At 43.6% G+C, this 144,179-nt stretch overlaps 1 protein-coding gene across 1 annotated transcript; it reads left to right on the top strand.

Moving 5' to 3' along the window:
* The first annotated feature begins 29,003 nt into the window (after positions 1–29,003).
* Positions 29,004–140,283, top strand: VOPP1 (VOPP1 WW domain binding protein). The gene is made up of 5 exons (XM_047095892.1): positions 29,004–29,204; positions 80,506–80,564; positions 107,312–107,389; positions 112,946–113,082; positions 137,664–140,283. The coding sequence occupies exons 1-5, from the start codon at positions 29,151–29,153 to the stop codon at positions 137,852–137,854; spliced, it is 519 nt and encodes a 172-aa protein (XP_046951848.1). The 5' UTR covers positions 29,004–29,150; the 3' UTR covers positions 137,855–140,283.
* Positions 140,284–144,179: the final 3,896 nt, after the last annotated feature.

Genomic DNA, 144,179 nt, shown 5'->3' with positions numbered 1-144,179 from the left:
GGGTATATCATTTTCTTCATATGTATTTGTATTTATTTATTTTTTTTCTAATTCTTAATTTTCAGAGAGAGAGAGAGAGAAAATCCTGAGGAGGGCTTCGTGCTCTCATTGTAGAGCCTGACTTGGGGCTTGATCCCATGAACCATGAGATCATGACCTGAGACAAAATCAAGTCAAAACACTCAACCAATTGTGCCACCTTGGCGCCTGTCCTTATTATTCAGATTTTTATTTCATTTAAGAAACAACATCCGTATAAAACCTGTATCGGTAGTAAATGAGAAGATTTCTTATTTGAATTTGATGTTTGTTTAATATGTACCTTAGACTAATTTATTTTTTTTAATTTTTTTTATTAACGTTCTTATTTATTTTTGGGACAAAGAGAGACAGAGCATGAACGGGGGAGGGTCAGAGAGAGGGAGACACAGAATCTGAAACAGGCTCCAGGCTCTGAGCGGTCAGCACAGAGCCCGATGCGGGGCTCAAACCCATGGACTGCGAGATCGTGACCTGAGCCGAAGTCGGCCGCTCAACCGACTGAGCCACCCAGTCTGCTCCAGACATTTCTCTTGTGGCTTTTAGCTCTTGAGTCAAACTTCTAAATGGGATCCCTATCCCAGATAATGAAGATATTTCAAGTAGGAGGCTTCCATAATCTTTGTTCTTTGGGGAATATTCCTCTGTCCTAAAAATATTAGTTTGATTGAACATTTAACCAATTATTAATCACTCTCATGTTATGTAGCCAGACACAATAAGCCATGGTGTGTGATTGTACACACCTGAAAACCCCAGAGGAGCTAAAGCAGCAGAAACCGAGGTCAGTGGTTGCAGAGACTGGGGTGAGGGTTGAGCCATGGCTGATGGGTAGTATACATGTGTCTGTGATGGAAATATTCTAGGAGAACATAGTGGTCATGGATGTATAATTCTGTGAATATATGTAATGGCACTTCAATGTGTACTTTCAAAGGATCAGAGTAAATTATTTTGAAGTTAATTTATGTTTTACTTATAAAACAATACATAAGGACAGTAAATATCTCTATACAAACCACAAAAATGACAAAGAACGCAATGACAAGGTCAGGGAATTCATCCTGTGGGGCTGCAGCTGACATGAGCCGCTGTTGGGGAGCTGAGGCTGGTTGCTCAGGTGCAGCAGGTGGTTGCTGCAGCCCTTCCGTGACCCCGCCGGCTGGGGCTGGGGGCTGCTCATGCTCTGGGGCCACCAAAGGGGCAGGGGGCTCTTCCAGCTCCTGAGTGTCAGCCAGAGCTGAGAGTACCTCCTGCCCTGGTGGGGCCGCTGCAGTGAGGGTCTCCAATTGTCGTACGCGCTGAGCTCCAGGAGAACTGGTGGCTTCAGGCAGCCTGGGCTGCGAGGCTGCGGTGGGCACCACAGAGAAAGCGGGGGCTTGCTCCCGAGGCACGTCTGGACGGGGCTCTAGAGCTGCTGCCAAAGCTTCAAGAATAGAAAGTGTCATCACCGTGATTGGCATTCCAAGGCAGGAAACCTCTCCCGCAGACATTGTCATCTGAGTCAAAGAACCCACCAGGAGGAAATCTCCCAGACGGCAGGCTAATGGAACAGTGATCTGAGAGGAGTCCCTACGCCTGGCCCACCTACAGTCTCAGGAAACATGTTCTCTGTGGCATACCCCGTCCCCTCCACACGCCCACATCTCCCACCCAGAGTCCTCCTCGCCCAGAGACTCTGGCTCATTGGGCTCACACTTTCTCCGCCATGAGTAGAGAAGGCGGTCGCGGCGCTGCAGCTCAGAGCCCAGCATGTGGACCCCTACATATTCCTGCAGTGCCTTCAGGCTGATGAAGTCTGGGGGCTGGAAAAAGTACTCAGGGTAGTGCTCCAGCCAGGTGCCCAGGATGGAGGAGATGGCCCTGGGGATACAAAAGTAGCCAGAACAATCACCATGGGGTGTTCCTCCCACTGATGTCTCAGGACGACAGGCCTGTGGGACCTGGCCTCTCTGCCTCCTGCTCCTGGATGTCCAGAGACTGTTCCTACACCTTGCCCACCTGTGATTTAGGAGTCCTGCTTGAGATAGTTTAGCCACTGAAGAGGGACCGGCCAAAGTCTTTTTGACTGGGACCCCTTAACCAATGATGTGGCAAAGTCTTTCCATCTTGGGGAAGCCAGCCAGACTCCTCGCTGTGTCCCGCTGCCTACCTCCCACTAGAATTCAAGTCCGTGTGTGAGTGGAGGGGTGGTGTCGGGGTGAGTCAGTGCCTTCACTGCATACCTTAGCGCTCCATGAAGATCTGGACAAATATGGGACAAGATGACTCTGTCTCTTACCTGGGCTTGCTGGGACCCTCCTGATGCCTTCAGCGTGACGACCTGTGCCTCTGTGCTGCCTCATGCACTCCGTGCACATGTGGGTGTCCTCCCGCTGACACCGTTCTCCCACCGTGTGGGTGATATGTGCTCCTTGAGCCCTCACTGTGTCTCCTGTACCCTTGCTAAGCACGCACTGTGGATGTTCCCCAAGGTGGTGAGCGTGATGCTCCCCAAAACCGTTATTCTGGGTCCCCTGATGGGGGTCTAGGCAAGGCTGTGAGTGGGAAGGGATGGGGTTGGACTCTCTAAGGGGCTGACGCGGTGCTCTGGCGCTCTCTGCTGCCTCCCTGTGCCCACAGCCCATCCTCTAGCAGACAGGACAGAACCCCTTTCCTTGCTTCCAAGAGAAAGCCCTCAGAACTTTGCCCTCTCACAGGACTCTCAGACGTGTGGGATGCTGGGTCCTGCAGCCCCTCCCACGCACAGTCTCAGCACTGCCCTCTTGGAGAAGGAAGGCCCTCCAGCCTGAGCTCAGCCTACTCACAGTTTCTCCTGCTCCCGGGGTCCGCCATCCTCCGCAGCCTCCGGATGGAAGCATCCGTATCTGGAGGAGGCCAGAAGGACATCATATGAGCTGTCCTGTGGATGCTACGTCTTGTCCTATCCAGAGTCACTGACTGCTGACTAGAATGGAGCTCTGGAGGGGAGGGTACTGTCCGCTCTGCGCATTGGATCCCAGTCAGCTCCTACAGAAGTGCCTGCACCTAGTGGGGCTTCCTGCGTGTTTGAAGAATGATAGGGCCCCAGTCAGCTCCATCACACATATTGGTGTGGGTCTGGGCGTCCTGCTCATCCTGGGCATCCTTGACTGGTTTGAGCCAGGACTCAGACACGGCACACAGATAGAGCCTCCAATCTCCTTTTCCAATGGGAAAACAGCCCAACTCAACAGCTGGCGACAGTGAGGGATGAGGCAGAAAGTTGATCATGGGCAAGAGGACAAAGATGACCCAGCAGAGACGCAACCCTGCCAGCAGAGCTTTCCACAGGCCAGGGTGACTTTCCCTGCCGTGCCCCCACTGAGGAGCTGGAGTGTTTCCACCCCGATCAGAGGAACAAAGTGAGACTAAGGGAGTTGGTGATTTTCCCTAGACTCAAAACCTCAAGGACTGAATCACACTGGGCTGTGAAGGGCAGGGTGCTCACCTCATAAACAACACTTCCAGGACCTCCTTGTTGGTAGTAAAAGTTGGGTACGTGCCCAAGAAGGTGGAGACGTACGTGGGGTCTCTCCCCAGGAAGGCGGGTGCGAGGTTCTCCACTCGCTGCTTCAGCAGGCCTGCATCGATGGTCCACCCCACACAGTTCTCATTCTCATTCCTGGGTGTGACCTTTGTACCCTGAGGTAGAACACAGGAAGGACTTAGAATCATACACAGCACTATGGCCAACAGGAGGGTTGGAGTCCAGAATGCAGACCAAACCCCCAGACCCCAGTGACTTGTGGCAAGCCTGAGACGTGGGTGCCCAGAGTAGGAAAAGGAGCTTGGCATTCACACGAGAATTTGAGGTGGGAAATGACTGAACACATTAGGATCTCAGGTCAGATTGTTAGATGAGTATGGACAGCAGCTCCCTGCATTAACAGCAGTGTCCCTGTGATTTCTAACAGCACAGTCCATTCTGGGGATCCGAAGAGAGGGACAGTACCTGGCAGAGGTTGGATCAGGATAATAGGACATGGAGGATGTTCAGTGCAGCACTGTGACATGGCAAGAGAAGGGAATCCTGTCACAGTCCCACATTTGTGAAGGGCTGAATGGGTGAGGAGGTGAGTGGTCTCATTTCCAGAATGTTGTCTAGGTGGTAAGGCCCTTGCTCCTGATCTGGAGGGGCCCCAGGGGCATGTTCCTTGGCAACCAAAGTGCAGAACAGCAGACATAATGCCATGAGGCCCATATCCCTGTGGCTAAAAATCCCCCTGCTCATCGTGATCATGTGCCAGACTTGGAGAAGGTGTGGAAGGATGGTCAGGCCAACAGGGACACCTGGGAAGAGGAGTTTGGAAAATATGCAAACATCCTCTTTGTTCCCGTGGAGGGAACAAAGTGGTGGCCAAATGATCATACTAATGAAGCACAGTGTCTTCCTGGCCTCGAGGAGATGGAGTTGGCAGCTTTAAAACCTTGGCTTGGTTGTAGGATACCATAGACGTCGGCCAGGGGGAACACAGTGGCAAGCATGAGAAGGTAAATCGTGAATGAGATATACAGTCCAAGATGCCCACACTTCCCCTCTCTCGAGGTATATTCAATTTCAAGCATAGTGTATTTCATCAAGTCCAGCTTGAAGCAGGGCGATGGAATCCAAGCAGAGATCCAAGCAGAGATGGCACTCAAGGTGCAAAGCAACTTTCCTATCCCAGGGGAATGTCCCATTCTAAATTTCAGGAGATAATTCCTTTTTTTGTTGTCATAGGACTTGGTGTTGTCAGCAGGAGAGCAAGTTAATCTTATGTACGGTCACGGTAAAGGCTGTTTCCCACAGCTTTTACTTTTATTAGGGTGCTGGATATCTCGGTGGGGGGGCTCTAGTCTATCATAGGGAGTAATAGGCCCTGCTGGTTGATCATTCCAATGTGTTAAGGTTGGAGCAGTATTTTAGGCCACTAGCCAAGATGGTTTTGCTTGTTACTTTCATATTTAATTTAATTTGTTAGTTTAATATTCTTTTTTTTTCTTTTTAGCAGCCCTGCTGTTTGTGAGTTATAGGGTAGGTAAAACCTCCATTCAGAGTCATGTTCTTTTGCCCAGTTTTGCATATTATACTTTTGAAAGGTGACTCCCACTTTTGAAAGGTGTATATTTTATGAAGGCATCCATACATAGTTTCCAGTTTCTTGAATCCCCTAATGGTGGCGGCCTGGTTTGCATGGCAGGAAGGGAAAGCTTGGGTTAGGCCAGATGCAGTGACCACAGAAACCAGGGTGTATTTAGAACATTCACTCAGAGGAAGAGGGCTGATCGAATCAACCGGCCAATGTCTTCCTGGTTAGGAATTCCAGTGAATGGCTCCAGATGCTTCTGGCAGTTTCCTTGGACATTGTTTAGAACTCACAGGACAGGCTGTTACTGCGTTACCCACGTCAATGTACTTCAAGGTAATTCAGCATTCCTAGCAGTATGCCATTCCATCTGGGCACTGCAGTGGCCACTCTTTCTACGCACCCATTCTAACGGAGTTCAGTAGTTAAAGCTTGTACTTTAAGTACAAGTAGTTAAAGCGTGAGCTTTCTGACTGCCAGGAGGTGTCAGTGTCTTATACGCTGGTACAGTGAAAACAGTGAGGTCCGCCTTAGGCTCTGGCAGACAGACCCAAATGTCTTTCCACATATTTTGACTCCATAAGGGTTTATTCATAATCATCAAAGCACTTGACTTTCCATTGTCTGAGCCCTCTGGTTAATACCTTTAGAAAAGCCCAGCTGTCAGTGCAAAGGGTTAACAGCCTGACTGCTGCTTTCAACCCACTGGCTGCTATGGTTTGTTCCTGTTCTCATCCAGATGGTGTCGATGTTGGGCTGAATACTGATCACAGACCATGTGAGTAGATGTTCTCAGTATACCAGGTATCAGTGGGAATCACTCCTACCCACTCTTTCTCGGCTGCAGGGGCCACCATTAGGAATAGGTGTGGGGCATCTGGAGGTTGTATACAGGGCCTGGTAGTGCCTGCACATCTAGAGACACTGGGCAGTGGACAGGGACTCCTCTGCTGAAAACAGGCATGCCACTTAGTCAAAGTAGGGGTTTGAGCCATAGCAGAGATGGGTCGATGAAAAATAGTTTTCATCTTCTCCTGCACAGTCATGGAAGTTCTCATCCCAGTGTGTTCTATAGTGAGAGGCTCCACCTGGAGGAGAGCTGTGTACATTGGCTAAAAACCATTGTTCTCTTGAGGGTATGTCAGATTTTGGCCAAAATGCTAGAGGTACTCTCTCCTCTTACTGTCCCTGCCACAGTGCCAACCCATGCCTCTGGAGTCAAAGACACGTCTAATCCAAAAAGGAGCCCTGTTGGACAAATGCCCAGAGTTTTAATCTGCCTTACTATTATTTTTTAATGTACCATTTTAAACATTCATTTCTTTAAAAATGTGTATTTATTTTTGAGAGAGTTGGGGGGGGGGAGAGCATGAGGTGGGGAAGGGCAGAGAGAGAGGGAGACAGAATGGCAAACAGGCTCCAGGTTCTGAGCTGTCAGCACAGAGCCCAATGAGGGGCTTATACCACGAACCATGAGATCATGGCCTGAGCTGAAGTCAGAAGCTCAACTGACTGAGCCACCCAGGCGCCCCATGCCTTACTATTATTTTTACTTTCTCAAAGGTGGCTTGCTGTTCTGATCCCCTATCCCATATATGTCCTTTTTTCATCAGATGCGTTAAAGTATAGAGGCACTGTGCCAGGTAGAGAATAAAAGTCCTCAAAAACCCCCAAGCCCCTACAAAACCTTGTGCCTCTTTCACATTCTTAGAGTTTGGGTGGACTTGCATCTTATAAATCACAGCTTCTGGAACATTATGAGTCTTATCTGACTAGATGATAACTCAAACCTTATGTGAGTGCCTGTTGCCTGAATTTTCTATGGGTTTGTTGTATATCCTTTCTTTTGCAGATGTTCCAGCAAAGCCCGCAAGGTGTCCTGGAGTAGAGGCAAATCTTTACGTGTTAAAATTATATCATCAATATAATGATCCTGTCTCATCTATGTGGGAAAGAGAACAGAAGAAATAGGTCCCCAGCTACCATCCATGACATATGGCGGGACTGCCTATTCAGGTAGCCTTGGGGGGGGGGTGGTTTGAAAGTTCATCATTGTCCCTTCCACATGAAGCCAAGTTAACCTTAGTTACCAGAAACCTTTACTCACCAAAGCCTTTTTTTAAAAAAATGAATTTCCTAAACGACTTTTGCAAGGACACTTTTTTTTTTTTGACAAAGCATTAGAGTAAAACAGCTACTATCTGCAAATCACAAATAACAAAAGACTTAAAAATGGCCAGAATTAAAGATTTTTTGAGAGGTCATTATAATGCAGTTGAAAAGCTAGCTGCCATAGTGGTCTGTATGTTAGAGTCTTCCCCCACCCCACTTGTATTTTCTTCAGTCTCTGTGGGCAGTGTTTTGATTATCTGCTGGGGTGTTTACATTTCAAAGACATGTTAAGATTTACAACTTCTAAGGACCTGGAAAGAAAGAAGTTTTCTCCTAAAGGTTTGGGGGATACTTGTTATTTAAAATTTTCCTTTGTATTAGAGATTCTGTTTCTTCATCAATTACCACAACATCCTCTTCTTTACTTTCATCACTTCTTTATAGAGATTCCACCTTTATAGAGATTCCACTAAAAGGTGGATGACTAATTAGTCATTAGTCAAGGTCAATGACTAATGACCTTGTCATTAGTGCCTAGATCTTTAGTCCATGGCAGATTGCATTGCAAAATGGCATGCTAAAGTCTCCTACTATCATCCTGCTCTACCATTTTGTCTGCCAGCCCCGAAGCTGTCATGGTGGTGGGCACTCTCATGTCCTCTTCTGATCTTAGCTCATCTTTTAACTTCCTGACATGGCTTTAGCCTCCAGTTGGACATCGCGGCTGGCCAAAGTGTCCACAGTAGAGGCCAGCCCACTGGGGCTACCATGAGCTTCCTTTCTCTGACACACTGCACAAGGTGTAGTTCCTTTAACAAGCACATTAGACCCAGTGGTGTTCTGAGGCCATCCCATCTTTGTGTGGCCATCTACAAGTATCTGACATAGGGTCCTCCCTCCCCACAGACAGGTCAATGGCCCACTTGGGATTTCCCCTCCAGATGTCTCTTTCTCAAGGCCCATTCTTCGGTCTCCTGCCTAACTTACCAATTGTTGGTTCATAACCCTCCGAGAAGTTTCCAGGTATCACCTGACACTGGTCTTCATATACAGAAGACAGAGAGAAACCAAAGGAAGAGGCAGGCCACTTCAGGTTGGTAGGTGGCAGTTTTAATAAGCAAAAGGAACTTACATTTGAGATTTCTTTTAGGTGGTAGCAAGGCAGATGGATCCCTGCACCCACTCACTAAACCCTACAAGTTTCTAAAGAAACGGAACTGGGCCCAGTTACATGTACCACGTAGGTGTTTTCAACACCAAATCACCATCTCACGGCTATGTCCTTGGAGTAGCGTCTGGGAATGGGAAAGGCCGTTAGAATACACACCACAAGGAGAGGAGAAAAGTGCGAAACCTCTGAGGGCCTGAAGTCTGGCTCACAGGTCAACTGAAAACCACATCTTTTTGATGACATTTCACAACAATTACCTGTGCATTTACTTTTATTAATATTTCATTCCACCATGTGGCTTTAAGCTGCTATTTCTTTCATTTCACCTTAATTGACTATATTGAGCATTTCTCTTTTTTATTGAAATGTATTTGACATAAAAAGCTGTGCACATGTAAGGTGTACAGTGTGTTGATTTGAGACATTTATATACAGTAATTTAATTGCCATTGTAATGATAGCACATCTATCTCATCATATAACTTTAATTTCTTTTTGGGATGGAAATACCTAAGATCTGGTCTTTGGCAAGCTTGGTGGCATCAAAATTGTGGCATCAAAAATATTAAAGGGAAAGAAGAAAAGTGTGAAGCTTTTACTAGAAAAATGAAGGTAAGTAGCTATCAGTAAAATCAACAAGTGGGACTACATCAAAATGAAAAGCTTTTACACAGCCAAAAGAACAATCACCAATATGAAAAGGCAACCTGCAGGATGGAAGAAAATATTTGCAAACTATATATTATGTAAGGTTTTAATATACAAAACATACAGAGAACCTACATGATTCAGTAACAACAATAACAGTAACTACTACAACAAACATAACTATGACAACTCAATGAAAAAAAATGAGCCGAGGAACCTAATAAACATTATCCAAAAAGACATCCAAATGATTAACACATACATGAAAAGACGCTTAACACCACATAGGGCAATATTGTTGTTTCACTATCCTATGAATTAGATCTCCTGGACTTATTTGTCTATTGGTGTCAAATCTGTACATTTAAACAACATCTGCCCTATTCTCCCAACCTCAGCTTCTGATAACCTCCATTTACTCTGTTTTTATGAATGTGATTTTTTTTGGATTCCACATATATGTTATATTATACTGTATTTGTCTTTCTCTGTCTGCTTTACCTTACTTAGCATAATTTCCTCTAGGCCTATCCATACTATTACAAACGGCAGGGTATCGTTCTTTCTCATGGCTAAATAATATTCCATTATACACTTATACCACATCTTCTTTCCCCATTCATTCATCGACAGGCACTTGGATGATTTCCATATCTTGGTTATTGTGAATAATGTTACAACAAACATGAGTGTACATATTTTCTTTGATATCCTGTTTTTAATTCCTTTGGGTGGGTATACACCCTGAAGTGTCAATATTAAATCATATTTTAATTCTATTTTTTTAATTTTTTGAGGAAGGTCCATTCTTCCTCTATAGCGGCTGAACACATTTACATTCCTGCAGACATGTCCAAGGATTTCCTTTTCCCCACATCTTAGCCAATGTGTGTTACCTGTTGCCTTCTTGATGATAGCCATCTTAACATGTGTGAGGTGAGGTGATATGTACTGTAACTTTGATTTGCGTATCCCTGATGACTTGTGGTGTTAAGCGTCTTTTCATGTATGTGTTAATCATTTGGATGTCTTTTTGGATAATGTTTATTAGGTTCCTCGGCTCATTTTTTTTCATTGAGTTGTCATAGTTATGTTTGTTGTAGTAGTTACTGTTATTGTTGTTACTGAATCATGTAGGTTCTCTGTATGTTTTGTATATTAAAACCTTACATAATATATAGTTTGCAAATATTTTCTTCCATCCTGCAGGTTGCCTTTTCATATTGGTGATTGTTCTTTTGGCTGTGTAAAAGCTTTTCATTTTGATGTAGTCCCACTTGTTGATTTTACTGATAGCTACTTACCTTCATTTTTCTAGTAAAAGCTTCACACTTTTCTTCTTTCCCTTTAATATTTTTGATGCCACAATTTACCTCTTCTTATGCTGTGTATTCAATTTCAAATTATAGTAGCTATAGCTATTTTGAAGCCTCTATTTGCTTAACCTTTATACTATACTTAAGTGGTTTCTCCATCATCCTTACAGAATTAGAATTTTCCGAATCTGACTGTATATTTTTCACTTTACCAGTGTGTGGTACACTCCCATGTGCTTCCCTATTACTAAGTGGCATCTTTTCAATTTAACTTGGTCTCCTTTCAGCATTGCTTGCAAGGTAGGTCTACTGGTGATAAATACCCTCAGGTTTTTAGTCTATACATGTCTTTCTTTCTCCTTCATATATTCAGGATAACTGCCAGATACTGTATTCTCAGTCTGCAATTTTTCTCTTTCAGCACTTTGAATATATCATTCTAGTCTTTCCTGGCCTCCAGGATTTCTGCTGAGAAATATGCTGGCAGTCTGGTTAAACTGTTTTTGCTCCTGGCTGCCTTTAGTATTCTTTACTTACCTTTGATTTTTTTATAGTTTCATTATAATGTGCCTTACAGAAGGTCATTTGGTATGGAGATAATACAGTGATCTATTATCTTCTTGAAATTTGATGTCCAAGTTTTCTAGGCTTGAGAACTTTTTACCTATTATTTCTTTAACTTAATTTTCTGTCTTCTCTCTCTCTTCTCCTTCTGGAATCCTGATTATTTGGAGATGACATTTTGATTGAATAACCTACACTACTCAGGGTTTCTCCACTCATTTATTCTTGGCTCTTCATTGTCTTGTATCTGTGTGATTTCAAAGGTTACATACTTTAACTCATTTTTTCCCCTTTCTTCTCTCTGCTTACTCTACCTTAGATGTTCTCTATTGTATTCTTCATTTCATCCAACTCATCGAATTCTTTATCTCCAGAATTTGTTTCTCTCTTTTTAATCATTTCTGTGCTTTGATAAAGGTCTCATTTTGTTCCTGTACCCTCTTGTGAATTTTGTTTAACTGTTTATCTGAGTTTACTTGTAGCTTGTCAAGTTTCTTCAATAGAGCTATTTTACATTTTTTATCAGCTAGATTACAGATTTGTCTTTTTTTATGTTGTTGGGGAAATATTGATAGCTTTTGGCAATGCCATGTTTTCTTGGTTTTGACATTACTATATTGCTATATACTATACTATACTATAGCATTACTATATTGCTGTTTTCACATTTGAAGTATCTTTACTAGTTATCAACACAGGAGGAACTGTTTATTGATGCTGCCTCTTTGGAGATCACAAATTTGTAATAGATAGAATGCCTCTACTCAATGGCAGAAAATATTTATACATTATACACATAATAAGGGATTAATATCCAGAATATATAGAGAAATTCTAAGACTCAAAAGAAACAAACTAATTTAAAAGCTGGACAAAGCACTTAAATAGACGCTTTCCCTAGGAAGATATACAAATGCCTAATAAGCACAATAGAAGATGCTCATTTTTAGGGAAATGCAAATCAAAACAACAGTGAGGTATCACCTCACACCCATTACAATGAACATGACTAAGATAAAATAGACAATGACAAACGTGGTTGTTGGCAAGACAGTGGAGACAATGGAATCTTTGTGCCCTGTTTTTGGTAATGTAAAATGCCACAGCTTCTTTGAAAATCAATACAGCGTTTTCTCAAAAAATTAAACACAAGATTAACATAAAATCCAGGAATTCCACTTCTGGGTATATACCTAAAAGAATTGAAAGCAGGTTCTCAACAAGATATCTGTACGCTTATGTTTATAACAGCCTTCCTTACCATATCTGTAATGTGGAAGCAAGCCAAGGGTCCACTGACAAACAGATAAACAAAATATGTTATACAACTACACTGGAATATGGTTTACCCTTGAAAAAGTAGGAATTTTTTTTACATATATTATAATGTGTATAAACCTTGCGGGCATTATGCTAAGTGCAATAAGCTAGTCACAAAAAGATAATTACTTTATGATTCCGTTTCTATGAAGTAACTAAAATAGTTACATTCATAGAGATAAAAAGTAGAATAGCAGTTGCCAGGTGTTGGGAGGAGAAGGGAATGGGGAATTATTATTTAATGGATACAGCTTCAGTTTTGAATGGTGAAAAGTGTTCTGGATTTGGATGTTGATGATGGTTGTACAATATGAATATACATAACACTACCAGACTGTTCACTTAAAATGATTTAGATGGTAAAGTTTAGATTATGTGTATTTTACCAGGCTAAAAATGTATTTTTAATATATTTTTTAAGGAAATTTAAATTTCCTTAAATCTCCTTTAAATTTTTTAAGGAAATTTATTTAAGGAAATAAAAAGCAATGGGAAGAAATTGGGGAGATTAAAAAAAATTTTTTTTAAGTTTATTTTTGACAGAGAGAGAGGCAGAGAATGAGCAGGGGAGAGGCAGAGAGAGATGGAGACACAGACTCAGAAGCAGGCTCCAGGCTCTGAGTTGTCAGCACAGAGCCTGACGCAGGGCTCGAAATCACAAACTGCGAGATCATGACCTGAGCTGAAGTCAGCCGCTCAACCAACTGAGCCACCCAGGAACCCCCAAATTGGGGAGTTTTTAAACAAAGAAGGAGTTGATTTTATTCCTGTATTTTATGAAGATAATTTTCTCAGCAGCATGGAGAACAGATTGAAAGGAAGTAACATGGAAAATATTGACAGAAGATGTAAAGATCTGAAGTAGGACATAAGTAAGAATTTCTTTTCTTTCTTTCTTTTTTCTTTTCTTTCTTTCTTTCTTTCTTTCTTTCTTTCTTTGTAAGAGAAAGAACACACTCAAGAGACTCATGTAATAAAATTAATAAGCTACTTGAGAGGTAAGAGACAGAGAAATAGGTGGAAAGAAACTTTTCAAGGTGGAGAAAACAGGAAAAGGAGCTGATAAAGAAGATAGAAAGTTAACGGTTTTACATGAGCTTGAAGACATATTACCCAAATGAGATTCTCTAGTAGGATACTGGATATGGCTATGTTAGTGTCAAGCTCAGAAATACTTCAGATTGAGATGTACATTTGAGGATAATGAGCATATCAATGGTAAAGATCTGAATCTGAGAGAAATAATACACGGAGGCTCAATAAATTACCCTCAATATTCTGCAGAAGCCAACGGAGTAATCATCTGTCCAGAATACAAGTGCCTTACTAAAATATCTGTTTTATTAATGTGAATTAAATCTCTGATTAGATGTGAAATAATGACTAATATGTTCCTGGAAATGATTATTTTTCATACTATAAATCTGCAAGTGACTATAGTTTTTAACAAGAAAATAAATCTTCTGAGAGGGCAAGAATTATAACCTTAATTTTTTTTTTTAATTTTTTTTTTCAACGTTTATTTATTTTTGGGACAGAGAGAGACAGAGCATGAACGGGGGAGGGGCAGAGAGAGAGGGAGACACAGAATCGGAAACAGGCTCCAGGCTCTGAGCCATCAGCCCAGAGCCCGACGCGGGGCTCGAACTCACGGACCGCGAGATCGTGACCTGGCTGAAGTCGGACGCTTAACCGACTGCGCCACCCAGGCGCCCCTAACCTTAATTTTAAAAAATATTCTGTAAACCTCTATGGATACGCATGTTTGCAAGTAGTGTGATAATGTCATAGTATACATTCTTACAAAATATAGACTTGTAATTTTCCTACATAATCCAGATTTTAATAGCTGTAACATTCAATTACTAGAAACATCTTGTTCTATGAAAATGGTAGGAACTGGTAAAATATTAGCTGTATCTGTGATGAAGAATTTAGCCAGCTATTGTAGGATACATTTTCTATCCTAACAAAACTTTTGATTCCTGGATTTCAGAGCCAAACTTTAGTGTTTTTTTTTTTAATTTTATTTTTGTTTTTGCAGAAACTATTACATAGTACGTGGTCAACCATTGTTCATAGAGGATGTTAATATTGGGAAATGTTTAATGTTGAACACCATGAGAAGGTAGTGATTTTCTTGATTGCATAGGAGTTAACCATTGAGTAGCAAATATTCTTAGAGTCAAATCTGTAGAAGGAAAGTAAGACACACCCCTAGCACTCTGATCAGTTTAAGCATCCATGTTTTAGAGAAGGCTATGACAGTGGGAGAGAGAATTATCTCTGAGCCTTGGGATTTAGAAAGTGGCAGTTCATATCAGCAAATACTGTGAGAGGACTCATCTCTGTAGTTAGCCAAGTTTTCATTCAGGGATAAATACCACACTGCCCACATTGAGTGGAGTTTTCCAGAGAGATCAGTGTGTCTGGAGTGTCAAGAGGAAAAACTTGATGGAACTTTGGAAGCCTAAAGTGGAATAAAATATTTTAAGGGTCTTTATGCATCTAAATGCTGTCATGTGAAAGTCAGGATAAAGGCACATTGTCATTACCCTAAAGGAGAGTTTAAACACTCTGCAGGTGAGGAACTACCTTCCAGAGGACTGATTGACTTTTGTTAGTGTAGCAGGAGCCCACACAATTGTGGTTTTCTTTTTTGTAATGCAAGTGTCTGACTTAAGCTTTGATTGCCAGGACATACATCTCAAAGAGGCATCCATTTCAAAGAAAGCTATCTCCAATAAACACATCCCTAGCCACAGGGGTAGACAAATAGGACACCTCCCCCCACTGAAGCTCCATTGATTGATAAGTCTTGGTTGATTTCAATAACTCAGCATTTGGGACACTTGTCTTTTTTATTCTCTGTACTTTTCCCACTCTTATGTTTTAATTTACCAATAAAGACTAATGCCATGACACCCAAGACCCCCATTTATACCATAACAAAAACACAACCCCACCCTGTGTGTACTATCTTCTCTCTCTCTCCCCTCTCTCTGTCTCCCTGACCCAACAAAAATCTTGCTGACACCAAGTATAATTTCCATGTCTTTTAAGTAATAAAACTATCTTTTTTCACTTTCCTGAACTTGTTGTTGAAGGGTGTCTTGCCATCTTACTAAAAACAACAAAGGTTGGGTCATTGGTTAGTTATAAGCTAAGACCCACACAAAACAGTTTGTGTAATCAGCAGGATTGCATGATTGCCCTAGCACTTAATCAACGGGAGTGTCCTTTACCTGTGACTTGCTAACTAACCATCTAACTCAGGTGGGTAATACCACCTGGGAAAGAAGCACCACTTGCTAGAAGTTTTCTTGCTACTATGTGCTTTTCCATATTTCCTCTGTCACGTTTTGCCTGTAGTATGCAACCCAAAAGGCTATCGCTTCCATAATAATCCAATGATCCCCAGAGAAGCATGATCAGTATCATATGTTCTAACAAGATGATTAGACCACTAATTATAAAAGCCTTACTTGACTATTAAAGTGTGAAAGGGTCATCTCTGAATCAAGGCCAAGGAAAGCTGAGGAGGTTGGACTGGATCAGATCGGATTGCGGACTTACTGTCACTTCCTGAGGAGAGGCTCTGGACTAAAGGCATGAGGAAAGGATTCCTGTAGGTGAGTGGGATGAGAGACGCCTGCCTGCAACCAATGACTTAATGGTTCTTGCCTGCACTGTATGTCCTAACCCAGAAAAGTGAAATAGCCTTGCAAGCAGAAACCAAAGGCAACACAAAATGAAAACTACAACAGAGGCCTACAGTCTCTGTGTCACCAGTTCACTCCCAAGTGTCACTGCCTTCCCTGACCTGATGGGATATGATGGGTCTAATTCCTGGCATGATGTTGCTAAAAAAAATAATGGACAAATAAAAATGTCCTGAACTTTTGGGATTAGCACCTCCTTAGAGCCTTGAGAAGGTAGACTAGCTCTTTGATAAATGCAAAACCCCATGGACGCTTCCTGGACATTATTTAATACCATGCATACCAATAGGCCAAGATTCTGGCATTACACTCCAGGAGCCTAGGGGCTTTTCCCATTGTTATCATGCTGGTAGTGACAGACCCAATTCTGGAGAAGTCTTTTGGGACTCCCTGGAAAAGAAATCAGCCATCTACGAAGAGGGCTCATAGTGACATCATTGAAATTTTTTCGGTAATAACACGTAAGATTAATGTAACACACAAAAAAATCAAGAAGTAGCAATTGAGATTAAAAAAAACCACACAACTATGCCTTAACTGAAATTTAAACCTTTCTTAAGTATTTTATGTAGAAAGAAGGAGAGGAGGCTATTGTGGGTTTCTTATTTGCTTAAAAGAGCTCTGAATTTTTACTCATGGCTGCTAAAATGTGTCCACTGGCCAGTGTCTCTAACCCCCCTAAAATCCATAACTTTCTTAAAGGTCCATCTGGGCTATATGCTTATTACCTCTGAGACACCACAAATCCTGCACCCCTTGGCTTTTCCCTGAACAGGTGAGAATGAAGAAATGTACCTGATGAGGCATTCTTCCTGCAAAGGGAAAAGCTAACAGGGTTATTGAGTCCTCTGGTGAGGAGAAAGGGGGAAAAGAAAAGGCAAAGTCCCCCAGAACCACTAATGTCTGTACCAAGACCTTCTTATCCTCACTTGGATATTTATTGCTTGGCACCGTCTCCTCACAGTGAATGAAAAACAATAAGATAAAGCCCAGGTCCTGTGGTACAAAACTGGCATAATTGAATGGGTATACCATTTCCATAACTATAGTAACCCAAAGGACCCGATCTTCATGTCCAATCCTGAAAAGGTCCCATTTGACCATGAGTCCAGAGAATTATATTTTACAGATGCTCACCCTAGTTACAGGATCAAAATGATGGGAGAAAAAGAAACAAAGGGAGAGGGGTCAACATGGAGGAGAAGTAGGGGGATCCATATATCCCGTGTCTCTCAAACAAAGAAGTGTAGAAGCCAAGGGACTTTGAACACCAGAGACTGGGAGGAAAAGAAACTGAATCTATTAGGAAAAAAATGGGAAATCTGGAAAAAAGATAGGTGGGTAACTGAGAACTGGGGGAGATTAAAAAAGGCCACGTGGGCACGGAGGGGTGGCACCCCCTTCTGCAGAGAGGCAAAGGGAGGAGAAAGAGTGGCTGGGGAAGTGCAGGACCATATCTGGACAGGAGAAAGACCTCGGACTGAGACTGAGAGGGATCCGATCTCTAACTGCGGGGCTTTCTTTGGACTGGGGCCGGCTCCCTGTTCCGAAGTCCACCTGGAGAGGAGGGGAGCCAAGCCTGGGTGCGGTGGTAGGTCAGGGGCGCAGTCCGCAGCTGGAGAAAGTGGTTCCCTCCCTGGAGGGCTGCGCAATAGTACAGAACCTGCCTGCGTCCGCCACCCCGGGCACAGTGACTGGGCCGAGGGCGCAGTCTGCAGGGGGACAAGTCCGTTGTCTCCCTGGAGTGCTGTGGGAAAAGACAAAGCCGGCCTGTGTCCGCCACCCCAGGGGCTTGCGGTGGCGAGGGTGGCGGCTCAGTCCGCAGGAGGAGAAGTCGGTCCTCCCTGAAGTGCGGTGACACAGACAAAGCCAGCGGGACCACATATCGGCCACACTGAGAGGCGCTTCTCCAGGGCCAGAGCACGCATAGCAGGACTTTGAATCCTAGTCAAGCACAGGATCAGGGGAGTCAGTGGAGAGAGGGAAGACCGCCCCCTCTGCACCCGCGGCACAGTGAGGACAACTCAAACTGTCCACTGGGTCTGGCTCTGTGGAAAAGAGACTGGGGGATCACCATTCCCCCCCCCCCCGACACACACACCACCACCAAGGCGGGGCCTCAGGGATCACTACCAGGCCCATAGTGGAGGTGGGTCCAGACCACACCAAACCACGTTCCTTTGCACTGGGTAACTGCTATCGACTGGAGCGGCACAGACCCTGCGGACAGCTCGTCCCGACAAGCTATGCAGCATTGCCTGGATTAACTCTAGGTCAATTCTGGATATACAGATATATTCCCCCACCCCACCACCCCATTTCTCCTCCTTATCTCTTCCTTCCCTTGGCTGGTCACTCTGGTTATCGGTCTGTCTAAACAGACATTTAACCCATTATCTTCATACATGTTCTACACCTTCTTTACACTCCTTTCTCTCTCTCTGGAATAACCAAGCCACACAGTTTCTCTGTCTGGGTAACTGTATCCTCGTTTCGTTTTCCCCACCTCCTTCCTTAGTTTCCTTTCTCTCTCTCTGGATTAAGCCTTTTAGTCTCTCTGCCTAATCAATGTTTATTTTTTCTCCCCCCCTCCACGCATTTTTCCCGTGGTATGTGCTCATCCATTAGCACTGCCTCCACTCTCTTCTTTACTTGTAGTTGGTGTTTTTGTTTTTGTTTTTGTTTTTTAGTCTTTAGGTTTTTGTTTTTGTTTATTTGTTTGTTTATTTGTTTGTGTGTTTGTGTGTTTTTGTCTCCTGTTTGTCTATCTGTTTTCCTTTCCAGGGCTACTCCAAGGAAGAAATCAAGGCACATCTGGTGGAGGGTCCAAAAAATCACTACGAGTAGGGTAATAAAATAATCAAAGTTACAACAACAGAGAGCAAGTAACAATCCCTGAAAAAACACCTCCTGAAAGGCCAGGCCCTGGACAGTGTATGACCCTCCTTTAATATAGCAATGCTCACAGGTGCAGAGCACATAACAAGATTTGAACACTCATAAGGGATAGAAAACTAGCCAAAATGACGAAATGGAAGAATTCTCCTCAAAAGAAATTCCAGGAAGTAGCTACAGCTAACGAATTTACCAAAACTGATTTAAGCACTATAACAGAAAAAGAATTTAGAATAATACTCATAAAATTAATCGCTGGGCTTCGTAAAAGCATAGAAGACAGCAGAGAATCTATTGCTACAGAGATCAAGGGACTAAAAAATTGTCATGAGGAATTAAAAAATGCTATAAATGAAGTGCAAAATAAAATGGAGGTGACCACAGCTCAGATTGAAGAGGCAGAGGAGAGAATAGGTGGATTCAAAGATAAAATTGTGGGAAAAGAGGAAGCTGAGAAAAAGAGAGATAAAAAAAAATCCAGGAGTACGTGGGAAAAAGTAGAGAACTAAGTGATACAATCAAACGGAACAATATACGTATCATAGGAATTCCAGAAGAAGAAGACAGAGAAAAAGAGGCTGAGGGTGTATTTGAATGAATCATAGCTGAGAACTTCCCTGATCTGGGGAAGGAAACATGCACTGAAATCCAAGAGGTACAGAAAACTCCATTCAAACATAACTTGAATTGATCTTCTGCACAACATATCATAGTGAAACTGGAAAAAGAAGGATAAAGAGAGAATTCTGAGAGCAGCTAGGGATAAACGGGCCCTAACATACAAAGGTAGACACATAAGGGTAGTAGCAGACCTATCTACTGAAACTTGGCAGGACAGAAAGAATGGCAGAAAGTCTTCAATGTATTGAACAGAAAAAATATGCAGCCGAGAATCCTTTAACCAGCAAGCCTGTCATTCAGAATAGAAGGAGAGATAAAGGTCTTCTCAAACAAAAACTGAAGGAATTCATCACCACTAAACCAGCCCTACAAGAGATCCTAAGGGAGATTCTGTGAGGGAAATGTTGCAAGGACCACAAAGTACCAGAGACACCACTACAAGCATGAAAACGACAGATGTCACAATGACTCTAAACCCATATCTTTCAATAATAACGCTGAATGTAAATGGACTAAATGCTCCAACCAAAAGACATAGGGTATCAGAATGGATAAAAGAAAACAAGACCTATCTATTTGCTGTCTACAAGAGACTCATTTTAGACCTTCAGATTGAAAGTGAGGGGATGGAGAACTATCTATCATGCCACTGGAAGTCAAAAGAAAGCTGGAATAGCCATACTTATATCAGACAAACTAGACTTTAAATTAAAGGCTGTAACAAGAGATGAAGAAGGGCATTATATAATAACCACAGGGTCTATCCATCAGGAAGAGCTAACAATTATAAATGTCTATGCACTGAATACAAGAGCCCCCAAATATATAAAACAATTACAAACATAAGCAACCTTATTGATAAGAATGTGGTAATTGCAGGGGACTTTGATACTCCACTCACAGCATTGATTAGATCATCTAGACACAGGATCAATAAAGAAACAAGGGCCCTGAATGATACATTGGATCAGATGGACTTGACAGATATACTTAGAACTCTGTATCCCAAAGCAGCAGAATATACTTTCTTCTCGAGTGCACATGGAACATTCTCCAAGATAGATCACACACTGGGTCACAAAACAGCCCTTCATAAGTATAAAAGAACTGAGATCATACCATGCACACTTTCAGACCAAAATGCTATGAAACTTGAAATCAACCACAGGAAAAAGTCTGGAAAACCTCCAAAAGCATGGAAGTTAAAGAACACCCTACTAAAGAATGAATGGGTCAACCAGGCAATTAGAGAAGAAATTTAAAAATATATGGAAACAAATGAAGATGAAAATGCAACAATCCAAACGCTTTGGGATGCAGCGAAGGCAGTTCTGAGAGAAAAATACGTCGCAATCCAGGCCTATCTCAAGAAACAAGGAAAATCCCAAATACAAATACTAACAGCACACCTAAAGGAAATAGAAGCAGAACAGCAAAGGCACTCCAAACCCAGCAGAAGAAGAGAAATAATACAGATCAGAGCAGATACAAACAATAGAGAATCAAAAAACAAAACAAAACAAAACAAAAAACAAAAAACAAAAACAAAACAAAACTGTAGAGCAGATCAATGAAATCAAGAGTTGTGGGGTTTTTTTTGAAAAAATAAACAAAATTGATAAACCTCCAGCCAGGCTTCTCAAAAAGAAGAGGGAGGTGACCCAAATAAATAAAATGATGAATGAAAATGGAATTATTACAACCAATGCCTCAGAAATACAATTATCGGGGAATACTATGAAAAATTATATGCCAACAAACTGGACAACCTGGAAGAAACGGACAAATTCCTAAGCACCCACACACTTTCAAAACTCAAACAGGAAGAAATAGAAAACTTGAATAGACCCATAACCAGCGAAGAAATTGAATCAGTCATCAAAAATCTCCCAACAAATAAGAGTCCAGGAGCAGATGGATTCCCAGGAGAATTCTACCAGGCATTTAAAGCAGAGATAATACCTATCCTTCTCAAGCTGTTCCAAAAAATAGAAAGGGAAGGAAAACTTCCAGACTCATTCTATGAAGCCAGTATTACTTTGATTTCCAAACCTGACAGAGACCTAGCAAAAAAAGACAACTACAGGCCAATATCCCTGATGAATATGGATGCAAAAATTCTCAACAAGATACTAGCAAATCGAATTCAACAGCATGTAAAAGGAATTATTCACCATGATCAAGTGGGATTCATTCCTGGGCTGCAGGGCTGGTTCCATATTCACGAATCAATCAATGTGATGCATCACATTAACAAAAGAAAAGATAAGAACCATATGATCCTGTCAATCGATGTAGAAAAAACATTTGACAAAGTTCAGCATCCTTTCTTAATAAAAACCGTCGAGAAAGTCGGGATAGAAGGAACATACTTAAACATCATAAAAGCCATTTATGAAAAGCCCACAGCTAACATTATCCTCAATGGGGAAAAACTGAGGGCTTTCCCCCTGAGATCAGGAACACGACAGGGATGTCCATTCTCACCGCTGTTGTTTAGCATAGAGTTGGAAGTTCTAGCATCAACAATCAGACAACAAAAGGAAATCAAAGGCATCAAAATTGGCAAAGATGAAGTCAAACTTTCACTTTTTGCACATGACATGATGTTATACATGGAAAACCTAATAGACCCCATCAAAAATCTGCTAGAACTGATACATGAATTCAGTAAAGTCACAGGATACAAAGTTAATGTACAGAAATAAGTGGCATTCTTATACACTAATAATGAAGCAACAGAAAGACAAATAAAGAAATTGATCCCATTCCCAATTGCAACAAGAATCTCTTACAGGCAGCAAATGGATAAGTCTTATTTGTTTATCCATTCCATCACTCTATTTCCTTTGCTTGGAGTGTTAAGTCATTTAGTCCATTTACATTCAAAGTCATTCTTGATAGGTATGTAATTATTGCCATTTTATTACTTCTTTTATGGTTCTTTTTGTAGTTCTTTGTTCCTTTACTCTTGCCTTCGCCTTTATTCTCTTCTCCTTCTCTTGCTGGCTTACTTTAGTGATATACTTGGATTCCTTTCTTTATTTTTTGTATATCTATTACTGGTTTTTGATTTAAAGTTACCATTAGGTTTGTGTCTAGCAGTCTGTATATGGCAGTCTATATTAAGTTGATGGTCACTTAAACTTGAGCCCTTTCTTCACTTCCCCTAGCCTTCCAGGTATATGATATTATACTTTAATCCTTTTATTTTGTGAACCCCTTAATTTCTTTTTGTATATGTACTTCATTTTACTGCTTTTGTGCTTTCCACGTTCCTTACTCCTGCTCATGTTCTTTCCTTTCCACTCAGAGAATCCCCTTTAACATTTATTGTAAGGTTGGCTTAATGGTTATGAATTCCTTTAGCTTGTGTTTATCTGGGAAACTCTTTATGTCTCCTTCTATTCTGAATGATAGACTTCCTGGATACAGTATTCTAGGTTGCAGCTTTTTTTTTTTTTCCTTTCAGAGCTTTGATTATATGATGACTCTCCTCTGGCCTGCTATGTTTCTGCTGTAAATCAGCTGATAGCTCTGTGGGGTTTCCCTCATATGTAACTGTCTTGCTTTCTTTTACTGCTTTTAAAGTCTCTCTTTATCACTACAGTTTGCCCTTTCAATTACCATGTGTCTTGGTGTTGGAGCCTCTTTTTGTCCTAGACCTGGATTTCTGTTTCCTTCCCCAAATTTAGGCAGCTTTCAGCTTTGTTTTCTTCAATAAATTTTCGGACCCCTTTTGTCTCTCTTTTCCTTCTGGGACCCGTATCATGCAAATTTCATTACACTCTGTGGTGTCACGGAGTGCCATTATTTATTTTCATTTTTTAGTATTCTTGTTGCTCCTCTCGTTTTGCTTCTTTGTTTTCCATTACTCTGTGCTCCAGATCGCTTACCTGTTCTGACAACTGAAACTGTGTCCTTATGAAGGAGAAGTCCTGTGGTCCCCTGTAGTGCAATGTCCCCTCATCACCTGACCATGGTGCTTCAGGGTGTCTCATGTGTGGGGTGCATGCATCCTGCTGTTGTGGCTGAGCTGTTTTTGCCTTCAGTCCAGTCATCTGCAATGGCTCTCTTTGCCTGCTGTGGATAGGGTTTGGGCCCTGTGTTGTTGATGGGCCAGTGGGCTTGTGTTGAGTCTGACCTGGCATTTGTCAGAACCACAGTCGCACTGAATTCCAAGGTACTCTCTCCCTGTGTTGTCCTCTGAGAAGCCTTCATTGGTGGACAGGGCCTGAAGTCAGACAAAATGTCTGCCCCCAGTTGACTCCACTGCTGGGGCCACATTGGAACATGTGTTGATGGTTATCTTGCCCTCTTCCCCAGGTGGGAGTCACTTTGGAGCTGTGTTGGACTTCGTGCAAGCTGCATGCACACTGCTACGCTTGTGGCACCACTTTGGATGGACTCCTCCTGAGGGTGTGTTGGATGGGGCAGGTCTGCAGGAAAACACAGAGTGTGGCATGCAGGGTTAGCCAGGCTTGCACAAGTACGCTGTGGTAGCAGATCTCCAGCTGCTTTGTAGAACTACCAGGAGTATCTCAGCAAGGGAATGCTGGTGTGGAGTGCTCTTTTAGCCAGCTCGGTGGAGAGTGCTTTGAATGTCACTGGTTTCCACAGGTGTTCGTGTGTTTAGCTGTGGGCGGGGGGTGGGCAGCGAGAAGGAAATGGCATCCACCAGCTCTTCTGTTCCTGGGTAAGTGTTCTATCCTCTGCTCCTCCAGCACATGTTCTGAGATTACTAAATAAATCTCTTTCCCATATACCCCAGGAATTTTTCAAACTTCTTCTTCTTCTCCTCCTCCTCCTCCTTCTTCTCCTTCTCCTTCTTTTTAATTTGAGATGGGGAAGACTGGAGGGGGAGAGAGAATCTTAAAATTCTCAGATCATGACCTGCGCCTAAATCAAGAGTCTGACACTCAACCGACTGAGCCACCCAAGTACCCTCAAATGCTACTTCTATGCTTTATCTCAGCGGTGTTGTTTGTTGTATTGTCTCTTCTTCAAGTACAAGGACTCAATTTTCCATCACCCTTCAGCTCTCCCAGAGCCAAGATCACTGATTTTAAAGTTTCAGGTGTTAGGCCTCACTGATTGTAAAAAACTTGTGGAGTTAAGCCTCTCTGGGTTTCACAGCCAAATGTTACAGGGATTCATCTTCCCAGTATGGGTCCCTGTGACTCAGGTGCCTGGTGTGGGATCTGTTCTTTTCCCGTTTTTCTGCCTGTGGGGTCCCTCCCTCCCATAGACAAATAGCATACGATCTCACTCCTATGTGGAATTTAAGAAACAAAACAAAGGAACAAAGCAAAAAAATTAAAAATAAAAAAGAGAGAGAGAGAGACAAACCAAGAAACAGACTCTTAACTACAAAGAATAAACTAATGGCTACCAGAGGGCAGGTGGGTGGGGCATGGGTGAAATAGGTAATGCGCAATAAAGACTACACTTCTCATGATGAGCACTGAGTAATATATAGAATTGTTAAATCTCTATATTGTACACCTGAAACTAATATAGAACTGTATGTTAACTATACTGGAATTAAAATAAAAAACTCAAAACAATAAAAATATAAAAATAAGGAGAAAAGGCATATACTATATGGAATAGTGACACTTCACGAGTAGTAGGAAATGCATTTTTTTTTTTTTAAAGACCTAGTAGGGTTGGGTCGCCTGGGTGGCTCAGTCGGTTAAGCGTCGGAGTTTGGCTCAGGTCATGATCTCACAGCTTGTGAGTTGAGCCCTACGTGAGGCTCTGTGCTAACAGCTCAGAGCGTGGAGCCTACTTTGGATTCTGTGTCTCTCTCTCTGCTCCTCCCCTGCTCTCTCTCTCTCTCTCAAATATAAATAAACATAAAAAAATTAAAAAAAAAAAAAGACCAAGTAGGGTTATCCTTGCAAAATCAATCTATGGAGCGTCAAAGCTACCACCATTGTTCTGCTTTTTAAAATCTGATTATAAAAATCTATGCTTATGGCCTAAGTCCTTAACTCCGAACTTTCCCATTTCTCACCCAATCTTGTCAATTTTTCATTCACTAATTCTCTTACATCAGCCATGTTGGGGGGGGGAGCTGTTTCTCTACCGTCTTAGGCTAATTCATTGAGGACTTGCAAATTAAACTGAAATGGTAGGTTAAAAGGAGAAAAAAAGATTTATTCCTATGTAGAGAAGAACTTACAAAAAAGAGTAGCTAGCTTACTACATGATTACCGTTAGAGGCTTACATATCTTAGTAGGAGAAAGGGAGTGGGGGAAAGAGCTTCTGTGGGTAGAACAAATAGGTTTGTTTATAAAAAGACAATGGATGGGGGGCGCCTGGGTGGCGCAGTCGGTTAAGCGTCCGACTTCAGCCAGGTCACGATCTCACGGTCCGTGAGTTCGAGCCCCGCGTCGGGCTGTGGGCTGATGGCTCAGAGCCTGGAGCCTGTTTCCGATTCTGTGTCTCCCTCTCTCTCTGCCCCTCCTCCGTTCATGCTCTGTCTCTCTCTGTCCCAAAAATAAATAAACGTGGAAAAAAAATTAAAAAAAAAAAAAAAGACAATGGATGGGGCACCTGGGTGGCTCAGTCAGTTAAGCATCCAACTTCAGCTCAGGTCATGATCTCACGGTTCGTGAGCCTGAGCCTGGAGCCTGCTTTGGATTCTTTGTCTCTGTCTCTCTCTGCCCTCCCCACTTTACGCTCTGTCTCTCTCACTCTCAAAAATAAACAAACATTTAAAAAAATAACAGGGCAGTGGAATTTTAGGAGAACACATGGGAGATAAGAAAGTTTTTTCTTTTCATCATGATAAGTGTATTCTGTAATCTCCATCACCTATTCCAACCATACCCCCTCCCACACACACTTCCCCTCTGGTAAACATCAGTTCATTCTCTATTGTTAAGGGTCTGTTCTTGGTTGGTTTGTTTCTTTCTCTTTTTTTCCTTTGTTTATTTGTTTTTTCCTTAAATTCCACAGAAGTGAGATGATACGGTATTTGTCTTTCTCTGACTGACTTATTTTGCTCAGCATTATACTCTCTATATCTCTATCCATGTTGTTGCAAATGGCAGTATTTCATTCTTTTTATAGCTAAGTAATATTCCATTTTACATATACCACTTTTCTTTATCCATTCACCTGTCTGTGGATACTTGGACTGCTTCCGTATCTTAGCTCTTATAAATAACACTGCAATAAACATAGGGGTGCATGTATCCCTTTGAATTAGTGCTTTTGCATTTTTGGGGTAAATACCCAGTGGTGTGATTCCTGCATTGTAGGGTAATTCTATTTCAATTTCTTGAAGGACCTCCATGTTCTTTTCCACAGTGGCTCCACCCATTTGCATTCCCATCAACAGTGCACGAGGGTTCCTTTTTCTCTATATCCTCACAAACACTTGTTGTTTCTGGTGTTTTGGTTGAGGTAGGAAGAGTTTTGTTTCTGTGGGAGTGAGTGTTCTTTTCATAATTTTTCATGGCCATGAAACGTTCCCAGAGAGGGGATTTATGATAGATTTATTCTCAATCTTCTACCCATGAGTAGACACACTCAGTAGACTGGCCTTTCCAGCAGTTGCTGCTTTGAGTCACATCAGAGAAGCTCTGAGAAGATTCTTCTGTTGAATCTCCTATGTCTTTAGATCATAATAATCTCCACACCCACTCTGGGGTTTTGAGTGGTTTTCTGAGTCAGCCCCTCCCCTTTCCTTTACTCCAACATCCTCACCTCAGTAACAGACTAGCCTCCTTACAAAGTCGACAAGTAAGGACCTTTAGGTGGTCACCCCGGCATAGACCTTAGATTCTCGTGCTGCCGTCTGTTTGCTCAAAAGTGGAAATTAGCTGAAAATAGGGAAGGTGTGGCAAGGCCAGGAGTAATTCCACTCTTATTTCTATAAGGAATGACTCCTCCAGTCTTCAAGGGAAATCAACAAAGACTAAGCACATGAGAACAGGCAAAAGCTATGGACTCGGTACTTGGGACAGCAAGGGAGTCTGCCGCGATCTCTCGTATTTGGCAGAGACTCCAAGTCAGGCAGAGGAATAGGAAAGCTTCAAGGCAGAAAAAAAGGGAAGGCTTCTAGGATGCCCCGACTTAAGTGGAGGCTGTTGTCATGGAGAAACTGTAGGTGAGGTAACTAGAGGTGGGCCATACTATGGGATGGATTAGGGGAGTATAAGTGGCTTTCTCCAGTTGATTCTAAATTGAAAGTGGGGACACAATGTATACAAGCTTCTGCCAGTCTGACTTCGAGATAGTGGCCTGGCCATTGTAGATAACAGGTTGGTTTCCTGAGCAAATAATTGCCACAGATTGCGGGTCCTATTTTGTCTTTGAATTCAAGTTCTACCACATGTAGAGAGGAGCACAGGGCCTCACTGCACTGATCCTGTTTGAAAGTTCCCTGGGCCCTGGCTGCTGGTAACTTAGGGCCTTCACTTAATAGTGCCATTCAGTTGTCCTGCCTCCCTTTAGGTCTCTGCTGCTGACAATTTGCCATAGAGGCCTGGCCTGCCTCTCCTATTCCCAGTGACATCTGCCATACCTCCTAAATGTGTCATGCAATTTATTTTTCTTCCTGGCCACGTACAACTTCACATACCTTTCTTTCTTTATTCTAATTATCCATTACCCCTCCCTCACTGGATTGAAGTCTACACTTCAAACTAGAGGGTAAGCTACCATGTAGTTTTGTTCACTGCTATTATCCCCAAGGACCACAAGAGTACTCAACTGGAAAGAAGGTGTAGACACATATTGGTGGAACAAATGAAATCCATGTCCATCATTCAGGCAGATCCATGTGAGGAGAGATGAGCTTTGCACAGGGGACTCCAGGTCGAGCCCAGTCGCTCGTGTATTTGCTTCCTGTGACAACCCAAAAGCCCAGGTTCTGGGATCTTCCCTCATCAGGGGCAGCTGAGCAGGCCTGGGGCATGTCTAGTCCTGTCCCAAACAACAGATCAGAGAATTTCTTGCAACTGCCAGTCACATCCTCCTTGAGAGTTTTGTACTAGAGTTGTCTTCACCTTGTTACTTTTTCAGAAATTTGTGCGCTCTCATGGTCTTTCCTCGGGGAAACAGCCTGGCCAGCCAGCCCTTACCCTATTACCAATTCCTGGAAGCAACCAGCCATCATCTAGAACCAGGTAGAGGACACACAGGAGAGATACCAGGCTAGGAGGAAAGCATCGCAAAGTTTCACCTTTTTTGTTTTTAATTTTTCTTAATGTTTATTTATTTTTGAGAGAGACAGAACGCGAATGGGGGAGGGGCAGAGAGAGAGGGAGAGACAGAACCTGATGCAGTCTCCAGGCTAAAGCTGTGTCCCCTGCCTGTGCTTGGATCCCTGTGCCTACGAGTGCGTGCCAAAGAGGGCGTGCCAGGAGCGTGCTCGCGCGCGCGCGCGCGCGCGCGCGCGCGCGCGCACGCGGGCGCGGTTGCTTCCAGGCCGGGGGCGGAGCGCAGAGAGGGCTGAGCTGTAAGTGCTCCGTGTACTGGTTCTGCGACCTCAAGCCGCACGGAGACCCCACCTCCCCCCACCCCTGGCTTGCTGGGAACTAACGCCCTCTCTGCCCTCTTGACCGTCTCACGGGGGACGTGCTGCTGACTGGCGCCTGCGACCTGGTAGCGGGACACACCCAGAGAGGACTCGGAGCCATGAGCCGCCAGCCCCGGAGGGTGGCGGCCCTGCTGCTCGGGCTGCTCCTGGAGGTAGGGGCTGAGGTGGGGGCCGCGCTACACGGGGGCACCTCTTGGATAGGCTCGTGGAGCGCAACCACTGCCAGGGGCTGAGCGCGGTGCGATGCCCAGATGCCCCAGAAGACCATCTGTGAGAACCCTAAAGGTCCAGGGGCTGAGAACCACAGCCTCCCTCCAGTACCTTCATAAGTCCCAGGGCTGAGTATGTAGGGATCCTGGTAACAAGGTCCCATCAGGGTTTCCGCCTGCCCCTCTCTGTCTTCCCCTTCCATTCCCACCCGACCCCGCCTGCCCTACCCCACCTCCCCTCCCTCATGCTCAGGGGTTCTTGTTGCTCTCCTTTCTCTGGTGGTCTGGAGGACTCAGGAGTGACCTTTATGCATTGTAGCCATCCCACCCTGCCCTTTCCCTCCAGGAGGAGGGCCCCAGATCCAGTGGGGGGTTAGGCTCCAGGGGTGGGGGGGGGGCGGTGGTCCAGGAGCTGCGCAGGCGCAGAGTCAGGCCCGCTGTGTGCAGTGGGTTGGAGGGTGGAGGTGCGAACACGCAGACCTGCGGTTGAGGGAAAACGTCAAGGCAGGGCCAGGGAAGTCGCAGCCAAGAGCAGGAGGAAACATTCCTGCCTGTGAAAATGAAGCACAGGGACCTCAGATTCCAGAGAAACATTCCAGGGAGAGTCAGGGTGGTGGGCCTGAGTTGCTGGAGGCCAGCCAGGGACTGTGTTGAAGGGGTTGAGAGTGGAAGCAGCAGGTGAACACAGGCCTCCTGCCTCCCTCCTCCACACCCGCTGCCCTGCCCCGCCCAGCCCCGCCCCGCCCCTGGTGGCGGAGTTGCACCCTCTGATGGGGAGGGGGAGATCCCACCCCGCTTTTGGCTAAAGGGGGTCCTCTATCTTGGGAGTCAATGGGACTCTGGGGTAGGAGTCTGGATAGGGGAAGTGCAACTCCCTGTTGAGCTCTTCATTTCTGAAGGCAATTTGCATTCACTCAATGAACTCTGAGCAAATGGGCCAGGAATAAGTGGTGCTTCTGTGTTTTAGAGGGTGGTCCAGACTCTTTCCTACTTGGAGATGTGTGCTGAAGAGAACTGGGTGTTGTGGATGGAGTTCAAAGTCATCTTTTTGGGACATGTTGGGTGGGAACGTCTTCTTTGCACTCTGGCGAGGAAGGTGGATGGAAAAGCTCCTTGTTCCAGGCAGACTTGTGGGTTTTGTTCTTCCTATCCGTTGGGCGTGGTGCTTCATGTTTCCGTAGAGCACCTCCTGTCTTGCATTCGTTCCGTGTTTCAAGAGTTTCAGACCTTAGGAATCACATCTCCTCTGGGACTCACCAGGCAGCAAGAGGGAGAAGTGACTCAGAGCCCACCAGGTCCCTAGAAACCAGTGCATGTGTACTTGAGCAGGCAGTGCTCGTCTCTCAGCCTCCTTTGGAAATGAGGTCTTGAGCAAACGCTCTTTCATTGCATGGGTTCCACCTCTGTCAGGTTGTTGGCGTTTGTGTTTGTGCGTCTATGTAAGTGTCTGCGGTGCCATGTCCTGTATGGAGTCCTGACCACGTTAGGGACCCAGTTCTTTCCAAAGACACTGTTTTCTTGCATTGGAATTTCTCATTTCAACAGAGTTTTCCAATCCTGTCTCAAAGACTGAAAACATCCTGAAGGCAGCACCGTGACCTTACCAAAAGCAAAAGTCTAAGAACTGAGGCTTTCCCAAACTTACATATCAGTCTGACTGGTACTTTATGTTTTCAGTAAGATGGTGTGGTGTAGGCCACTTTCAGCAGCTGAGGCTCCTAAGCATCTATTTTGTCCCCGAGGGGTGAGTTGTCTCTGTCAGGAATTAAGGAGATTATTATCTTTAATATCATTATTTTCATTATTACCATTATTATTATATTTTGCACAACCCATCGCATGGAATTTGATACATGAGCTAGATATCTGAGACATTTTCTTCTTAAATTAGTTGCTCTGAATTTCATCTAAAATTGGTTGTTGTCAGAGTACCTTTGATGCTTTTCAAGTCTTGAACCGCCTCCATAAACGTGCTGTCCCGGTTGCCATATATGTGAGGAGGCAGAGTCTCTTGACCTGAAGCACATCAAAGTATCCAGGGAGATCTTTGGCGGCCTCTCACAGTCCACTGCAGCCTGGCCTGGTTCGTGGCCTTTGTTTCTTTGTTCTGCTTGCACTGGTTTCATGGTACTTGTGGAGCAGTGGATCCTGCACCCCCTGGGATAAGGTGGTTCTTCCATTGTGGCCCTCCCTGCAGCACTCTGTTCTGGCACTGTGTTCCTAGCTGGCACCACCCAGAATCAGGCAGGGAGGTTTTCTTTTTGCCAGCGGGAAGTCCTGAGGAGGGAGGGGGAGCCGGGCACCGTCGGGGGAAGGAAGGGATCCCTCCCCTGCCTCACCATCCCCAGCAGTTCCCTTAGGTGCTGGCCACGAGAGGACTGCCTATGCATTTTTGTTTTCGTTGGTCTTATCCCACCTTGGTAGAGCGCTTAGCCTGTTCCAGGCACTGTTCTGAGCACATTAGAGATCTTGGCTGTTGACACAGAGTACCTCGGCAAGGACTCTCGTCCCCATTAGTATTTCCAATGGAAGATGTGAAAGAATGTGTGCCTGGGGTCACTGCTGTGAAACGGGAAGACTCGAGGCATGAAGCCAGGCAGTCGGGCTCCACATGAGCGTGCTGCGCCGCTGGCTTTCCCACTGCTGTCTGTGGAGAGGCAGGGAAAGCATTTGCATGTAGCGTGCATGTCCTGCGAGCAGAGGTGGGCTTGGAGACGTGCATGTCCCCTGAAGCGGGGAATCCAGCAAAATAGGCTCTGGGGACTGAGTCACGCTTTCTGTGGGGAACCCTATGATTTCACATCCAGCCTGAGAGACTTTGGAGAGTGACATGTGGGGCTCTTAGTGAGTGTGGTGGCACAGCGGGGGGCATGGGTCAGTGGGACCTTCCTAGGACCCCCCCCCCCCGGTGCTGTGCTCCCCCTGAAGCCCAGCCCGGGCTGGAAGGAGGAACAGGCTGTTGATGGCACCATCCCTTCCGCAGGGAGGCTTCTTGGGAGCTGGTGACTGAAGTGACCTTTGCTTTGGGGTGAACTCAGAGTTCTCCCTCTGAATTGCACAAGAAGCGGCTGAGGGCCTTCATTTCACGCGGTCCACACTCCCCGTTGCCCTCTGTGCCAGTCGCCAACATCGCAGGCACCCAGGTCGTGAACGTGGTCCCCCAGTAGGGGAACCCCAAAGCCGTTTCTGCATCCTCAAATGCTAACGTTCTCTGCTTGTGTCCTGCGCCCTGGCTTGACTGAGACCCTGAGCACAGTGCCTGCAGGAAGGGTGAAGGGTGCGAAGCTGTCTCCTGGTAGGTAGGGTAGGTAGCTGTGGTGAGGTTGTTCCCGGTGGCCTGCACTCAGCTGCAGGGCACCTTGGAACCCAAAGCCACGACGTTTCCAATGGGACAAAGTGCGCTGCAAGGGGAACCTGGGGAGTCATCAGGCCCTAAGGGTATGCAGTCATGACCTTTATCCGTGGGGCTTTTGATCAGAGCGCCCTCTTTTCTAGATATTGTCAGGGCAGCCTCTTTGGAAGACAGAGGACAGGTTGTGGACACTTGTATAGCATCCTTCCCGTTGGTATGTGTTGTAAGGGCTTTGGCCTTGCGGAAATGGGCGTGGATGGATGGAGTGGACTCCTGAATGGAAACTTCCCGGGGCGCCTGGGTGGCTCAGTGGGTTTAGCTTCTGACTTGGGCTCAGGTCATGATCTCGTGGTTCCTGATTTCCAGCCCTGTGCTGGGCTCTGTGCCGACAGCTCAGAACCTGGAGTCTGCTTTCAGATTTTGTGTGTGTCTCTCTCCCTCTCTGCCCCTCCTCCACTGGGTTTCTCTCTCTCTCTCTCTCTCTCTCTCTCACTCACTCTCTCTCTCTCTCTCTCAAAAATTAATAAACATTTAAGAAACTTGAAAAATTAATATAACTTTCCCCAGGGTAGGTGCTAGGTATTCTGTCACATCCATTCATTCACTGGATGAGTAATGAACTCTACTGGGTTATATTATTATTATTATTATTATTATTATTATTTTAGGCTTTTTTATTTGTTTTGAGAGACAGAGAGAGAGAGAATGTGTGTGCCTGTGAGCAGGGTTAGTGCAGAGAGAGAGGGAGATAGAGAATCCCAAACAGGCTCTGCCCTGTTAGCTGTTTTTTTAATGTTCATTTTTGGGAGAGAGAGTGAGAGACAGGAAGAGAGAGAAAGCCAGTGGGGGAGGGCCAGTGATGGAGAGATAGACACACAGCATCTGAAGCAGGCTCCAGGCTCTGAGCTGTTAGCACAGAGCCTGACAGGGGTCTTGAACCCACGAACCATGAGGTCATGACCTGAGCTGAAGTCAGAGGCTGGCTTAACCAACAGAGCTATCCAGGCGCCCCAACTACTGGGTTACTTTCCTGAAGGGAGTGGCATTAGTATCTTTCTAATTCTGCCCTGGATCCCAAACTGGAAGCCTTTAAGTGAGGCTCCCATGTGTTTGAAAGTTGTTCCCACAAAAGGACAACCCTTCTTAGGCTTGAAACTTCCAGAGAGTTTTGGAAAGTGAATGTTGTTTTTTGAAACTAAGGAAAATAAGAGGATTACTAAGTAGTTTCCTAAAGTTCTGTGTATTTTGATGTCTGGGAGTCTAGAAATTAGAACCAAGTCATGTTTAAGTGTGTTTTTGTTTTTTTGCCAAATACTTCTTGTGCCCTGGCATGCCAACAATTGTGGCAGCCCTTGGATGCCAATTCTCTGAAATAAACCTTTTCAGCCCTCCCACTCTGTAGAGTGGCAACTGGCCACTCTGTAGAGTGGCAATCTGGGCAACATGGGATTTCAATGAAAAAGAGGACTGTAGGGAGTTTGTTATCGCTGGAAGCTCCATAGGTGGCTGCGAGCTGGTGGATGGCAGTTGAACCTAGTGGTAAGGCCTTGTTCTGAAGCAGGGAAAACCTGTCTCCAGGTATGTGAGGAGGGCCAGGGGCCTTGGGACCAGACTTGGGGCTCTAACTGGCCCTTGTTTTCTTTTGGCTTGTGCACAGCTATAAGGCCAGCTGGGGGGAAGCGACTCTAGAAGTCTATTGATTTGGCTAGTGGTCACTTGATTATCTAGCCATGGGATGACAAGTAATGTTTCTAGAATTCACGTTAATCATCTCCTGTTGATGAGGCCTCTCAAATGCCACCCTCAGGAAGCCTATCTTGATTACCCTATGTAAAATTCCAACCCATTCTCCTTCCAGACCCCTTGCTCAGACCAATTCCCTCCTTCCTGTGTATCTGTTACTTTCAAAATCTGATGCAATTAACTTTAGAGGGGCAAAGGTTTTCTCCATTTTGTTGACTGAAATATCTCTAGCTCCTAGAATAGTACCTGCCACAGAGTAGGACTCAGTAAATATTTGAATGAGTTAATAGATCCTTGAGTAATGACCTTGGGTGAAGGAACCGAATAGGTGTAAGGTAGGAGAGCGGAAGGTCATTGATTAGCTGTGGACTCTGAAGCGTGGAGTGCTGTACTAACCTGTACTTCCTTAGCTGTAACCTATTTGGACACCTGCAGTAATGGAAACAATGCATCCACTTTTTGGGCAACTTAATTGTTAAAGTTTTCTGTTATATTGAGGAGAAATGTCTACATTATTTTTAACCTGGCTCTAGTTCTGCATTCTTGGGCTTTTCAGAAGAAATAGAATCACAATGTCAGCCCCTCAGCATTTGAACACAGCTTATTATAGTCCCCAGTGTGTTCTTCTCAAGGTTCATTTCCTTCTGTCATTTCTCCCAGGATGTGCTTTTGAGTCCTCTCATGGTCCTCACAGCTGCCCTTTGAAAAGTCTGTCAAACTGTGAAAATAGTTGGTCCTAGGAAAAGTCCACTCAAATCCAGTGTTTTTTTAAAAAAATAATAATGTTTACTTTTGAGAGAGAGACAGAGATGGAGCATGAGCAGGGGAGGAGCAGAGAGAAGAGAGAGACAGGAATCCAAAGAAGGCTGCAGACTCTGAGTTGTCAGCACAGAGCCTGATGCAGGGCGCGAACTCAACGGACCGTGAGATCATGACCTGAACCGAAGTCCGATACTTAACTGACTGATACAGCCAGGTGCCCCCAAAGTAAATCCACTTAAGGACCAGAATTTTGTAGTTAATAGTGGGGGAAAAACAAAGTCCAAATTATAAAAATAAGTTAGGGGTGCTTGGGTGACTCAGTCAGTTGAGCATCTGACTCTTGATTTTGGCTCAGGTCAGGATCCCAGGGTCCTGAGATCGAGCCCTGCCTCAGGCTCCACATGGAGCCTGCTTAAGATTCTCTCTGTCTTTCCCTCTTCCCCTCTCCCTTGCTTGTGCAATCTCTTTCTCTCTAAAATAAAAAAAAATTAAAATAAATGAATTTTATCTAAGTATTCATTTTTAGAATTTTAGAATTTTTTACAATTTTAGAATTTTAGAGGTGGGGGAAGAGATTAATTTTTGTGACAAAAATATGTGATGAATAATATTCAAGTCTTCACTTGACATTGAAAGTCAGAGGAATGATCATAGTAAATTTTTTTCTTTTTTTTTCCAAAATTATTTGCTCTAGTAACCAACCCTCCACCCACAACGTACACTTCTAGCTTCTCTTGGTGTTTTTTATTCCTACCATTCTCCTTTGAGCATCTGTTGGGTCATTATTGTGGCTAAACTGCCAGATTCTTTGTCCCTTTCATAGGCTTCATTAGGTACTGCATCTTTGTGAGATCTGCGAGATCATTTTGCTGTCCATTTGTGTGGTATTTGTGTTGTACTTTCCTATGATCCTGTCATCAAAGATTGATTCCAGAGCTGCTTTAGTTAAGTGGGCTGGGTTGTTGGTGCACTGCTAAGAAAGAATGAGTTCAGTGGTAAGTATATTTTGCCATGAAGCCTTTGGCTTGCCTCCTATGTCTTCCCATTATGTCTTATTTGAACATTCAGGACACTCTGTTCTATAGGCATGATCTGACTGGCTCTATCAGAACCCTCCTGTGGACCTTGTCATATGCAGATAAGATAAGCCAAGAGATTCACATTGAGTTTTCAGTGACATTGAAATCTTTTTGACAAGGGCTCCTGATAACCCACAAGTCCTCACAACAGTTGTGGAGATGTATACTATAATTTATATTTTTTAAGACTGAAATTGAGGTCTATATATTTATTGTAATTCAACTCACATTAACATTCTTTATCTCATCTTGTTAAACTTGTCAACATCTGTTTGGGTGGTGTCTCAGTCCATTCGGCCTGCTCTAACAAAATCGAACACAGAAATTTCTTTCTTATGGCTCTGAAGGCCGGGAAGTCTAAGATCAAGGCCCCAGCATGGTTGAGTCCTATGAGGGCCATCTTCCTGATTCATAGCCAAACACCTTCTGGCTGTGTCCTCACTTGGTAGAAGGAGCAAGGGGTCTCTGTGGCGTCTCTTTTATAAGAGCACTAATCCCATTCATGAGGGCCTTGTTATCTAATCACCTTCCAGAGGCCCCACCCGCTAATACCATCACATCAGGCATTAGGATTCCAATCTATGGATTTTGAGGGGAAGTGAACATATGGATGTTAGCAGATGATGACATGACCATGTGTTATAGAATCTCCACTTTGTGTGCCTTGGCTGGGAGTCTTTGAGGAAATTACTGAAGCTCTCCTTGACTCAGTTGATTGACTTGTAAAAGGAGAAGTGCCTTAGTGTTGTGGGAGGCCATGGAAAAGTCCCCCACTTGAACCTTAACTCTTTGTGTAGGCTGGATCAACAGATTGTGAACTTGTCTCTAGGCAGGCCCTCTGGCATCTTTATTTCTTAACAGATGCACAGTGGCTCTGAGGGGATGAAGACTTGGCATTCTTTAGTCAGCGACTAACCTGGATGCTGCAGGTCCCTGAAAGTACCACATGATCTCTGGTTGTTTCCCTCCTCTCTTCCTTTGCCATTTGAACTCCCACCATACTTGTAGATGCTCAGGTGACTGATGTCTGGGAAGACGATGCTGACTGTTCCCTCAGGTATGAGTTAAGTGCCAGACCTGGGCAAACCACATTGAGGACCTCCTAGCTCAGGTATTTTAATGGCCTCTTTGTGGTGTGTGAACCTCTTAGACCTTAACCTAGAGGACCTTGGTGCAGAAAAGCTTAGCAGATGGAGGGAGGAATGGAAACAGGAGTTGGATATAGATGTTAGCCTCAGGGGAGAGAATGTGGTTTGAGTTGGGAAATGAGGAGGTGGGTTGGAGGGAAGGTGCAGATATATTTTAGGTTTAGTGGAAATAGGTTGGGGCAACTGTGGCGAGACACCTTTTTTTTTTCTTTGTATTGTTTTGGTTTTTATTAAAGTAAGCCATGGGGGTGAGTTGGAAAGGGTCTGAACTTGAAGCAATGGCAAAGGTCTAAGAGAGCTGTTGTGGGAAGGACCACTTGGAAGCTGTATACCTGTGCATCACAGAGCATCCATGGTTGAGATTTAGAACGAATGTTTCTTTCTTTTAACTCTTCGAAGTTTATTCATTTTTTGAGAGAGATAGAGAGAAAGAGAGGGAATAAGTGGGGGAGGGGCAGAGGGGGGGCATAGGATCCAAAGCAGGCCCTAGCTGATAGCACAGACAAAACAATCTGACTCTTGATCTTAGCTCAGCTCTTGATCTCAGGGTGGTGAGTTTTAGCTCCATGCTGGGTTTCATGGTGGGTGTGGAGCCTATTTAAAAACAACAAAACAAAACAAAACAAAACAAACTACATTTAGGTATCACCACATACCTGTCAGAATGGCTCAAATTAACAGCACAGGTAACAACAGATATTGGTGAGGATGCAGAGAAAGGGAAACCCACTTACCCTGTTGGTGGGAATGCAAACTGGTACAGCCACTCTGAAAAACAGTATGGTGGTTCCTCAAAAAGTTAAAAATAGAATTACCCTATGATGTACCAATTACACTACTAGGTATTTATCCAAAGGACACAAAATACTGATTTGAAGGGATACATGCACCCCAATGTTAATAGCAGCATTATGAATAATAGCTAAATTATGGAAAGAGCCCACAAGTCCATCGACTCATGAATGGGTAAAGAAGATACGGATGTATATCTATGTACATACACACAAACACATACAAATACACACAGACAGATACAATGGAATATTACTCAGCCATCAAGAAAAGTGAAATCTTGCCATTTGCAATGAAGTGGATGGAATTAGAATGTATTATGCTAAGCAAAATAAGTCAAAGACAAATCCCATATGATTTCACTCATGTGGAATTAAGAAACAAAACAGATGAACACATGGAAGAAAGAGGGCAAACCATGGAACAGCCTCCTTACTTATAGAGAACAAAGTGAGGGCTGCTGGAGGGGAGTTGAATGGGAGCATGGGTTAGATGGGTGATGGGCATTAAGGAGGGCACTTGTTTTGATGAGCATTAGGTGTGATATGTAAGTGATGAATCACTGAAGTGTACTCTTGCAACTAAGATTACACTGTATGTTAACCAACTGGAATTTAAATAAAAACTTGAAAATAAAAATAAATAGACAAATAGATAAGATGCTGGTGATGATGTGATAACTAACAGTTACTAGTTTGCTTAGTATGTGTCAAAAACTGGTTCTTAAAACTGATACTTGTAAGTTTTATCTTTATTCTCTTTTCTTTATCTCTCTTTTCTTTATTCCCTTTTGTTTCCAGCTTTACTAAGGTACACTTGCCAAATAAGTTTTATGTGTTTAAGGTGTATGATGTGATATTTCGATATATGTATGCATTGTGACAACATTACTACCGTCAAGCTAATTAACGTATCCGTCACCTCACATAATTATCCTTTATGTATGTGTGGTGAGAACACTTCAGATCAACTCTCTCAGCAAATTTCATGTCTACAATACGGTTTCATTAACTGTAGTCACCATGCTGTACCGTGGCCGTCCAGACCTTATTCATCCTGCCCTGAGTATTTGTACCCTTTGAATAATATTTCCTCATGTTCCTCTTCTCCCATCTTGATGACTACTGTTCTATTCTCTGGTTTCATGAGTTTGATTTTTTAAGATTCCATATATAAATGGAATACTGTCATATTTTTTCACGTGTCTGGCTTATTTCAATTAGTATACTGTCCTCCAGGTTCATTCATGTTGTGAAAATGGCCGAATCCCTTTCTTTTTAAAGCAGGGATAATGTTATATTTTTTCCATATAACTTTGCAAAGATACATTCATGCATTGACACTTTGGTTGTTTCCTTAGCTATTGTGACTAATGCTGCAATGAACATGAGGGTTCAGACATCTTTCCAAAACAGTGATTTTATTTCTTTTGGATATATACCCAGAAGCGAGATCACTGGATCACATAGCAGTTCTCTTCTTTAAAGTTTTGAGGAAGCTCCCTAGCATTTTCCCTAATGGGTGTACCAATTTATATTCCCACCAAGAGTGTACAGCCGTTCTCTTTTTTTTTAAGTTTTTTTTTTTTTTTTTTTTTGAGAGAGACAGAGAGAGAGAGCGAGACAGAGCATGAGCTGGGAAGAGTCAGAGAGAGAGAGACACAGAATCCGAAGCAAGCTCCAGGCTCCGAGCTGTCAGCACAGAGTCCAACATGGGGCTCGAACCCACAGGACTGTGAGATCATGACCTGAGCCAAAGTCAGACGCCTAACCGACTGAGCCATGCAGGCACCCCGCAGCTTCCTTTACTTCACATACTTGCCAACAGTTGTTATCTATTGTGTTTTTTGATACTAGCCATCCTAACAGGTTTAAGATGACATCTCATTGTGGTTTTGATTTGCCTTTCCCTGAAGATTAGTGATATTGAGCCTTTTTTCATTTACCTGTTGGCCATTAGTATGTCTTCTTTGGAAAAATATCTATTCAGGTACTTTGCCTATGTTTCAATTGGGTTACTTGCTTCTTTGCTATTGAATTGTATGATTTCCTTGTATATTTTACCTATTAACCTCTTATCAGATAATATGGTTTGCAACTATTTTCTGCCATCCCATAGGTTGCCTTTTCAGGTTATTGTTTCCTTTGCTGCACAGAAGTTTTGTTTTTGTTTTTTTTGTTTTTTTTTTTAGTTAGACATAGTCCCCCTTGTTTACTTTTGCTTTTGTTGCCTGTGCTCTTCTCTTGGTGTCATATTAAAAAAAATCTTTGCCGGGGCGCCTGGGTGGCTCAGTCGGTTGAGCGGCCGACTTCAGCTCAGGTCATGATCTCACGGTCCATGAGTTCAAGCCCCGCGTCGGGCTCTGTGCTGACAGCTCGGAGCCTGGAGCCTGTTTCAGATTCTGTGTCTCCCTCTCTCTGACCCTCCCCCATTCATGTTCTGTCTCTCTCTGTCTCAAAAATAAATAAAAGTTAAAAAAAAAAAATCTTTGCCAAGACCAGTAAAAAGGAGCTTTCCCCCTATGTTTTCTTCTAGGAATTTTGCAGTTTCAGGTCTTCCATTTAAGTCTAACCCTGGAATTATTTTTATTTGCTTGAATTTCTTGAAGCTTGTGTCGTGAACTAACATGAATCTATCTTGCAAAATGTTCCATGTGCACTTGAGAAGAATGTCTATTCTGCTGCTGGTGGGAACTTCTATCTATACCTGTTAAGTCCATTTGGTCTATAGTGTTGTTCACTTCTGCTGTCTCTTTATGGATACCCTCTGTGTGATCTATATATTATGGAGTGGAGTCGCCTAGTATTATTGTATGCTATATATTTTTCTCCTTCAGATCTGTCAATATTTTCTTTATACATTTACATGTTTTGATGTTGAGTGCTAGTATATTTATAACTGTTATACATTGAATTGACCCTTTTATCATTATTTGATGACCTTCTTTCTCTTTTGAGAAAGTATAGTATAGAAAGTATAGTATAGTGTAGAAAGAAAGTATAATTTGTCTGATATAAGCATATATATATATATATATATATATATATATATATATATATAAGCATAGCCAGCCCTGCTCTCTTTTGGTTACCATTTGCAAGGAATATCTTTTTCCATCCCTTTGCTTTGAACCTATGTGTGCCTTCAAAGCTGAAGTGAGTCTCTTGTATGAAGCATATAGTTGGGTCTTTTCTTTTTTTTTTTTTTTTTTTAATATATTCAGCCACTCTGTGCTTTTTTTTTATTTGGAGAATTTAGTCCATTCACATTTAAAGTTGTTATTGACAGATAAGAACTTTCTCTTGCCATCTTGTTCATTGTTTTCTAAATTTTTTCATAGTTCCTTCATTCCTTTCTTCCTTTCTTGTGGTCTTCCTTTGTGATTTTTTGATTTTTTTTTTTTTTTTACATTTTCAAACCACTTTTTTTTTTTGATATTTTATTTTATTTTATTTTTCAATATATGAAGTTTATTGTCAAATTGGTTTCCATACAACACCCAGTGCTCATCCCAAAAGGTGCCCTCCTCAATACCCATCACCCACCCTCCCCTCCCTCCCACCCCCCCATCAACCCTCAGTTTGTTCTCAGTTTTTAAGAGTCTCTTATGCTTTGGCTCACTTCCACTCTAACCTCTTTTTTTTTTTCCTTCCCCTCCTCCATGGGTTTCTGTTAAGTTTCTCAGGATCCACAGAAGAGTGAAACCATATGGTATCTGTCTTTCTTTGTATGGCTTATTTCACTTAGCATCACACTCTCCAGTTCCATCCACGTTGCTACAAAGGGCCGTATTTCATTCTTTCTCATTGCCACGTAGTACTCCATTGTGTATATAAACCACAATTTCTTTATCCATTCATCAGTTGATGGACATTTAGGCTCTTTCCATAATTTGGTTATTGTTGAGAGTGCTGCTGTAAACATTGGGTTACAAGTGCCACTATGCATCAGTACTCCTGTATCCCTTGGGTAAATTCCTAGCAGTGCTATTGCTGGGTCATAGGGTAGGTCTATTTTTAATTTTCTGAGGAACCTCCACACTGTTTTCCAGAGCGGCTGCACCAATTTGCATTCCCACCAACAGTGCAAGAGGGTTCCTGTTTCTCCACATCCTCTCCAGCATCTATAGTCTCCTGATTTGTTCATTTTGGCCACTCTGTCTGGTGTGAGGTGATATCTGAGTGTGGTTTTGATTTGTATTTCCCTGATGAGGAGCGACGTTGAGCATTTTTTCATGTGCCTGTTGGCCATCCGGATGTCTTCTTTAGAGAAGTGTCTATTCATGTTTTCTGCCCATTTCTTCACTGGATTATTTGTTTTTCAGGTGTGGAGTTTGGTGAGCTCTTTATAGATTTTGAATACTAGCCCTTTGTCCGATATGTCATTTGCAAATATCTTTTCCCATTCTGTTGGTTGCCTTTTAGTTTTCTTGGTTGTTTCCTTTGCTGTGCAGAAGCTTTTTATCTTCATAAGGTCCCAGTAGTTCATTTTTGCTTTTAATTCCCTTGCCTTTGAGGATGTGTCAAGTAAGAAATTGCTACAGCTGAGGTCAGAGAGGTCGTTTCCTGCTTTCTCCTCTAGGGTTTTGATGGTTTCCTGTCTCACATTCAAGTCCTTTATCCATTTTGAGTTTATTTTTGTGATTGGTGTGAGAAAGTGGTCTAGTTTCAAACTTCTGCATGTTGCTGTCCAGTTCTCCCAGCACCATTTGTTAAAGAGACTGTCTTTTTTCCAGGATATTCTTTCCTGCTTTGTCAAAGATGAGTTGGCCATACGTTTGTGGGTCTAGTTCTGGGGTTTCTATTCTATTCCATTGGTCTATGTGTCTGTTTTTGTGCCAATACCATGCTGTCTTGATGATTACAGCTTTGTAGTAGAGGCTAAAGTCTGGGATTGTGATGCCTCCTGCTTTGGTCTTCTTCTTCAAGATTACTTTGGCTATTCGGGGTCTTTTCTGGTTCCAGACAAATTTTAGGATTGCTTGTTCTAGTTTCGAGAAGAATGCTGGTGCAATTTTGATTGGGATTGCATTGAATGTGTAGATAGCTTTGGGTAGTATTGACATTTTGACAATATTAATTCTTCCAATCCATGAGCACGGAATATTTTTCCATTTCTTTATATCTTCTTCAATTACCTTCATGAGCTTTCTATAGTTTTCAGCATACAGATCTTTTACATCTTTGGTTAGATTTATTCCTAGGTATTTTATGCTTCTTGGTGCAATTGTGAATGGGATCCGTTTCTTTATTTGTCTTTCTGTTGCTTCATTATTAGTGTATAAGAATGCAACTGATTTCTGTACATTGATTTTGTATCCTGTGACTTTACTGAATTCATGTATCAGTTCTAGCAGACTTTTGGTGGAATCTATCGGATTTTCCATGTATAATATCATGTCATCTGGAAAAAGCGAAAGCTTAACTTCATCTTTGCCAATTTTGATGCCTTTGATTTCCTTTTGTTGTCTGATTGCTGATGCTAGAACTTCCAACCCTATGTTAAACAACAGCGGTGAGAGTGGACATCCCTGTCGTGTTCCTGATCTCAGGGGGAAAGCCCTCAGTTTTTCCCCATTGAGGATGATGTTAGCTGTGGGCTTTTCATAAATGGCTTTTATGATCTTTAAGTATGTTCCTTCTATCCCGACTTTCTCGAGGGTTTTTATTAAGAAAGCGTGCTGAATTTTGTCAAAGGCCTTTTCTGCATCGATTGACAGGATCATATGGTTCTTATCTTTTCTTTTATTAATGTGATGTATCACATTGATTGATTTGCGAATGTTGAACCAGCCCTGCATCCCAGGAATGAATCCCACTTGATCATGGTGAATAATTCTTTTTATATGCTGTTGAATTCGATTTACTAGTATCTTATTGAGAATTTTTGCATCCATATTTATCAGGGATATTGGCCTGTAGTTCTCTTTTTTTACTGGGTCTCTGTCAGGTTTGGGAATCAAAGTAATACTGGCTTCATAGAATGAGTCTGGAAGTTTTCCTTCCCTTCCTATTTCTTGGAATAGCTTGAGAAGGATAGGTATTATCTCTGCTTTAAATGCCTGGTAGAATTCCCCTGGGAAGCCATCTGGTCCTGGACTCTTATTTGTTGGGAGATTTTTGATGACTGATTCAACTTCTTCACTGGTTATGGGTCTGCTCAAGCTTTCTATTTCCTCCTGATTGAGTTTTTGAAGCGTGTGGGTGTTTAGGAATTTGTCCATTTCTTCCAGGTTGTCCAGTGTGTTGGCATATAATTTTTCATAGTATTCCCTGATAATTGCTTGTATCTCTGAGGGATTGGTTGTCGTAATTCCATTTTTATTCATGATTTTATCTATTTGGGTCATGTCCCTTTTTTTTTTTGAGAAGCCTGGCTAGAGGTTTATCAATTTTGTTTATTTTTTCAAAAAACCAACTCTTGGTTTTGTTGATCTGCTCTACAGTTTTTTTAGATTCTCTATTGTTTATATCTGCTCTGATCTTTATTATTTCTCTTCTTCTGCTGGATTTAGGCTGTCTTTGCTGTTCTGCTTCTATTTCCTTTAGGTGTGCTGTTAGATTTTGTATTTGGGATTTTTCTTGTTTCTTGAGATAGGCCTGGATTGCAATGTATTTTCCTCTCAGGACTGCCTTCGCTGCATCTCAAAGCATTTGGATTGTTGTATTTTCATTTTCATTTGTTTCCATATATTTTGAAATTTCTTCTCTAATTGCCTGGTTGACCCATTCATTCTTTAGTAGGGTGTTCTTTAACCTCCATGCTTTTGGAGGTTTTCCAGACTTTTTCCTGTGGTTGATTTCAAGCTTCATAGCATTGTGGTCTGAAAGTATGCATGGTATGATTTCAATTCTCATATACTTATGAAGGGCTGTTTTGTGACCCAGGGTGTGATCTATCTTGGAGAATGTTCCATGTGCAGTCGAGAAGAAAGTATATTCTGTTGCTTTGGGATGCAGAGTTCTAAATATATCTGTCAAGTCCATCTGATCCAATGTATCATTCAGGGCCCTTGTTTCTTTATTGATCCTGTGTCTAGATGATCTAATCAATGCTGTGAGTGGAGTATCAAAGTCCCCTGCAATTACCACATTCTTATCAATAAGGTTGCTTATGTTTATGAGTAATTGTTTTATATATTTGGGGGCTCCTGTATTCGGCACATAGACATTTATAATTGTTAGCTCTTCCTGATGGATAGACCCTGTGATTATTATATAATGCCCTTCTTCATCTCTTGTTACAGCCTTTAATGTAAAGTCTAGTTTGTCTGATATAAGTATGGCTACTCCAGCTTTCTTTTGACTTCTAGTGGCATGATAAATAGTTCTCCATCCCCTCACGTTCAATCTGAAGGTGTCCTCAGGTCTAAAATGAGTCTCTTGTAGACAGCAAATAGATGGGTCTTGGTTTTTTACCCATTCTGATACCCTATGTCTTTTGGTTGGCGCATTTAGTCCATTTACATTCAGTGTTATTATAGAAAGATAGGGGTTTAGAGTCATTGTGATGTCTGTAGGTTTCATGCTTGTAGCGATGTCTCTGGTACTTTGTCTCACAGGATCCCCCTTAGGATCTCTTGTAGGGCTGGTTTAGTAGTGACGAATTCCTTCAGTTTTTGTTGTTTGGGAAGACATTTATCTCTCCTTCTATTCTAAATGACAGACTTGCTGGATAAAGGATTCTTGGCTGCATTATTTTTTCTGTTCAACACATTGAAGATCTCCTGCCTTCCTTTCTGGCTTGCCAAGTTTCAGTAGAGAGATTGGTCACGAGTCTTATAGGTCTCCCTTTATATGTTAGAGCACGTTTATCTCTAGCTGCTTTCAGAATTTTCTCTTTATCCTTGTATTTTGCCAGTTTCACTATGATATGTTGTGGAGAAGATTGATTCAAGTTACGTCTGAAGGGAGTTCTCTCTGCCTCTTGGATTTCAATGCCTTTTTCCTTCCCCAGATCAGGGAAGTTCTCAGCTATTATTTCTTCAAGTACACCTTCAGCACCTTTCTCTCTCTCTTCCTCCTCTGGAATACCAATTATGCATATATTATTTCTCTTTAGTGCATCACGTAGTTCTCTAATTTTCCCCTCATACTCCTGGATTTTTTTTATCTCTCTTTTTCTCAGCTTCTTCTTTTTCCATAATTGTATCTTCTAGTTCACCTATTCTCTCCTCTGCCTCTTCAATCCGAGCCGTAGTTGTCTCCATTTAATTTTGCAACTCGTTGATAGCCTTTTTTAGCTCCTTCTGACTGTTCCTTAGTCCCTTGATCTCTGTAGCAAGAGATTCTATGCTGTCCTTTATACTGTTTTCAAGCCCAGCATGTTTTTCTGTTACTAATTAGTATTCACTCATTACAACTTGAGAAGCTCCCTTTAGTATTTCTTGCAAAACACGTCAGTGGTGGTAATCTCCTTTAGCTTCTGTTTGTTTCAGAAAGTCTTTATTTCACCTTCATTTCTGGAGGACGGCTTTGCTGGTTAATATATTCTTGATTAGCGTTTCTTTTCTTTCAGCACTTTGAATATATTATCCCACTCTTTTCGGGCTTACACAGTTTCTGCTGAGAAACCTGCTTATCGTCTTATGGAGGTTCTTTTGTATGTGACGAGTCTTTTTTCTCTTGCTGACTTAAAAATTGTTTTTTTGGCTTTGGCTTTTGATAATTTAATTACAATGTGTCTTGATGTAATCTTTGGGTTGATCCTGTTGGGGAAACTTTGAGCTTAAGGAGCCTGGATAGCTATATCCCTCCCACGATCTGGGAAATTTTCAACCATTATTTCTTAAACAAACTCTCTATCCCTTTCTTTTTTTACTTTTTTCCTTCTCAAGGTCCCATAATGCATATATTGATTCACTTGATAGAGTTCTATAAATCCTATAGGGTTTCTTCACTTTAATTCACTCTGTTTTCTTCTGACTGAAATATTTCAAATGACTGGTCTTTGAGTTCACGGATCCTTTCTTCTTGATCGAGTAGTGTTGGAGGTCTCTAATGAATTCTTCTTTTCATTCATTCATTATGTTATTTTCCTCTCTGTTTAAAATTTTATTTATTCATTCATTTGTTCCAAGATTTTATTTAAAGTCTAGTTAGTTAACCTATACTGTAATATTGGTTTCAGGAGTAGAATTTAATAATTTGTTACTTATATATAACACCCAGTGCTCATCCCCACAAGTGTCCTCCTTAATGCCCATCACCAATTTAGCCTATCTCCCCATCCACCTCCTCTCCAGAAGTACTCAGTTTGCTCTCTGTAGTTAAGAATCTCTTATGTTTTGCCTCCCTCCCTGTTTTTACCTTATTTTATTTTTCTTCCCTTTCCCTATATTCTTCTGTTTTGTTTCTTGAACTTCACATATGAGTGAAATCATATGGTATCTGTCTTCCTCTGACTTACTACCCTTAGCATAATACACTCTAGTTCCATCCATATCATTGCAAATGGCAAGATTTCATTCTTTTTCATGGCTGAGCAATATTCCATTGTATATATACACCACATCTTCTTCTTTTTTCTTAATGTTTCTCTATTTATGAGCGAGACAAAGACACAATGTGAATGAGTTAGGGGCAGAGAGAGAGGGAGACACAGAAGCAGAAGCAGACTCCAGGCTCTGAGCTGTCAGCACAGAGCCCAAAGCGGGGCTTGAATTCACAAGCTGTGAGATCATGACCTGAGCCGAAGTCGGACTCTCAACCGACTGAGCCACCCAGGCGTCCCATACATCTTCTTTATCCATTCATCAGTCCATGGATATTTGGGCTCTTTCCATAATTTGGCTATTATTGACAGTGGTGCTATAAACTTTGGGGTGCATGCACCCCTTCAAATCAGTATTTTTGTATCCTTTGGGTAAATACCCAGTAGTGTAATTGCTGGGTTGTAGGGTAGTTCTATCTTTAACTGTTTGAGGAAACTCCCACTGTTTTCCAGAGTAGCTGAACCAGTTTGCATTACCATCTATAGTGTAAGATGGTTCTCCTTTCTTTGCAGCCTTGCCAATATCTGTTGTTTCCTGAGTTGTTCATTTTCACCATTCTGACAGGGATGAGGTGGTATCTCATTGTGGTTTTGATTAGTATTTCTCTAATGACGAGTGAGTTTGAGCATTTTTTATGTATTTGTTAGCCATTTGTAAGTCTTCTGTTGAGAAGTGTCTCTTCATGTCTTCTGTCCATTTCTTAAGTGGATTAATTTTTTTTTAATTTTTTAATGTTTATTTATTTTTTTTCTTGAGAGAGAGACAGAGAGACAGACTGTGAGTGGGGGAGGAGCCAAGAGAGACGGAGACACAGAATCTGAAGAAGACTCCAGGCTCTGAGCTGTCAGCACAGAGCCTGATGAAGGGCTCGAAATCACAGGCAGTAAGATCATGACCTGAGCTGAAGTTGGGCACTCAACAGACTGAGCCACCTGGTTGCCCCTTAACTGGATTATTTTTTTTTGTTGTGGTTGCATGTTCAATTTGATAAGTTCTTTATAGATTTTGGATACTAGCTTTTTATCCAATATGTCACTTGTAAATATCATCTCCCATTCCATTGGTTGCCTTTTAGTTTTGCTGATTATTTCCCTCAGTGTGCAGAAGATTTTTATCTTGATGAAGTCCCAGTAATTCATTTTTGTTTTTGTATCCCATACCTTCAGCAACATGTTTAGTAAGATGTTGCTCTAGCTGAGGTAAGATAGGTTGCTGCCTGTTTTCTCATGTAGGATTTTGATGGTTTCCCATCTTACAATTAAGTCTTTTATCTATTTTGAATTTGTTTTTGTGTATGTTGTAAGAAAGTGGTCCAGTTTCTTCTTTCTGCATGTAACAGTCCAGTTTTCCCAGCAGCAATTGTTGAAGAGACGATCTTATTTCCAGGGGATATTCTTTCCTGCTTTGTGGATGATTGGTTGACCATACATTAATGGGTCCATTTCTGGGTCTTTTATTCTGTTCCACTGATCTATGTGTCTGTTTTTGTGCCAGTTCCATACTGTCTTGATTAAAGCTTTGTGATACAGCTTGATGTCCAGAATTGTGATGACTCCCACTGTGCTTTTCTTTTTCAACATGACTTTGGCTATTCGGGGTCTTTTCTGGTCCCATACAAACTTTAGAATTGTTGTTCCAGCTCTGTGATAAATGCTGGTGTTCTTTTAACAGGGATTGCATTTAATGTGCAGTTTGCTTTGTGTGATGTAGACATTTTAGTGATGTATGTTCTTCCAATCCATGAGCATGGGATGTTTTTGCATTTTTTATTTTTAGTCTTCTTCAATTTCTTTCACAAGCATTCTATAGTTGTTAGAGTATAATCTTTTACCTCTTTGGTTAGGTTTATTCCTAGGTATCTCATGGTTTTGGTGCAATTGAAAATGGGATTGATTCCTTGATTTCTCTTCCTGCTTCTCTTCCTGCTCTTCTTGCATTATTGGTGTATGAAATGCAACTTATTTCTCTACTTTTTAAGTGTTATTTGAGAGAGAGAGAGAGAGAGAGAGAGAGTGCAAGCAGGAAAGAGGGGCAGAGGAACAGAGAGAGAGAGAGAATCTCAAACAGACCCCATGCTCAGCATGGGGCCTGACATGGGGCTCCTTCTCACGACCATGAGATATGACCTGAGCTGAAATCAAGCGTCAGTCGCTTAACTGACTGAGCCACCCAGGTGCCCTCTGATTTCTATTCTTTGATTTTATATGCTGTGACTTTGTTGAATTTATGTATCAAGTCTAGCAATTTTTTGGCAGAGTCATTTGGTATTTCCACATAGAGTATCTTATCTCTGTGAAGAGTAAAGCTTTGATTTCTTCCTTGCCAATTTGGATGCATTTTATTTCTTCTTGTTGTCTGATTGTTGAGGCTAAGACTTCCAGTACTGTGTTGAACAACAGTGGTGAGAGTGGACATCCCGGTAGTGTTCCTGAAAAACTGAGAGCTTTTCCCCCATTGAGGATGATACTAGTTGTTGGCCTTTTGTATCTGGTCCTTATGATATTGAGGTACATTCCTTCTATCCCCACTTGCCTGAAGGTTTTTTGTATCAAGAAAAGATGCTTGTATTTTGTCAAATGCTTTTTCTGTATCTATTGAGATGGCCATATTGTTCTTACCCTTTCTTTTATTAATGCGTGTAGCACCTTGATTGACTTGCAGGTACCAAAGCAGCCCTGCGGTCCAGTAGTAAATCCCTCTTGATAGTGGTGAATGATTCGTCTCATGTACTGTTAGATTTGATTTGCTAGTATCTTGTTGAGAATTTTTGCATCAAAGTTTACCAGTGATACTGGCCTGTGATTCTCCTTTTTAGTGGGGTCTTTGGTTTGGGGATCAAGGTAATGTTGGCCTCATAGAATGAGTTCGGAAGATTTCCTTCCTTTTCTATTTTTTTGGAACAGTTTCAGAAGATTTGGTATCACCTCTTCTTTACATGTCTGCCAGAATTCCCCCTGGGAAGCCATTCGGCCCTGGACTCTTGTTTGTTGGAATATTTTTGATTACTGTTTTATTTCTTCAGTGATTATAGGTCTGTTCGAATTTTTTATTTCTTCCTGTTTCAGTTTTGGTAGTTGATATTGTTTGTAGGAATTTCTCCTGTTGTTTCAGATTGCCCAATTCGGTGGCATAGAAGTGCTCATATTATTCTCTTATAATTGTTTGCATGTTTCATTCAATGTATTCTTCTGCTAGAGAATTTCTGTTTGATATTTTTATTTTCCTTTTTGTTGAAATGTCTGTTTGTTCATGCACTTCCCCCCGATTTTGTTGAATTGTCTATTTGCATTTCCTTGTACCTCCCTGAGCTTTCTTAAGGTAATAATTTTGAATTCGTTGTCAGAAACTGCATATATTTCCATTTCTTGGGGCTTTATTTGTTTCCTGTTGTGATGTCATAGTTGCCTGATTCTTCGTGATCCATGTCACCCTGCACTGATGTCTGTGTACTTGAAGCAGTTAAGCACTTCTTCCTGTCTTTACAGGCTGGTGTTAACAGGTACAGGCCTTCCACTGCTGTGTCCCCAGACTGATGGCACTATCTGTAGGATTGCAGTCGAGCAGGGCTAAGCCTGGTTACCTGACTGTTGCCGGGTCACCGTTGGGTCCAACATTGGCAGGCCTGTTACCATGGGCATGGGTTGCTGTGGATCCGCCTGTACCTTGGGTGGACAGGACTGCTCTGGGACTGTGGTTGAGCAGGTCTTGAGTCTGGTCACACGGCCATTTTCAGGCCTACAGTTGATGAGCCTCTTACCAGGGAGGATATGGATGGCTGTAGCTCCAGCTGTATCCTTGAGCATGCTTCCACCAGGTCCCTAGATGGGTAGCACTGCCTTCTGGACCAGGGTAGAGCAGGGTGGGAACAGGATCACAAGGCTCTACAGGATCTACAGTTGGGACTGAGGTTGGTAGACCCCCCCCAGTGGGGACTCATACAGACATGTGTCCTCCAGTTCCCTGAGTGTACATCATTGCCCTCAGACCCCCATAGATCAGTCCTGGAACTGAGTCCGAAGGAATCCACAGCTAGGAGTCAGGTCAACAGACCTGCTGCCAGGGGAAAACATGTGTGTTTCCAGGTCCCTGGGCCAGCAGGAGTGACTCTTTACCTCCTTATAGTGGGGTTGGGGTTAGGTCTCAGGGCCACCTCTGGTGCACTGAGGTCTGAGGTCAGCAGGTATGATAAAGGGGTCACGGATGGATTGTGGCTCCCCGGGGTCCTTTGCAAATGTGGTTGTTTCAGGAGCATTGTGAAGCTGTGTTGGAGCCACATCCATAGGGACAGGGCTACTTCCAGTCTGTAGCTGGGACCACTGCCCATGAGCATACCACTAGGGCACTGGCCTGCCTTCACCAGGTGATATTTCATGGTCTTAGGCTTCATTGGGGTTTTGCAACTTTCTACTTGGATCCCAAAGTTCCCACAAGCAGACTTTGTCCATGGCTGGCTGCCAGGTGATTGTGTTGGGGGATGAGCTGGGCACCTCCTATTCTACCATCTTGCTGACGTCCTGCAGGCACTGTTGTAAGCACTTGACGTTTCATCTCTACAACCTTCCTCTGAGTTCAGTGCAGCATTACATCCATGTTGCAAATAAGCCGAATGAAGCACAAGAGATTAAGAAGCTTGACCGAGATTTTCTAGCCAGAGCCAGGATTCTAACCCCATCAGACTGACATCATAGTCTGTTCTTAAATACTGTGCTTCACCTCTGCCTCCAGTATATAAATTTATATCATGATAGAATTTTCTTCTGTTTCAGGTTCCTTGTGGCCTGGCTTGGAATAGGTTCCTGCTGGCTGCCTCATGTTCTGGGTTTTTTGGTTATTAGAGACTGAAATTCAGTCTTCTTTTCCTAAGTCATGTGTCTTTATTGTAAATAGGATGTGGAAATCTAGAAGATGGTAATTTTGGTTCGTGGTATCTAGAAACAGATAAGCTTAAGAACTGAAACGTGGCTCCAAAAACAGCATGGCTGATTGGCTTGTCTTTGTGGCCTTTTGAGTCCTGTGCAAATTATCATCATCCATTTTGTTGCAGTCAGGGGCTCTGTGCCATGACCGGGGGTCCGGAGGGGTTTGGCAGACTGTGTGGGAGCTGATGACTCCAGACACATCCTGCAGAGGTGTTTGGGGAGTGCAGTGGCTTTCTGCCTCCTACGTGAATGTCTGGTCCCTGCATAGGTAAAATGGGAGGTTCCTGGTACACAAATTCATCGTCTCATCACCATGTACAAAGAGCTAGGAAAGGAAAATCTACCAGGAAACATTTTAGAATACATATAAAAGAAAACAAAAAGTCAGTTTTGGTTCATGAGCTATTTTGAGTATTTTCCAATTTATATTTATTTGCTCTATTTTATTTTCATTAGTAGAGCTCATTGAAAAAATTCTGGTGTAAGGATTGATTATTTCCTTAGGATTAGTTCTTGAAAGGTCCTTGTAAGAAATCATGTGAATGAAATTTGAGTTTCTTTTTAAAACTTACCATAAGGAATTCTGCTCTTAGCCAAGGGCATGCTGTTCATAGGAAAATAATTGAGCACCACAACTATAATTAATAATGAAGTATAGGGCAGGGAAACCAGGAGAAGCCTGTACCTAAAGAGCATTTGGTACTTTGAAAAAGGGCCATGGGGGTGCCTGGGTGGCTGAGTCAGTTAAGCATCTGACTTCAGCTCAGGTCATGATCTCAAAGTTTGTGAGTTCAAACCCCACGTTGGGTTCTGTGCTGACAGCTCAGAGCCTGGAGTCTGCTTCAGATTCTGTGTCTCCCTCTCTCTCTCTGCCTCTGTCTCTCCCTGTCAAAAATAAATAAACATTAAAAAAGTAATAATAAAAAAAAGAAAAAAAAAGAAAAAGGTCCATGTATCTAGAACAATGCACTGAAACAAAATGGACCACCACCAATTAGAGCTGGATTTTACCTGGTGCCAGAAACGTGCTGGGTGTTGTTCTCATTGGACACCTGACCTGCGTTCCCCACAGTAACCCTGTGGGTATCATTCCTGTACTTTCCAGATGTGCAAAGTGAAGTTGAGAAGGTACGTGATTTATCAGAGATCACGCATGTGGTAAATGGAGGTAGTAGGAGTTGCGTTTTCCAGTTTTTATGTGTGCAGAAACTGAAACACTAACGGTTAGTGATTGGCACAAGTCTGCATCTTAATGTCTGTGCAGTGTTAGCCTTCAGGGGCTGGGTGTTTGAGTTGGGAAGAAGGAGGGAGCAGCAGATGTGACGGGGGGTGGGGGGCGGTGTGGAGGCATCGCAGAAGCTGGGGGTGTCCACACAGTCCCTGCCTTCTTGCCCCTCCCGCCTTCCCTTCCCAGCTCCCAGGTTTTACTGCTTTCCTTCTTCCTTTTTTTCTAGTACTTTTGCGAAGTCTGCAGACAGACTGATAGTTTTTTAAGAGACTTTTAAAAAGCACATTTCTCTGTGTAACTTTTTTTATTTTTAATTTTTTTTAACGTTTTTATTTATTTTTGAGACAGAGAGAGACAGAGCATGAATGGGGCAGGGTCAGAGAGAGAGAGAGCCACAGAATCCAAAGCAGGCTCTGGGCTCCTAGCTGTTAGCACAGAGCCTGACGCGGGGCTTGAACTCACAGACCGCGAGATCACGACCTGAGCTGAAGTCGGATGCTCAGCCGACTGAGCCACCCAGGCGCCCCTAATCACTCTTTTTTTTAAATTTATTTAAAAAAAAATTTTTTTTCTGTGTAACTTTAAGTTTCAGATGGATTTTTCTTTTGTCTTAGATTCATGTTTGATTTTGTTTGTTTGTTTGTTTGTTTTAAGTAGGCTCTGTGCCCAGTGTGGAGCATTGGGTGTTGTATGGAAACAAGTTTGACAATAAATTTCATATTAGAAAAATAAAAGAATCCGAGGCTTAAACGACTGAGCCACCCAGGTGCCCCTAGAAGTATGTTTTAATGTCATGGTTTAACTTGGAAATAGCATCTCTGTAGGAAAATAACTTCGCAGCAGCTTTTCTCTTTTCCAGCACCTAGCAGAGCATCTGCTCCCCTGGGGCTCTTCCCTCTCCGTTACCTTCCCAGATGGCTCACTTGTACCTTCGGTGTGGATGTCTCCTAGGTTTGGTTGAGGACCTTCTATTCTTATTCTCTGAAAGGTCTTTGGGAGTCTCATCCACAGCTAAATTTTCCGCGGTTGTGTTTATGCTAAGTTTCCAAAATTTCTATCTCTAACCCCAGAATTCCCTGCTGAACTCCAGCCTGTATTTATCCAGTTGTCTAATTGAAATCTCTGCCATGGTAGCTGAAAGGTCTCCCAGACCCTGGTTCTGAAACAGCTCACTCTTTCTTCAGATGTCATCTGTTGTCTCCATCTCGGTGGCCATACTGTTCACCCGGGATGCTACTCCAGAAACCCGGGGCTGTTCCAGCCCCACTTTCTTTGCATCCTGTACTGTCTCCAAGTCTTATTGATTCTTCCTCCTTCTAATTTCTAGAATGCTCCTCCCCCATGCCTCTATTTTCTCTAAACCTCGGTCGAGGCTCTTCAGTCTGTGTGCCATCGTCCTCCATCTACCTGTGTAATCTCTTGAAATTGTAATCCAACCTGTCACTTCCCTACTTGAAATCCATGAATGCAACTAAAATTCCAACTAATCTTAATCACGGTGCCTTTCAGGGCCCTGTCGGTTCTCTAGATGGTATGTGGTTGAGCTGTCCCATCCCAAGCCTTTCTGACCCCATGCAGTTGCCCTAACCAGGTGCTGTTGTCCAATAGTGAGATAGCGGGCATTGCACATTTTTATGTTTCATCTTTTGAGAATCAACTGATCACTGGGTAGGTTTTGGAGCCTGTCTTGTCAGCAGTAAATACGCGAGGAGGAATACCTTTGTATGGGTAGTTCTCTCTGCCTCTCCTTTTTACCAGTGATCACATTTTTTTGGACGCTTTTCATTTTGGAAGTGGCAGAAGATAGGAGGGAAAGAGACCCAAGATGATAAATTTTGAACAGGGTGAGTAGCAGCCAGGGTTGCCAAGATGCATCCCTCCAGGACGTGCCCGTCACAGCATAGTCTTTCTGAGTGGTGTTCCCTGAGTTGTACAGTGCACAGCCTGTGATGCTGAAGAGGACAGACCTGGGAACAACCCTGCTGTGAGGCTCCAGGGTCTGGAAGGAAATGATGCCTGGCTGAGAGGCCTAGGAAGAATGTGATGAAGGTATGGGTGCACAGGAACATGTGCACAGAGGAGTGTGTGTGTGTATGTGTGTGTGTGTGTGTGTGTGTGTGTGTGTGCGTGTGCATGTGTGTTGAGGGTAGAAAAGGAAGCTCAGTGTTACCAGTGAAGTCAAAGACTGAGGATGGGGCTTCTAATATGGTCATATATGACTTAACATGGTGTGTCTATTGCTGGGGGCAGGGATGGTAGGGTTGAGAACATGGGGTGGAAACTTGGGTACAATTGAGGGAAGTAATCCACTTCTGACCCCCAGTTTTTCATTGGTTTCTTTAAGAAACATATTTAAACAAAAACCAAAATTGTTAGGCTTAGATCTATAAATATTATAGCCTTCATCAAGTACAAAAAGATTGAGATGGAGGGAGGTGGGTGGGGGATGGGCTAAATGGGTGATGGGCATTAAGGAGGGCACTTGTTATGATGAGCACTGGGTTTTATATGCAAGTGATGAATTATTAAATCTACTTCCAGAACCAATGTTACACCATATGTTAACTAACTAGAATTTAAATAAAAATTTGGAAAAAATATTATTTCTTTTTGTAGTAGATGAATTGGAGCTTACAACCTGTAGTTGTAACCTAGTAATCCTGGCTTAGGGTCTGTATCATAGGTAAATGTCCTCTGTGTCCCTTGCTAGTCTTTTGTTTTCCTCATTTCAGAAGGAGCCCCCTTACAGAGGTTTGTGTTTGTGCAGATTCCATTAGCACACCCTGGCTCCTCCTCCCAGGTGGTGCAAAAGTAGAAATGAAAATACCTCCTCATTAAATTCTGCAACATAGTGGAACTAATTGTTAGGAATTACATTTAAAACTGTCCCCCAGGGGCATCTGGGTGGCTCATGCGTTTGAGTGTCCAACTTCGGTTCAGGTCATGATCTCCAGGTTTGTGGGTTCGAGCCCCGTGTCGGGCTCTGTGCTGACAGCTCAGAGCTTGGAGCCTGCTTTGGATTCTGTGGCTTCTTCTCTCTCTGCCCCTCCCATGCTCATGCTCTGTCTCTCTGTGTCTCTCAATAATAAATAAACATTAAAAAAATAATTTGTAAAACTGTCCCCCAAACCCCTCCTTGGAAAAAAAAATTCTTGAATCCAAAATGTAAAAACTAGGCAGTATAACAGATGAACTTCAGGTCTTTTCTAACAGTGCCTCCTGTTCAGGTGACACAAATATTAGGAATGAGGTTATGAGATGTTATTAACTCTGTGCCTATACTGTGACTCCCTGAATCCTTCCAAGTTGACTTTAGGAAGATTGGCAGTGGAAACGATGTTGTCAAGCATTTGTCATTTTGCTGTAGCTACAACAAATAAAATAGGAGGACACTAACTAGGAGGAAATTTTCAGAAGGGTGTGCTTACTGTAAACGTTGGTTTCTGCTGTTTCGTATCCTAATTTCACTTTGATTCAGTGAAAACTTGCATTGACTTGAGAAGTGGTCCCACTGCAGGAAGCATGGCAGATAGTTGTCACAGCTCCTGTAAACTCCTACTAATCTCCCTGGTAACCACAGCCTGGAGTGCCTCGGTGACAAGAGGTCCGAAGGAATGCTGGGATGAAGCAAGGCCTGTGTGCTCTCTGTTGGTAATTTGCCAGTCAAGCCAGAGTGCCATGTTTTCCGACTAGAACCTGCCCACTTGCTTCTGCTTCTGCTCTTTCCTCCTCTGGGAATACCCTTTCTGTCTTGCGGTTCACGTTCCAAATACAGCCTTCTCCAAGAAGCTTGTCCTGATGCTCAAGCCAAAGCAGTCTCTGATTTTCCAAATTCATAGTTGAAACATTGCTTTATGCATTATGAAAGTCAAAACAGTGCATTCTGGTTGTGAAATAATTGGAAAACAGAAAAATACACAAGGAAACAGGAGCAAGGTTCTCCTTATTCACCTTTCTTAGAGAGCAGCTGTTAGCATCACATAATGTGTTCCATCTGGCCATTTTCTCTGCATTTTTTATACAGTAGTTGCAACATGTATGCCGTCCTGCATTGTCCTCTCCTGAGCACTGCCCTTCCATTAACAAATACTCATACACATTTTAGTGGCTATATAATCTTTATTATATGGCTATTGATGGAGTCATCAGTTCTCATGTTGAATGCTTAGCTTGTTGCCTGTTTTCCTATTTTTAAAAGATTTTTTAAAATATTTATATTTGAGAGAGAGAGAGAAAGACAGTACGCTTGAGCAGGGGAGGCACAGAGGGAGAGGGAGACACGGAATCTGAGCTGTCAGCATGGAGCCTGACACGGGGTTTGAACTCACAGGCTGGGAGATCATGACCTGAGTCAAAGTCGGGCACTCAACTGACTGAGCCACCCAGGTGCCCTGTTTTTCTATTTTTTAAGAATCCTAAAATAAGTTTCTTTGTGCATTTGGGATTTTTTTGAAGGATACATTTCTAGAAATGGAATAACCAGACCAGAGTTTATTGACAGATTTAAAGACATCGGATTTGTCTTGCTAGACTGATTTTCAGAAAGTTGTTTTTTTTTTTTTTTTTTTTTTTTTTTTAAGCAAACTCATACTTCTTCTAGCAGTGTATGTGACATAGGGTCAAATGTATCTTTGCTTATTTGACCAAAAAAAATTACCTTTTCCCTATGTTATGAGATAAGAGTTTTAAAATATTAGCACTTCCTGGCATTCATTGGGTATTGGCAGATTTTCTCTCTCAGAGGGGGCAGGTCCACCCCCGTGCTCTTGCTTGGTAGATTAGCTGTCTCGGCTGATGCTGGACCTTCAGTTCTGGTGACTGACTTCTGCAATGCAGGAAATGAAATTCCTTAAGGAGTTACTGGGTTGCCTTACAAATGAAATGCTGTGCCCTCTCCCAAGCATCGGAATTCCCTGGTAATACCTGCTACTCATTTGTCAGGCTGCTTGACCCTGACCATATGGCTCTCAGGCACCTGTGCTCTTGGGAGTTGCCTGGTCTTCATGTAGATGGTCCAGGGACTATATTCCTGGTCAGGGCAGTCAGTCCCTGTAGTGACCATGATGGGAATGGGCTAGGAATAGGCCCTTCCTCATTTGAGAGCAGCATTTTTTTTCAGAAAGGAGGGGCATAGAGGATTTTTAATGTATAGGCCTTTTTAAAGTTCATTGATTTATTTTGAGAGAGACCAAGTGGGGGAAGGGACAGAGAGAAGGAGAGAGAGAATCCCGAGCCAATTCTGTGCCATCCGTGCAGAGCCTGATGCAGGGCTTGAACTCACAAACTGTGAAATCATGACCTGAACCATGATCAAGACTTGGACGCTTAACTGTGCCACCCAGGAGCCTCTAAGATTTTTTTAAAAGAGGGATTTTGTATAGAAAACTTCCACATTCTCTTGTCTGGAAAGAAGGTGAAGGGAAAGTGTCTTCCATAGAGTTGGATCCCTGTCTGTTTAGAAGGTAGTGTCTGGGGTAAAGGAAGTAGATAAAACAATACTCAACAGCAGCCACTTCCTTCTTTTGCTTTTGCTCCCAGGGTGAGTTGATTCTGCACAAAGTGTCAGCAAGCATGGACTTCACCTAATAGTCACCCCGGGGTGAAGATGGAGAACATACCAGCAGACCCTATTTCCAAGGGTAGAAAAAAGGGCAAAGGTCTCTAAGAACATGGCGCCTTGCTCTAGTCCCAGTGGCAAAAGTGATGTTGGAGGGTCATTTCCTTCCTTAGCTTTTGTCCAGATGAACCACAGACCTGGGCATTTTAGTAGAAATTAAACAATTAAATGATTAGGGGACTTGCGCTGCTTGCTAGCCTTTTTGTCCTGTGACTATATGAATGGGCCTTTGTTTAGCAGCCTGGGTGTTTCTAGTACTTGGGAATTGTTTATGATGAACTGATTCCATCTTCCTCATCAGACCTTTAGGTAATTGGAGACCTTTAGGTAATAGGAACACCTGCCTAGACTATCCATTATCTACTGGAAGGTCTCTTGGATGTGGCATTCTCCCTGCCAGGCAGGACTTCACATGACGTTCCCCAGTCCCTGCACCTCCCATCTCTCAGTCCTCACAAGTGCACCTGTCCCCCAGGCCCTGTGTGTCCAGGTAATCACCCCAGGCTGTGCATACCCCAAAATGGTGATAAAACAAGATCCCTCCTCCTGCTAATAAGACTGTGGATTTTGTGAGGTATTAGGAGATGCTGGGATTTGATTATCATGAAGTACCTATTGCAGAACCCATAATGTTCCCCCATCTTTCATATCATCTATCTAATCTGTCCTTGTAAGGATGCTGAGAATTATGGACTATGTTTCCCAGATTTCCATATGCAGTCTTGGGCCAGGAGGAATACGGGAAATTCCAGCTCAAGGATGATAAAATTAAAGGTGATTAAAGTCCATTAGACGGAGTACACATAAAAGAGAGCTTTATAATTACCAACAGCCAACTTGGTCACCCACATACTGTATATTATTCGCTGGCCAACACAGAGAAGTCAGCCTGTTTGGGAGAGTATGTGTCATCTGGGTGTTAAATATTAAGTTTTCTGCTAATGGAACAAAGGTAGGTCACTGTGAGGGATGACAAATATACATTTTCACCTGTAATGTGAGAAAATGAGCAGGGAAGCTTGCTAGGCACCCTCCTGGATATCCTGAAGTCCTGAGGGACAGACTGAGCCTTTGAGGTCAAGTCAGTTGGCAACCGATCTTCTCAAACTGAGGACACTGATGTGCTAGGAGAAAAGGAAGACACAGCATCAACTTAGCATATCTGCCTGGAGCCTCCATTTAACTTCAAGTTTTTAGGGAGGAAGAAAGGTTGTCCTGGAATTTATAAATAACTGAAAACATTACGCATGAAATGTTATACTGCTATATCATGGAACAGAACACAGTCGGTGTGAGTATTGAAGAGAAAGCTGGAGATGTCAAAAGAATTTGCATTCCATTGGAGACCACATCTTTATTCACCTGCTTGCATTCCCAGAGTCTGGTGTCCATGCTGTTGGGCACCATCATGGGTATTTTGGTAAAAAGGTTGAAGTGTATTGACAAGGGAAGAAGCTGTGATGTGAAACTGCTGGTGGGATTTTATGGGAAGTTGGTAGAAAGGGATTCTGTGCGCAGAAGACAGTGATTGCAAATGCCTGCAGGGCCCAGGAGGTAAATGAACATGTGTGGCTGACTGGATCCATCTCCTAGGGAGTGGCAGGAAGTGTAGACAGCTAACAAAGGCCTCATCCTGTAAAAGGTGTGCAGGGAGGTAGGCAGTGCTCAGTACCATCTGACAGGTTTTTGGATTTTTTCCAAGTTGGAAGTCTAGATTTTTCTGTAAAGTTTCTTTACGTTAAAACTGTTGTGGGCCAAACAAAACATATCCTTGAGTGGCTAGTGGAGATGACCATTCTCAACTCAATTTCTAGTAAGGGCTTGAATGATTGGCATATTTAGTTCTGCGTGTACAGAGGTCTCTGTAAAGCTGTTTTCTTGCTGTTACTGGAATTTGCATGATTCTGTAACTCCCAAGAAGCTGGCAAGATTTTTTGGTATAGAGGGGCTTAAATTGAAATAATAGGTTCCTATACCTACATGTCAGAAAAGAACAGTATTGCACTATAAAATCAGCCCAAATGTCCTGCCTAACATCAGTGACTTCTGTGGCATCATAGTTTGAAAGAGACCCAGAAGTCACCTGGCTCCTGCCCAAGGGGGAGGCGATCTTGGTCCTGCTGGGATTCTGTTATCTGTGCAATCCCTTGAGTCTCTTTTGTCTTTCTCCACAGCCTCAGAGATGTGATGGGGTTTGACCTGGATGTTACTAGGCATTAGACGAGAGCCATGGAATAATGCCCAACCCAGTACTAATTCCTGGAGTTGTGCGGGCTCCTCCCACATCCTTACAGCTGACCTGGGGCTGCTAAATCCATGGATTATGAACTGCCTGGCCTTCTGCCACATTGGGCAGTTGGCATAATGTAGGTCAAGAGAGCTGAGTCTCTTCTCTCACTTTGCTGCTCACATGCTGAGTTGTCTCAGCTGTTCCATTCATCCACACTGAAGGCTGCCCATCTCCCCAGGACCTGGAGGCATGCTGAGGAGAGTGCCCAATATTAGCTTCCCTCAGCCTCTGGAAAAAGACCATAAGTCCTACAAGGTGGCCTGCAAGGCCCTTCGATCCTGCTGCAGACTCTTCACCACTCCTCTTTGCTCTCTGTATTTCAAAGCCAGGAGCCCTAATTCGGGTTTTTGTTCTTGTATATCTGTTTTGAGTATAATGTGTTTGCATATTTTTAAATCAGTTTTTTTAATATAATTTATTGTCAAATTGGTTTCCAGACAACATCCAGTGCTCCTCCCAACAGGTGCCCTCCTCCATGCCCATCACCCACTTTCCTCTCTCTGCCACCCCCCCCATCAACCATCAGTTTATTCTCAGTTCTTAAGAGTCTCTTATGGTTTGCCTCCTTCCCTCTCTGTAACTTTTTTTCCCCCTTCCCCTCCCCCCTGGTCTTCTGTTGAGTTTCTCAGGATCCGCATATGAGTGAAAACATGGTATCTGTCTTTCTCTGCCTGACTTATTTCACTCAGCATAATACCTTCCAGTTCCATCCAAGTTGCTACAAAAGGTCGTATTCCATTCTTTCTCATTGCCACGTAGCATTCCATTGTATATATAAACCACATTTTCTTTATCCATTCGCCAGTTGATGGACATTTGGGCTCTTTCCATAATTTGACTATTGTTGAGATTGCTGCTATAAACATGGGGGTACAAGTGCCCCTATGCATCAGCATTCCTGTATCCCTTGGGTAAATTCCTAGCAGTGCTATTGCTGGGTCATAGGGTAGTTCTATTTTTAATTTTTTGAGGAACCCCCACACTGTTTTCCAGAGTGGATGCACCAGTTTGCATTCCCACCAATAGTGCAAGAGGGTTCCCGTTTCTCCACATCCTCGCCAGCATCTGTAGTCTCCTGATTTGTTCATTTTAGCCACTCTGACTGGCCTGAGGTGGTAGCTCAGTCATCATCAGGGAAAGAAAATTAAGTCAGCTTTTAATTTTGGAATAGTTTTGGATTCACAGAAAACTTGGAAAGCTAATACAGAGTTCCGGTGTGTTCTCTTACCCAGTTTCCACTAATTTAACGTCTTAGTTAAATTAACATCTTACACTGCCGTGCTACATTTGCTAAAATAAGACACGTACATATATTACTATTAATTGATCTTCAGGCTTTATTTGAATTTCACCATTTTCCCTACTAATTTCCTTTTTTTTTTTTTTTTTTTCTACTCCAGGATCTAATCCGGGACGCCATACTGAATTTAGGCATAATTCAGTTTTGCCAAAACTTCCTGCTTCCTGTCATCACCTTTCCCTTTTCATTAGGTGTTTGCTTTGTACAAACCATTCTCAGCTTGGGGAACACTCTGGGGACAATCACATATTCATTTGCATGGGTTAATGATTAAACCCAAGAGCCTCAACCCCCCTGCCAAATGATAGCTCGATTGGCTTGGAAGGCATTGCTCCCAAAACACTTGTGACTGGTGGCTTCTCAAGAGCCTTGTGGATCAGAATAGGAGCAGGTGGTGCCCAAGCAGCGTTTATCCATCCCTGAGCTTTGTGGGACGTGTAACCAGTGTGTGTCACAAGCTGGGCCTCCAGCTGCAGTCGCGTCTGTTTTATTTTTTCAGTCACACCAGAGTGTAATCATACCTGTGTTTATCTCTGGGTCAATCCAATTATGCTCGCTGGCCAGAAGGGGTTGGGGGTGGGGCAGGAAAGAGTACAGGTCTCCTGCCCCAGCTGGTGCACCTTTGCGCCCACGTGGGACCTGTGTTGGTTGTGTGCTGCTTTGTGTTGGGGGCGGTGGGACACCAGGAGAGCATCCAGGGACAGGTGCTGGCCGGGAACCACGAGTTCTTCCACATCGCAGCAGCAGGGGCTACAATGGTCCAGAAGGATGCTCTTCCTGATGAGACTATTTCTCTCCTAACCTGGTCTTGCCTCAGACCTTCTTCTTCAATAGAAGTGGTGATCATTGGTAATATTGACTCTAAGTGGCTTTTGCTGTTGAATTAACAAGTTGATTCTACTTTTCTAAATTATTTTTTTTAAAGTAATAATATAAATTGGAAAGGTTAATAGAGCCAGAGTTTAAAACTAACAACTCCCTCATACTTCTGCTGTTGTGGTCTGCTTCTCAGAGGCATCTATTTTCAACCTTTTTAGCTGATTCTTTTAATATTTGCCTTCAAAGTTTAAAACATACACATAGACTTCTAGCTCTTGATTCAGTGGTGTCAGACATCTTTTTCATCTCTCTTCCTCTCTCCTGTGAGTATGTTTGGTTATATCAACATACATATACTACTGTATTATATGTGTGTGTACACACACACACACACACACACATACATACCTACACATATATATAGTATTTGGTTAAATCCATACACAATATCCTCATTTTTATGACTTTAAATTTTGCTGACTGGTGCCAGGTAGGATACTAATATTTCACTTGTTTTATTGCACAACCTTTTTGTTTTTCCTTGAGTTCAAACTGGCCTCTTGTTTTCATTAGCTTAGTTTATTTCACATGTTTGGCTGAGCTCCCAAGGGGTCCACCAGCTCTACAGAACTCCTCAACAAAAATTTGCAGAGTTAAATATCAGATTGTATCTGTCAGTCCCACTTGCCCTCTGGGGAGATTCTCCTGGAAGTCTCCACTCCTCTATGCCAATCACTACTGTTCTCCTTGGGAAGACCCAACGGAAAATTTTTATCACATTCCAATATCAGAAAGACTGTCTCTTCTCTGAAAATTTTTTTTCCATCCGGTGGATCCTGCAGTGTTGTAGCTGATCATGTTTCTGTCTGTGTAGACGGCGGCCGTCTCCTCTCCCCACGCTGACCTGAACTGACAACACCATGCCACTTTGTGTACTTATCTTATTCTAGTTTCATATTTTCCTCTCCTGCTTTCCCTTTCACTCAGCTGTTACGTTTTTTTAAATGTATTTTAGAACTCAACACAAATTCATACATGCAAGTTTTTCTTATAATTTTTAAAATTTAGAATATTGTTCATGTCCTAACAGAAACCCCATACCCATTAGCAGTCACTCCCCATTCTGCCCTTCCCCTCACCCAGCCCTGAGCAACACTAATCTGCTTTCTGCTTCCTAAATTTACTCATTCTGCACATGTTATATAAATTGAATCAAAAACGTGTGGTCATCTTTGATTGGCTTCTTCCCTGTTACAGCACGTATCAGTAGGTTGTTCCTGTACATTTGAGTTGATTCCACTTTGGGCTGTTATGAGCAATGCTTCTACAAATATTTGTGTACACGTTTTTATGTGGACATATAATTTCTCTTGAGTGTATACCTAGGAACGAAATTGCTGAGTCTTATGGTAATTCTGTTTAGCCTTCTCAGGAACATTCCAACATTTTTTTTTTTTTTTTGTAAATAGCTGTACTATTTTATATTCTCACCAGCAGTGTATGAGGGTTCTCATTTCTCACATCCTTGCCAACCCTTCTTATTATCTGTCTTCTTTATCATAGCCATCCCAGTGAGGATGGGGTATCTCACTATGGTTTTCACTTACTTTTCCCTGATGACTCATGATGTTGAGTATCTTTTCATGTGCTTCTTGGCCATTTGTACATCTTCTTTGGAGAAATGTCTATTCAAATCCTTTCCCTACTTAAAAAATAATATCTTTATTGACATATAATTCACCTACATATCATTCACCTATTTAAAGTATACAATTTAGTGGTTTTTGATATTCACAGAGTTGTGCAAGTATCACTACAATCAGTTTAAGAACATTTTCATCACCCCCCCCAAAAAAAAATCCTGTAGTCATTAGGAGTCTTTCCTTTGTGTGTTTTTAAAAAAAAATTTATTAAAATGTTTTTAATGTTTATTTATTTTTCAGAGATAGAGCATGAGTGGGGGATGGGCAGAGAGAGGGAGACACAGAATCTGAAGCAGGCTCCAGGCTCTGAGCTGTCGGCACAGAGCCAGATGCAGGGCTGGAAGTCAGAAACTGCAAGATCATGACCTGAGCTGAAATTGGACCCTTAACCCACTGAGCCACCCAGGCACCCCTCTTTTTTTTTTTTTAACCTCCGCTTCAGATAGGCAGCAGGTAGAACACAGAATAAAGGTAATCCTTGAGGCTGACAGAAGGAAAGTGATGCTGATGGTTGCTCCTGAACAGTCCAGTGGTCTAGCCAGTCATCACCTGGGACACGTGGTCATTCCCCTCCTGCTCTGGGTGGGCTGAGGCAGCGTGAAGACGCAGAATGTCATTGGCAAACAATTCTGGGCCAAACACAAGGACAGAATGAAGGTTCATTTACTTTATGAGCTTCATAGAAATTTATTGGGTAGCCCGGGAATGTAGCCAACTCTTATACCATTACTGCTGTATGAAAATGGATCCTAAATTTTAAATCACCTATTTGGAAATAGACTTTTGAAATATGATCTGTTTCTAAATTAGGATGTACCTGTGTTAATTCATTAGTGTTCTTTTCAGTAGCTTTCCCATCACATGGGGGACTGTGTGTGTGCAGTTATGTGTGATATATGTATATGTATGTGTGTGATAACGTGTATGTGGGTGTATAATCATGCTTATCCATTTATCCTAGCTATTGTCCATTTAGTTGGCTCTGCAACCATTTATTGAACCTGCCAATGGCTATTGTTGTCCCCAGATCATGGCAGGAAGGCAGAATACCTTGGGACCTCTGTCCTTCAAAACTTCACAGTCTGTTGGGGGAGGGCATGAACTCCATACAGGCAGGGTCTGCTGTAAGCACTGGTTCTCAGCCAAGAGGAAGGGGCTGATTATTCAGATGTGAATTACTCAGAGCCTCTGTTTCTCTTCCTTTTGGCCTCACACTTGGCCATTTCACAGCTCATTAGTTTTTTTTTTTTTTTAATTTTTTTTCAACGTTTATTTATTTTTGGGACAGAGAGAGACAGAGCATGAACGGGGGAGGGGCAGAGAGAGAGGGAGACACAGAATCGGAAACAGGTTCCAGGCTCTGAGCCCTCAGCCCAGAGCCCGACGCGGGGCTCGAACTCACGGACCGCGAGATCGTGACCTGGCTGAAGTCGGACGCTTAACCGACTGTGCCACCCAGGCGCCCCTCATTAGTTTTGTTTTAAGGACAAGTAGAGAGAGAGGAATAGGGAGAAACTGAATTCACTTTGTTTGAAGCGTTGTGGTAAAGGAGTAAATACCAATTGAACTGTCATTCTTAAATTACCCGGGGATTTCATCTATGTTGATCTTGATTTCTATTTTATTTTATTTTATTTTTAAAGTTTATGTATTAGAGAGCATGCAAGCTGGGGAGGGGCAGAAAGAGGGAGAGGGAGAGAATCCCAAGCAGGCTCCACACTGCCAGTGCGGAGCCCGATGTGGGGCTTAAACTCACAAACTGTGAGATCATGTCCTGAGCTGAAATCTAGAGTTGGATGCTGAACGGATGGAGCCACCCAGGAACTCCTCTTACTTTCTATTTTTATAGATAGTTGATTTTAATGGTTTCAATTTTTTGAGCAAAATTAATGCATGTATGTGGTTAAAAAAGGTATGAAGCAGAATGTGAGGCCTTCTCTTCACCCTATTACCTCCCAACCCTAGACCTTCTCTGCAGAGGGAGTTATCTTTAGTTTCTCTTGTAGCCCTATGAATTTTTATTTTCTAATTTGTATACTCAGATACTTTGTTAAAAGTACACGGATCATATTATACATGCTGTTCTGCAATTTGTTTCTTCTTTTTTTCTTAAGAGATATTTCTTAGAGATATTTCTTTTTTTTTTTTAATTTTTTTTTCAACGTTTATTTATTTTTGGGACAGAGAGACAGAGCATGAACGGGGGAGGGGCAGAGAGAGAGGGAGACACAGAATCAGAAACAGGCTCCAGGCTCTGAGCCATCAGCCCAGAGCCTGGCACGGGGCTCGAACTCACGGACCGCGAGATCGTGACCTGGCTGAAGTCGGACGCTTAACTGACTGCGCCACCCAGGCGCCCCTTCTTAGAGATATTTCTATATCAACGTGTATAAACCCACTGCATTTCCCTTAAAATTAAAGAGTGCTCCTTAATGATCGTGACTTGTTTAATCAGCTCCTTTTGAAGGACATTTAGGTACTTTCTAGCTTTTTGCTGTTACACACAGTGCCCCGTGAAGCTCTTGGACGAGTGTCTGTCTCATGCTCTTTTGCAGGCTTGCATTGACAGGTTATTACATTTGTCATTAAACCATGCAAGGTCATAGTTTACAGTGATTCTTAGCTGGGCTGTGGAATTGGATTTGGATTGTAGTGTGAGTGATCGTATGTGGTTTGGGTGCAGCCTTGTAGGAAAAGCTTACACTCAAATTTTGAGAAAATACTTGAGGATTAAGTTAGAGAAGGACTGAAATATATTGTCCATTTCAGAGTGTTGAACTTACTCTTTGCATCTTTACATTACTTTGGAGGCTGGATGGATGGAGACTAAATTTTTCTTGGGCTTGGAGGTGGATGGGAGGACCAGGGTAGCGGGGTTTAAGAAGATACTTCCAAGTGGGAGACAGGTCGCTATGCAAAGTGCAGACTGCACAAGAGATAGCGTTTGTGAATAGCACCTACCCATTCTGGTTTGTAGAAATAGACTTTTCCATGGTTCACGTTCTAGAAGCACTCGTACAGTAAGAGAATCCTGGGAGACACAATCCCTAGGTTAGCAGTGAAAGTTCTTCACCGCATCAGCTGGAGAAGAGAGGTGTCTCAAAGTCCAGGAGGTCTGAGGGCAGCTGACGGGGAAGGGGATGTGACAGAGTTAGGCTGGAGCTGGAGGTCCCGCTGTATGTTCTGCCAGGCTCACTGTGAGCTGCAGTTTCCCAGGTGGGGCCCTCTTGGCCTCCTCACTGGCTTGTGGAGAGGAGCTAAGGAGAGCAGTGAAGGGTGTGGGCAGATTACTCCCCTGATGGATCCAAGCCTCCACCCAGCACTTGGCATAGCTTTTCGCCCATTGTTGGTGAGTGGATTTTGGGAGAGTGAATTTCTGTGGGGGGTTTGAGGATTGGATTTTCATTTAAGCACCCTGTACATGCCACATAATGTACATGTGGTAGCATTAGGGAAGCAAGCCTGAGTTACACTGATAGGTGCCTGCCTTTGTGTTTAGGAGAATAAGAGACACTGAGCCCCAGGTAACACTGAACTACTGAACTCACTGTAATTACAAAGGAGAAGCCCAGGACGTGTAAATGGTAGGGTCAGACTGTTTTGGGGGTGGCCTGCAGAGTCCCTTCTGCAGAAAGCCTGCAGACTGCCCTTCTGCATTCAGACTTAGGAAGAAATTCATCTTTTTTTCTTAATTTTTTTTTTTTTGAGAGAGAGAGAGAGACAGAGTGCAAGTGGGGGAGGGGCAGAGAGAGGGAGACAGAATCCAAAGCAGGCTCCAGGCTCCGAGCCGCCAGCACAGAGCCCGACATGGGGCTTGAACCCACGAACTGAGAGATCGTGACCTGAGCCGAAGTTGGACGCTCAACCGACTGAGCCACCCAGGCGCCCAGGAAGAAATTCATCTTTAAGTGGAGACCTGATGGAGAGTGGCAGTTAGCTGATGTTGGGGTGGGTGCTAGGGAGTCGTTGTGGGCCTGCACTGGTCAGTTGTGAAGACCCAGGGAACTGTTAACAGTATGCACCTTTCTGGGGACAAAGGTGCTTGGCATGAGAGGAGGCATATGTCGTACCACCTTCTGAATGTGGATGATCCCAACATTGTTCAGCCTCTCGTTGTGTTTAGCCAAATCTCAGCTCTTTTTAAGAGCTTCTTCCTTACAGTCCAAATCCAGACTTAGAGCAATCTATATGTCAGCAGACAATCCAACGCACTTTCCCTCTAAAATATAAGCCAAATAGGGAGGCTAGTACACAGCCCAACTTAGGAAGTCCTTATTTACTTTTTGGCATTTTGCTCTTGAAGTGCTGTGCTTATGAATCTTTGCAGGCATTTCTGTCGACAACAGAGAAGAAGTTGGTATTTTCTCACCAGTCTGGTGGTTAGCTTTTGGATCTGTTGGCAAACAAAGATTTAGTTCCGACGTAATGTAACAGTAAATGTCTGTTATCCATTTGGGCGGCGCTGTGGGATGTAGTCACTTCCTGTGATATGTATCATACAAGCAGGGTGCACCAGTGATAGATCAGGTGGTTGCTGAGCTGATCTGCTGACATTTTCATAAGGTCGTTCTTGTACTCTGCAGGCACATTGTTGAAGGGGGTGACTTCCCTGGATTAGGCCCTTGGGGCCCTTGGGGAGAGTATCTAAAGGCTTCATGTCTATTCAGTGCTTCCTTTTTTAGCCTTTGGCCCATAACAAAGGTTGATTATTAATTTGTTGCCGGCAAGTAACAGTAGCTCTACTATTTCCACCTGTTATCACTGCTTTCAGATCATTCTAATGAAATCTCCCAGTCATCAGTTTTTGAATGAATGATGTTTGGTGGCATTTGCAAAATTTGTCACATAAACTTTTTTGGCTGGCACCTGTGAATTCACTCTGTGCTATAAAGTTGCAGCTCTGAGTGTTTTTAGCAGCTAAGAACACTTTCTGAGTGGAAAAGAGATTAGTTTGCCTGCAGGTAGGCTTTGGGCTCCTTTGGTTTGGGATTGTCTGAGGCAGGTTGGCCAAGTCTTGGCAAAGCTGCTAAGCACCCTTGTCTTTTTTGCTCTTGGAGATGCAGTAAATGATAGTGCTGAGAGACGAGGGGTGCTCCAAGGTATGATTTCTAGTAAGGTTTATTTTGGGAGGATGGAATGAGGTCTTTCATGAGGTTTCAGGCATCATTTTCGTTTCTCCTAGGCAATGAGACGATGCCTAAAATAAATCTCATTCTGGCTCCCTGTGGGAGACGCGACAGACAGAGCAAAGAATGGGATTATGAATTATCGTGACACAGGAAAGTGCGACATCTGTCCACTGTCAGAGAAAACACACAGATTTTAGAAACCCACCGGCTTTATTCAGACCGCAACTCTCCGCTTGTTTCCTGTGTTGCCTTGGCCAAGTTAATTCACCTCTCAGAGACCTTCATTTACTTGCTTCTAAGTACCTCTACTGCCTAACTCTCAGGGTTGTTATGCTGTTAAGTGAGGTTTTACCTGCAGAGTACCTGGAGGATAAGAGGCATTGCATCAATGGCAGCTACTAATTTCACCTTAGAATTGAGCTAGCGTGAAGAGATGCTCTGCCTCATTAGTTGCTAGGGAAATTCCAGTTAAAACCACAGCGGGATACCAGTACAGTGTCAGAGGGCTGAGATCAGAAATAGTAGTCACGTTGGTGAGGATGTGGAGAAACTGGAGCCCTCACACTGCATGCAGGAATGTAAGATAGTGCAGCTGCTTTGGAAGACAGTGTGGAGATTCTTTAAGAAATTAAACATTGAGTCACCATATAGCCCAGCAATTCCCCTCCTAAGTATCTACCCAGGAAATGAAGACATATGTCCGCACGAAGATCTTCATGCGAACGTTCATAGCAAGCTTGTTCATAATAGCCCGAACAAGGAAACAACACAGATAAATAGATAAACAAAGTGTGGTGTGTCCATTCAGTGGAATAGTACTCAGCACTAAACATGAGTGATCTGCTGACAGCAACAAACACAGATGGACAGAATCCAGACATAAAAGACTGTAAGTTTTATCGTTTCATGTAACTAACTGAACCTTGTAGAAAAGGCAAGAGAAAACTAGAAGGCTGATCAGCATTGCCCAGGGCTGGGGCAGGAGCTAGAACTGACTGCAAAAGGACAAGAGAGAACATTCTGGGGTGATGGAAAGGTTCTAAAACTGGATTGTGCTATTGAATGCACAAAGTATAAAAATTTCTAAAATCTCACCAAACTGTGCATTGAAAATGGGTGACTTTTATGTTTGCAGTACTGTGATTTATATTAAGAAATACATACTTGGTTTTCATCCCAGTAAAGGTGTCTGTTGTTATATTAATACTTGACGTTTGGGAGGCACCTAAGCATGGGGGTCTTGTTGCCCACAGAACCAACCATGTGGTTAAAGGGTTGGAACTTTCAGTCCCTCCTCTGATCCTCAGCGAGGGGAGAGAGGTTGGAGGCTAAATGATTTGCTAATGGCCAATGATTTAATCAATAATGCATATGTGATGAAGACTCCATAAAACCCCGAAAGGACTGGGTTCAGAGAACTTGAGGTGGGTGGACACATAGAGATTTGAGGGAGAGCGATGCATTTAGAGAGGGCGTAGAAGCTTCATACCCCGTCCTTTTATCCTGCCCTATGCATCTTGTCCATCTGGCTGTTCCTGAGTTCTATCTTTTTATACTAACAGTGATCTAGTGAGTCAGGTGTTTCTCTGACTTCTATGGGCCATCATAGCAGATTAATGGAACCTCAGCAGGAGGTCGTGGGAACCTCTGATCCAGAGCCGGTAGATCAGAAGCCTAAGTGACAACTGGTGCTTGAAGGGGGTCAGCGCACTCTTGCAGGACTGAGCCCTTAACCTGTGGGATCTAATGCTATTTCCTGGTACATAGGGTCAGAGCTGAGTTACTATTGTAGGATACCCAGGTAGTGTCACCAAATTACCGGGTGGTGTGGGGAAAACCCCCACACATCTGGTATCAGAAGTGGCGTGAGTATGGTAGTCGTGTGAGAGTAATGGAGAAACACAAGAGGGTAGGTTTTCCAAATGGCATATGAATTAAACCTCATATTGAGCTAGAACCTGGATCACATGACTGTCTCATAAATTATACTTTATGTTGATAATTGTTTTAAAAAATAGCATGGTCGTGCAGCCTGGATGGTTCAGTCAGTTAAGCATCCTACTCTTGGTTTCAGCTCAGGTTATGATCTCACGGTTCATGAGTTTGAGCCCTGCGTCAGGCTCTGTGCTGACAGTGTGGAGCCTGCTTAGGATTCTCTCTTTCTCTTCCCTGCTCTCACTCTCTCTCTCTCTCTCTCAAAATAAATACATAAACTTAAAAAAAAAGCGTGTTTCTCAGAACTCTCATGTTCAAATGGCACGAGTAGGAATGCCTGTGTACCCAAGTGTTGTGAGTCTTTCAGTGGATCCCACCTTTGACGCTAATTTAGGACTCATGTGCCACCTGCATCTTGCTACAACAGCTTCTGATAATATTGTTACGAGAATTTCAGGCTCAGTTAGAGGGAGATTTGCAAAGCACCCCAAAGGAAATCGCACTTCCCAAAATACACTATAGAGTTAGGCTTATATTGTCCCATTTTTCCTATAAACACAGATTTGTTTTTACATTGTTAAAATTATGTAATGTATTTTAAAATGACTGCATAAAATGAGAATTTTTTTCATGATGTTAAACTTCTTAGAAATACAGTTTTTTTTTTTAATTTTTTTTTTCAACGTTTATTTATTTTTGGGACAGAGAGAGACAGAGCATGAACGGGGGAGGGGCAGAGAGAGAGGGAGACACAGAATCGGAAACAGGCTCCAGGCTCTGAGCCGTCAGCACAGAGCCCGACGCGGGGCTCGAACTCACGGACCGCGAGATCGTGACCTGGCTGAAGTCGGACGCTTAACCGACTGTGCCACCCAGGCGCCCCAGAAATACAGTTTTAATTGCTGTTTCAGTACACTCTTTCTAGCCTTGTATATTATTTTTCACAAACTTTGTTCATCTCTTACATCTTATTTAATTTATGGTAGGATGATGTTCACTTTTGTTAGCCAATAATGTTTCCTCATTTTAAATATCTCTTTATGTCTACTCTGCACTTCTTTATTGGACAGTAAGTGATCTGCTTTTTCAAGTACAATTTAACAAATTTAAAAACAGAATGTTCCATACGGAAAGCTTAGAAACTTGATTACCAAGATGAACAATGGAAAAAAAAATCATCTCTAATGCCACCAGAAAGGTAATTTATTGTCATTATTTTGGCATATATCTTTACATATTGTTTTCTCTGTCCTATGATGTGCAGCAAGTATATGCTGTCCTAGATATGCTCTTTATTGGCTTTATTTTTCTTAGCAAAATTCTCCCATACAATTATATATTTTTCTGGTATCTGATAGTACATGCCTACTAATATATCTTTTAGATGTATTATAATTTTGTTAACCAAACGTACATTTCAAAGGGTTTTTGGATATATATTGAAAATTGTCGTGTGAGACATTATATTCCCAACACTATTATGTGATATGTCTTTACCCTCTCGTCCTCATCAGTAGTTGATACTGTTTTTTTTTTTTTTTATTAAACAATTTGGTAGCTAAAACCACATCATTATAATTTATACTTATTTGATTACTAATGAATTTTGTCTCAGAAAATAGCTTTATTGACCGTTTTTGTCTCTTCTTTGAAGAATTTCCATGTCTATTACTTTTATTTATTTTTCCTATTGGAATTTTTATCTTTTATTATGTAAGCTTTTTATTTAAAGATACTAAGTTTATTATATTTTCATACCTTATTGTTTGCCTTTTAATTTTGGTTATTGATTAATTTTCATTTCCTGGACATGAGGATTTTTGCCTACTTGAATTAAGGACCTTGACTGAGTTCCCCTACCATTCCTTCATGAAAAACTAAGGCAGATAAAGCTAACAAGGAAGCCTTCTTCAGAATAAGTTATGAGAGTCCACAGAATTTTCCAAGGGATATGTAGCTGGGCCTAATTTGTGTCTTATAGTCTACATGTCCCCAGAATCTTCAAGATAGTAATAGACAGTGTTATATATCTAATAGTTATTTGCTGGCTGATTGGTTTCTTCTGTAAGACATCACACGATCTTTTATTTCTGTTATTTAAAGAGTTTCTCTGCTTTCTTTCCTTTAATAAATGTTGCTTGTGAGAAGCCTCATACTTTTATTTAAAAAAAAAAAAATCAAGGTTCCTTGGAGGCAAGATGTTCCTGAAAAAGAGAATATCCATAAGCCCAAGGATTAAGTAATTAGCACTTAGGAAGTTGATTAAAATTCCAGTACAAGAATTTGAGGCATGCTGACTCCTATTTATTGTTTGAAATTCAGAGACCTTGATATAATTAGCTGTTACTCCCTCCATAAATTCTTGCTCTGACTTCCACAAGGCCTCCTGCTGCCCTCTCTCTCTGTCCCTGGTCCTGAGCATCAGCCCTGCCAGCATCCAAGAGGCTCTCTTTGTTCAGAGTCTGTGCTGAGTGTAAATGCCCACTCTAATTGGGCTGGAACAGAATGCAGCCTACATCCGGTGGTGTGTGTTTCAAGTTCAGCTTTTGACGAATGTGAAAGGAGCACCGAGGTGCAGCCGGGCATCTTTCCCCTTTGACAGAGAGTCCTCAAACTGATTTTCCTAGGGCCTTCCCACCATGTTGAAGAAAGTTGAGGACTTACTGGTCCAGGACAGACTGGTGAAATAAGTTTAAAAAAAAAAAAATCCTTGCTTTCCAGGTGTCAGTGGGATCAGTTCTGTTAGTGAAGCACTACTTTTCCAGTTGGCTATTCATTTAAAGATCCAACTCCATCCACCTTTGAGCAAAAGGAGAAAGGGTGGGATTTAGATAAAATCCAGTGTTCTGAATCCTTTAGGCACTCGAGTCCTCACTCCTGTGTGTCCCAAAGTCACAGGCAGCTTCATTCTGTCAGAGTCGACTGTGTGCTGTTGTGGTGCAACACTTCTGTTAAGTTGGAGTAGGAGAAGGTTGTACCATTTTATTAAACGGTGGCATCTGGGACCCCCTATTTTCAGCACAGATAGATTCAGAATAATTTATGTCAGTGTGAGGATTGCTGTTGGGGATTAGCAAAGGATATGTTCTTTGGGCTTATTTAGATCCTGGCTAAATATGGATGACTATATTTAGGAGGGCTCAACTACATTTATAGACATCCTAGTCCTTGAATAATAGAGCACTGGGGTTCTTCCCTGACTGCAGATGTCTTACAAACCTTTCCAGTTTAAACCTTAGATTACCCTTCACTTGCTCCTTATGGTAGATGTTTTCTCACAATCCTGCATATTCTGCTTTGTGAATGTTGCTATTATTTATGATATCTTTGAAAAAGAGATGGCTATGCTTATTACTTTCATTATACACATGGGAGGAGTATTATATTATGAGTGCATTGAGGGCCTACCGTTTGCCCAGAACCTGGTAGAGAACCCTGGCTGTTGAAGATGCCCAGATGGTAGCAGAGAGGAGCTGACAAGACCTCTCCTAACAAATATAGTTTCTGTTTCAGTAGATGGTCAATCCCTAAGAAGCCATGATAGTACCTTTGTAGAATGAGTAGGCCTACATTTTGGGTGGACAGTGGTTTTTTTCCCCTAGTTGATATAGTTAAAACTTGTTTTAGGGCGGGGTTTGTTTCCTTTAGAGAGATTTTGGAAAACTAAATACTGTGCAAATGTCAGATATTACATACTTAGAATCTTTGTTCTCAGAAGGTTTGAAAGCATTGCTTCTACTTGGATGATCATAGTAAAGTGAGTCATGTGTTGCAGAGAAGTAGGAAAGCTTGTTTCAGGGCACACATTTAGAGATGGATTTCCTGGCTGGGTGTGAGATTCAGTGGACTATACGCTGATCTGGTCAGGCATTTTGATGCATTCAATCTCAATGACTTCATAAAGCCATCTTATAAATTCAGCAGGGAAGACAGACGATCCTGTTTTAGAAATAAGACAGCTGAGGTGCAGACTGACTGGCACCATGGCTGATAAGTGGCAGTCAGCTTGAGAACCCAGCTATGTTCTGATTCATCTTTCTTCGGTGGGATGAATCCACCCTTACCCCTTGATGCGGGTGTGTTTTCCTAGTGGACCCTAACACAAATGCCTTCCTTCTGCCTCTCCCCATACCACCCATCCATTTGCTCACGAAGTCACTTCTGAGAGCCTTTGTTGGTCGACTTTCACTTGGCGGAACCGGCTCTCAATCCTGGGTGGTTTCTAGCAGGGATCTTCCTTTCCACCTCTGGCCCTATGGTACCTGATCTTCAGTCCTACCATGAAGCTCTTGGATTGGTGTGCAAGCTGACTTTGACACCTGGGATTCAGTTAACAAGCACTTAGTGAAGGAAAGACTCGATGACGAAAATTCCCAGAACTTCTTAGTCCTCATTCAGTGTTTTCAGCTGACTCATGAAATATGTCATTCTGTGTTCTTCCAATCATCCAGCTGTAAAAAGGAATAATACCCCATTCTAACTTTAAGGAAGTATTATCTGTGTGTATTATTATATAGCATTTCTTATACAAGAGAGCTGTTGTAAAAGTCCAGCTACCAAAAATAATGAAGAAGTTACCTGGATATTTGCAAATGTCAAAAGCTTAAACAAGCTTCAAGTAGCGGTAAATGAAACTATGTTTTAATGGTAAATAGCTCAGCTTCAAAAGTGTTTATCTCTTCTGCTTCAGGAAATGTGGCCACAAAATGTTCTGTTTGGTAAAGATTATTTTTATTTATTTTGAGAGAGAGAGAGAGGGAGAGAGAGAGAGAGAGAGAGAGAATGAATGTGCACAAGCAAGGGAGGGCAGAAAGAGAGAGAGAGAGAATCCCAAGCAGGCCCCACACTGTCAGCACGGAGCTCAACACGGGACTCAATTTCGGGAACTGTGAGATGATGATGTGTGCTGAAATCAAGAGTCGGTTGCTTAACCGACTGAGCCACCCAGGTGCCCCCACAATAACATTTTCTGAAGAGAATGTTTTCTAAAGGAACAAATGGAGGTTGATACTTTTCAAACTAGGTTTTATTTGACTAGCTTAATGAAAAATGGTAAAAAGGTGATTAGCAAATAACTGTGAACAAAAGTAATGACCAAGGAGGCCCCAGTGAGGTTACTGAAGATCTCAGCAAAAACACCAGAAATAACATTTTGAGATCAGAGGGAGAATGGGATGGAAATAGTGTCCTAACATCTGAGGGCATTGGGAGGGTGTGAAGAGGAGTGTGTTCTCCTCACAAGTTTCTTGTGAAGCTCTTCTAACTTCCCAGCTGTTTGCTGTGTCTGCTTCCTTCCTGCAAAAAGTGATGTGTGCGTGCAGTGGCATGATAGTCCTTAGTCGAATTTTGTGGTCTGAGAAGAGTAGATTCTTTACAAATTCCTTTTAACTTAACTTTATTTTTCTCAACATGAAAGAATTTTACGTGATTCCAAAGTCAAACTGTGAATAAAAAAGTATACACAGAGAAATGTGCCATCACTCTCTCTCCCATCTCCTAACGCAGCCCCCATGGGGTAAGCGTTCTCATTAGTTTTTACTATACCTTTCCTGTAATTCGTTTAGTAAGAAATTAACCAAATGTAGAATTTTCCTTTTCCGTAACAAGGAGCATAGTGGATGCGCACTTTTGCCCATTGTCTTTTGAGTAACACTGCATCTTAGAAACCATTTCATACTGTTTCCGAGAGACCTCAGAACAAGAGACGTCTTGTTGGCCACATTGTGTACATTCCTCGTTGTGTATTTTACCAGCCTGCTGTGAGTATCTGTGTCATTGCCGAGATTTTGCTATTAGAAATAATGCCATGATCAATAAACCATTGCATATTATGTTTCATATTTGTGGAGAGATAGTCAGTGGTTAAAGAGAAATATATTCGTTTCCCAGACACTGCTAGATTTCCTTCCCAATCGTCATGTCTGATAGTGCCTGGGAGCTGTTCTGTACGTAACAGTTTGGTGCTTTTCGATACCCTGTCGTAGTTCTGAAGTTTCACACGTACCGCCATAGGTCCCATACACACATCTGTGCATGTCACATGCCCCACCACACGGGCAGCTGAGTGTCGAGGGCAGAGAGAGCCTCCTTTCACAGAGTCTGTCAGGCTTAGAGACAGAGCTGGGAGCAGGATCCTGATGTCTTGGTCTGGATCTCTGTCTGCCACCCTGTAGTCATGGGGCGGTATGGGGAGAGCTGAGTGTCAAGTTCTAAGAAAGTGTGCCTGTCTCCAATAGTGATGGAGAATAAAGAAGGAACATTTAACATGCCACCTGGAAGAACGACCTGGTTGCTCAGCTTATAATAGAGGACTCTAGTGAAATAAATTGTAGTTTAGGGCAGACACTTGAAATTTCTCTTTCTTGACAAAATAAATTAATTTCTTTAGCTGTCTGAATTTCCTTTCCTGAACTGGACAGGAACTAACAGAGTCTAAATTAAACTCATTTTCCATTCATACAGCTGGGTCACTTTGGGCTGCCCGAGTGTGCTTCTGGGTGTCCTAAAGCACATTTAAACCACCCCCCCCACCCCCAGTGTTTCACGCTATTTTCATAACCCATCTGATTTAGCCAGTGTAACACATAATATTTGCTTTCGCCTCTCCACTCTAGAGTCAGGGTCTATTTCCGAAACGTCTTGAGAGCTATTCGGGAAGACTGTTGCGGGAAGGCATCGCCATACACCTGCTAGCACTGGGCAAGGCAGAGGGCAGATGGCGGGGGGTCAGGCTGGGGAGTTGGGTGAGACAGACCCTGCCTTGCCCAAAGAAAGCTTTGTTTTCGTGACGCCTTTCCCTGTGTTCCCACGGGTAGCTTTACACTACTATTTGGGAGGTATTGTTTATACATAGGGTCCAATGAACTGGATCATGAATGTAGGGAGTTGTGAATTAAAAAAAAAATGGTAGAACAAGCCGAAGAATTTTAGAAATATCTTGTTTAGGTCCAGGACAGTGTTTCTGCTTGGAGCTCTCACTGAGCACTTGGTGCCGTCGGCTTGCTCTCACTTGTTGGAGGTGTGTGAGGCAGTCTGTCCACCAGGGCAGCATTTGCACCTGCTGTGCCCCCCATAACGTCAAGTGTGACACTTCCTTGGAAAGCACTCGGGAAGCTCTTAGTGTCTTTCCTCATCACCCTCCCTGTTTCTCATCCCTGGGAATGAGGGCAGGGGGCAGTACTGACACTGGCAAGTGAATCCTGCTTTACACAGTCTGCCAGATGTGGATCCCCATGGGAGGAGCCATGATTTGAATATGCCTTTTGGAATATTCTGAAATAGAAAGATCTGGGAAGGTCAAAACTGTGGGAAATACCTTTCAAACACGAAAGTTGGGGAGAAATTGAAATAATTATAATATTTTAGTTCTAGGATATTTTAGATTTTGGAGTATCGTAATATGTGAATTTTAAATTTTGTTAACTTTATTTATTTATTTTGAGAGAGACAGACAGTGAAGGGGGGGGGCAGAGAGAGAGAGGGAGAGAGAGACTCTCAAGCAGGCTCTGTGCTGATGTGGGGCTTGAAACCACAAAACCGTGAGATCATGACCTGAGCCAAAACCAGGAGTTGGGCACTTAACCAACTGAGCCACCCAGGTGCCCCCGTACTGTGTGAATTTTTAAAAACAGATTGTCTTTAGTTTACTTTTTAATGAATTGGTCATGCCCATGTATGTAGGGAAATAGAAAGCTAGAAAAATTACAGGCAAAGAGATGTTTTCCTATGTTTTCTTCTTCCCTTTTAAGAAATATAAAGAAATAAAAAGTCATTGTGGAGGGTGGATCTCCCTCTGATGCAGGGTCTCCCCCAACCCTCTGCTTTTTACACTTCAAGATGTATCAACTTACCTTTCCTTGTGTCTTTTTGTCTGGTCGTCTTAACAATATGCAGATGACTTTCCACTGACAAAGGTTTTCTTCCTTCTATTTTCAGTGTACAGAGGCCAAAAAACATTGCTGGTATTTTGAAGGACTCTATCCAACATATTATATGTAAGTATTTGCATTTTTCTGTTGGTTTGATCTTGTGGTCACATCTTTCTCTGGGAATTATTTCTTTAATAGGTAATAGGACAGCTTATAGGATGGGGAACAGTCAGTTGGGGAGGTCTTCACCCTTGGTTTCACATGCCTCTGCTCATGATTGTGCAGGTGACTTCCCTAAGGACATTCGGCCTGCTCCAACCACTTACTTTGAAGACAGCGTGAAATACCATGTGCTTTGGTCTGTGATGCATGTGGGCTCATACACGATTGGACAAGAGGGGCAAGGTGTCTGAGCAGGGCCAGAGTCATGTTGGTTTAGACAAATTTTCCGAGGTAAAGGGAGCAGTGGGAGTAGAATTTTGAACTTGAGCTGGATAGGGAAAAAGTCCTTAGCTCAGCTGCTGGACTATGTGTGCATGTACGTGTGTGTGTGTGTGTGTGTGTGTGTGTGTGTGTTGACAATGAATACAAAGATCACCTGGCCTGTCTCCCCCCAGACAGGTACAGTCAGCCTTTCATGGCTCTTGGCTTCAAGCAGGATATGTTTCTTCCTATGCCCTGGGTGCCTGCTGGTGTTATTCTAATTAAAGCATTGTTGTCTTTTACCCTGTTGTTTTTAAGGGTTTTTTTAAATGTCTGCTGAGTTAGCCACGTACTATGCTGAGCTACCTGCCTACATGGTCAGACTAACTCTCAAGGTTATCAGTTATTATTTTTATTGTATTTTGAAGTTCCATAGGTTTTGAGAGGAATGCCCCAAACCATTTTTTCCCCAAACTCCGTTATTTTTGGTATTGAATTTTATAAAACATGATAATTTTCAGTAACATATGTAATCATAGCAGAAACACTATATATTTTAGTGTATAGGGAGATTGGACAGGAAATAATAATAGTAGCAAAGAGTGTTATTTGTTAATTGGCCAATAGGTACCTTTTTATTACCTGCCATTTTGGGGTGAGTTTCTGATCTTGAAGAGACAAATATAGGAGGAGGAAGGTTGCCCACCTGTGAATGGGGACATGTTGACAAGCAGGAGTCCTCAATGCCCAGGGCTTCTGTCAGAAAGCCTCTGCAGCTGCAAAAAGACAAAGCCCACTTGGAAAAATCAAGCAGCAGCCTAAGGACTTTAATTACAGAGTTGTCAGCTTGAATAAAAATGGTTATGGGATGGCACGGAGGTAAAATATTTAGATTCTTAGAACAGTGGATATTCCTTGGGAAGCCCAGTTCCTTGATTCTGTTCCGTATGCAAGATGTGGGACGTCTTCCTATGTGTTCTTCCTTGAAAATGAATCTTTCTCAAAGTGTTCTGTAGATCAGCTGAGGAGTCATTTCTTGTTTTTTTACAGGTTGGGAGTTGGAGGTCATTGCTGTTCTTGTATTTACTTGTTTGTTTGTTTGTTTGTTCCTTTATTCATTTCCTTATTCACTCCATATTTGGAAGGTGTTTTGTATTGACAGAGAATACAGAGACAAGCCTTGTTCTTGTCTTTAGTGTGGTGGGTCTGCTGGTTTGGATCCTCTCATGTGTGGGGGCTCTAAACATTGGAAAGTAAAGTCACTCAATTATTAGAACACTGAGGCTCAATATAAAACATAGTAATAGTAACACTGAGAATTTACTATAGCCTAGACATTGTCCTCTGCCCTTTCCATAAATTAATGTCACTTAATCCCACAGCCACTTGAAAACTCCAGCCATACCCACTAGTCTTGCCTGTGATCTCTGTTCCCACTGCCTTCATGTGAATCCATACCTGCGTTAATGCTCTTCTGAACCATTGCATATACTTTCTTTTTTAGCCAGCTTTAGTGAGATGTAATTGACATATAACATGGTATAAACGTAAGGTGTACAATGTGATTTGATATACTTACATATTGCAAAATGATTACCACCATAGCTTTCATGAACACCTCTGTTATGTCCCATAATCGCTATTTCTTTTTTGTGGTGAGAACACTTAAATTGACTCTCTTAGCAACTTTCAAGCATATAATGTAGTATTGTTAACTATAATCACTGTGCTGTTCATGACATCCCCAGAACTTATTCATATGATGACTGGAAATTTTTACTCTTTGACTCATACCTCATTTCCCCCACCCACAGACTCTGGCAGCCACCATTCTACTCTCTTGTGATGAATTTGGCTTTCTGGATTCCACAAATAAGAGATCATATGCTATTTGTCTTTCTCTGACTTATTTCACTTACCATAATGCCCTCAAGGTACATCCATGTTGTTGAAAATGGCAGAACTTCCCTCTTTCTTTGGGGTGAGCTATATTTCACTATGTATACACTGCATCTTCTTTATGTATTAATCTGTTGATGGTCATTTAGATTGCTTCTAGATCTTAGCTATTGTGAATAATGCTGCAGTGAACATGGGAGGGCAGATGCCTCTTCGAGATCATGTTTCATTTCCTTTGCATACTTAACCACAAGTAGGATTCCTGGATCATGTGTTGTAATTTTATTTTTAATTTTCTGAGGATTCTTCATACTGTTTTCCATAATGGCTGGACCGATGTCTAATCCCAGCAATGCACAGGGTTCTGTGTCCTCACTGACACTAGTTGTCTCTTATCTTTTTGCTGGTAGCCATTTTAACAGGTGTGAGGTGATACCTGTGTATGGTTTTGATTTGCATTTCCTTGATGATGAGTAACATTGAGCACCTTTTCATGTACTTGTTGGCCATTTGTTTATCTTCTTTGGGAAACTGTTCATTTCTGCCCATTTTTATTTTATTTTATTTTATTTTATTTTATTTTATTTTATTTTATTTTATTTTATTTTAATTTTATTTTATTTAGTTAATGTTTGTTTATTTTTGAGAGTGAGAGAGACAGAGCGTGAACAGGGGAGGGGCAGAGACAGAGAGAGAGGGAGACACAGAATCCGAAGCAGGCTCCAGGCTCTAAGCTGTCAGCACAGAGCACGACGCGGGGCTCAAACCCATGAATCATGAGGTCATGACCTGAGCCGAAGTTAGACTCTTAACCAACTGAACCACTCAGACGCCCCTGCCCGTTTTTAATTGGATTATTATTATTGTTATTTTCCCCCATTGAGTTGTACAAGTTCCTTGTATATTTTGGACATTCACCCCTCATCTGAGAAGTGGTTTACACATATTTTCTCCCATTCCATACATTGCCTTTCATTTTGTTGATTGTTTCTTTTACTGTGTGTAGCTTTTTAGTTTGATGCAGTATAGAGCCCTTTTACTGATGTTTGCTTTTGTTGTTTGTGCTTTTGGTGTCATATCCAAAAAAATCTTTGTCAAGACCAGTGTCGAGGTGCTTCTTCCCTATATTTTCTTCTAGGATTTTTGGCATATCAGGTGTTATAAGTGTTTGATCCATTCCAAGTTAATTTTTGTGAGTGGTGTGAGACAGGTCTGGTTTTATTGTCTTGTATGCATTTTTCCAGTTTTCCCCGCACCATTTGTTGAAGAGACTGTTCTTTCCCCATTGACTGTTGGCCTCCTTGTCGAATGTTCACTGATGATGTATGGAAGGGTTTACATCTGGACTCTCTATTCTGTTCTGTTGGTCAATGTATGTATTTTTATGCTCATACCATTTTAGGATTTGTTTTTTCTATTTCTGGGGAAAATGCCCTTGGAATTTTGATAGGGATTGCATTGAATATGTAGATAGATTTCTATCTTTTTTCAGTCTCTTCTCTCATCAAGGTCTCACGTCTTTCTAAATTACTGAGATTTTCTTTCACTTCCCTGCCTAAAAGTCCTTTGTTCATCAGGAACAAAGCCCAAATTCTTAGCCACCTTTAAACCATAGCTTTCTAAGATATTGCCTGGTTTTATCTCCTTTATTAAGAGTCCTGGGGCACCTGGGTGGCTCAGTCAGTTAAGCGTCCCACTTCGGCTCAGGTCATGATCTCACGGTCCGTGAGTTCGAGCCCCGCGTCGGGCTCTGTGCTGACAGCTCAGAGCCTGGAGCCTGTTTCAGATTCTGTGTCTCCCTCTCTCTCTGACCCTCCCCCGTTCATGCTCTGTCTCTCTCTGTCTCAAAAATAAAATAAACACTAAAAAAAAAATAAAAAAAAAAGAGTCCCATGAGGGCAAGGACCAGGAGTTTTGAATATTTGAACAACCAGTGCCTAAGATAGTGCCTGGCACACAGCAGACACCCCCAAATGTTGAGTGGGTGCATTTCCTTCCAGTCCCCACCATCAGGCCAGCACTGACTTCTGCAAGCCAGTTCTCTGGCTGGCAGGCTCTTCGCTGGCTGGAAAGCCTTCCTTCAGAATTCCTTCCTTCTTCCTCATTTTGGCTCTGATATAAAATCTTTGAGAGTCTTCACACAGTCTTGTGTGCCCTGTGAGTGCTCCCAGGATGGGCCACAACCTGTACATTTATTTAACCCCACTGGTTGCCACAGTGCATGATACTGGCTGTTTACTTTCATCTTGGCACAGTTTATTTCCTGCCTGTTGATTCTCCCGTTTTTATTTCCCATGTTGTGGCACCTTTTCCTTAATCATAGACTTTAAGTTCTCCAGGGTCCAGAAGATCAGGGTGCAAATATTTGTTCTATAACTTTCTTTTAAATTGAGGTGAAGTTCACGTAGCAAAATGAACCATTGAAGTGAACAATTCAGCAGGATGTAGTATATTCACAACATTGTGAAGTCACTGCCTTTCTCCAGATCCACACATTACAGTCACTCCACTATTATATAGTGGCCCTTTGACCTTCTCAGTTAGCTTCTTCTTGAAATGCGGACATGAGTGTTGACCTGGCTGTATAGCATGGGCCTGTGTATGGTCAGCACTGAAATCATACACAAATATATACACACCCAAGGCCAGCTTGCATCTCCTCTGTGTGTGTATACAAGGTTGTTTCTTCTACCAACTGAGCTTGCCACTTCATTGCACCAGCAAGGTATTTGACACAGGTAAGATTTCTTCCCTACTTTCCATCAAGTTGGGGTAATGGTGCATTTTTATCCAAGAGGAGTGAGGAGAAGTGGCTTGGATAAATTCTACTCCATCCACGTTTATGCTGCTTAAGGATAGATTTGCTACAGGCCAGATGCTAGGCACAGAAAGAGCACAACCCCAATTAGAAGCACTTGGGCCTATGGAAGACATGGGGAGCACGGTGTTCCCCAGAGCCAACTGGATCCATCATGGTTTCCATGGTGTTGGCACAGATGGTGGTGCAGGTTAAGGTGGCTTATGGCCAGCTTGAGCTCGCCTTCACAGGGAGCCTGAATGTCAAGAGCCAACATCCAGGCTGTGCCGTGCGGTCTCTCCACTGGATAACCAGACCTGCCTCTCGTTTAGTGTGCAAGGTACGGCTTGAGGGGCTGAGATGGCTGCACTCTGTTCATTCCATCCACAGACATGTGTGGAGCGTCTGCCAGCGTGTCTGTTGCTGGGATACAGCAGTGTAGGGCCGGGATGGTGCCTGTGCCCCAGGGAGCCGCAGTGTAATCATGTGTGGCTGAGCAGTTCTTTTTGAAGCACCTTTAATATTCAATCTAAAACCCATGAATTGTAACAGATCTCACTTAAAAAATACATTCCTGGTATCTTCTACCTTTCATTTCTTCTGGGTATAGTGCTTTGTATGAAATTCTTCAAAGTACGTAATTCCTTGACGATATGTAGACTCAAGATGGCGTCCTCTTATTCTGTGACAGGATTTTTTCCCCCTGCAGAAAATATATTCCAAACAACACCTCTGTTTGTGCTTACAATTTATCATGGACTGCATTAGGGAGAGGACATTTAGTTTGCGAACTTGTTTTAGAGATTTTACTTTTGCATTTGAAATCTGATTTTGTTTATCTCACCAGAAATCCTATATGGCATCCCTACTTTCCCTGCCTCTCTGTGTGCTTCTGAATTTTATTCCAGCACTACAGTTACCAAGCTAATAGAGGCTATTTTTTTAAGTTAGTTAGGTTTCCACTGTAGCTACCTAGACATACATCTGTCTCTCTCTGCCTCTCCCTTCAGTCAGTTTTTTAATTTCTTGCACTTGTGTTTTTCTTAGTGCCTGTTGAGCTAGAAGTCTGCATACATAAACATAAAAATAAAACATTACCCTTGTTTTTGAAGAACAAGTCCCTTGGAAATCCGAACAGAGAAGCCACGCATTTCAGACTTCCTATTTTTTTTTCTTTCCCCCTGCCCTTCACTCTACTACCTTTCTTTCTTGTCTACAGGCTGCCCTTCCAAAAGCCTTTAATTAAAATGTGCCTCTTTTCCTACTTTGGTTCAGGGCTTCCTTGTCTGTCCTCCTGGCAACAGGAGCTATTTTGAGCCACTCAAAATAGCTGGGTGGTCATGTGGACTCACCGAATCCAGTTCCTTTGCTTTCAGTCTCCACTTGAATTGTTCTTCTGTCAGGGGCTTGCTCACACAACCCTCCCCCCACCCCCACCCTCCCGCTTTGTCTACACAGCATAAAACACCATGAGAGCTGCAGGAGGCACGAGGTGAGAAGATAAGGGAAGGTCCTTGCCAAGAAGCCTGTCCCGGGGTAGAGACAGGCACAGGGCCACACACATCCAAAGGAGCACTCTTGTCCTCCCTATTTGTTTAGAGTCCAGAAAGTATGCAGTCAGAGGTGGCATTTGTCAACGAAGAGTCTAAATGCAGTGTCACATTCTGGAGCTTGCTTTGATGCCCAGGTAGCGGTAGGAGGCACTGAATTCCTTGTCGGGTGCCTGGGAGCTGGTGTCCTGTCTCAGGTAGTGTACCTCTGCTCCTGAGGGTGCGGAAGGACAGTCAAGACGCACAGGAGAGCTAGTTCTGGGCCCTCCTGCTCTCACCAGCTGAGCAACCTGGCCGATCACTTGGCTTTAGGCCTTCTTTCTCCTGTTAGAAAGTAGCTGTGGTAATGGTAGCTACCACATTCAGTTGCAGTGAGGGTTGACACTGCTGTGCATGTTCATAATGTGTGTATCATCACTGATATGGCTTGGGGAGGGTCGGGGGTCTGTGTCCATAGATGACATCATGGGATCCCTGACTTCATATACAAGGACTGCTGCCCCAGAGGGACAGGAAGACTGGATGAGCTTGTCTCACTGTGAGACATGCTCTTGATGACTCTCAGAAGGGCCCTTCCCAGCCTGGGTCCCATATCCAGAGGTTGGCACAGGGTGCCCTTGGTGCTGGATTGAATAGCATCATGGCCATAACCAGCCCCTTCCTGGGCAGTTGCGGGGGAGGACCTCGCAGATCAGGAGCAGTGTCTCTCCTCTGTTCAAGCTCTTTCTGCTGAGATTTGCAGTCTGAGGCTTGTCCCGGAGACTCTCTTGTCCTCAGTCGCCATCCATGGACGGACATGTATCTTCAAAACCAGAGGTGGGAGACAGCTTGCAAAGCAGAAGTAAGTGCAACATGTTCCATGGGCATGTAGATGGGTAGGTTTCCTAGGGTGGGGCCAGGGACCTCAGGGCCTCCTCCAAAGTGGACAGTGGTGTACGAGCCTCGCATGGAAGGCTGGCAGTGCCTTACAGCCCCAGCTCACTGTATAATGGTCACCAGGATCCACCCATATTTCCATGTCTTCTTCAGACCAAGACAGAGTAGAGCGTGTCCCCGTGTTTTCCCACACTGTAGCTGACACAGTGTCCTCTACAATGTCAGGGGAATTGTGAGGGAATTAATGACAATACAAGGACTGAAAATAACAATAGCTGACATGTACTGAGCGCTTACTATGTGCAGTGACCTTTCTGAGCTTGGCATATGTGTGATCTCCTTCAGAAAGCTTTTGATAGTGGCCTTTCTTCCTTTATCTCTGTTTCAGCTGAGGGATGTGTATCCTTCTCTGGTCCTTTGCTACCGTGTCCCATCATCAGACTTACTGTTGCCAAAGTAAAACATTGGTTGTCTCCTTCCTCCCTAGCCTGGGAATCTTTTGAGGGTATGAGTTCTGTCTTGCTGATTTCCATATCTCTGTGCTAACACAGGGCCTGACACAGAAGGTGTTTGGGGCACATTTAGTAACTGAAACAAATGGTGGGGGGTGGAGAAGGCAAGAGTGAATCACCGTCAGTCTTTGGTGATGGAAAATGTTTTAGGGACTGGAAGACAAGACCTTCTCTAGTCCTACTCTGCCATTAGGTTGCAGTATTATTGTGGGCAAATCTGACTTTCCTGAGTCCCAGTTTCCTATGCTAGGTAATCTCGAAGGTCTCATCCTGCTTATTCTATGACACCTACTTATTCTATGGCTGTCTGTGCAGAGTAATTTACAGCATAGAGAATAAAAGGTGAATGACCGAGGAGGCTTATGTATTGTAGCAGAAACAGCATACCAATGTGGGATGGATTTCAGCGTAATAAGGGTCCACCCTTCCTGCCAAATACAAAACAGCCACTTAATATTTTCTTTCAAAGCAACGAGTCATTTTTCTTCTGCAGGTCTTAGTATTGACACAACAGTAGGAAAAAGAGGTTAATCACACAGTCAGCCAGCAGGATGGATCTAGGCGCCTGTGACCACTTACTGTTTCAGATTCTGAGGTTCCTAAGATATCTTCCTAGGAGGTGCTGAGCTGGAGCTTTGCGACAGTCATGTGTGTGAATGCTTATTCAGACAATGACTTTTTTTTCATATGATTTTAAACAGGCCAGAGGAAGCTGGTCATTTACATGTGCATGTTTCCTGGTCTTTATGAATAGAAATGAATCTAGTAATCCCTTCTGGAAAATTGAGGGTACGTTAAAAGTGAGTTGGGTAATCTTCACTAGACAACAATGATTTTGAAGCAAGATAACCTAGTGGCCCTCTGGATAGCTGGCAAGTGGGAAAGGTTTGACCCAAAGGTGGTCCTTGATTTATCTGTATTTTCATAGAATATTAAGAAAACCTCAAGACCATACCTATCCAGTTTTACAAATGAAATAACTAGCAACAGGAGAGGTTAAGCCATTAACCTGGGTTTATGGCTTCTTTAGGGATCTTTTGCCGAGTGGTCACATCTGTGGCTGGAACAGAGGTGTAGAGTATTTGAATTCTAGATGTTTCTTTTACTCACTTAGTTTAGTTTAGTTTATTTAAGTTTATTTATTTATTTATTCTGAGAGAGACAGAGAGAGTGATCGGGGGAGGGGCAGAGAGACAGAGGGAGACAGAGTCCCAAGCAGGCTCCACACCTGTCGGGCTCACGAACCTCAAGATCATGACCTGAGCCGAAACCATGAGCCGGATGCTTAACTGGCTGAGCCACCCAGGCTTACTCACTGATTTTCGTTGTGGGTTCAGATCAAAGAGAATCTGGGGAAATTTCTCAGAAGTCACCTCCACTGAGACTCGAGGGAATCCACACCGCACCTAGCTCAAAGGAGAAAAGGAAAGGGAACAGTGTTTTGGTCAAATACATGGAAAGTGTTTTGGTCAAATACAAAAGATAGAATACATGAAAGAGAATTAATGAGTACATCATCAGGGTCATGCATTAATTCCTCTAACATGTATCGAGTCCCTGCTATTTCCACACCACCACTAAAGGGGCTGGAGAGTGAGTGGGAAGGACCATGATGAGGGAGCCAGGACCTGCCATCCCGGAATTCATGGTCCATAGCTTATCCAGCAGCAGCATGTGCCCAGCACTGGGGAGCACTGGGTAGAGGTCATTCTTTCCAGTACTGCTCTTCTCTTGTGACCAGGCCTTTTCAGGCCCTGTTCCCAAGTCTCCCATTGGAGTGTCGAAACTTCTTTTAAAGTACTCACATTACCCTGGTTTATTGTGTCTCTCTAGGTTTATTTCTCTGCTGTCAGTAATTAATGGTCTGAGTGCATGAAGTGTTATTTGCAGATGTCACATCTATATCCTAGAAACAGGATGTGGAGAGCCAGAACCAGGCCAGGCAGGGCCACCTTAGCTGCCTGCTAGACTTTTAGGTGCCAAGGTCATTTCCAGGGGCACTGAGACATTCCAGAGCCACCTCCGATCATTACTAGGCACTGGTGTGCACCACCCTCCCTATTGTGTTGTCAGACCCTGAGCCTGATGGAGTTTCCCCTCTGTGAGGTCAGCTGGACTCCATGTGCCCTGCTCTCCTCCCAGCAGCATTGGGAACTTGAGGGATGTGCAGAGTGGAAAGAAGTGTGGGGTGAGGGAGCAGGCGTGCCTCCTTCACCATGCAGTCCTCACCCGCTCCTTGCTGTTCTGCCATGATGAGGCAGCTGAACACAGCCTTTACTTAGCAGCCTTGGGAGGGGGAGGTGTCTGGTCTAGTCTGGGGACAGATACTCTAAAGAAGAATTTTTCTTCTTCCTCAGTTCTTATTGTTGGGCTTAGCAAGGAAGATTCTTGGTGGAAGTTGGCATTTTCTTGTCCTCAGAACAGGGAGAAAGATTTCCCTGATTGTTCACCCTTCACATCTCTAGACTCCTGCTGTGGTCTGAATGTTTGTGTTACCCCAAAATTCATATGTTGATTCCTAAGCCCCCAAGGTGATGGTACTAGGAAGTCAAGCTTTTGGAAGGTGGTTGGGTCATGAAGGCTGAGCCCTCAGAATGCTTTTTATAAAAGAGGCTCTGAAGAGATCCCTTGTTCCTTCCACCATTGAGGGAAGACACAGCAAGGAGGCACCAGCTATGAACCAGAAAGAGGGCCCTCATGGGGCGCCTGGGTGGCTCAGTCGGTTAAGTGTCCGACTTCGGCTCAGGTCATGATCTCACAGTTTGTGAGTTCGAGCCCCGCGTCGGGCTCTGTGCTAACAGCTCAGAGCCTGGAGCCTGCTTCACATTCTGTGTCTCCCTCTCTCTCTGCCCCTTCCCTGCTCATGCTCTGTCTCTCTCTGTCTCAAAAATAAATAAACATTAAAAAAAAAAAAAAAAAGAAAGAGGGCCCTCATGAGAACATGATCGTGATCATTGATCTTGGACTTGCCAGACCCCAGAACAGTGAGAATTAACTTTATGTTGTTTATTAGCCAGTGGTATTTTGTTATAGCAACCCAAATGAACACAGACAACCCTAAAATGCCTTATTTCTGTATATATTGGGTAACTTGATTTTTTGAGTTTACATATTGTAGATAGTCCTCTGAATCCGTATACAAAACAACCTCATTATTTTTTATAATAGAGTATTCCCTGGGGAGTCACCATAACCCACACATTTCCCTGTAATCATTGTATGTTCAGGTAGTGTCCATTCTGTTTTGTTTTGTTTTGTTTTGTTTTGTTTTGTTTTTACTACCTGAAGGTCCAAATTCCATTTCTAATTTTCTAAAATTTAACATGGTATTCATAAATAATTTTTAAAAATTTTTTAATGTTTATTCTTGAGAGAGAGAGAAGGTCAGAGCATGAGTGGGGGAGGGGCAGAGAGAGAGGGAGACACAGAATCTGAGGCAGGCTCTAGGCTCCGAGGTGTCAGCACAGAGCCTAATGCGGGGCTTAAACCGATGAACTGTGAGGTCATGAGCTAAGCTGAAGTTGGATGCTTTACCAGCTGAGCCACCCAGGAGCCCCTTTTCAACCTTCTTTGTTGAGAGATTTTATCATGAACAGATTTTGCATTTTGTCAAATGCTTTTTCTACATGTATTGAGATGATCATATGATTTTTATCCTTCATTTTGGTAATGTGGTCTATCACATAGATTTGTTTGTGAATGTTGAGTCATCCTTGCATTCCTGGAATAAATCGCACTTGGTCATGGTGAATAATCCTTTTAATGTATTGTTGAGTGTGGTTTGCTCATATTTTGTTGAGAATTTTTCCATCTAAGTTCATCAGAAATATTGGCCTGTAGTTTTCTTATTTTGTAGTGCCCTTTGGTCTGGTTTTGGTGTTAGGATAATGCTGGCCTCATAGAATATATTTGGAAGCTTTCCTTCCTCTTAATTTTTTTGGACTAGCTTGAAGAGAAGAGGTATTAACTTTCCTTTAAATGTTTCATAGAATTTACCTGTGAATCCATCTGGTCCTGGACTTGTGTTTGTTGGGAGTTTTTTGATTACTGATTCAATTTCATTGCCAGTATTGGTCTATTCACATTTTCTCTTTCTTAGTAATTTCAGTTTTGGAAGATTGTATGTTTCTAGGAGTTTATCCATTTCTTCTAGGTTGTCCAATATGTTGACATGTAATTTTTCATAGTAGTCTTTTACAATCCTTTGCATTTCTGTGGTATCAGTTGTTACTTCATTTCTGATTTTATTTATTTGGGTGCTATTTTATTTCTTGAAGAATCTTGGTAAAGCTTTATCAGTTTTGTTTACCTTTTCAAAGAGCTAGTTTTTGGTTTCATTGATCTTTTCTGTTCTTCTAGTTCTTTTATTTCTGCTCTGTTCTTTATTATTTCTTTCCTTCTACCGACTTTGGGCTTTGTTCTTCTTTTTCTAGTGTCTTTACATATAAGGTTAGATTATTTACCTGAGATTTTCCTTATTTCTAAATGGAGTCCTATAATTTCTCTCTTAGAACTGATTTCACTGCATCCCAAACATTTTGGATCATTGTGTTTTCATTTTTATTTGTCTCCATGTATTTTTGATTTCCTCTTTGATTTCTTCATTGACCCATTGGTTGTTTAATAGTATGCTGTTGATTCTCCACGTTTGTGTTTTTTCCATATTTTTTCTTACAATGGATTTCTAGTTCATACCATTGTGGTCAGAAGAGATGCACTACATGATTTCATTATTCTTCCTTTTATAGAGATTCGTTTTGTTGCCTAACATGTGAGCTATCCCAGAGAATGTTCATGTGAGCAAATTTTTAAGTAATTCACTTGGTAGCAGAAATGGATTTGCACAGACACAGGGCTATTCTTTGTAAAATTCCATCTAGCATGATGTGTTAAAAGATAAACTGGGGCATATTAGAAAATGTTAGAGTTTATTTGTGTAAACATCCATCCAAATTGGGCAATCCCATAATGGAAGTTGTTAGGAGCACTCTACCAACAGGAACTTGGGGCAAGGATTTTATAGAGAAGCAAATCAAGGAAATTATTTAATGGGCTGTAATGTAAGTGGTTGCATTATTTGGGAGACCCTAGCTGTCTATTGTGAGTGGTTCTTAACCTTGAGGCATTTACAGGAATTGACTCTGGCTTAGGTTTTGGTTTGCTTACATAGGCTGTGATGCCACCTCAGCTGATGGCCTCTTGTTTGATTATCTTAACAGGTGTTTTGTGAATTTCAGTGCAGATTGTGCTCAGTGGTATTATGCAATCTTATCATCCACGAATCCAAACGGTTCTGAGTTCCCCACATATCTGGTCCCAGGAGTTTGTAGAAAGGATTTCAGTGTGCCCCACTACTTGATAAACATCTCTGTACATACTATATCTTGATATGCTTGAACTTATTTTTGTCATGGGATGATTTTGCAGAAATGTAATTGTGTTAGCAAAGGTTATGCTTATGTTATATTTTAGTAAATACTGCCAGACTAGCCTCCCCAAAGCTCTCATGATATAATCAGCCAAGAATGTATGAGAGCACCTGTTTCCAGCCATCTTCACCAGCACTGGGTGTCATATTGTCATCAAAGTACCCTTTGTACTCTGAGTTCATGGTAGTTAATGTGCTATTTCATCTCGAGGAGTCTCCTTTCTACTGCATTGTCACTTTTGCTTAAGGCCAGGCACTTATGATGTGCCTGGAGCCATGGTAGGCACCCGGGCAGTACCTAAAGGAATGACATAGGACTGCTCTTAAGCTCGGGGTCCCGTATGGAAGACAGATGCTGTTAACGATGAACAATAATACAGTACGTGATGAGAACTGTATCAATGGAGATCTAGCAAAGGGGGAATCATGGTGTATGGGGGAGAATTAGGGGTGGTGTTAGGGAAGACTTCACAAAGCTGACCTTTGAAAGGTGAGGAGCAGTTTCAGAGGCTTTAGTGAAGTGTAAGGCATGGAAGTATGAAGATGCATCATATATTTGGGCAACCACAAGGCTAGAGTTCAGGGTGCCTGGCAGGTGGCAGGGGATGAGGTGGAAAAAGGAGTGTGAGGCTCATTGAGAAGGGTATAGTGGAGACTTCCTTCTGCACAGTGCATCAGCTTGGTCTGTCAGAAAGCTGTCAGGACAGTACACGGCTGAGAGCCATGTAAATGAGGCAGTTGTTGTCTCAAAATGAGGAGGTTATTGCTGTAGTCAGGGTAAAATATGGAAGGTCTGACCCTATGAAGACAGAGCTAAAGAACACAGTGGTGGGCTGGAATCGTATTTCACAGAAGAACCAGTGTGGGAATAAAGGGACTCATTTACTCAGAGGTCTCCATTTGGGCAGATAGTGAGAGAGATCATGCAAAGGACAGGTTTTAAGGAGGGATTTAGCAGAAGAGGGAGTAGAGGATGTCAGCTATGTCCATGTTGAGTTTGAAGTTCTTGCAGAACATCCCAGAAGCGTGGATCATGGGAGCTTTGTTTTTGTAGCTCAAGAGGGAGTCCAGGGATAGAGTGTAGATTTAAGAGTTCTGAGCATGTAAATAGGAGTTCATCACCCAAGTAAAAGTAAAGCTGAGAAAGTAAGCCACGTATCATCTTGACTCTAATTTTTAAGATTTTTGAGCTAATTGGCATTAGAGTCTGTCTGCTTTAAAGATTGTAATGGCAAATTCTTATTATTCCATTTGTATTGTTATGGTAGTTCTATTTAAATAAAATGACATGTATTAACAGATTTAAATTCTGTAAGATCATAGGACTTCACTTCTGTTTTTCATTTTCCATGTTAATTCACTCTTCTTGCCAGAATTTAGTTTTCCAGTCTGAGAGTTAATCCAGAGCTAGAGGAATAAGTCCTTTGGTTTTCAGGACAGAGTTGAATGAAACTGATTTTAAGTGATCAGATCCTTTCTGTCTGAAAGGAGAAAAGAGGAGAAACCTCTCCCAGAAACACAAGGTTAGAGTCTCCGGACTTGGAGTTAGCAAAAGTCAGCTGTGGTTTCAAGCCTCCTGGTCCATTTTACCTCATCTCCTCACCTCAACAGTGGGCGCAAGTGCTCTGAGGCATCAGCGATTCAAGGGCTACATGGCAAGGGAATGAGCCCTTTGTAAGCCATTTGGTCTGTTACTTTTAGGACTTCTCATAAGCATTTATAGTGTTTTCTTCCATGGCAAAAGTAAAAATTCCCTAGGTAATCCCCATATGCCACCCTAAGGACAACCAGTCCTGGTTTATTTGAGATGTTTTCTAGTAAAAGATGTGCCTCTGGAGAAACAACTCATGGGGCAGCTGTCCTTCCCACCTTCTTCAGAGCCCAGAGATGGTTGACTTTGCCATGGGGTATGTCAACCAGATCAGAGTTAAAATATCATCAAAGTAGGACCTTGTCTCAACAGATAGGCACAGCCCTGCCTGTCAGGGACACAAAGTCACACCGGGAAAGAAATGATACTGACATATCAACAGTCAACTGACATTGACAGAAAGAATGAACCATCAGCTCATCTTCAAATCTGTGAAGTTTTTGTCTTGACAGCCAGACAGATGAAAGGCTTAAAACGTGTGATTGGAGAGATGAAAGTCCTTTAAAAAAAAGTCTTTCTCTCACAGATATTCACTATCGCAACTGATCTGAATATGTGTATTACTTTGATTGTGATGATTGTATCACAGGTGTTTTCGTATGTCCAAACATCTAACTGTGTGCATTAAATATGTGAAGTTTTTTTGCATAACAATTATGCCTCAGTAAAAGTGCTTTTTTAATTGGCAGAAAAATAAAAACAATAAACCCCACCACATGCACGCACTCACATGCACAAACACAAACTCGCACCTTACTCCTGCTCTCTTGACTGGGTGCCGAGAAAGGAGGAAGAGACACGAGCTCTCCAAATTTAGATCCTTTGGCTCTCAGTCCTGGCTGTGTACCAGACTCACCTGAGAGGAGTGATTCACAACCAAAAGGCATGGGTGTTTTTTAAAGCTACCTGATGGTTCTGGAGAACCATTTTCCTGAGTGCTCAACACAGAGTGTGAGCACTTGGAGAGCTAGGTGCTCCCCCTGGACCTCGTCCTTCCCTGTTTGCAGGGGAGACTTATTGCTGTTTCATTCAAATGGAGAACTTTCCCATAGTAGGTTGGGGTCTGAAAGGCAAGCCAGAGCTATAATCTGCCATGTTATGCCATCCTAAGGCTGAAAATGCAAAATTATATTAAATAGTATAATATCATAAAAAAGCTTGTTATAGGAAGGTAGAATTGATGGTGACTAATAGATTTTAGGATGACAGACTCAATTTTGGGCAAGAGATGGCTGTGACTCATTGATATGCATCTGGAAGTGATGCTTCAGGGAGTTGGTGGGACATTTCAGGAAGATACCTTGTTTAGGAGAGAAGAGGCGGGACTACTCAGGATGTCGATATGCTTAGGAAGCAAGCAGCCCACCGGGCTGAGGTTTTAAAAGGGCATGTGCAAAAGATGAAAAGTGAGCTCATCACCCAGGGCATTTGCTCGAGAAGGGGGCTCCTAGGTGGAGGCTTCAGGAGAATCATCTAGAAGAGATTATTAAAGGGATATTCTGTGATCATCTGGAACAAATTTGGGTTTACCCCTCTAATGTCCTGTGAGGTTGGGCTCATTTTTTTCAAAGGGACCATAAGACTGGGAGATCTGCAACTTGACAGTGTGCCTCAGTTTCATGGGGACATTTAATAGCCTCTCACACGATAGCTCAGCGATGAGACAGGGAATTCTGCTCTAAATGGGCCAGGTGGGTGGATCTGTAACTGGTATAAGAGCTGTCCCTATAAATTAAGGTTAATAAAATACCAACATGGAAGGAAGCTCTAATGGAGCTCACCATTGGCTCCGTCCTCAATACTTTGTCACTGATTTGAGTGAAAATATGGAAGGCATACTGTAGCAGTCACACTCACAAGCTGTAGGGAGAGGAGGTCTTGGATCCTTTCTTCCTTCCAACTTCCTCTTTATTATAAGTGAATATATAATTCACATACTGCTTTCTTTTCATCCAGGCACTGAACGCTCTGAGTGGTCAGCATATAGGACAGCTGGTTAGTGTCCTAGAACCCACTTAGTGCTGGGTCTGGGTGCTCAGGTAGCCACTCCTCCTGCATGGTGTGCAATTTCAGTCCACACCCCTGCCCCCCATCCCCACATCCCACGCAGCTAGGCCAGGACTCATTTAGCAGGGTGGGTTTCTTTCTTTCTCTTCCTTTGATTTTCTTTTTTTATTTAACTGTAAAATACTTGGGGTTTATTATTTCCTCTTTATTTATTTAATTTTATTTTTAATTTTTTAAAATTTACATCCAAATTAGCATATAGTGCAACAATGCTTTCAGGAGTAGATTCCCTAGTGCCCCTTACCCATTTAGCCCATCCCCCCCTCCCACAACCCCTCCAGGAACCCTCAGTTTGTTCTCCATATTTATGAGTCTCTTCTGTTTTGTCCACCTCCCTGTTTTTATATTATTTTTGTTTCCCTTCCCTTATGTTCATCTGTTTTGTCTCTTAAAGTCCTCATATGAGTAAAGTCCTATGATTTTTCTCTTTCTCTGACTGACTCATTTCACTTAGCATAATACCCTCCAGTTCTATCCACGTAGTTGCAAATGGCAAGATTTCATCCTTTTTGATTGCCGAGTAATACTCCACTCTGTGTGTGTGTGTGTGTGTGTGTGTGTGTGTGTGTGTGTGTATGCCACATCTTCTTTATCCATTCATCCATCGATGGGCATTTGGGTTCTTTCCATACTTTGGCTATTGTGGAGAGTGCTGCTATAAACATGGGGGTGCATGTGCCCCTTCGAAACAGCACCCCTGTATCCCATGGATAAATGCCTGGTAGTGCAATTGCTGGGTCGTAGGGTAGTTCTAGTTTTAGTTTCTTGAGGAACCTCCATACTGTTTTCCACAGTGGCTGCAGCAGCTTGCATTCCCATTCCTTTGATTTTCTTACTCTAGGCAGCCTGTCAGGCTTTCAGAAGATCTCTGGTTCTAGATTTCAGCATTAAGGTGTGTCAAGAGTCCATTTGATGTTGAGGCCCAGACCTCATTGTCCACCTGACCTTACTGGGCTGTTATTGGACACTGCCGTGCCCCGTCATCTGCTATGGGAGCACTGTAGACAGGAGGAACACAATGGGCTAGGTGAGGTTGCACATTCCCAGGTCCCAAGAAAACTTGACTCCCATTCTTCATTTAAATGACAGAAGACTCAAAGGCACAGTGAATGCTTAGAGTGACAGAATGAGGTTCTGGAAGCTCCTGACCGACTAAATAATAGACCAGATTTCAAACATGAAGTTTGACTAGAGCTAACTATTAGATCCTATATTTAGGTCCTGTAGCCCCTACTGTACAGGATGGGAAGATACAACTTACTGAGTGAAAAAACTGGAATGTCGCTATGATTCAGCTGGCTTAAAATATTGGTACTAAGGCTGCGGTAAGTGTACAAATGAGAGTGAATGGACATTCTTCCTGAGGATAGGAAACTGAGATTGTGCCAAAACTATACTCGATATGTTCCTGGAGAGGAGAAGACTGCGGAAACCATGAGGATTCTTTCAGACGTTGATGGGGCTGCTTATTGTGTGATGGCCCTGGGAGGTGGGAATAGGACCAATGAGGGCCAGACGTGGACTCTGCCTGAAGAAGAATGCCCCAGAATCGTGAGAGGCGTGCACCTCAGGAGATCCTGCGGTCGTGAGTGGACAGTCTCTGTGGGAGGGGGTGGAAGGGGAAAGCCCGTCCCATGCTGCGGTCAGAGGGGGAAGTCCTCCATACAAGGAAGGCACAGAGTTCTTCAAGCTCTTGCAAGATGTGTCAAGGAGATTTCCCAAGGGCACTGGGTGGGCCAAGGATTAAGCTGACCTCTGCTTTGTCCCTCACCCCAGAGTTTCACTTGCCTTTTGGAGTTTTCTCCAAACCTTGTAGGCGTGTGTTTAGTTTTTCTAAGGAGTCCTGTTTCTCACAGGTTAATTGAGGGTCTTTGATAATGTTGAATGTATTTCCTGATTTGAACTCCGTAAGGCTTCAAGTATCTCCCATGTGCTTTGCTCTGTGTGAGCAAACAAACGATAATAAAAGGAGTGTAAGAGGAAGGGTAGCTATCAGGATACGTACAGCATACAATTGAGGAGAGCAGACCACCTGTCAAAGTAAGACCGTCAGGATTGGACAGGGGACATGCGTTGTACTGGCAGAAACGTAGAAGGAAGGGGGTGGTTTGCTGAGACTTAATATAGCAGGTGATGGAATAGATTGGAATTTTAAATGAAACAGTGTTGACAGGAAATTACTTAAAACTCCAAAGTTTTCATTTGTTAGCAATGCCCTGTTCTTTATTTAACACCAAAAATAAATTAGCAAACCCCACAAACTCCATTTCTAGACCCCCACTCTGAATGCTTATTTTTGTTGTTCCTCCAGATGCTGAGATGATTTTCCATGAGTCAGCTTAAAATTATTTTTTAATTTTACTTAGTTTTGAGAGAGAGAGAGAGCACAAGTGGAGGAGGGTCAGAGAGAGAGGGAGACACAGAATTGAAAGCAGGCTCCAGGCTGTCAGCACAGAACCCAGTGCGGGGCTCAAACTCACGAATCGCGAGATCATGACCTGAGCTGAAGTCGGAAGCTTAATTGACTGAGCCAGCCAGGTGCCCCACCATGAATCATTTTCAGTATATATTACCATTTTACACCACATGAAAGGGTTAACATATGAATATCTGGCCTGTTTTCTTTACTACAAAGATTTTGTGAGTTGATTAATGTTGAACATTCCCTGCCCCGGTATGTTATCCTTTTCTGCCCTTGAGATTTATGTGACTCAACAGCAAAGAAAAAATATGTCCAGTGGCCGAACCCCTTCCCTCCTGGGCAGTGCCGAGCGTGACATGTGCTTACTTCTTAGACTTCTGAAACTCCCAGAGGAGCCATTCTGTTCTATTTGCATTTAATCGCTACTATGACACATTTCTAACTTTTGGCAGATGCGTTTCCAGACATATGCTTCCTTTTACATTATGTATCCTCAGGACCTCACTACCGATCCTTTACTGGAGGACAGGCTAGACAGTCTCCTTTTATCTCTGCAATGTACTTAATAACAAATTAACATCCATGTCTCTGATCTCATGAGAAATGTATGTTTGGCTCATGGATACATTGAAGAAGGCCTGGCTGACCGGAAGCTCAGCCAGGGACCCACTGCAGCTGGTGGACGTGCTGTTTCCACACCTCTGTGGCAGCAGTGTGTGTCTCCGAGTCTAAGCTTGAAAGGTAGATACGTTGAGGAGTGAATTTAGCTAAAAGTCCCATTTGTTCTTTTCTATTGCAAGTCTGAGGGGAGGCACACAGAGTGGAACAAGAAGGAAAATTCTCTTGTCTCTGTCCGGACTTCCTCTGTGGCCCGCACAGTGAAGGTAATGAGCATAGTTAGTCTTGAGCGGGCTTTTGGAACACCAGTGCCATTTGAGACTTAGGCACTAGACCTGATGTGTCAGACGATGGCTTATTTAGTATGCTGGACTGCCTGCTAGTGTTTCCTACTTTTTTATTCAGCTCAGCGTTACATTTAACATTCCTTTTGTAATCACAGCCATTTGCAATGCCAATAGGTGTGTTCTTGGGGCCCTACTTTACCAGCAGGTCCACTGGGAAAAAAAAGTAGCAGAGAGAAATGGGTAAGAGTGTCACCCCATGGGTAATTGCGTGCTCCTTCAAGAGTCTGGCACTCGCCAGTATCCACACTGGGAGCCAGTCCAGGACTGCAGAATGAGCAAGAGTATGTTTGGACTGAATGGGTCTTCAGCTAAGCAAGGGAGCATAAAGGATGCTCTGTTTTGAGCAAAGAAAGCAGATAATTAGTTGACCACACATATTTGCTGCTAGTGTTCCAAATTTGGATCCTGAAAAGTAAGAGCACTTAGACATTGAATCTTGATAACAGAGAGTAATTTGAATTAGGAACTCAAAATCATTATGCTTCTGCCTTCATTCTTGGGCTGAGGGGAGTGTGTGTGTGTGTGTGTGTGTGTGTGTGTAGAATTTGAGACAAAGGCTTGTAGGGGTTCTTGTCTTACATGTTTTCTCTAACCTGGGAAATAGGACGCTGCAGGGCTTAGGTTTCAAAGTAGCAAACGCTTGCTCATAAGTACAGCTCTGGAGGGCAAGCATTTTATCAAATTCAGCTCTTGAAAGACGATCATTCACCAAATGTTTATCCCTATACCTACCTTCCTTCTTTATACCAAGTTCGTGTTTACCTGAGTTTAGCTGAGTCTGCCTTCAGCTCTGACTGTGCCTGAGGCAGCTCTGGTTATCATTAGGGGTAAAACCCGGAGAGAGATACACAGGAAATTTCATGGCGGCAAAGGCGGCAGAGCCATGGAGAGCAAGTATTCTGAGCCGGGAAGAGAACAGTCTCATTTCTCCCAATCCACAAACATCTGCCCTCTCTGTTCTCTACCACTCGTCAGCCACCTCCTCCCTTCGTGGGGTGCTCATAAGCAGGCAGGTGAGCAGGGGCCATTCCTGCTGGAGGGGGCCTTCCTGAGAGTTGCATCTTCCAGAATTGGATCGTTGCAGGGCAACTTTTAGTAGAGTTGGGAGCAAAAATGCAATAGCCATTTGACCAGTATCACCCAGGCAGAAGTCACGGGGGACCTGAAAGGACCTCAGCCCAGCCAGCAGGAAGTGACCTTCTGGTTGGACCTGATGCTGCCCACAACCTACCAGGAGGGTAAAGAAGCTGATACAGACACAACACAACTTGAGCTTGTCCACTTTTGGGGCTTACACAACAGAGCTTTGAGGAAACAGCCTTCGTGGTGCAGCCTAGTACACACACGTCTGTGAGGGTATATATGTGGTCAAAAGAGAAGTTTCGCAAAACACTTCTTACGTGTGATGTCTTAGGATTTCTTTAAAATCGATCTTTGCCTCTGTAAAATGGATATCACAACCTAATAACCTGATTTCACAATCCATTAGTCGGTCACAGTAGCTAAACAACACTGTTCTGATGTATAATTTATTACGGCAGCATGGAGAGTCCTTTCCAAACGAACATCATACTTTTACCTAATCTCACATCTTACTGTATTATTTCTATCTGTAATGATTAAACTATCTGCTAATTGTGGAGAGTTATTGACACAGAGTGGTACAGGCATTTGGGGGAATCAATATGCTGTCCCTAGTTAAAGCATACTAAAGAGTGGTCGCTGAATTTCCATCTGTCGCCTCTGCCCCAGGGACTTCCTGCTATTTACCCAGGGATTCTATGCTGGTCTCTGTTTCTGTGGTCTTGCTGAGTTTCCCTCTTTTCCCTGTCACTTCCTTGGGGCTTGGTTTGCCCTTTGGGAATGGCTCCTGCCACGTTAAACTTGCCCTTCACCTCCTACATTTTCTCAACCTCTTTTGCTTTCTTAGGCATCTCTTCACTGCACTGCTTCTCTCTGCCTCTTCAGCTGGTTCGTTCGCATGAGCTACATGATTGTGGACTCACTGTTAGTACAGTCACCACACATCATCACTGGGATGGCTCGGCCCATAGCAGCTTGTAAAAGCAGGGCCCAGGAAGAATGGGCAAACCAAGTAGGGATAAAGAAGTTACCCTTCGGTAATGGAAGACTCCATATTACCTACGAGGCAGTGTCTGTGCTAAACACTTTCCTGGAATGCTGGTCAAGTCCATTCTTGGCTTTAGCAGATAGTGCCCTGGACTTAAAAGACACACAATATCCCTAATGCCTTGTTTCCCGAGATTATTTCAAACATGAGGCTAATAATACTTACGTTGTATGTAGAAGCTTTGGGTATTATGACAGTGGTAAAGCACCTCGAAGTTCTCATAACCTGTGACCTTTGTCCTTCCTTGTCTTAGTATTCTGTTGCTACATAATAAATTACAAACTTATTACAGTAAAACCTTGGATTGCAAGTAACTCGTCCTGCAGGTGTTCTGCAAGACAAGCAAACATTCCTAACAGATCTTAACTTGATAAACAAGTGATGTCTTGCAATAGAAGTTGTACATGATGCTGAATGTCACGTGATCACAACTGAGCCAGTGGTTCTTGAAATTTGCTTTGATTGTACGAGTGCTTTGGATTACAAGTAGGTTTCTGGAATGAAGTATGCTCACAAACCAAGGTTTTACTGTATATTTATTTTCTTACAATTTTTATAGATCACAAGTCTGGCCATAGCATCTATGAGTCCTTTGCTCTGGATCCCACAAAGCTGAAATCAGGAAGTTGGCTGGGTTGTGTCCTCATCTGTAGCTTGGGGTTCTGCAAGTTTGTGCAGGTTGGTGGAGTTCAGTTCCCTGTGCTTGTCGGACTGAGGTGCCAGTTTCCTCATTGACCGGTTGGTGGTTGCAGTCAGCTCCTGGAGACCACCCTCAGTCCAAGCCATGTGTCCTTCTGACAACACAGTAGCTACTTCTTGAAGCTAGCAGGAGAGCCTTAAATAACATACAACCTTACATAATATTCTCTAATCATGGGGGTGGCCATTTCATCATATTCGTAGGACCCTCCGCACTCTAGGGGAGGGGATCGTGCACACCACATACACAAAGGGGTGAGAATCTTGGGGCCATCTTTGAAACCTGCCTATCACATTATCACATTGATCATGAATCCAACATAATTGCTGAGGATTATCTTTACAGATGCATGATAGAAAGGAGTTTCATCTCTTTTCATTTACAATTAATTGTTTGGACTCCACCTACCCTAAAAGCAAGAAGTCCTTTTTCTCCCTTGAATGCTCCCCTCTTTCTCCACACAGATGCATGTGCACGCGCGCGCGCACACACACACACACGCACGCACATGAGCACACACATATTGGTTACCCAGGACCATTGAGATTCTTGAGGAGGAGGGCACCACGGGGTCACTGTGGATGATGCTGTGCATCACATTAGCAGAGGGTGCTGTTTGTGCAGTGCTGGGTCCTTGCTGGTCCAGCCCTGGCCCAGATTCCCTGCCCCACCCCCAACCCCCTGAACAGGGCCATTCATCTCCTCTCACACTCGATGCTTAACCACTCTTCTCCACAATGCAACCACAGTCCCTGTGCAACTGGGACTAGAGGCGCAGCAGGTCCAGCCACCCCAGAGCCACACTCCTCCACCACTGAGGCCCTTGTGCTGGTCCAGGTCATTGCCAGGCTGCATTTCTGTGTGGTCTCTGCTCAGATGTCACCTTCTCAGTGAGTCATCCCTGAACTCCTTGTTTAAACTTGTGTTATTATCTACTGCCCCCTCTCCCTTGCTCTCAGCCTACCAGCTCTTACTTTATTTTTCGCCATAGTGGGACTTACTGCCATCCAACACAGTTCATGTGTTTTTTTTTTATTTATTGTTTGCCTCCCTTTTCTAGAAAGAAAGCTCCTCCTCGGCAGGGACTTCTGTCTGGCTTTTCACTGTTCCATCCCTCACGCCCCATCCCAGGATCCAGTGCAAAGCTCAGCTCCTTAGTAGCACCTTGGTGTGGCTTTTTAATGGATGCATAGATTATAAGAACGCATTATAAGAACACGGCATTTTTAAAATTTATTTTTGTTTAATTTTTTAAATATTTATTTATTTTTGAGAGAGAGAGAAAGACAGAGCGTGAGTGGGGGAGGGGCAGAGAGAGAGGGAGACACAGAATTGGAAGCAGGCTCCAGGCTCTGAGCTGTCAGCACAGAGCCCGGCACAGGGCTCAAACCCACGAACTGTCAGATCATGACCTGAGCCAAAGTCGGACGCTTAACCGACAGAGCCACCCAGGCACCCCTAAATTTTTTTAATTTAAGTATAATTCATATACAGTGTCACATTAGCTTCAGATGTACAATATGATGATTCAGCAATTCTATACGTTACTCAGTGCTCATGAGAGTAAGTGCACTCTTAATCTCCTTCACCTATTTCACCCTGCCCACCTACCTCCCCTCTGGGAACCACCAGTTTATTGTTTGTATTTAAGAGTCTGTGGATTTATTTGCCTCTTTTTTCCTTTGTTTGACCAGCAGCATTTTTAGACACACACTTCAGTGTTCTACTATGTGTTGATTGATTAAGGCAAGTTAAACAGATAACCTTATGTCACCGATGGACGGAAGCATCTCATGGAAATCACAACAAGTTCTACCTAGTACGTAGAAGTCTGTGTTTGTGGATTATGGGAGGACTGGATGTGAAAACATCTGTATCATATGGAGAATGTGGTACTCGTGGTGGAGGTGACTGGACAGGAGTCTCTCGGATAAGTTTTGTCCTTGAAGTGATAGATGTAGCAGCAGTTGGGTGCTGGGTATTTAAAAAGATAGACACAACAGGGCTCCTAGGTAGCTCACTCAGTTAAGTGTCCGACTCTGGGTTTTGGCTCAGGTCATGATCTCTCCGTTCAGGAGTCTGAGCCCTACATTGGGCTCTGTGCTGATGGCATGGAGCCTACTTGGGATTCTCTGTTGCCTTCTCTCTCTGCCCCTCCCCTGCTCACAGTCTCTCTCTCTCTTTCAGAAATAAATAAACATTTCAAAAATAATAATAATAAAATAAAAACATGGACTCAAGCCCTGGGAGCCAACCAAGGAGAAACGGCATAGGAACTCAGGTCTGCTGAGTTTCACTATAACTCCTAACTCTCCGTCTTAACTAATCTTTGCTAATATTTCCCAGGGAGCTATTTTCTACACAATTATTCATAAAGCAAACCAATTTGTACCAGAATTATCTACAGATTCAGTGTCTAAGATCCTGGATCAAATTGTGTATTTCTCCTGGCTATTTTTTAAAAGAAGAAAGTCGGCAGGAACCTAGATGACAAATATATGATCATCCAACATTACTGAGAAACAGTCCACCTTCTCCCTTTTCCCCACCTACTGCCACATGGACTCAAGTCACTGCAGTGACAGTTTCTCTGTAAATACCAAGGTGCAGAATCAAGGGGCTTCAGCTTTCATAGTCGTCTCTCTTTTCCAAAAAAAGGGGGTGGCAGGCATCTTATAGGAAGCTGGGTTGACTCCTTGGAGCCTGCACTGAGTCCTAAGGGCCTGGACTGGGCAGCTATTCTAGGGGAGGAATAGCCCCTGAGCCCCACCCACACCCCGCAGGGCCCCAAGCCTCAGGCACCGTGGAGGGGAGGGGGCAGCGAGACAAGGACAGCCCTGTCAGCAGAGTGTATAAGGATGCAGCACTATAAAGGGATCCTGCCCTCCCACCACTTTCACTGGGAAACTACAAAAACTCAGATATGGGGAAACTGAGGCTTGCAGAGGTCCAGTGACTTGCCAGAGTCCCATAGCCATTAAGTGGCAAGACCGGAACTAAACTTGCTAATCTGTCTGACTTCATAAGCTCTGCTTTGAACCTCAGGGGACTTGCCAGTGCCGTGCACCCAGCTTTGGACCATCATCAGGGATTGAGCGCTGAGCAGGGTCTACAGCATGTGGACACGGGTCTGTTGTTGAACTTCCTTCCCATTGCAGCGCTGGCGTGACTCATGCTGGCCTCGGTTCACAGGCCCCACCAGAAGGGAACCATTGTGATTCAGCATCTGGAGATGGGTAGTGAACCCGGCGCTTTGAATCACACTGACCTGCACTGGCCAGATCCATCTCTGCACCTTCTGTTTGGCCCACCAGACAGCACTCAGTTCTGGTTGGTGACATGCAGCGGTGGCGTTTCTGCCCGTTGCCCTGAGTCGGCCTGGACCTCATGAATGGTTCGGCCTTCCTTCCGACCCAGGACACTGACCGGCCTCTGCCCCCTCTCTCCTACAGATGCCGCCCTTACGAGGACTGCTGTGGCTCCAGGTGCTGTGTGCGGGCCCTCTCCATACAGAGGCTGTGGTATTTTTGGTAGGTCGCAACCCCTCCTGGTCTCGAATGCCTTGGTCTACCACCCACCCCCCAACGGCTCTGCCAGCCTCAGTATTGTCACGTCACCTTCACCTGAGGTCTTGGTCTCGGGGACAGCCTCTGTCAAGCACACAGGTATGTTCAGGTTGCCTCACCGAGTTTGCAGAAAGCTTGTTCCCGTTTTCACAGAGGGTGGCTGGAAAGAAGAGTTCGTCTTTGGGAGGTAGGCTGGAGGACTGTTGTTCTCCAGAAGCCGCTGTGCCAGTTTCTGAGATGGAGCTGAAGATGACTGTCCGAAAGATTCAGAATTAGCCGACTTGCGATCAAGTCTGTGCTGCCTAGAAGTCATTCCCACTCATGGTGTCAGCTGAGTAGATAACTGTCAGGACAGACAGCCTGCATCCTTGTCCCTCTTCCAGCTCTCCTGGGGGAAGTCTGTAAAATTCTACCTTGAGAGGGGATGAGGAAGTGACACTGACGGAGCATCCTGGAAGGGGAGAGGTGCAGTTTCCATTAATAACAGGATTCCCCAGGGGATTGCCCTCTTTAAAGGGTGCCTGCTCAGGGGTGTGTCTAAAAACGTATTTGAGTCTATAGTTGAGACACTGCTTCACATCTCAGGGACGGCAGGGCGTGAGTGGGAGGGGATGTGCCTAAAACCAAAAGAGCATTTCCTGCACCCACACGCCCTCTCCTCTGCTTCACTGCAATGGTAGTGTCATCCAGGCAAGCTCCACAAAGGGTTAAGCCTTAAGCTTCTCTATGACTTTTAGATTCTGACATCACTGACTTCCAAAGACATTAAGACTTTTACTAATAAGCATGTTACAGCAGCCACTTGAAATTTTTTTGTGAGGTTTTGTCTTTCCCTTCTGACAACTGTTCCCAAGTTTGATTAGGGAAAATGCCAGTAAGTGGGATTCCACATGTCACATTGTCTTTGATAGGAGAGCCTGCTTCCATATCACCATCACTACCTCCTTGATGGGGCATTGGCCATTTGGGGGCTCGACTCACCTGTCATCGGGCCCTGGCCCGGCCCCCCTTCGGGTTGGCTTGGACATCCCCTGTCTTGATGTCACTACCTCTGGCAAGCCCTCCTGAACCAAGTGCCATGTTGGTGCCTAAAACTCTATAATAGAAGGTATTAGCCTAAGATCTTCTGAATGTAAACATCTCTGAGTACACTTCAAGTGAAGTGGGCCAGTACCAAAGTAGGGACCGGGAGGACCAGGATAGGTGGTATTTCAGAGCTTTGCCTAGCTTCATGCATGCTTTCCCTCAGAACTTTCCTCCATGGGGCCTTGTGGTAGAAGGAGACAGGACTGTCCGGTGCAAAAGTCCTGAAATGCTTAGGAAGTTATGCCAGGTTAGCCTGAAGCACCAGATGTTCCTAAAAATGAAATGTTCCTAAAAATGAAAAAAACTTGTCAAGGTTTAGGTATCAGGTGATTTAAAAAAAATTTTTTTATGTTTATTCATTTTTGAGAGACAGAGAGAGACAGATTGAGAGTGGAGGAGGGGCAGAGAGAGGGAGACAGGGTCTGAAGCTCCAAGCTGTCAGCACAGAGCCCAATGTGGGGCTTGAACCCACAAACTGTGAGATCATGACCTGAGCTGAAGTCAGACACTCAACCAACTGAGCCACTCAGGCGCCCATCAGGTGATTTTTTTTTTTTTTTTAATTGAGAGTGCAGGAGAAACATAAGGGCCTAGAAGCTAGAGCATCTTCTGTTGGCTTTCCCAGGAAACTTTACCTGAGCCAGCAGTCAGGTGCCTTTTAGAGGCCAGCCAGGGTCACTTATCAGAGTTGGGACACGTTGGTAAGACAGCATGCAGTGAGTGAGCGGAATCCCTGCACAGAGACATCTTATGAGTGCCATCAAACAGGGAGTGCCAGATGATAGAAGAAGAGATTCTGACAACAGGTTCTAAAGTGGGGGTACATCCAGAGAACAGCTGGAGATGTGAGTCTGAGGTGCCCCAGCTGAAGTCAAAGGATGCTTGGGTCTGGCTCCTGTGCATTCCTTCTCTCAGTAAACATGAAGGGTCTTGTACACACCAGGGTCCCATGGAGAGGCACTTAGGGTAGCCAGGCTCCTAAAAGAAGCAGGTGTCTAAATAGGTAATTCTATGTGGAGGGTTTTAAACTGGTGTTCTGGAAACACAGGATGGAGCCTCTGATCCCAGAAAAGTTGGGAAAAGCTACAAAGCTTCTGACTGGGTGTCAGAGAGGGTGTTCTGTTCAAAGGGACCAGCATGTTGATGGGACAAGGAGGTAAGAAGAGCCAACATAGTGAGAGAGTGGCAGAAGAGTCATGTGGGAGGCAGGCGTTTGTGGGGGAAGCATAGGGGATAGGAATATGGAGCTGGACATAGAGGGAAGGAAGGGCTACTCTCCAACCTTGGTCCCACCTCGTTTTTAAGGACTTCTGTCTCCTTACCATAGAACAAAGGTTTTGGAGGAGAATTCTTCCAAAAGTCCCCCCGGTTCTAAAATCTTGAGTAATCTTTGACCAACACAGTCTGAATGAAATCTTCATGGTTTGAAGAACTAGACCAGTAGCACCCTTGAGTAGAGCTGGAAAGTACACTATGAAGGAGTAAAAACCAGCAGGGTTATTGTGTGCGTGAGCCCTGCCCCGGGGGCTCCCACCCACCTGGGTCTGCATCATGGTTCACCTGATGCCTGGGACGTGCATCCAGGGAGAGAGCTGCTGTGCTGAGTGCTGGGGGGAGGGCAAGAAGGGATTGAAAAAACACATTGAACTGAAGAAACCAGATTACTTTGGATAATGGAGAAGGCATGAACTTCCTCTCTTAATCCCCGTAAAGCTTCCAAAACCCGCTCAGCAATGAAAGGGAACATCTAGAGGATGGTCAAGCTTTAGTGCTTCAAAGAACAGCTTTTCTTTACTATACTCCTCTTTTTCCCCTTCCTCTCTTTCCTTGTTCTATAAGCTCATTTTCCTGACCCCTTGTCAGTTTCTCTCTTAAAATAATTTCTCTCAGACCAATATTTCAATGAGGAATGAATCTGATGATTGATACCTAAGCTGGTAGTCAGTCTCCTGCCTTTTGACTTGTTCTGTCCCTGCCTGGTACTTACTTGGTCTCTGTTAGTCTAAGGTGCAATATCAGATGAGGTGCCTCAGTATCATTCATATCTGGCTAGGAGAAGAATAATTCCATGTGATAGTGGAACCAACACTGTGGCCTGTCCCATGGAAGAGACCCCTATCTCAGATTTCTTGTGCTTTTTCCAAAACCAGGGAGCCCATCTCTTGGGAGTGAGTGGTAGCACTGTTTGAAAAGCACTATGTATCCTGTACATAAACCCTTACGCACAGTCAGTCTCTCTGTGCTCAGATACTTACAGTTCAGCCCACTGTTGAATGTAAGATCACCATTGAGTCCACCCCAGGGAAATTAGTCTTAAGAGCCGAAACAGTTCCCTTTGTGATTCCAGCATCTCGGTGCTGAGATGCCAGGCCCCTGCACAGTGGGATTCTTTGGTATCCCAAGACAGCAGCCCCCTCGGCCTCTCCCCCGTCTGCGGCCCACAGCCATCCTCTGGGGCCTCTTGCTGACCCAGCTGGCACACATGTGCTGTTCTTTCTATCCAGAATGTGCCTTCCCTCCCCTTCAACTGGCCTCTTTCTTTCCATCCTTCAGAACTAAGCTCAGATACTGCTTTGAAGGAAAAGAAGTTTTTTGGGTCACCTCGCTATAACACATACCCTTGTTTAAAACCTCTTGTTGCACTGAATTGTACACGTAAAAATGGTGAAAATGGTCACTTTTACATTATGTATATTTAACTGTATACACACACGTGCACTTGCGCGCGCGCACACACACACACGCACTTATGACGGCACCTTTGGTTTTCCTTCTTAGCACTTACCAAAGTTGTAAATCAGCGATTTTGTAAATTTGTTGTTTGCCGTCCCCCTCCTCTATCACAATTCAGGTTTAGTGGGTGGGAAGGGACTTTACCTTACTCTCTATAATGCGCAACATGGTTCTAGGACCAGAGCAGGTGCTTCAACATTATTGAATGAATAATGAACTAGAAGACAGGTCCGAGAGCCACAATTTCAGCCCTTTCCCAAATCATTTCCTGACTGACTGATGGACTTACACTTAACATCGTATTCATATTCTTAAAGACTTTATTGCCTCCTTTTTTCTTAAATTTCGTTTTTGTGTGGTCACATGCCTTTGACCACAACGCAGTGGGCTCTCCTGCTCATTCATCTTTCACAAGGCAGTAGGCTGCCCACACAGTGTGGGCATGAGTGAGGTTCTAGAAGGTTCCACGAGTCCCATCATAGTTTCCCAGCCATGTCTGTGCAGGACAGACAACTTGGCCCTTCTCAGAATGACTTCCCATGTTTCTAGAAATACAAGGTATAGTGCAAATGTGAGGTGGGAAGAACCATTTATCCATTTCTCAGTCATTTATTGAATGCCAGTGATGTGACAATATCAGAGAATTTTCAGATGAATTAGACAAAGGTCCTGTCCTTAAAGCAGTCAGCTCTACTCTTCATTAGACTTTAAGGTCACATAGGAGGTCAGCCATACTTAGAACATAGAGATTTTATATCTGCGGCTCTTTTATGGAGTATGAGTACTTTCTCTAGTCCTGTAGTTTTTCTATAATTAAGGTGTGCTCTCGGAAGGTCACCATGTAAAATTTCTTTCTGAATATTCACATAATAATGGAGAGAAATGGCTAGAAAGGATAAATGTTCTTATCCGTGTTGCTTTACCAGTGAAGAATGGAAAATGGGGGACATGGGCAGCGAGGCAAAAGCTGGGTCAGCCATGGCATTCAAGCAAGGTTGAGAAAGCATCTCCTGTTTTGACTAAAATTGAATTGAGGTAGAGCCATGGACAGGAAAGAGATGGCACCAACCCTTGGAAGGCAGCTAAGCATTTGGAGCTATTGGAGACAGAAAGCTCACTGAGAGACCTTCTCAGTGTGAGTGGGCTGCATTCAGGGGCATCCCAGAAGTCTGCAGGCCAGTGGTCTCCCTGGTGTCACCCACCCAAGAAGGTCCTGGGGGAAAAGTCAGAGGAAGGCCAGCCTGAGGAGCCGGGCACCGAGCCCCGCCTTCTGACCCTAGCACGTGGGAGTCAGTGCCCACGGATCTCCCAGTCCATGGGCCCAGGCCAGCCACTGTGTGCCCTGAGCCCCACTATTGTGCCCTGAGCCCCACCTCGCTGCTGCACCCTGAGCCCCGGCTCCCGGCTGTGCCCTGAACCCCAGCTCCCTGCTGCGCCCTGAGCCCCGCCGCTGTGCCCTGAGCCCCGGCTCCCCGCTGCGCCCTGAACCCCACCTCGCCGCTGTGCCCTGGACCCCAGCTCCCCGCTGCACCCTGAGCCCCACCGCTGCACCTGAAACCCAGCTCCCCGCTGCGCCCTGAGCCCCACCGCTGTGCCCTGAACCCCAGCTCCCTGCTGCGCCCTGAGCCCCACTGCTGAGCCCTGAACCCCAGCTCTGCGGCTGCGCCCTGAGCCCCAGCTCACCGCTGTGCTCTCGCTCAGGTTCCTTTTGATGATGGGCGTGCTCTTCTGCTGCGGAGCTGGCTTCTTCATCCGGAGGCGCATGTATCCCCCACCGCTGATCGAGGAGCCCGCCTTCAACGTGTCCTACACCAGGCAGCCCCCCAACGCCACTCCAGGTCAGCCCACCCCTCGTCCTTGTCTCTGCTCTGTGCACTTTACGTGTCCTCTGCAAGCATTTGTGAAAGTCACTGCTATGGAATATGCTAGAAGAGAAAATTCAGGCCGTGTTTATTCATTTAGTTCTGATGATCACCCTCACTGTGCATTTGTGTCGATATAAAGTGCAGCGTCTATTGGGCTGTATGTCTGTTACCTCATATTCTTACCTAATTAGTGGTGCACCTTTTATGCATGTTTTTGCAGTTCCTATAACCATATTGTTTGCTCCCTGTCATCACCCTTAAAAATTATTTCGTGTATACATTTCTGTACAAGCAGTAGGGTCCCTGCCATCATAATGCATCGGGACTAAATATTAATTATGCTACTAAATGGTGATTTGCTTAGATATTCTGTCATTGCTGACCATTTGTTTTCTCTTGGTTTGCTTTTTACTCATTCATTCAACAAGTATTTACTATGCATTCACTTGTATTCTGAGTACTTATAAATAGAGCACATTTTTGCACAAGTTACATTTGGCCTAATTAGGGAACATTACCCAAAGTGATGCCACAGACTCAAAAAAAATTAGTGGTTTCTTAATTCTTACAAAACTGTTTTCCCTATCTAAAATTCTCAGGTACTATGGAGGGTGATTTCAGGCCTCCCTTGGGACACAGGCTGGTTCCCTATTGTTCACATTATATGTGAGATGTTTTCCTTCCCTTTGAGGGCACCTTCTGAGAAGGAAGGGATAGCAGGGTGGCTGGGCATTGCTCAGTAGAGCTCCTGTCTTTTGGCCACTATGTGCTGAGGTGAGGCGACGGGCGTCCTTCCTGTGTTTGCTGCCTTGCTGGACACAGTCTCCACCTAGGCAGTGGAAGGCGGGGGCTCTCACTTTTCATTGCACACCCCAGGTAGGCACAATTCTAGGAGCAGTTCTTGCCTTGGTTTTCATGAAGTTTCAGTCATGCAGGATGAATATGTCCTAGAGATGTACTCTACAGTGTAGAGCTTATGGTTAACAGCACTGTATTGTCCACTTCAAACTTTATGAAGACGGTAGCTCTTACATTAAGGGTTCTTAGCACCATAATAACAGTAATAAATTTGGAGGTGATGAATAGATTTATGGCATATATAGTGGTGCCGACTTCACAGTGTGTATTTATCTCCAAACTCACCAAGTCATATCCACTAAATAGGTCCAGCTTTTTGTATATCAATCATAAATTAAAAAAAAAAAGCATTGGGGGGATTGAGTGTAAGTTTTCTCACTCCTGTTCTCCTGAGGACATGCTGTTCTCAAGATGCAAGGGGAGTGGAGACATTTATTTTTTAGGTCTTTTACAGTTTTCTCCCACCAGATACTCCCCAGGTTTTTTTTTTTTAATGTTTATTTATTATTTTTGAAAGAGAGACAGAGTGAGAACAGGGAGGCGCAGAAAGAAGGAGACACAGAATCTGAAGCAGGCTCCAGGCTCTGAGCTGTCAGCACTGAGCCTGATATGGGGCTTGAACTCACAAACTGTGAGATCATGACCTGAGCCAAAGTCAGACACTTAACTGACTGAGCCAGGCGCCCCTCCCCAGTTTTTTTTTTTTTTTTAAGGAATCACCTTTATTATTTTTTTAACGTTACTAAAAGATCTGAATATGTATTTTCCATAACAGTTCAGAGGCTGCTCTGCGTTAAAAGCTTTCAACCAGGGTTAATACCACTTTTCACGTGTAAGTGGATTTTTATTCTTTCATATTCCAGCATCAGGTGAAGTGCAAATGTTCAGTTAAAGTTGGGGGGGGGGGGTGCAAAATCAGATTTCATCTGGATTAGTCTGAGCCCATCTTCCCCCCCCCCACCCCGCTCAAGAAAGAAACAGATCAGAGAAATTGGGTCAAAGGCTTCTAAATTTCTTTTTTTTCTGTCATCACTTCCTGCTTTTCTCTCCCGGGTGCTTTGCCAAGTGCATTAACAGCATTGACTGTGCTGCATTTTAATCCCTTCTGTATACTTTGGGCCCCCCCAGTGAGCCCGTGCTTCAGTACGATTTACATCTCAGGCACCAGGCAGTCTCATGTCTGCCAGCTGAGGGAACTGGTCAGCCTGTGGTCAGGATTCAGAGTGGCCACGCTTGGAGCCCGGAGTCCCGGCCTGCCGGAACTGCTCACTCAGTCCATATGTACTGTACAGCTGCTGAGGTACAGCAGGTGCATGGGACACTGCAGTGCGGCCTGGGTTCCAGCCCTCACCCACTTGTGTGTTGCACAGTTTGCACAACTGTGTGTGAAAGCCTGTGCAGTTGCACAAATGGTCACCAACCATGGTGAGAGCTATGGAGGAAAACTTCAGGATGCAGGGAAGCCATGTGTGTGAGAGACTCAGTCTGGTATATGGGTGGATGGGACTGAAGAGTATGAATGAATGTTTAAGTGGCAGTGAGTGGGGAAGGAGTGAGTGGGGAAGGGACCAAGAAGAGAGGCCCTGTGGTCTTCCTTTCCTGCCAGCCTTTACTATGCCCGCCAAGTCTCTGGAGCTGCAGAGCTCCAAACAGCTGCTGTCCGTCCTGTGGCCACAGCACCGACTGCAGGACACTAGAAGATGGCATAAATGTAGGGCAGGAGAGTCCCAAGTAAAAAATATCAAGTCCCTTTGTAGACAGTGGAGAAAGACCAGAATTGCCAGTAAGCAGCTGTTCAGGGCAAAGCCCAGCCTCTCAAACATCTCGGGCACTGTGGTTTGATCCCATTCTACCTTGTAGTTGGAGGCATTTGGAGAAATGGGAGGCATTCATTTTCTTTCAAGGCCTGCCATGGTATAGTTACCATTGGAGCTGATGAAAGGGCCCATTCACCACCTGCTGGGAGACATTGATTTGGGTGCCTCCACCCCTCTAGAGTGAGTCGTCACCCTCTTTCTTCCATTTGTACATTTCATGCAGACCCATAGCAGTATGAAATAGCCAATCCCCAGATATACCTATCAGAGTATCTTAACAAAATAAGACTTGCTTTGTGCCATAGGAGTGTGTGGTTTCCGTAATTTCACTACCAAATCAGGGTCTGTGTCCTCTGTCACAGCACTAAGCTTGGAAGCAATGTAAGCGCTTTGATATGCTTGTTTAGAACTAGTCATAAAAAAATAGGGCCTGTTGGGTTTTCAGTGATTCCAGTGTAGATACCCCCTTCATCCTGTCAGTGGGATTCACGCCCTCTGCAGATGTTTGTTGAGATCCTGTAATGCTCAGGGCACCGTGCCTTTGGGAGATATGCAGGGTAAGAAGGCCATGCAGGGCGTGGCAGTCTAGGAAGAGAAACTCCGTGCACTGACATCATATGATAGGTTCACAGGATAAATATTATGCAGAATAGACCGCTCAGGAATATGGTATCTTTGTGAGACACAAGCCAGTATTTGTGGACTTGCTGGGGTGGCTCCCTTTCTCCTCTGTTGATCTGGGTGCGGGGAGTGGATTTGGTGAGCTTTGCTTATGCATGAAGAAGAAAAGGCAGAAGGTTTTAGAGAACCTACTAGCTCACTGGAGGATGAGGGAGAGTGGCAGCTCACATCCTGGAACCAGCTCCCCAGGCCAGCGTGGCTGAGTGGAGGAAAGCAGATCTACACCATTGCAGACCTGCTCCTACCTGGGACAAGGGGAGGACTGTGACCTCATCATCGTGGTTCTAGGGGGCTGATGCAGGTTGGAGCAAGACCCAGGGGAAGATACTGACAAACGAGGTGTGTAACTGAAGTTCAGAAGTAGGGCTCCAAGTCCGCCCAGGAACCAGAAGAAACCAAGGCTGAAGCTTAGGGCCTACCATTAGCTCATTTGTGCCTTGAGCTAGGTGAGGGATGTGCAGAGAAGCCATGGTTTGGGAAACAAAAAGAGGCACCTGGACAGGGGCTTAGGAGGCCTAAGGTCTGTGAGATCAGAGTGGGCCACGTCCCTTCTGAGCCTCAGCACTTTATCTGCAAATTGGAATCATATAAAAAGAGGTTAGAGTGGAAGAGAGCCAAAGCATAAGAGACTCTTAAAAACTGAGAACAAACTGAGGGTTGATGGGGGGTGGGAGGGAGGGGAGGGTGGGTGATGGGTATTGAGGAGGATACCTGTTGGGATGAGCACTGGGTGTTGTATGGAAACCAATTTGACAATAAACTCCATATATTGAAAACAAAAAAAAGCACTCCTCATTTTAGTTAGTCTTTCTGTATAGAGGTGGCCAAAATGTCACTGAAGAAAGCCAGAGCTCCCTAAATGCTGTCTCCCCCCTGGCCCCAATCTTTCCACATCAGGCTGCTGACAGGGCCCATTGGACATGTCCTCCTGGGTAGGGAAGAAAGGTAGACTTCACTCATTCATTCAGACATTAGCTAACTTGGCAGCAGCCGCTGTGTTCACACAGGAGGAAGGGTGTGACGAAGACGTCCACACTGCTGCCCTTTCACAGCTTGTGGCACGAGGGGTGGGATGGGGAAGAGGGTCAGAGGTACAAGCTTCCAGTAATAAGGTAAGTAAGTTCATGGTGACTATAGTTAACAATACTTTACTGCATATTTGGAAGCTGCTAAGAGGGTAGATCTTAAAAGTTCTCATCACAAAGGAAAAAATATATATGTAACCACGCAAAGTGATGGATGTTAGATAACTTTGTGGTGATTCTTTTACAATGCATACGTATATATCAAATCATGATGTTTATATCTTCAACTTACACAATGCTCTGTGTCAGTTATACCTCAGTACAACTGGAAGAAAAAAGGAACTTGGAGAACAATCAGAAAAAAACATAAAAGCCGTGGTAAAGCAGAGTTGTGGGTCTGAAGGAGAGCAAGCAGGGCCTGGATTTCAGGAAGGTCTGAGTGGTGGCCTGAACTGAACGTGGTGCCCACAAGATGAATGTGGGGACGGGGGAGGAATGGGGGCTGCCAAGAAAAGGATGATTCAATGATGGCCTCTCTTCTTTATGGGATATTATGTGGTCACCAAAGTTAATGGTCAAAATCAAGGCCATGTAACTAGCCAGACAACTGTAAAGCCATGTTCAGGGAAGAGGGCAGTGGGTGACGTGTTATTTTGAGTAGTTGATTCTGACTGTGTAATCGCACAAACGCATAGAGAGGGATCAAAGAGAACAGTCAGTAATGACATCGGGGGTGTTAACGCAATCTGAGTTTTCTTGAAAGATGGTTTGCTTTAATACTGGTTAGTGTGACTAATACTGATTTAAAAAGATAGAAGATGCAGCATTCCATCCAGTATTCCACTGGGAGATACATTTTTCTTCCTTTCCAGCAGTGCATTTATGGTGAATTTGTTGATGGTTTCCTGACTGTTCTAATGTCTCAATCTTGTACCAAATCTATGTCTCAATCTTGTACCAAATCTGTCAACCTGCAGTGACTCTAGTGGTCTGACTGAATGACCCCAACTGCAGGAAAATGGAAATAGTGGGGAGTGTGTTTTGACGTTTAATAACCTTCCAAACCAGGGCTGAGACACAAACAGAGCTGCTTCAGTTCTGGGGCAGCCTGTTTTAGAGCCAGGGGAATAAGCCTAAGTGTTCAATGTGACGGTGCTTCAGGTATGTGGAGACGGTGATGAGACAGCCCTGCAGTCACCTGTTGCCATCTCTGACCTCTGCAGCTCTAAGGTGTTCATGGTTTATTTTCCAAAGAAACAGTGGGTGAAGAGACCCAGGTGGGTCGGGGGTGGGAGGGACCCTGTGCTTCCCCGGGACTCTCAGCCATTCCCCTCCACTGTGTTGCTCTCGGGCACCCCCTTCAGGATGAAATTAGTTTAGAATTTATGTTTTTGGTGAAAGAAAGTAACTGGAAATCTTTAAGTTATTTGTTTTAAAAGTCACAAACGCCTGTGTACTGATACTGATATACTTTTCACAGCTACCAGGGTTCTCCTTACCAGTTCATCCCAATGGCAGAAGGTGACTAGCTGACCAGATATTTAGGGTTGGTGGAGAGGGGTGGTTTGAGATCGGTTTCATCTAGTGAAGCCCAAGAATTATTGCCTCACAGCATTGAGTTCCTCCTTGATACTTTTTTCCCAGAAAGTTCCATGTGTCTGTCTGATTTTCTGCCTGTGTGTCTCACTCTGTCTGCCATTGTTACTCTGGTAATTCTTTCGAACTCTGATGCCACCTTTTTTTTTCTATGACAACTCAATTGCTATTTCTTACCATTTGCATTACTCAGTTCATGTAAAGTAGATACATCTAGAGTGTTCTCCCATATGAAAATCGGAGTTTAGGGGCGCCTGGGTGGCTCAGTCGGTTGAGCGTCTGACTTCAGCTCAGGTCACGATCTCACGGTCCGTGAGTTCGAGCCCCGCGTCGGGCTCTGGGCTGACAGCTTGGAGCCTGGAGCCTGCTTCCGATTCTGTGTCTCCCTCTCTCTCTGCCCCTCCCCAGTTCATGCTCTGTCTCTCTCTGTCTCAAAAATAAATAAATGTTAAAAAAAATTTTTTTTTTAAAAAATGGGAGTTTAATTTTTTTCCTGCCATTTGAAAATGTGAGGTTTTTGTTCCCTCCATAAAAGCATTTACTATCTTTATCTACTAGAGATAGATAACACACTTCACACAGAGTGCAATTCAAAAGGAAATGCCTTTTTTATAGCCTGTCCTGTTGGTAGGCAGCTCATGTTGTTACTTTAATAATGACAGCATTCCCATCTATAATCTTTGATCACCGGGGACAGAAACTTCTAGCACAGTTAAGTCTCCTGCTTCTTATTCTTCTCTCTGCCAATGACAGAGAGAATACAGAGTCTGAGCACCCAGTCCACGTTCGTAAAAACTGCTCCTACCTCCGGGAGGACGACACAAGTCTGAAGTGTGTTCCTTACATGGTTCCAGCATGCAGAGCTGGTCAGACAGACTGTCCCCACCCCCTTTGCTTGCCGTTAAGGTCCTTAGCTTACCTTTCAGGTCTGCTTCTTCACCTGTCCAGGCCACCTCCCCCGTCTGTCATCGTGAACTTTTCTCCCTAAATTCTTTGAAATGACTTTAGTCATTTCAGAGTTGAAGTGAGGACACACTTGGGTCAAACTAGACAGAGGGCAGAGAGGTGGCAGAGAGGTCCCCAAATGATGGTGTGTACCCACACAGTTTCCTTCTGTCACCTGCCAAATGTGTCTTTAGCACAGGTGCCGTGTGTTAAGTGCTGTGCTTAGCCTCAGTGGCATACAGTGGATATTAAACAGATGACCCCTGCCTCTGGGCTCCTGAAGGACAGTGAGACAGTGTGATGGCAGCAGGAACTCCTGACCTCTGCTCTAGTAGAAAAACGTGGAAGCTATAGATCCCACAGTTAAAAATGATGAAGTTTGAAATTCTTTCTCTCTTATTTTACACATTTGGGTCGTCTGTGGAACTTCAGCCAAAATCCAACATGCATTTTCCATTTGACCTGCCTTTTACCTTTTCAGTTGACCTTTTATAAACTTTTAGTGTCCTCTAATACATTTTCTATTTTTTTTAGACTTTTAATGTCTCAGGGAGGTACTTTCAAATGATGTGAGATATGGTTTTGCTGTCTGCTGTTTGTTGTATATTGATATTTTAACCCTTACATCTCTGTGGAGGAAAAGCTGTCTGGTGGGAAGGTAGGCTGGCTACTCATTTGAGACCCTTGAAGGTAATCATTATTCCTGAAAACAAAATGAGCTTAGCACTGGGTTTGTGGCCGACAGGGATGTTTTATTAGCTCCAAAAAGGAGGAGAGAAAATCCTATGAAGTGACTGACAGAATCCTACCGGTCATTGGGTTCGAGCCCGCCTTCCAGCTGATGAGCCAGTTCTCTGTGCTCTGTTCCCCACCCCCAAACTGGCCTCCCATTTGTCACCAGACGCTGCAGTGAAAGAAAGTCAGCTCCAGTGTTACCTTTGCCGTCCGTGGGTGACTCTGCCCAGCATTTTTGTTTGTGAGGCTTCTCCAAACCGAGGAAGCACATGATAAGGCGGGAAGAGGAAACAGCATGTCTGTCCCAGGTTCGGTTGATAACGACTGGCAGAGGGGTAGACAGCAGGGACAAAAGGAATGCCACTATTGAGTTTGATGGTTTATTATACATGTTTGTAGTGTTTACTCTTGGGATTAAGAGTAACATGTCTGCATTCTAAATCCGCATCAAAGATGGTAATAAACTTTTTTCAAAGACAAGAGAAACATGGAGGAGTTATAAAAGCAAACTATGATGGCAGTAGAAGACTACCTACAATATATATTACAGTGACTCTAAATGTGTTAAAGTATCATCAGGTTGTGTTAGAAACCCAACTTCTTACTGCTTTAAAGAGAGACGAAGAACGTAACAGAAAAGGAATAGGAATTCCTTAGGGGGTGTTTAGCAGAGAAGTAGAATGATCAAAGGTGATTTGACAGCAGCGGTGGCCTGGGCGAGGGTGGTGGCAACAGAACGGCTTGGGGTCCTTCTGGGCTTAGAGCTCACAGGACCTACGGAAGAGTTCAGGTGAAGGGAGCGACCTAATCTCTTTATGACTCCGATTTCTCTTCTGAGACGGAGAATAATAATATGTTATGAAGATCAACAGGTACTTCTAAAGTGTCTAGTTCTTGCTACTCAAAGCTGGGGCTGGTGGCATAAGTGCCTCCCTAGGAGCTTGTTAGGAGTGCAGACTCTCTCGTGGTCCCCCAGACGACCTGCTGCGTCAGCCTCTGCATTTTAACAAGATCCCCAGTGAGTAGAATAGGACCGCACAGGGGAGTACTAGGTGTTGGATAAGGAACAAAATGCGGGGGCCAGTGATGGCAATAAGTAATCTCATAGAAGCTAAGCGTCAAAACCTGTGGACGAACCATTGAGATCCACAGGACCGGAGTAGAATTTAGTCCATGTGTCTGCTGGGCTGATGTGACGGCCGTTGTTCTTTTTCTGCCTTGTGTTCTAGGATTTGCTCTGTGGAATACCACTTACCACTGAATTCTTAGCAGTTACTTTGGCTTCTGTTTCAAAACATTGTCAGAAGTGAGCAAAACTACTTTCTTCCCTCAACTTCTGATTTATACAACCAGGAAAGAAAAAGTCAAGACTTTTGGTGGAAGAGTTTTTTTTTTTTTTTCCTACTTAACCTTGCTCACAAAGCTTGGTGACACATTGGGGCCCCAGCGTTCACGTGTGTCTCAGCTGTGTTTCAACTGCATCATCTCTATAAAACCCTGACGGGTCAGGATTAAATTATTAGGTACCTAATACAGATATTCCTTTTAACTCCTTCCCCCTCCTCCCAAAGAAGCAGTAGATTAAGCCCCCCCTGTTTTCTTTGTGATGGGTAATACATTCAAGTCAGTTCTTCTTCTGGTTCCCTTCTTTCAGCTTACCGATATTTTTTACCAGCTATTTATCTTTGAAGACATAATCCATGATTTTCTGAATATATACACATATATAAAGGAAGACTTTTTCACACTATTAAGATAATTGTGTATTGTGAAGACATAACTTGAGTTATATGTATTGAATAACTTCAAGTGTGTGAAACAAACACTTAGAAATGAGAGGAAAAAATGTGGAGTGCCCTTGCATTACTATTGACTTGATCGAAGTATAAAAGTTAATGGAGCACTTAAAAGAATTTATTGAATTGTACACCACAAAGAAAATCAGGGTAGGTTTACAAAAGCAGAAGTCACATACCTCAGGGTCTGGGCTAGGATGCTCTCGGGTTCATTTCTGTCTTCATGCCTCTCTATCAGATCTTGGGAATGTGACTCAGTTTCCCTAAGCTTCAAGCTCCTGACTATGAGGCTGAGATCGTAAGAGACCTTCTTAGGGTGATTGTGTATGAGTTGATCCGTAGACTCTGCTTAGCTCTGGGCCTGAGGCAACGCTCCCTAAGTGACAGTAATTGCTTCTCCTACTGTTTCTAAACCTTGTAGTTTTAAGAAATCTATAAATGAGCAAATAAGTCATCTGCTCCCACTTGGGAATAAAAGAAAACCCCCTACGTCATTAGCTGAGCAAATGAAGGAGAGAAGTGAGGGAGGACCCCGAGGGCCTGGTCTTCACCCCACACATCCCAAGCCTCCCCACCCAATCTTCCCAACTCAGCAAAGGGCTAGTCTGTTCTGCCAATTGCTCAGGCTAAAAGCCATCATGACAGTTTCTTCTGTCTGCCCCTCTCCTGCTGCCTCCTTTTATCCAGATTACCATAGGAGCCTCCTCACTAGCCTTCTTGCTTCCCCCTTCCCCAGCTTTGGTCTGTTTCCAACAAAGCAAACGGTCAAAGAGAGGTCCCGGCTTCTACTCACAACTCTCCAGAGGCCACCCCCCCCCACTCCCCTGTTCACAGTCAGAGGCCCTTACGGTAGCCAATGAGGCTCCTCTCTGTCTCTTACGTCTCCCCCTCCTGCTACTCTTCCGTTCCCACATACCTCTCCTGCTCCTGTCCTCCCGGCTCATTCCACTCCCACCACACACTGGCCTTTGCTTTACCTCAAACCTACCGGGCTGTGATGTTGGTGTCTTTTGCACTGTGATTTCTTCTGCCTAAAAGACTCTGTGTCCATCTAAACCCACCCCGCCATGTATACGTGGTGTGCTTCCCATCACCCTCCCCCACTGCACTCATGGTATGCTCCTTCATAACCCTCACCCCAGGTTCACATGGTGTGCTCCCCCATCCTCCTCCTTCTAGGTACACATGGCAGCTCCCCAATCACCTGCCCCCCCCCCCCCGGCACGTACCTGTGGTGTACTCCTCATCACCTACTGCCCCCAGCTACACATGGCTGCTCCCTCATCACCCTCCCCCACCATTTACACATCGTATACTCCCCCACATACATCTCCTCCATCACCCTCACCCCAGGTGCAAGTGGCCCCGTGTGGCTCCACTTAGGTACAGATTTTTTTTTGATACATAAAGTACAGTACTATAAACGTATTTTCTCTTCCTTATGACATTCTTCTAACCTTTTCTCCAGCTTACTTTATTGTAAGAATGCAGTATACAATACATATAACATACAAAATATGTGTTAATTGACAGGCTTTGTTGTCATTGAAGCTTCTAGTCAACAGTAGGCTGTTACTAGTTAAGTTCCGAGGGAGTCAAAAGTTATGCACGGATTTTAACTGCACAGGCAGTCAGTGCTCCTCACCTTGGTGTTGTTCGAGGGTCAACTGTATTTTGGAATTTTTAAGTCTCTTGAAGGCTTGTCACTTACAGGGAAGAGTTGGAGGGTAAATTACAGTTCACCTTGTCAGTTTCAGTCTCAGCTCAGTGGCAGCTACTGGTCCTCAACTCAGGCCCCTTGAAAGGCCGCTGGGCACATATTCCTTGGGGAGCTTGCACATAGCAAGCAGGAGCAGCGTGGGCAAAGGGACCCTGTCCTCCAAATATAGGTACTGTGCACTCTGATGGTGTTTGCTGCTACTGACTAAAGAGGCAGGCAGCCCCTGTCACACCTCCCCACGCTGTTGCAAGTGTCTCCCTGCTCTGGCTGAGGTGGCCTCCAGGGCACTTATGTGGCCAGTGCCCTTCTCCCCATCCCTTCCTTTTTCACTTTTTCCCCTTTAAGAGCAGACAGTAAAGACCAGGATGTTCCAAACCAACTGCATACACCAGAAAAGTTAGAAAGAGAGTGTGCATCCCAGGGAAAAGCTCAGAAATGACCTGAGAAATCCATAAGTTTATACTTCAGGCTTATTCTCAGCACAGAGACAGCCTACAACAATTAACTTTATAAAATAAAAATAAAAATATTAGCAAAACAACAGTAAACTGTCGGGAAGGAGAGGAGGATGTTATTTCCATAGTTACCACATTATTAGATTCAAATGTCTGATGTTCAACAACAACAAAAATCACAAATCATACAAAGAAACAGGAAAGTATGGTCCATTCAAGGCAAAAATTAAATAAAGAGACTGTTCCTGAAAAATACCTAATGGTACATCTGCTAGACAAGTCTTTAAAATACGTGTCTTCTTCTCTAAAGAAGACATCCAGATGGCCAACAGGCACATGAAAAGATGTTCAGCGTCGCTCCTTATCAGGGAAATACACATCAAAACCACACTCAGGTATCACCTCACGCCAGTCAGAGTGGCCAAAATGAACAAATCAGGAGACTATAGATGCTGGAGAGGATGTGGAGAAACGGGAACCCTCTTGCACTGTTGGTGGGAATGCAAATTGGTGCAGCCGCTCTGGAAAGCAGTGTGGAGGTTCCTCAGAAAATTAAAAATAGACCTACCCTATGACCCAGCAATAGCACTGCTAGGAATTTACCCAAGGGATACAGGAGTACTGATGCATAGGGGCACTTGTACCCCAATGTTCATAGCAGCACTCTCAACAATAGCCAAATTATGGAAAGAGCCTAAATGTCCATCAACTGATGAATGGATAAAGAAATTGTGGTTTATATACACAATGGAATACTACGTGGCAATGAGAAAAAATGAAATATGGCCTTTTGTAGCAACATGGATGGAACTGGAGAGTGTGATGCTAAGTGAAATAAGCCATACAGAGAAAGACAGATACCATATGGTTTCACTCTTATGTGGATCCTGAGAAACTTAACAGGAACCCATGGGGGAGGGGAAGGGAAAAAAAAAAAAAAAAAAAAAGGACGTTAGAGTGGGAGAGAGCCAAAGCATAAGAGACTGTTAAAAACTGAGAACAAACTGAGGGTTGATGGGGGGTGGGAGAGAAGGGCGGGTGGGTGATGGGTATTGAGGAGGGCACCTTTTGGGATGAGCACTGTGTGTTGTATGGAAACCAATTTGTCAATAAACTTCATATATAAAAAAATAAATAATAAATAAATAAATAAATAAAATACGTGTCTTAAAGGTGCTCAACAAAAACAAATAGCTTAAAGAACTACAGGAATATGTGGAGAAGGTCAAGAAAACAATGTATAAAAAATGGAAATATCATTAAAGCAATAACCTAAAAAGATAACAACAAGGAATTCTGGAGCGAAAAAGTACAATAAGTGAAATGAGAAATTTACCACATGGATTCAAATACAGATCTGAACAAGTAGAAGGAACAATCAGGGAACTGAAGACGGGACAATGGACTTGATCAAGTCTGAGGGACAGAAAGAACAAAGATTGAAGAAAAGTGGACAGAGCCTAAGAGTCTTGTAGGGCACCATCAACCAGACCAACATATGCATTGTAGAAGTGTCAGAAATAGAAGAGAGAGAAAAAGGAGCACAGAGAATATTTGAAGAAATAATGTTTGAAAACTTCCAAAATTTTATGAAAAACATGAATATAAACATCCAAGAAGCTGAACAAACTCCAAGTAAGAGGAACTTAGAGAGCCACACCAAGGCACATTATGATCAACATTTCAAAAGCCAGAGACCAAGAGAGAATATTGAAAGCAACAAGAGAGAAGTGAATCATCACATACAGTGGATCCTCAATAAGACTGTAAGCATATTTCTATTTTTTTTAATGTGAGTTTTTTTTTTTAATTTACATCCAAGTTAGCATATAGTGCAACAATGATTTCAGGAGTTGATTCCTTAATGCCCCTTATCTATTTATCCCATCCCCCCTCCTACAACCCCTCCAGTAACCCTCTGTTTTCCATATTTAAGAGTCTCTTATATTTTGTCCCCCTCCCTGTTTTTATATTATTTTTGGTTCTCTTCCCTTGTGTTCATCTGTTCTGTGTCTTAATATCCTCATGTGAGTGAAAGCATATGATATTTGTCTTTCTCTGACTAATTTCACTTAGCTTACTACCCTCTAGTTCCATCCATATAATTGCAAATGGCAAGATTTCATTCTTTTTGATTGCCGAGTAATACTCCAGTGTGTGTGTGTGTGTGTGTGTGTGTATACCATATCTTCTTTATCCATTCATCCATCGATGGACATTTGGACTCTTTCCATACTTTGGCTATTGTTGATAGTGCTCATAAGCAGATTTCTTATCAGAAACTATAGAGGCCAGAAGGCAATGAACTAATATATTCCAAGTGCTAAAAGAAAAAAATCTGTCAACCAAGAACCCTGTATCTGGGCAAAACTTTCCTTCAGAAGTGAGGAAGAAACTGGGGTTCCTGGGTGGCTCAGTCAGGTAAGCGTCCGACTTCGGCTCAGGTCATGATCTCACAGCTCGTGAGTTTGAGCTCCACATCAGGCTCTGTGCTGACAGCTCAGAACCTGGAGCCCACTTCAGATTCTGTGTCTCCCCCTCTCTGCCCCTCCCTCACTCACCTCTGTCTCTGTATCCTTCAAAAATAAATAAACATTAAAAAATTAAAATTAAAAAAAAAGTGAGGAAGAAACTAAGACTTTGCCAAAAAAACAAAAGCTGAAGGCGTTTGCAGCCAGCAGACTTGCCCTGCCAGAAATGCTCAAGGGAATCTTGCGAGGTGAAATGAAAACACACTAGAGAGTAACTCGAAGCCATATGGAGAAATAAACATCTCAGAAAAGGTAAATGCTTTGGCAATTGTAAAAAGTATTATTGTAACTATTGTTTGTAATGCACTTTTTGTTTTCTACACTGTTTAAGAGACTAATAAATTTAAAGAAAAAATGATTATTAGTGTAAAAACTAACATTAATGTAACATCAGTTTGTAGCTTAAAATCTTGTTTTCTATATAATTTAAGAGATGAATGCAATTATGGAAAGAGCCTAAATGTCCATCAACTGATGAATGTATAAAGAAATTGTCTGTATACACAATGGAATACTACGTGGCAATGAGAAAGAATGAAATGTGGCCTTTTGTAGCAATGTGGATGGAACTGGAGAGTGTTATGCTAAGTGAAATAAGTCATATAGAGAAAGACAGATACCATATGTTTTCACTCCTATGTGGATCCTGAGAAACTTAACAGAAGTCTATGGGGGAGGGGAAGAAAAAAAAGAGGTTAGAGAGGGAGGGAGTCAAAGCATAAGAGAATCTTAAAAACTGAGAACAAACTGAGAGTTGATGGGGGGTGGGAGGGAGGGGAGGGTGGGTGATGGGTATTTAGGAGGGCAGCTTTTGAGATGAGCACTGGGTGTTGTATGGAAACCAGTTTGACAATAAATTTCATATTTAAAAAAAAGAGATGAATGCATTTAAAATAAATAATTATTTATGTTTTAGGGTACATCACATATGAAGATGTAATTTTGTGACATCAGCCATTGAAAGGGAAGGGACAGAATTGTAAAGGAGCAGAATTTGTGTATGTTATTGAAATTAAGCTGGTATAAATTCAAATCACAGTGTTTAAAATTTTTTTAAGTTTTTTTTTTTTGTGTGTGTGTGTGAGAGAGGGACAGAGTGAGAGCAGGAGAGGGGTAGAAAGAGAGGGAGACACAGAATCTGAAGCGGGCTCCAGGCTCTGAGCTGTCAGCACAGAGCCTCATGCGGGGCTTGAGCTCATAAACCATGAGATCATAACCTGAGCTGAAGTCAGACGCTCAGTCGACTGAGCCACCCTGGCGCCCCCAAATTACAGTGTTTTAACATTAGAGTGTTTCATATAATCTCCATAGTAACCACAAAGAAATAGCTATACAATATACACAAAAGGAAATGAGAAAGGAATTAAGCATTTCACTACAAAAAATCAACTGAAAACAAAAAAGATGGTAATGTAAGAAATGAGGGACAGAAAAACTATAAGGCATATAGGAAACAAATAGCATGAACAGAAGTCTTTCCTTATCAGTGAATACTTTAAATACAAATGAATTAAACCCTTCAATCAAAAGAGATTGGAAGAATGGATAAAAACACATGATCCAACTATATGCTGTCTACCAGAGACTTTTTCAGGTTCAGTGACACAAACAGGTTGAAAATGAAAGGAAGAAAATGTATTCCATGCAAACAGTACCTAAAAGAGAGCAGGGGTGGCTATATTAATATCATGCAAAATAAAGTTAAATAAAAAAAAGTCCTAAGAGACAAAGGATATTCTATATTAAGAAAAAATTCAATACAGCAAAAACTGAGAGAATTGAAGGGAGAAATAGCCAGTTGTACTATAATAGTTGGAGAATAACGGATAGAAAAATCAGAAGAAAAGGAAATAGAGGACTTGAACAAAATAAATGAACTAGATCTAGCAGACATACAGAATACTCTACCCAACAACAGAATACACAGTCATACACACGAAACATTTTCCAGGGTGGACTGCATGTTAGGCAGCAAATGAAGTCTCAATAGATTAACAAAATATATATCATACAAAGTATTTTTTCTGACCACAACATGATGAAGTTAGAAATTGCTAACCAAAGGAAAAATGGAATATTCACAAAATTGTGAAATTAAACAACACACTTTTAAACAACCAGTGGATCAAAGAAGAAATCACAAGGGAAGTTATAAAATACTTAGAGACAAATGAAAATAAAAACAAAACATAGCAAAACTTATGAGTCAGCAAAAGTGATGCTAAAGGGAAGAGAAACTTTATAGCTAGACACAGATTAAAAAGTGAGAAAGACTTCAGCAACCTAAATTTATAACTTACAGAACTAGACAAAGAAGAACAGACTAAACACAAAACTAGCAGAAAAAAAGGAAATGATAAAAATAACAGCTAAATGAAATGAGGAAGAAAAATAAAAGGACAAATAAATAAAAAATTGGTTCTTCAAAAAGATCAATAGAATTGACAAACCTTTAGCTAGATGGACTAAGAAAAAAGAGAAGGCATAAATTACTAAAATCAGATGAAAGTGTAGGAGTGCCTGTGTGGCTTGGCCAATTAAGTGTGCAACTCTTGATCTCAGATCTTAATCTCAGGTCCTGAGTTCAAGCTCCTCACTGGGCTCTGTGCTGAGCATGAAGACTACTTAAAGGAAGGGAGGGAGGGAGGAAAGAAATGAAAGTAGGGACATTTCTACCTTCTATAGACATTAAAGGATTATAAGAGAGTGCCATGAACAGTTGTACACCAAAAAAAAAAAAAAAAAAAAAAAAAAGGATTAGCTTGGTAAAAAGAACATATTTCCAGAAACACACAACCTACCAAGACTAAATCACAAACAAATAGAAAATTTGAATAGGCCTATAATTACGAAGGAAATTGAGTCAGTAATCAGAAAATTCCCAACAAAGTAAAGCCCTGAACCTGGTGATTTCACTTGTGATTTTTACCAAAAATTTAAGGAAAAACCAGTAACAGTCTCTCTCAAACTTTCCCAAAAATTGGAGAGGAAGCAACTCTTCCTAACTCATTCTGTGAGGCCAGCATTAATAACCCTGACACCAAAGCCAGACAAAGACACTACAAGAAAAAATTACAGGTGATTATTGTCCCCAGTAGACATTGATGAAAAAACCCACGACAAAATACAAGCAGACAGAATTCAGCAGTATTTTTAAATGACCAAATGGGACTTACTCCTGGATTGCAAAGATTGTTCAACAAATAAAAAATCAGTCAGTATAATACACCACATCAACAGAATGAAGGGAAAAAAAAATACATGATTATCTCAATTGATGCAGAAAAAGCATTTGATGAAATTCACCATTTTATGATAAAATACACTCAACAAACGGGGAATAGAAAGAAATAACCTCAGGGTGCTTGGGTGGCTCAGTCAGTTAAGCATCTGACTTCGGCTCAAGTCATGATCTCACAGTTCATGAGTTCGAGCCCTGTGTCAGGCTCTGTGCTGACAGCTCAGAGCCTGGAGCCCGCTTCGGATTCTGTGTCTCCCTATGTCTCTGCCCCCTCCCCCTCCCAAAAATAAATAAACATTAAAAAAATTTTTTTAAAGAAGGAAACTACCTCATCAAAACAATAGAAAAAAAATCAAGGAAACCAAGAGCCAGTTTTTTGAAAAGATAAAATTGGTAAACCCTCAGCCAGATTCATCAAGAAAAAAAGAGAAAGGACCCAAATAAATAAAATCAGAAATAAAGGAGAAGTAACAACTGACATTACAGAAATACAAAGGATTATAAGAGAATACTACAAAAAATCATATGCCAACAAATTGGACAACCTTGAAGAAATGAATAAATTCCTGGAAACATATAATCTTCCAAAACTGAGTCACAAAGAAATAGAAAATCTGAACAGACCAATTACTAATAATGAATTTGAATTATCAATCAAAAAACTCCCAACAAATAAAACCTTAGGACCTGATGAACTCACAGGTGAATTCTACCAAACATTTAAAGAAGACTTAATACCTATCCTCAAACTATTCCAAAAAATGGAAGAGGAAGGAGAGCTTACAAATACATTCTACAGGGCGAGCATTACCCCAATACCAAAACCAAAGACACCACACACACAAAAATAATAATAAAAAAAAGAAAACTGCAGATGATATGATCTCATATGCAGAAAATTCAAAAGATTTGGGTCTGGGTGACTCAGTTGGTCAAGCATCTGACTCTTGATTACTGCTCAGCTCATGGGATCAAGCCCCAGGTTGGGCTCCACGCTGAGTGTGGAGCCTGCTGGAGATTCCTCTCTCTCTCTCTCTCTCTCTCTCTCTCTCTCCCCCTCCCTCTGCCCCACTTCCCCACTCACACACTCTCTTTCTCTCTAAAATAAAAAAAAAAAGAAAATTCTAAAGATATGACAAAAAAAACTTCTAGGTATAATAAATGAATTCATCAAAGTATCAGGAAACAAGTCAACATAAAAATCAGTTAAATTTCTATACATAAGCAATGAATGATCTGACAAGGAAATTAAAAAAAAAAATTCCATTTACAGTAGCAGTAAAACATAAAATAATTGAAAGTTTAACCAAGGAGGTGAAAGACTTGTACAGTGGAAACTACAAACATTGCTGCAGGAAATTTTAAAAGACATACATAAATGGAAACTGATCCCATGTGCATGGATTGGAAGACTTAATATTGTTTAAATGTCAGTACTACCCAAAGCATTCTACAGAGTCTGTGCAAACCCTTTCAAAATCCCAATGACGTTTTTTACAGAAATAGAAAAAGCCATCAACCTCAGAGGACCCTGATTAGCCAAAATATGCTTTGGGTTCCAGAGTTATGTGCCAAAGAATCACGAGTACATTTTGGGGAATGTTTTTGAAATCACCTCTCTCAAGTCTGTGGACACATACCTGTTCTTGCCTGGCCTTCTCTCTCTGGTTTTCACACATACAGTGAAGTGTTCCTTTTGCCCCTTATGCAGATGAGTCAGAACTGAGTCCGTCTCCTCAGTTTCTCTTCTCCATGGGAGCCTGAATGGTCAACCAAGTCAGTGTCTTGTCAGGACTCACTCTTTTAGCCAAAAGAGCAGAGATCTAGCAAATGTCTGCTGGCGTCGCTACCCGGCCAGGAGCCTTTAGCGGCTCAGTGAGGGTCTATCCTCTGTTCCTGCTGCCCTTCCATCTCCACCACACTCTTTCCAGCATGTTCCATCCATGTATTTGTCAAGTGTTTTCACCCAAGGGTTCATATTCCTGACGAATACATAATTTATCCACCTTCTATCTGTTCTATTTCTTTAATATTCCAAGTGCCTCTCCAACTCCAATATTTCAGTCCTGTCCTAATTCCCAGCAATATCCAGGAGCTATTACTGTTAACATAAAAAATGCCAATTAAATTGGACACACTTGGGCGCCTGGGTGACTCAGTCGGTTAAGCATCTGACTTCGGCTTAGGTCACCATCTCACAGTTCGTGGTTCGAGCCCTGCGTCGGGCTCTGTGCTGGCTGCTCAGAACCTGGAGCCTGCTTTGGATTCTGTGTCTCCGTCTCTCTCTGCCCCTCCCCCGCTCATGCTCTGACTTTCAAAAGTGAATAAACATTAAAAAAGGTGTTTTTTTTTAATAAATAAATACATAGGACACACTTGCCAGTGCTTCTTATTATCCTCCAGGGTGAGTGGCCCTGATGCACAGATACACAGCCCGATGCAGCCCCATGGCCTGTGACAGGGAATTCAGGTCATCATTGAATGCCTCTGTCCTCAGGAGTGATGGGCAGGGTTGGTGCAGGCTTGCGGAGCTGGGACAGCCTTTTCTTCCTATCATATCAGAAATAAGTGTTTCTTAGGAAACTGCCAAGTGTGCCTAGTACAGCAGAGCGGGGACAAAGTCCAGAGCTACGGCACCAGTCATCCCTCTTCAGCCATTCATCTCACACATTTACGGAAAATCACATGCCAAGTGCCATTCTGGGCTCTGAGGGTTCCAAGATGAATGAGCCTATCCTCATGTGCAGGAGGCTCAGAAAATTACACTGCTCTGGAGGCAAAGAAGACAGGGTACCTAATCCAGCCAGAAAGGGAGGGGCAGGCGGTGAGATGGAGCTTCCTGAAGTTGGTGATTCTGGTCTGAGACTTGAAAGACAAGTGGGATTTAGCCACACAAGAGGCTAGGATCGGGGTGGTGTGGAGACGGAGGAGTGTTCTGCATGTGGGACAGCCAGGAGATGCTCTCTGGTGAGGGTCAGGGAAGAGGTGAGCAGGATACAAGCAACCAGACTCTTGTTAGGAAGGGAAGAATAAGGCAGGGTGGTAATTAACAAGACTGAGGTAGGTAAGAACCTGATTATGGAGCGTCTGTTATCCCTCATAAGAGAACTTAGCTTATAGTCCCGTGAGTGAACTGGGGAATATGGCGACCTCGACCAAGAGCGGGAATAAATATAGGAAGTCTGAGTCATAGTGGAAAGGTTGAACTGCATGCCTCCTCTTTAGGCAGGTTTGAGAGACCTGCCTAAACCTTGAGGAGATGGATGTAGGAAGCCAGGATATGGGCTCTGATTAAACTGAGAATGCTGGCAGGAGCCCTGGAACTCGTGAGGGCTACCTCCAAGTGGGGGTAATTACAAAGACACGTGGAAGCTGTTGGGAATTGGGACAGCCTGGGGCTGGTAAGCTTTCCACGTCTCGTGGGTCACATGGTCTTCCAGAGGCTATCTCCCCCTCTCCCTGCATGTTCACTCCAGTCTCTGCTGCCAGCCAGATTCTTCTGCATCTCAAGTAAAGATTGGCCCAGCTCAGTTGACTTGTGACAGGATCACTGTTAAGAAGGCTTGGCCGCCAGACCATCCTTCGGCATAGGTGGGATGGTTCAACTTAGGATGAGCTGCTGTCAACTGATGTCTTTAAGATATTCTTACTCACCTTTGCTGAATCTAGAGTCCCTTCTCAAATCGTGCTGAGACTCTCAATGAGGGAAGAGATGATGGCATTAAAGAATGCAGTGACTTCAGTTCTCTGGAGACAAGACGATGTGCCAGGGATCAGAGTGCAGCCCAGGTGGGAAGCCTGTGTCATGACAGTTCTTAGTCAAGCCCTTGATTTGGAGGATGGAGACCACAATGTAAGCCCGTTAGGTCACTAGTCTTCTCTGGTTTTCCCATTCCTCTTTAGCCTGAACTTCCAACCCCCGTTCATCACCCTCTTGTGAGAGACACTTGTCCCAGTGGAAAGAGACTAGGCTTTCCAGTACACTCTTGTGTTCAATCCTGTTGCTTCCAAATATCAGCTGTGGGGCTTTGGCAAGTTACTTCATCTTCCTGAGCCTCCGTGTCCTCAAGAATATGTATAAAATTCTATCGGATCCCGTTTCTGTCCCCTTACTGTCCCCCTACCATACCCATATAACATGTATGCATACCCATGTGTACATACATGTAATACAAATGTAATAGACATTGGCATTGCAGATGCTCAATGCTTGAAACAGAAGGGACAGCTGTGAGGCTGACATTGTCTAACTCACCTCTCTGAATCCTTTCCTCTCCGACTAGCATAGAAACAGTCTTCCTGTAACTCCAGCTTCTTCACAGAATTCTCTGTCTCTGACTGCACCATCTGCCATGAGCCTTCAGTCCCGAAGGGCTATTTCTCTTCTCCCGTGTCCCACCTGCATAGGGTGAAGAGATGGTACCTGGCTTCCACCCTTGTTTGTAAAGTCCCTTTCACATTGAACTCCATGCCAGTGGGCTCTGTCACTCCTTGTCACTATTTTGCTATCATCTGTGGCCATCTCTTCTCTGAGGATTTGGGAATCTCTCTGCTCAAATAACCTAGAACTGGCATATAGAGGTTTGCTGCTGGGAGCACCCCACTTCTCCCTCCCACACAACCATGGGTCCCCCTGTGCTCCTTCTCATAACTGCTGCCTGTACAGGTCTGTTTGCACATTCAACAGAACAAACCCGTGCCCTCTTGTGCTCCAGGCTCTTTACTAGGCAGTGGGCTGCAAATGTTGAACCAGACCTATGAGGTCCCTGCCTTCACTGAGCTTATACTCTTCCTGGAAATCCTTTCTCTTTCCTGTAAATGTGTCCCTACACCCTTCAAACAACTGCAAGCATTTCCCATCCTTAAAAATACGTCTTTCTTCTTCCTGCTTCCTTGTCAGCTACCACCCACCTCCTCCTCTAGTCGTCTCCTTCCATCCCCTGAACAGCCTTTTCCCCACTGCAGTTCATGCCTGTCACTGTGCTAAAACTACCTATTGATGAGAAATCCCAAATACCAACCATATCCACTGAAAATTTGCAGTTCTTATTTTGACCTCTGCGAGGCATTATTGGAAAGTACCAGTCACTTCTTCCTTAAGGATTCTCCTTTCCCTTTGCTGCCATGACCCTACCCAGGCTTCACTGGGTGATGCTTTTTCTCCCCAGTCTCCTTTGCGTCCTTCTCCTCCACCTTCCATGCTTTGTGTTCTGTTCTGTCTTGAACGTTGGTCTTTGCTATGGTTCTCTTCTCAGCCATCTTTTCTCTCTCCCTGCACTCTTCCTGGGTGGTGGTAACCAAATCTATGTTTTTATTCCCACTTTTACACAGGAGACTGGAAGCTGCCTCAGCTCCAGCAGGCCCAGCATGAAGCTTTCATTGGCCTTACCCTTCCCCTGCACCCTCTCTTTCCCCTGCACCCTCTCCTTCTCTGCACCCTCTCCCCTGCACCCCTTTCCCCTGCACCCTTCTCTTTCCCATGAATGCTCTTTCCCCTACACCCTCTCCTTGCCCTGAACCCTCTCTCCTACACCCTCTCTTTCCCCTGCACCCTCTCCCCTGTACCCCCCTCCTTCTCCTGTACCTCTCATTCCCCTGAGCCCTCTCTTTCTCCTATAGCCTCCCATTCTCTCCTCCTCTCCTGCTCTCATAGTCAAAGACTTTCATCTGGTCTTTTCCAAACCAAAACAGTTGCTTGGCTTTTTAAAATCTTTAAGTAACTTTTTATTTGCATAAAATATACAGGGGTCCAGAGATAAAGAAGTCATAATCTCTATCCTTGGGAAACTCTTGGTCATGGCTGGTCACGGGCTTGTAAACAAATGCATCCCAAGCGTGTGGGAGATGTACCGATAGAAGCAGGTGCTGTCTGTTGGGCCATCCAGGTGTGAGATAAGGTGGCAGTTGATGAAGGTGGCATTTGTGACTTATTGCTCTCCTGCTGACACCCTGGGCATCCTCCCAGTAATCTGACCTTTATTCAATTAAACTGTGGCAAGACAGATTTGTGGGGGATGGGGAAAGGTGGAGGGTGGGGGTTGCCCTACCCAATCAATATGCATACAGGGATGACTTCACTGACACTCCCAGTATCTTTATGGCTTAAATGAGGCCTAACTCAAATAGACCTGAGTCTACCCACAAAATTAGCCTAGCCCAGGACATACCCAAAGCTCACATTTTTTTCTCTATTTATATATTCAGTATTCTGTAGTGTTATCAACATGATCAGCATAAGCATATCTAAAAAATAGACTCTACAACAGCAGCTCAAATATTTCTGCCCATTAAAATGAGAGTTCGGCTAGATCTGGGACAGGGTGGCCAGCTTGTTCCCTCTTGTCTCCTTCTTCGCTCTCCACAATACCGTGTCCTGCACCCAAGCCTGCATCCCGTAGCCTTGCCCTTGGAGAGCTTCTCTTCCGGCAATGCCAAAGACAAATAGATTCTGTAGATGCATCCACCCGCCCCTCCGGCTTCTGCTCCCATAGGTTGCCGCCCTGTCCATGAACTTGGGCTCACCGGGATGACAGGTAACCGCCACCCTGATAAAATGTTAACCCAGCAGAAGGGAATGGAGACCACACTTCAGAATGTACCTCAGCAAACTGGGTTCTCAAGGGGTTTGTGGAGCTGTCAGCGATAATTCTGGCCAGGAGTCAGGAGACCACGGTCCTCCTGCGGTAGATAGTTGCAAGCTGGCCTACTTTACTTGCCTGGCTTTCTTGACTCTAAAGTGTGCACGGGGCGGTCTGCGGATAAGTTTTCAGCACATGCCTCCCCAGCTCTGTGCAGGGCTTCCTTGGTTTATCACTCAGGCTCTGGTTTAGCGACACTGGAGGCCCACCCACCCCCAACATGCCTGATCCCGTTACCGTCTGTCCCGTCGCATAGCCAGCCTGGTGAGTCTGTGTGTGCCCTTTCATCCATCTGCACCCCGGGACAGGAGAAGTGCCATGAGGCCAGGGACTCGCGCGGGGCTCGTGCTTGTCACCTATCCCCATATCTGGGCATGCTAGCCCTCCATACGTGGCAGCCGAGTGAACTGTTGGCGTGGTGGTTCTCCATGGCCCCTTCAGCCTGGCCATGCCCTGGCCGTGATGGGCAGTGGGTTTTTTTTCTGCTGTCTCACATCCACTCATCTGTCTTTTCAGGGGCCCAGCAGCCGGGGCTGCCCTATTACACGGACCCTGGAGGACCAGGGATGAATCCTGCCGGGAATGCTATGGCGATGGCTTTCCAGGCCCAACCCAACTCACCCCAGGGAAGCACAGCCTACCCACCGCCCCCTTCTTACTGCAATACGCCCCCGCCCCCATATGAACAGGTGGTGAAGGCCAAGTAGCAGGGTCACCTGCCTGTGCGACCTCACAGGGGAACAGGGAGGGGCACTGTCACTCCACCTCTCTGTCCCCATCAACGTTTGCTTCCAGGAATTGTCTTCTGAGCCACTAAGGGCAAATTCCTCTTTGATACCTTCAAATCAAGCACAGCCCCCTTTCAAGTGTTCCACGGAGGACCGATATTTGAATTCACCCTGTGTCTCCTCTGTTACTTCTGTTTCTGATGTAATCCGAGCTCTGGCAGAGTGTGGACAGTCCCTGAGGGTTGACAGCTTAGATCCTCGGGGAAGAGACTAAGGAGGATGAGGCAAGGCAGGGCTGGTGTGTGCAGGAGAACACAAGTGAGCACACGGAAGGGACCGCTGCTAGCCTTGACAGCTTCCTCCCAGGCACGCAGCAGGCAGCTCGTGGAAACGAGGCCCCACAGGCTCCACTCTTTGAGCCCCTCGTCCTGTGGGCCTTCCTCTTCAAGAAGCCGTTAGACTTGTGGTGTAGAAGAAACTTCTTAGCACTTTCTATCTCCGTTTACTTCCTAAGAATGAGGGAGGCCGCCCTTCTGCACAGCCAGGGCTGGAAGAGCTCTCTTCCTCAAGATGACAGGATCCAGAATCCGGCCAAGTTGGATGTCTACACTTACCTGAAAATGACTAAGGAAAGTTACTTAAGTTTATGAGGAATTTCTCTCTGCCTCAAACTGGAACATTGCGTTTTATGAGCTCTTGGTCTGACTTGGCAGAAATAAAATGTTTCCCCGTTTTTTAGTGAGTTTGCGGACACTCCTGTAGAGAGAGTCCTGTCCTTTGAGGTCAGACTCAGAGTGTCTTCTCGGACTGGCAGCCACCCTCTGGCTTTGTCATGACCAGAGGTCTCCACACCCTTCCCCGAGGCAGCCCCGGCAGTGGGTTGTGATGGACATTTGCAAAGCAGAGAGGCACATCTGGCTGGGAAGTCACATCAACCCCTGGGAGAGAGGAATCCCAGCAGGGTCTGGCCGGTGGTTTTGAGCCTGGGGCAGCAGGCCCCTGCAGTGGTTTGTTTGATCTCAGCAGAAGTGTGTGTCTGACAAGGGGAAAGCTTGCTGGAAAAAAAAGAGGAATGCAAAATCCCAGGACTGCAGGAAGATCTCTTCAAAAAGTACAGAATAGATCTCACTGACAACTAAATCAACATTAGAATAGAAGATGTGGTTGGAAATGCAAATCCTGGCTAAGAAACAGATCTCACCCTGGGATCCAACAGTAGCCCTAGTCACCGGGATGCAGGGAGGTCCTGTTCCTCTGCAGTTAGTGATGCTGACAGTGCGTTTAAACCCAGATTGAGATCTGACCGGTTGTGTATAGGAAGGCAGAGCAGCCTAGCCAAGGTGGGTAGATCCCTGTGTGTGTTTAGTAGTGGGATAGGGTGGGGGGCAGGGGCTTATTTTTGTAATGAGCTAATTGGAGCCTCTTGCGAAATTGTTACGCATTGAACTTGAGCAATTTTGTTACTCATTGAACTTGAGCATGGGAACATCCCACTGCAGTGGATGCTGAGTCCCCCAGACCAGGAGTCCCTTTCCTACTGGGATCTCTGTATCAGGGGAGGGCGTGAAATCGGGATGGGGCCGCAGCGACGGCTCTGACTTACCTTCCCTCTAAAGATGGAGAGTCTGCCAGCCTCCCAGGGAATTCCACAGGAAACGCTTGGAGCCACACGAACACCGTTGGAAACACAGTTTATAAACACAGATGCTGCTGCTGGTGTCTTTCAGCCACCCTCCTGTGACCTCCGAACTCCTGTCCCGGACTGCAGTTCCTCCCCACACTGGAGTCCTGGATTCAAGTGAGACAACAAAGCACAACGTTGCCGTTTACAACCAAGGACAACCACAGGGGTCCAGAAGGTTCCTCTTCCTCCAGGTCATTCGTTTTGCACTTTTAGTTTGAATTTCTCCCTTCCCTTTTTTTTTTTTTTTTTTAAAATAAGCACAGTAAGAGATGCCCCTGGAATTGGATCCGGGTGCAGTTGAATAGGCACCCAAATATCCATGACTTAATTTTGTTTATCTTTTTTGATAGCAAATGATCTCAGAGACTGGATGATTTAGGTAGTGCTCAACCGCTTTGTATTCTGTGTTTGTGAAGAAAAATTGCATTTTCCCTTGAACCTGGATGAGAACCCTGCTACAGTGAACACCCATACTGTGTGTAGAAATTCCACTTGTGGTGACATTTCCTGGCCATTCTCATTTCCTCTGTGCCGTCAGTGGACTGTGTCCCCCTCCCGGAGTGAGTCCAGCTCCTGGCGTGTTGATGTCTTAGAGAGTCAGTGGTTAGGAGTAAACCGGGAGCCAATCTGTGCTTGTGTTCTCTCTGCAACATTTGGCTTCTTTTGCTTTTCTGTTCTCTTTTGATAGGGTCCTGTTTCCTATGTATGCAAAATAAAAAATAAATTTGGGCACGTGCTTTGATTGTTTTTCTGGGAAGGGGAAAAGCAGGTGGAGATGATGTTTCTAATGAAGAAGGGCGTACAGAAGGTCCTGCTTCAGCCCGGTGGGGGTGGAGCGGAGTGGGGTGGGTGACCCACTCAACCTCAGGAGCCCCAGAAATTAGATGCTGTCAAAGAACATTTCAGGAAGGTTTGGTGCACCAACATATTTGAAAAATCTATCTAAGGAAAAAATTATCTGAAGTGGAAAGGCAGAAGCATTAATGAGCTAAACTCACAGGTGATACCAAGGTTAGTTATCCAAAGGGCCTGGATCTGCTTTCCATAGGTAGCTGATTTGAACGATGCTGCTCTGTGGGGTCAGAAACTGTATTTCTGTCACAGATCTATGGAAGGATATAGTTGCTACGGGCAGGCTGCATTTTAGATGAATCATTAATTGAGCTGATGTTTATAAAGAAGCATTTTGTCTGAAAACAGGACAGGAAATAAGCCAAAAGAAGTCTCGCAGCTTGCTCATGGTGAAGTCTAGGCTAATTTACACACCTAACCTGGATACCTCATCAGGTCGTCAAACTTCCCCCAGTAAACTGGAAGCAGCCTTATTTCCAAGTCAAAGGTCATGACTTGAGAAATGCAAACTGACTGCTCACTTATATCTGTTCCTCCCAAATTTCACTGAACCTCAAAAAAACCTGTAGTGGCTTTCACGGTGAAAACGTACAAGAACAGAAATTCTGAGTGATTGCTGAAATAGAAGATGGCAGGGAGGGTTGGTTGAGAAAACTTGAAGCTGAAAATGTTCAGAGAAGGTGGCTGGGGAGGTGAGAGCTTTACAGAGACTCCACAGCAAGGCCAGCAGGTGCAGAAGGCAAGCATGGCCAGGGCGTGCGCCTGATGGGTGTTCTGGAGAACAGCTATTCCCCGGGGTGCTGTGTTTTCTGCCCCTGGCTCCCAGGTGAGGGGAATAGCTAGCTGCAGGAAGTGATGGCCCTGAAGCCTGCTTTCTCACAAAGGGGGCGCTCTGCATCGTAAGGTGTTGGGAGGTGGGCTACCCACCATTAGTTCACTTTTACAAGTGAATTAGGCATTTTTGAATGAATCAGTCAATGAAAACACTTTTAGTCTGGGCTACCATCCCTTTTCCACGGTCCCCAGACCTTGATCCAAGGTCATAGGGAGATCCCTTGCAAAGTGGAGATTCAAGGACGTGGGAGAAATCATGACCCAGTCACCAGCACCACAGATCCAGAAGTTTTCTCTGGCACCAGAGGAAAGGAGCTCAGCCAAGCTTTCTCCTGTCTTGTCCTACACCAGGCTTTCCACCCAACTGTCCAAGCATCTCAGCCTTAATAGTTTGAGTTCTCAACTTCTAATCTTCTTTGAATGCCAAAGAGGAGAGCACAAAGTAGACGTGAGGGCAACCCACATGGGCATAACTACGCGATGTGGTATCATGTGCTCTGAAGATGCACCCACAGCCTTGCTCAAGTCCTGAGTCTGCTGTTTGTTAGAGGTGTGTCTTCAGACAAATGCCTTCAGTTTCAGTCACTCAAATGATCGCAAGTCTGTTTCCTCAACTATAAAACAAGAATGATACCACCTGTTGCTTACACCAGGCGTGTCCCAGGCACACTGTGGATATTCAACAAATGTTTAAAGTCCTCTGTTCTCCCTCATGCTCCATTTCCTTGAGCAGGAAAAATTGAAGCACAGTGGGAGAGAAAGTGAACTCCCACCCAATCCTTTGTCCATCTGTCAGCAGATGAGACCCAAGGTGTAGGGGAGAAGATCTTTGAATACATTCTCCATGTATTTTCCATCTTTCAGACAGACCTTGATTACGTGAAGATAGACGACAAAGGATGTCCCATACACCACCACCCCACATGTCACCGTAGTGTTCTCCTTGTCTTAAAATGGTGAGTGATGCTCAGTAATGGATTTTGAGCCAGAGCTGGGAAGGAAAAACCTGGGGCAACCATCTTTTTTCCTCACCATTTATTTAAGATGAGATTGGTGAGCACCCTAGAATAAGCCATGAATTATATAAGCAATCAATTATAAGCAATCTCTTATAAGCAATCGTATTACTTTGAGTGCTTCTTTTGCTGTCTCCTGACCCCTCACAACTTTTTACCATAATGTTTCTGTTTTGGATTGGTTGTCTTGCACTGTCCAGGAAAGATCCTGCTCCATTTCTGGACACAAAGCCCCCCTAAAAATGGTGTGGCGGGTGCAGGGATGATTATCAACATGCCTGCCTCCCCTCCACCACCCCTGAAGAAAGGTGAAGGGAGGGAGTTCTTGTGCAGGTCCCAAGAGTGTAATGAGGGAGAGGAGCGTCACTCCATCCCTTTTCATCAGTAACAGGAATGCTGGAGAGAGCTGTTTTCATCTCCCTCTCTCTGGACTCTGGAAATCACAAACAACACCGAGGCCACCACACCCCTGGTACTTTTAGATGCCTTTAGATCGATATTCTAGTCCAGCATCATCCATCAAAGCATACTGGGAGCCAAATATGTTACATTAAAATTTCAGTAGCTCCATTACAAAGAAAAAAAGTGAAATTTATTTTCGTATTTAACCCAGTAAATCCAACTACTATCATTTCAACATGTAACAATAGAAAGTTTAGTAAAAAGAAATGTTGCTCCTGGGGCGCCAGTTGGGCATCCAACTTCAGCTCAGGTCATGGTCTCTGGTTCGAGGGTTCGAGCCCCGCGTCGGGCTCTGTGCTGACAGCTCAGAGCCTGGAGCCTGCTTCGGATTCTGTGCCTCCCTCTCTCTGCCCTTCCCCTGCTTGCCCTCTCTCTCTCGCTGTCTTTCAAAAAAAAAAAATTTAAAAAATAATGCTGACATTTTTTTCCCACATTACCATCAAAATCCAGCGTGCATTTTATACTCCCTGGCACAATCTCCACTTGGAGAAGCCACATCTCGAGTATGCGACACCTCCGCAGTGCCAGCGGCTACTTTATTAGACAGTGTAGGGCAAGAGTAAGAAAATGCTGAGCGCTGGGGCTCCCAGGTGGCTTAGTCAGTTGAGCATCAGACTTCTGATTTTGCTTAGGGGAAGATCTCACAGTTCATGGGTTCAAGCCCTGTGCCCAAGCCCTGTGCCTGGCTCTGTGCTGAGGGCGCAGGGAGATCCTGCTTGGGATTGTCTCTCTCTCTCTCTCTGCCTCTTTCTGTCAAAAATAAATAAACATTAAAAACAAAAAAAGAAAATGCTCCACTCTTAAGGTCTTGCTGGTTATTTACAACATAATTAGGTTATTTATAAAGTTGAAGGTAAAATTCAAGCTCCTGTGACAAGGGTTGATGACTTCTGGTGAACCAACACAATTCTCTACACACAATTCTAACCCAGTTCTCTAATATTGCAGATCCCTGTTACAAAACATCACAACTCAGTCTTGGGAGCTAAAAGGTTGAATTACTTCCTGGCACTCTGTTGGCTGAGCATGAGGGTTGCTGTGCTCCGTTGCAGCTCACTGTTTCATTCTCATCTCCAAAGGTGCTGGTCAGTCCTTAAACAGCATCCAGGTGCTGCTGAGGAATACCCAAGAGAAGAGAGAGCAGTTTCGTGGAACCTCAAGAGTGCTTCCCAAATCATGTGTTCCTAGTCTGGTAGATGATGCCGGACCAGCCCTGAGGCCTCCTGCCCCAGGTGTGTACCCAACCATAAGCCCATCACTCCTTGGGTTCTCACCGGGTTCTCCAAGGAAACTCAGATTTCTCTTGAAGCAGGACAAGGCAATAGTTCCACCACTCCATGCCTGTCATTGTCAGGAAGAACTTTCCAGTGTTGACAGTGTGGATGCACAAGGAGATCCAAGATACAGATTGCAGAAATCCTGCCCTCTAGCCAGAGGACTCGTCCCTAAAAACCTG

The sequence above is a fragment of the Lynx rufus genome, unplaced genomic scaffold (genome assembly GCF_022079265.1).
Source record: "Lynx rufus isolate CCGP_SWC_20201006 ecotype Redwood Valley unplaced genomic scaffold, mLynRuf1.p SCAF_4, whole genome shotgun sequence".
Taxonomy (NCBI): domain Eukaryota; kingdom Metazoa; phylum Chordata; class Mammalia; order Carnivora; family Felidae; genus Lynx; species Lynx rufus.
The sequence above is the reverse complement of the archived record's forward strand: the minus strand, read 5'-3'. Positions and strand labels throughout refer to the sequence as shown.

Excerpts from the sequence above, each read along its gene's own strand:
- VOPP1 (XM_047095892.1), top strand. The coding sequence starts at position 29,151 with ATGAGCCGCCAGCCCCGGAGGGTGGCGGCCCTGCTGCTCGGGCTGCTC. Across the intron at positions 80,565-107,311 it reads CTCTATCCAACATATTATAT|ATGCCGCCCTTACGAGGACT; the intron begins GTAAGTATTTGC and ends TCTCTCCTACAG. Across the intron at positions 113,083-137,663 it reads GCCCCCCAACGCCACTCCAG|GGGCCCAGCAGCCGGGGCTG; the intron begins GTCAGCCCACCC and ends CTGTCTTTTCAG.